Source organism: Megascapheus bottae, chromosome 23, assembly GCF_031878675.1.
Source record: "Megascapheus bottae isolate mThoBot1 chromosome 23, mThoBot2.hap1, whole genome shotgun sequence".
NCBI lineage: Eukaryota > Metazoa > Chordata > Mammalia > Rodentia > Geomyidae > Megascapheus > Megascapheus bottae.
In genome coordinates this window covers 61,265-205,443 of record NC_143531.1, presented here as the reverse complement: position 1 = coordinate 205,443, position 144,179 = coordinate 61,265, and positions in this window count along the sequence as shown.

Genomic DNA, 144,179 nt, shown 5'->3' with positions numbered 1-144,179 from the left:
AATTCAGGTTGAAATTTAGGAATTAGAAAAGCACATCTTATTATTGATTATTCAAATATTTTCTTTATTCAATAAGCTCCACCCTCCTTGAATAACTTAATGAAAATTATACAATAACTACAGAAAAGTCCTCCCATTTTCCCCTTTCTAGAGTTATTTTATTACCTAAATTTCACTTTAGTGTTGGCAGTGGAGATGTGTCCAACTGAGTAAAATTTATCTACCATCTTGAATTGATAAGCTTGTTAAAAGTAGTTTGTAAGGTTAATATATGATACCTCAGGTAGGAAACCCTAATGAAAAACTTTGACTTGTGGTTGGAAAATTATGTCTCTTTCTTGGCAGGTATAATTATTTTGAAATGTTTGTTTTAGTATTAGGATTTCAGTAGTACAATTATTCTGGTTATTGTGGGTCTGATGAAGTACAAGCTGTTAGAAGAGAAATATCTCACCAAATTTTCTTTCTGTTTTTATCAGGAATAGGGACGTTTTCTTTTCCTATAAAGTCCAGTGTCAGTGTCCATTACCAACCTTTTCTAATTTCCTCAGACCAAACCCTCACTGAGCTCAGGCATAATAGTGACCACATAAAATAGAAACAGTAGGAAAAGTAGCCAAGTGGGCAAAATGTTAGAAATGGGTTAATTTCCCCATTTTATTTTTTTAGATGTGCTTATTGTTTTTTTTGGTGTAACTAAAGGTTTTGTTTGTGTAATGCATGATAATAATACAATAAAGTATTTTTTCTAGTCTTCCAAAATGCTTTTCTGATCAGTTTGCAAGTTTTGATGAGTTTTGTAAGGCTTTTGTTTTACAAACCATGAATCAGCAAATTTTTAAGTTTGTACCACAAAGCAAACATACAGCTGTTGAAAAATAATGTATATAAAATGCATATGATAAGTATTAAATTGTGTACCTGTAAAAAAAAAGAAGCTGGAGATCATTGCAAACACTGTTGAAATCAAAGCTTGAGAAGTAAAAGAACATGATGCTTGCATGACAGCCAGTATCACAAACTGTTCTGAGTTATCCTTTCCTGAATAGTAGCCTTACAAATCATTCATCTCTTCAAGTTTAAGTCCTCATATCTCTCTGTGAATTAAATGAGAACAAATAGCACCTATCAACAAAGATTAGTCTTACTGTATAAAATACAAACAAAGGCTTATTTTGAAAAAAAAAAGAATAGTTCTGACTTAGTGTTTTGTTCTCTTTATGTTTTGACTTTTGAGATTGAGGTTGAGAACCCTAATCCAGATGAATTGAAAACTATGTTTTCTCTTAGATTCAAGAGATCAGGAATTATCTTGCTATTTTAATTTAAAGATTATTTTACCTTTCATTTACAGATATCTCCAACAACAACAACGCAATTTTTTCCAAGACACAGTAACTTCCTGTCAGTTACCACCAAAGGAAAATAATAGCATTGCAAATATTCTCATTGGAAAATAGGAATTCTGCCATCATGGATAAAGTTATTCTACAAACACATCAAAACCCACATCCTGTTATCACCAAACTAAAGGTTCTGCTAGCATCAATAGATTTCAGAAATCTACTAAGATGTTAATGTACAAGAGGGCCAAATGGAAGGAGATGATGTTTTTTTTCATGAAAATTTTCATTTTGGTGAGAAAAAGGCAATTTCTCAATTCAATTATAACTTGAACTTGTTTCAGTGACTCCTAAAGCAATGTTTGTGCATATGATAATTACTTTGTATAGTATCATACTGGTCAAAGCAGAAATTATAACAGGTAAAGTCCCACTCTGAAGTCATACAACATGTATTTATTTTAAAAGTAACAGTAAAATAGAATGTGTGTATTTTCCATGAGTAGAATGTCAATAGTTAGCTAAGACACAACCATCTATGTAGGTAGATTTAGGAATTAAACGGCCATACTATGCTATGGGGTGTGTGTGTGTGTGTATGTGTGTGTGTGTGTGTGTGTGTGTGTGTGTGTGTGTGTGTGTATACACACAGATGTGTGCTAGTTACTGGGGCTTGAATTCAGGGTCTAACACTTGTACTTGGCTTTTCTGGATAAAGACTAGAACTTTCCCACTTGAGCTACATCTTCACTTCTAGTTCTTGCTGGATAATAGGAAGCAAGAGTCTCATGGACTTTACTATCCTGGGCTGGTTTTGAATTGTGATCTTTGGATCTCAGCCTTCTGGGTAGCTAAGATTAAAGGTATGAGCCCCCAGGATCAAGCAATATTCTATTATCCTTTAAGTTACCATTACAAAGATTTGTGAACCCCTTCTAAAATAAAGAAAAATAGATTTCTGGTTCTTTGGCATGAATGAAAAATTGATTTGATTATCTGCTGAGTATTTACTATGTGTAATAAATCATGAATGCTTGATTTTCTCTTGGTTTTGATTTTTTTCTCCACGAATTGAATGCTATTTTGTTCAATGTCTATGACAACACATGAGACCGCCCATATTGTTTTCATGTGAGAAAAGGTAGAAACTTGTGCTCAGATTCAGTAAATAATAGTCAGATTTTACTATAGACTATCACATTGTCTGTGCACTTTCCAGACTAATGGATTCATAAAGTTTGTATCTCCAGCCCAAGTTGTTTACCTCTTACAGAATACTGTATATTCCCTAATAATTATTACCTAATTCACTATCATTTCATAAATGTATTTTTTTACATTGGGCACCAATGACATGCTTAAAATCCTATCTACTCAGGCTTTGAGTTCAAACCTCAGGATTATCATTATCATACACACACATACACACACACACACACACACACACACGCACACAAATACTAACACCAATTAGTCCTCCAAAATCTACTGAATACAAAATAAATGACCTAAAAATTGATGAGAAAGCTTGGCTGCAATATTTGAAAAGAGCTATAAATACACTATGTAGGGAGTCTGTGGAGTCTGAAAGGAAGTCAGTGTTAGGAAAGTGGAGGAGAAAAGAACATTAGAGAAACAGGAGCTGAGGTTCAGGGAGAGGTGGCCAGGAGGCAAACAGGCCCCTGAAGCAATGTGGGAGTGGGAGATTGTGGGGGGAGTCTGTTGTCTCTAGACATTAACCTCTGCTTGGTTTTGGCACATAAAGTTAGGAAAATGGAGGAAAAAGGAATAGTCCAGACACAATTCACAACAGCAAGGGGCACAGACTTTGTAGCACATATAGAGGTTATATAAGGAGGTAGGATTTGAGTTGGGCTTTTTTGGTGTCTGAGTCAGGAGATGGAGGTAAGGGAAAAGGCATTAGGTCTAGAGTGGTGGGGGCTTTTGGTTGGGCCCACAATGAATGTTCACTGCCAGGATTAGATGAATTGCCCTGCCTAAGTCAAGCCGTCTGCACATATTTGTGGCTTGTTTGGCATATGTATTCACCTGGGAAAACTGGTGAGGGTCAGTCCTTCAATTAGGGTCTTTTACAAACCAGGGGACTAGTAGTTAAATGTAGCCTTTTCTCTTACCTGAACAAATATTAAGGCCAGAAACAGATAATAAGATACACTGGATGAGAACTGGTAAGATCCCTGGTTTCTGTCCCAAGCAGGGGTTTATACTTCTCTCTCTGCCCCACCCTTTGCCTATGTGGCCAGGGATGTCATCCAGGAAGAAAAACTTCTGCAGCTCTCTCTTCCTCTTTCTCCTGAAGCATTCTTTCCAGGGTCATAAACAAAGACACAAAACAGAAGCAAAAGCAGATTACCAAATGGGACAGCCAGAGGACTAGCTGTTACTGCATAAAATATATCCAGATAAAATCATTATTTCATCATTGCCCTCTGCCTGCAGGAAAATAACAAGTCAACATATCTAACCTGTCTTAACTTACATTGACAAAAACAAAATCTATATACAGCTGAGAAATTAGAGCTCAGAAGAAGGAACATATGGCATTGTAAACTAAATGAACCTTGATTCTGATTTGGTTTGTTAAATATCTCTTCATAATTGTCTATGGCTGAATTTTCCATGAAGTAATAAACAGCCATAGAAATAGTGCTGTACTCATAGTGACCTGATTTGGAATTTCTGTCTGGGATGTAGATCCATAGAGATGTTCACATTTGACATGACTTATGATGGTCCTTGTTACAAATAGCTAAAAATCTTTCCTCCATCCCAGCAACTTGAGAAGAAATGGTCCTTTTGTGTCCCACTTCATCTATGAAGTTGGGCTTAGGGTACTGACTTTTACTAAAAAGAAAACAGAATGGGGCCCCATAGACATAATATAAATAAAATAATACCTTCCTGGTTCTAACTGTCTACACAATGTCATGGAGGTTTTACCTATGTAATGTTCCTCAGCATGTGGTTTTAATTGTAACAACAATGCACTTTTGTTGAGATATACAGGCTGTTCTGCATGTTTAAATACGCCACAGGCTGTAGCTCTTTTTCTAGGGGTTAAGTGTCTGGCATGTGCTTGTTATGTTATGCTCAGTATAATCTTTCTGATTTTCCAGGGTGCAAAACAGGAATCTTTGATGTCAAAAAAGCAGAGCTGCTTTTGTGTGCAATAGGTTGATTGTGTGTGTGTGTGTGTGTGTGTGTGTGTGTGTGTGTGTGTTTACTGAACAAGAACAAAGGTACAAAGTAGAAAAATAGTGATAAACAGTTCCTTAGCATGATTGCTATTTCTATACTGATGAATGAAAGCAACCTTAAGGTTTTGCCTTTTTTTTGTTTTGTTTTTTTAATATTTTTATTGTAATTAATAAAAGGGTTACATGATATTTGCCAGATAGAAGGTGTATTAATTCACATACATTGATACCCTTTCACATGTCTTGGTCCCCATTACCCTCCCCCCCACCCCTTTGCCTGACCACTTTAAACTGTATTTTATTCAGACTTCTTTCTTCACATGAAAGAATTATTTTACACTTTGGAATTTCACAGCAAAATTTGATACTACTTGGTATCAAATTGGTATCAGTATTTCAACATTCATGATTTACTGTTCCCTTAACTTATCACATGTACATACAACCCCTTAAAGAGGACACAAAAATTTAAAAAAATTACTGATTCTACCCTGAAGACTATCCCCTTCTTTTCATTTATTTAAAATATTTTTATAATGTAATGGAACATTGCTATGTGATTTCTCTAAATCACAAGAGCCTAGAAATCAAATGAGAATGTCTATTCTTGCCTAAATAAATAAATAAAGGTCATACTTTTTCAGAGTCTTTGATTCTTGTTAATTTCTTTAAAAATTTTTTTTCTAGTCCTAGGTCTTGAACTCAGGGCCTAGGCACTATGGTTGAGCTTCTTTTGCTCAAAGCTCCTTGAGCCGTAGCTCCACTTCCATATTTTTTATAGTTTATTAGAGATAAGTGACTATCAGACTTTCTTGTCAAGGATGGCTTTGAACTATGACACTCAGATCTTAGCCCTCTAAGTAGTTAGGATTGCAGATGTGATGCACTGGTGCCCAGCTTCTTGTTAGTTTTCTAAAGTACTGAATATTTTCTTTCCACTGATTGATACTCTGTTAAATCAAGTAAAGAATTCTATCTTCAAATCAGATGATCTACATTGAAATCTATCAATCCAACTCACTATGCATTTTAACTAATTCAATCATAAAAATCTTAGTTTCCTGCTAATAATTCTTTTTCACTGGGGAAATATAGAGACTGAATAAGATAAATTACATAAAACTATATACTAATCACACCAAATAGTCAAAAAATAGTTTGAAATTAGATTTTTGTAATAATTAAGGGAAATGAGAAAACAGCAATAGAATAAAAATACTGAAAGATGGAAAAATTGAAGACACTAGCTAAATCAGCCAAAATTTATATTTCAAACTGTTTCTTTTTGTACCAAAATACTAAAACCATGAAGTCTAGTCCACTAGTGATCATGACCCCAGGCTCAGACTATGATGGGTATTAGTTTTACAGTTCCCCTCACCTGGAGACAGAATAGGAAGACATCCATGTCTTGACTAGCCAAGCATATGTTTCAGAATTCATGTTCAAATAAATGGTAAGCAACAACACAACTCATTAAAAGTTGATTCAACACCATTGCTCATCTTTTCCAAATGTTCTTAACCTCCAAATTATATCTTTTAGTACTTCAGTCCTTGCATTTTATGTTTATATGATTAAGCACTACATCTGAACAAAACTAACCCAGAGGTATCTAGTCCTAAGTCCTTTTTATGCTGCTGACTTTATCCCACTAGGCTAAATCATCAAGAAAAAAAGATTTGGCTTTCTTTGAAGTTTTGCCAGTTAAATCATATTTATATATTCTAATTACACTGTTATATTTAAAGGGTGCTCCTCAGGCTTGGATACTGAACAGATCTTCTCCTAGTTCACATATGATAGTAACAGTTGATTTTATTTTCAAAAATTAAGATCCTAATGTATGCCATACTTTACATAAAATTTTGCAGGAAGTTTAGCTATGGATCTTTTTTTTTTTACAAATAATGTGTGTGTGTATGTGTGTGTATGTATGTGTGTGTGTATGCACGTGCAGTACTAGAGCTTAAATTCAGGAACCAGACACTATCCCTCAACTTTATTTGCTCAAGCTCTACCACTTATGCTCCCACAGTGGTACTTTACTTCTGGACTTGGGGAGTCTCACTGTCTTTCTTATCTAGGCTGACTCTGAACAGTGATCTTTAGATCTCGGCCTCTAGAGTAGCTAAGATTATAAATATGAAACATCATCACCTAGATTTTAACTGATCTTGATCGTCAATGTGACTAAAGTTAGATGAGTGAATCCCACCTCTAACGTGTTTATGGGGGTAGTCCCTAGATAGCTAAATTATGAGGTCATTGATATAAATGAAAGGTTGAATTCATTAATGAACTAAAACTGAACAGACAATTAAGAGATGGTGATCACTGGGGCTGTGTCATGGGACTGCATTTTGGTCTAGCTTGTTCTGTTACTGGACCACTCTGCTTCTAGACACGATGTGAATTTCTCCAATTTAAAACTTCAGAAAACATGAGTTAAAATAAATATGTACTCTTTTGTGTTTTTCCTAACAGTATTCTGACACAAAATGAGAAATTTGGCCTCACAACTTATTTCTGATCTTAAGGCTAGACAGTAAATCTCAAACTCAGGATCACAGCAATGATTTTTATTTTTTTCCTGTTCCTCTCTTACCTGATTAATAACTAAACCCTATGAAATCTACCTCAAAATACTAACTCTATTACTTCATTTTTATTATTTTGAATAGAATTTGGACTACAGCTTCCAGCATTAGTTATTGAAGGACTATGCATGAATAGAATTCTAAATCACAAATCACATAACTTGATTCTATTCCATCTAACTAGAAATGTAAACTTGATCAATATTTGAATCTGTCGGATAGAATGAATTCAATTGTTAGGGAAGAACTTACAGTATAATTCAAAAGAGTGTTAAAACAATTAAATATCTAAAACAAAGGATGAAAACAATAAAGCTATCAAAATAGTAGAAAAAGAAAATAATAATAATAAAAGAAAAGCATACTTTTAAAGTAGGGAATTACAACGAATAAATATGTTTTACTTGCTTTTAAGAATCTATAAAAATGGACAAAACACTAGCTGACTCTCATTAACAAAGAAGGGAAAAGTGATAAATGCAATGTTAAAAATAAGTGGCAGGACTTTCTGTCTTTGAATTCTGATCTTCAGATCTAAATCTACTGATTAGCTATGATTACAGGTATGAGTTACCAGTACCTGGATTTCTCAAAGTAATTTTCACAAGTAATTATTTTCTTTAAAAACTTTCTTTAAGAATTTTTAATCACAAAAATAGTTTTGAAATTTGGGGAGTGGGGAAGAATGATGAAATTGATGCTATTGATATATATTTATATTGATACATTGTGGATAAGATTATTCAGTCTGTGGAAGGGAAAGGGAATCCCAGGAAAAGCAAGATGAAGGATGAACTAATACAACATTGATACACACTTGACATTATGTTGGGTATGACATTACAACTGGGAGGTAGAGAGGAGTAGAGATGGAGAAAATGGGAGATAGGGTAACAAATGTACTCATTACCTTACTAATGGAACTGTAAACACCTGGCTCATCACCTTTTCAATAAAGATAAAACAAAATAATAATAAAAAGAGAAAGAAGTGACAAAAAGATATCAAGTGGAGCAGTTTTTAAATTGTAAATTTTGCCTGACATTCTGTAAATAAGTTTGAAAATCAAAATCAAATGGAAACTTTTAGAAAAATAAAATTGAATAAAATTTACCTCTGAAGAGACAAAATTTTAATTATATTTAGTAGCAGGAAAGAAATGCAAAATGTTGTTCAACAGTTTCTCCAATGAAAATATATCAGATTGCACATGGTTCATAATAAAATTTTACCTAATTTTATTTTTTGCCAGTCCTGGGCTTGAGCTCAGGGCCTGAGCACTGTTCTTGGACTTTCTCAAGGCTAAAGCTCTACCACTTGAGCCTCAGAACCACTTCCAGCTTTTTTCTATGTATGTGGTACCCAGGAATCAAACCTGGGTCTTCACGCACGTTAGGCAAGCACTTTAACCACTAGGCAAAACTCCTGGCAATTTTACCTAATTTTTTACGTTTTTTTTTTTTTTGTTTTGTTTTTGCCAGTCCTGGGCTTTAGCTCAGGCCTGAACACAGTCCTTGGGCTTTCTCAAGGCTAGAACTCTACTGTTTGAGCCTCAGCACCATTTCCAGCTTTTTTTCTATAAATGTGGCATCGAGGAATCGAATCTGGGTCTATTGTAGAGGCAAATCCTCTACAACTAGGTCAAACTCACAGTCCTTATTTTTAAAAACAATTTCAAAGATACTTAAAATCTTTGAGAGGATAGGTAGAAATTTTAAAAGCTTGTTTTATGAAGTAAAAGTGATACTATTCCCTACTCTTGTTGATGAAGATTATGACAGAAAGAAAACTATAAATAAATCTCATTAAATAAAATATTAACAAAGGAATCCTCATTTGCTATTAATTAAATTAGGTAAAGTTATATGATTATTGATTTGCAACTTTTTAACAAATAAGATTTACTACAAAGGTACAAAGATCATTTAAAATTCAGAAGGCATTAATAAAATCCACTTTTATTAAGACAAGTAAAAGAATATAATCATGTGATTCTTTAATAAATAAAGGAAAAGACAAATTCTCATTCATATTAAAATTATTATGGTTAGTATAAAACATGGTAGCCATCCCAGTATGGTGGTTCACACCTGAGGAGGCTGAGATCTGAGGACTGCAGTTCAAAGCCAGCAGTTCAAAGCCAACCCAGGCACTAAAGACCTTGAGACTCTTATCTCCAATTAATCACTAGAAAAAAACAGGGCAGGGGGAAGTGGGGCTGTGGCTCCAGGGGCAGGGCAGTAGCCTTGAGCTGAAGAGCTCAGGAACAGCACCCAGGCCCAGACTTCAAGCCACATGAGCAACCAAAATATAAATAAATAAATAAATAAATAAATAAATAAATAAATAAATAAATAAATAAATAAATGAAACAGGATAGCCAGGTGTTAGTGACTGGAATCATGGGTTAAGTGCTAGCAGAAAAGCTAAGTGAGAATGTGATACTCTTAATTCAGGCCCCAACTATATAGTAGCCAGTATATTAGTGAAGATACTATCTCATAAATGACCTTATGGTAGAAATATTACTCAAGATTAAAAACAGTTATTAGGAACTTGGTGGTTCAAGTAGGATACCATCAGCATAGCAAGTTCAACCTCCAAGATAACCCAAAATAAAACATAACATAAAATAAAATAAAAATATAAGAAAAAGTACTTAGGAATTAGAATTATAGATAAAGATGAAACTCATTGAAAAGAATTCCTTTAAAAGAAAGAATATTTTCAGATTGCTAGCGATTTATATCTCTAATCTTAGTTACCCATGAGCTTGACATGTAAAGACTGTGATTCAAAGCCAAACCAGACAGACAAATCTGAGAGTCCCTTGTCTCCAATTAGCCAGGAGGAAAGTGCCAGAAATGAAGTTGTGGCTCAAGTGATCAAATGGTATTAATGAGCAAAAATTGAGGAAGAGCTGGAGGCACAGTTCAAGCCCCAGGATAGCCACACAAAAAAGTTAGTAAATTAGCAATTACAGTATTAATAAATAGTCTTTATGTGCATAAACAAAAATGATTGGAAGACATAATTGTAGCAAGAAAGTAAATAAAAGTCCAGCATACATAAGGAAAACTTTCAAACACCTCAAAGGCTCATATTTAAGGATGATAAATTGGCTTAGATAAGATGATTCAATATCATGAAGATATTGTTCTTCCTAAATTAATGTATAAAACTAATGACATTTAAAAATACTATTACGGGGGCCGGGAGTTTGGCCTAGTGGTAGAGTGCTTGCCTAGCATGCACGAAGACCCAAGTTCGATTCCTCGGTACCCCACATACATAGCAAAAAAAACAGAAGTGGTGCTGAGGCACAAGTTGTAGAGTGCTAGCCTTGAGAAAGTCCAAGGACAGTGCTCAAGCCCTGAGCTCAAGCCCAGTACTGGCAAAAAAAAATACTATTACAAAGTCAGGAGTTTGGCTTAGTGGTAGAGTGCTTGCCTAGCATACACAAAGACCCAGGTTCGGTTCCTCCACACCACATACATAGAAAAAAGCCTAAAGTGGTGCTGAGGTTCAAGTGGTAGAGCTCTAACCTTGAGAAACTTCAAGGACAGTGCTCACACCCTTAGCTCAGGACTGGCAAAAAAAATACTATTACGTATCCCAAATCAGAAAATCATGTTTATTTGATTCTAATTTTTGGCAAACTGATTGAAAAAAAAGCATATCCAGACTATGATCAAAAAGTGTACAGGCATTTTCTTTATAATAAAAGCACAATTTGCCATTAGAGTGCATTAGTCTGAGCTAATCAGCACAGGTATTTAAACAAGTATAAATTATTATATACCAGAGAGTAATTGCATCAAGAGGTATTGCCTAGAAAGTGGTAATGAACTCTACATAGGAATAGTACATACATCCTTTACTACTTTAATAAGAGTCCAACACACACACACACACACTCTCTCTCTCTCTCTCTCTCTCTCACACACACACACACACACACACACACACACACACACACAAACACACACACACACCAGTACAGAGAAAAATATTTTGATGAAGATGTACAAATCTTAGATCACTGATCAAAGCACAAAGCCATAGATCACTAATGGCTAAGAAAGTTCAGTCCTCACTGAATTCCTCCAGTGCTACTAATGGAAAGATATAAGTTTAGGATCCAGAGAAACATCAAATCACTGGGCATGGTTGACCAGTGACCAGAAATACTTTGGAACTCTTCTAAAAGAAGGAATATTTCCAAACTCATTCTATGAATTCAAGATAAAATCTATACTGGAAAAAGAATACTAAATGTTTATTCCCAACAGAACACTCCTGAACAGAACTTTTCAGAATATCAAAATGATTCTAGATGACAACGAAGTGAATTTATTGCCAGGTTGAAAACTAGCTTTAAATGATACAAAGGTACAAATGTGATTAACTACATGAAAGGATAAAAAAACAAAAATCATAAAACATCAGTTACTGGGGTCAGGAGCATGGCCTAGTGGTAGTGTGCTTATTTAGTGTGTATGAAGCCCTGCATTCCATTCTTAGGTACAACATTCACAGAAAAAGCTGGAAGTGGTACTGTGGCTCAAGTGATAGAGTGCTAGACTAGAGAAAGTCCAATGATAGTGCCCAGGGCCTGAGTTCAAGCCCCAGGGCTGGCAAAAAACAAAAATCCTCAGTTACTATAGAAAAAGCATATACATATCAACACCATCGCTAATCTATTTATTGATAAAGAAGTTTTCCATTAAGATCAAAAGTAACATGATAGAAAGGAAATAAATGCCACCTAGGTCACAGAGAATGGATTCAATTATATCTTTTCACAGCAAATGATATGAATTTTATATAAAAAAACATCACTGAAAAAGTATCTTTGAATTATTAAATATATTCATCAAAACCTAAGAATACAATATCGATTCCATGTCTGCATATTAATAGTGAACTATTTTGGATTAGAAAACAATATTTCACATACATTCATACAACCTACAGTGATTTACATATTCATTGCAATCTCTATCAAAATCCTAGCATCATATTTTTAGCAACGGTAAGCAAACAATCCTAAATTTTACATGAAAGTTCAAAAGAAATAGAAAAGCAAGCAATCATGGGAAGGAAGAAGGTAGCAGTGGAATTTCCACTTTCTCTGATTATTTCTTTTGGTAGGTCCTGGGGATTGAGCACGGCCTGGGTGCTATCCCTGAGCTCTTCAGCTCCAGGCTACTCCCTTACCCCTTGACCCACAGCTCTGCATCCCCTTTTCTGGTCATTAATTGGAGATAAGAGGCTCTCAGTCTTTAGTGCCCTGGCTGGCTTTGAAATGCAATCCACAGATCTCAGACTCTGAGTAGCAGGATTATAGGCATGAGTTACAGTTCCCAGATCGTTTTCTTTTTTCTTTTCTTTTCTCCGGTCCTGGGGCATGAACTCAGGGTGTGAGCATTGTCCTTGTGCTCCTCAAGGCTAGCATTCTACCTTTCAAGCCTCAGCACCACTTCAGGCTTTTTCTATATGTGTGGTACTGAGGACTCTAACCAGGGCTTTGTGTATGCTAGGCAAATACACTAGACCAAACTCCTGGCCCTTTTTCTGATTTTGTAAAAACATTTTTTTTAGAATTTTATTTATTTTTATTTTTTCTTGAACTCAAAGCCTCATGTTTGGTCAGCTTTGTTGTTTAGCTAATGCTTTACCAGTTTAGCCATCACTCTAGACTTGCTTTTAGCTGGCTATTTTGGATATAAATTTTGTAGAAGTTTCTTCCAGGGGAACTGGCCTTAAACTGTAAACCTTTGGGTCTCAGCCACTTGAGTAACTAGTTTTACAGACGTGAGCTATCAGCATTAAGCTTTCAAACATGTTAACTCATAGTTGGAGAAAGAAAAAGTAAAAGAGCAGAGGGTCAATAGGATGAAAATATTGTATAGGCATGTGTGAAATATCTCAGTGCAACTCTTTAAATGTACTAATACACATTTAAATAAAGAACAATAGTGTAAAACTGCTTCTGTCCAGAGTAAGAGTACTAGTGTGTGGGGAGCTGCAAGGGCTGCGCCTTAAATATGGTGCCGGTTTCCGCCTTCCGCCATCCCGATGGCGAGTGCTCTCTGTGAAAACAACTCCTTATATGGCTAAGTTTTGCCTTCTGGCTTGCTTCCACATAGTTGGCCCTATCGGCATCTCCCACGTGGAGGTCATATAAGACCAGGGATAGTCCCGGAAAAGAAGAAGAAGAAGAAGAAGAAGAAGAAGAAGAAGAAGAAGAAGAAGAAGAAGAAGAAGAAGAAGAAGAAAGAAGAAAGAAGAAAGAAGAAAGAAGAAAGAAGAAAGAAGGAGAAAGGAAGAAGCTTGTTAAGGGTTCCTGAATAAACCACTTGGAGAAGAATCCTGTGTTGCGTCTTCCTTGCTGGTAGAGGCGGAAGCGACAAGTGGTGGCCCGTACGGGGAAACACTTATACAGAGGATTCAGAACTCCTTGTGGTTCCCAGGTAAGTGGGAATCCGCGGTCAAAGCGGGCATAGTTCGGGGCTCTACTCTGTAGATAAGAGAGAGAGCGGAACCCGGGGAGAAACAAAAATAAAGGAAAAGTGAAAGCGTAACAACGTGACAATTTTCTTAACTGAAGATGGGCGCCACGACGTCACATCCAATTTTTCTGGCCCTCGATGAACTATTGTGTTCTAAGGGGCTAAAACTAAGAAAGGGTACACTGCAAGGATTTCTTAATGAGTGTGAAACTGTAGCTCCTTGGTTTATTGTATCAGGGAACCTTACAGTAGCTTCTTGGGATAAATTAGGGAAGGATTTGGACTTTGCTTATGAGCAAGGCACGTTAAAAGCTGGAGTTAGAACCATTTGGAAAATGATTAGGGGGTGTCTTCAAGACCAGCGCTGTTGTGACGCTGTGGAAAATGGTCGGTCGGCGCTAGAACAGCTGCAGGAGGAAAGATCTGAAAAGGCGTACAGTGAAAGTTCACTTAGCGAGAAAGGGAAAGCGTCCAGAAGACTTTACCCCGACCTGTCTGAGTATAAAGAGGAAGGAGGGTCTGATCTAAGCAGCTCAGAAGACGATGAGGAAGTACAGGCCTTGATACAACAAATGCGGAAGACTCGTTTAAAACGAGAGAAGGGGAAGCAGAGCAGTAAGAAGAATATAGGGGAGGAGGCTCCTGAGAAGGATCCTCCAGCCGCTGCCTCAGCACCCTTTAATCCACCTCCTTATCAGCAGGGGGCAGTTGGTCACACATTTTGCCCCGAGATGTGGGGGAGAGTTCACACAGAATTGGCTTGTCCAGTTTTTCAGGACCAAAACCAACAGAGATATCATGAGCCACTTGAGTTTAAAGTGGTTAAGTCCTTGGCTGAGTCAGTTCGAATGTATGGCATAACTGCTTCCTTTACAGTGGCTCAGGTAGAGGCCTTGAAGAGAAATTGTATGACCCCTTCTGACTGGGCTGGACTTACTCGTGCCTGTTTGAGCCCAGGGCAATACTTGGACTGGCAAGCTTTTGTGTTGGAGTTTTCCAACGAACAGGCAGCAATTAATCAAGCAAATGGTCACGGACCCTGGGACAGGGACATGCTTCTGGGGCAGGGAAGATTTGCTAACGTTCAAACAGGGTATCCACTGGAAGTGTATGAGCAAATTAATGACAATTGTATTAGAGCCTGGAAAGCCTTGCCTAATTGAGGGGAAGTTAGTGGCAATCTTACAAAAATCCTGCAGGGGGCCACTGAACCGTTTTCGGACTTTGTTGCTCGGATGGTTGAGGCAGCGGGGAGAATTTTTGGCGACCCAGATAGAGCCATGCCCCTAGTAAAACAACTGATTTATGAGCAGTGTAACAAAGAGTGCAAGGCTGCTATAACTCCACATAAACATAAAGGCATAGAAGCATGGATGAAAGTTTGTAGAGAGTTGGGGGGCCCGTTGACTAATTCTGGCCTCGCTGCAGCTGTAATCCAGCTCACTAGTAAGAAAAGCAATGCACCCGGAGCATGCTTTAAATGTGGAAAAATGAGACATCTTAAGCAAGATTGTCCAGAACGAAGAGGAGCTGGAGGAACAGGAAGGACCCAGTCAAGTAGACAACCTGGACTCTGTCCAAGATGCAGAAAGGGCAAGCATTGGGGAAATGAATGTAAATCAGTAAAGGATGTAAATGGACAGCCTCTAGGCCACCCTGCCCAGTCAAAAAACAGCCAGAGGGGCCCACGTCCCCAGGGCCTGCAAATATATGGGGCTGTAGAGAGCCAGAGCGAGGGGGTGCCCCAGGAGAGATGGCCCACCCTACGCCATCCCAAGGACCGCGGAGAGCCACTGCAGGTTCAGCGGGATTGGACCTCCGTGCCACCGCCAGGGTCATATTAACACCTCAAATGGGAGTGCAACTGGTGGACTCAGATTTTCAGGGGCCCCTAAAGAGTGGCACAGTGGGGTTGTTAATTGGCCGTTCCTCAGCAACCCTCCGAGGCCTCACAGGGGTTATTGACCCAGATTACACAGGAATAGTTAAAATTATGGTTGAAGCACCAAAAGGCATAGTGGCTATTTCTCCAGGAGATAGAATAGCACAATTACTACTTCTTCCTAGTCTCCATGAGACTTTCCCTGCCAGCCAGGCCGCCAGGGGAGAAAAAGGCTTTGGATCCACCGGCGTGGAACTGGTGTGTATGTCATTAGACTTGAATGAAAGGCCTACTATGGAACTAGAGGTAGATGGAAAAAGAATCATTGGACTTTTAGATACAGGAGCAGACCGCAGCATTATAGCCAAAAAGGACTGGCCTGGGGGATGGCCAGTGCAGGCCTCTGATCAGACTCTGAGAGGTCTAGGCTATGTGAGGGCCCCCGATGTCAGTGCTCGGCAATTGAATTGGAAAGATGAGGAAGGACACTCAGGAACCATTCAGCCTTATGTTCTTGAGCTTCCGGTCTCACTGTGGGGCCGTGACCTAATGAAAGAGATGGGCTTCTGTCTTAGCAATGATTATTCACCTGCCTCCAAAGACATGATACTACAGATGGGATATTATCCTGGCCGTGGACTGAGGAAGAAGTTGCAGGGCTGAAAAAACCCTATAGAGGTCCAGAAAAAATTAGATAAACATGGGTTGGGTTTTTCCTAGGGGCCGCTGAGGAACAAGTCCCCATTACTTGGAAGACGGAGGAACCAGTATGGGTGCCTCAGTGGCTGTTAACCTCCGAGAAATTAGCAGCAGCCCAAACCCTTGTGAAAGAACAATATGACTTATGTCATATTAGGCCCTCTGTGTCACCTTGAAACACACCTATTTTTGTTATAAAGAAGAAGTCTGGAAAATGGCAATTATTGCATGATCTGTGAGCCATTAATGCCCAAATGCAAATTATGGGCCCCATACAAAGGGATTACCTGTGTTGTCCGCCCTTCCCGAGCATTGGCCCATTATAGCAATAGATATTAAGGATTGCTTTTTTTCCATACCCTTGCACCCCCGAGATTGTGAACGCTTTGCTTTTACTGTGCCATCTTGTAATCATGAGGATCCAGATCAAAGATATGAGTGGATTGTTTTGCCTCAAGGTATGGCAAATAGCCCAACCATGTGTCAACTATATGTGGGGCAAGCTATCCATCCTATTAGACAAAAGTATCCAACTTTGAAATGCATCCATTATATGGATGATGTTCTCTTAGCCGCAAAAAATGAGGAAATATTGAATGAAGCATATGGTGAATTAGTTAACACCATGCAACAACGGGGATTGCATGTGGATCTGAAGAAAGTTCAATTAGGAAGGGTAGTAGAATATTTGGGTGCAAAAATTACCCCCATTTCTGTGATGCCACAGAAGTTAACTTTGAGAATAGATAATTTGAAAACCTTGAATGATTTTCAAAAATTGTTAGGAGATATTAATTGGATAAGGAAATATTTAGGTATACCAAATTATGAGTTGAAGCGCCTTTTTGATGTTCTTAAGGGCAGTTCAGATTTAGCTTCCCCTCGGGTCTTGAGTGAGGAAGCCCGCTCAGCCCTTGTGAAAGTAGAGAATGCATTTAATAATATTACCCTATGCAGATTAAAGGAGGGTGAAACCTTTTCCTTGTGCATAATCCCCTCTTTTTATCAGCCCACTGGAGTTTTATGGCAAAAAGGCCCTTTATTATGGATTCATCCTCGAGTGTCCCCTGGTAAGTCCCTTGGATACTATCCTGATGCGGTTGCCCTATTGGCATTACAGGGTATCCAGCAAAGTATTCAATTTTTGGGACAAGCCCCCAACACAATTATTGTTCCATATACCTCTCAACAGGTACAGGTTTTATGTGCTGCTGTTGACAATTGGGCTGTTCTTAAATGCTCCTTTAATGGAGAAATTGATAATCATTATCCAAAGCATCCTTTATTGGGATTTATAAAGGAACACCCAATTATTTTTCCAAAAATTACCGTACAAGAACCTATAGCAGATGCTCCCAATATCTTTATTGATGGGTCCAAAACAGGCTGTGGTGTGTATGTAGTTAACACCCAACCCCCAGTTCAACATCAATTTACTCTGGGCAACCCCCAAGTAATAGAATTAATGATTGTTTTAGAAGTTTTTAAAAATTTTCCTGGTCCCTTTAATTTAATTTCTGATTCTGCTTATGTAGTAAATGCTTTGAAAGTGTTAGAAGCCATGGGCCCTATAAAGGGGACTGCATCTGTTCACTCCCTATTTGTTCAACTTCAAATATTAATATGGCAGAGAAGAAGTCCATTCTTTCCTCTACATATCAGAGCCCACTCAGGTCTTCCAGGTCCACTTACAGCGGGAAACAATATGGCAGATGTTTATACTAGAGCCCCATGGATCCTGTTAGTATCCTCTTTGGATAGAGCCAGAGAATTCCATCAGACCTTCCATGTCAATTCTCGGGCACTACGGGCCCGTTTTTCCTTATCCAGGGCAGATGCCCATCAAGTGAAGATGTGGCTCAATGGGCGGAATGCTACCCTTGACCACAAAATCTCATGGCCAGCGTACAGGTCCTGCGTTCAAATCGTAGAACCAGCTCAATAAAGGGAAGGAAGGAAAGAAGGAAGGAAAGAATGGAGGAAGGAAGGGAGAAAGGAAGGAAAAAAGGAAGAAAAGAAACAAAAGAAAGAACATTTGAGTCCTGACAGTAGTGGAAGTGACTAATTTTTTAAAAAGTCACAAATAATTATTTCTATTACTGTGTTGTAACTGTGATTGTTTTTCATGAAATATTTTTTTAATTTTAGGAGTAATAATAATTTATGAATAATAATACATAGAATAACAGATTTGCCTTGAAATTTTCCTGAGTTGTTGAGATAGGGATGATACTTGAAAGGAGAATAAATGTGATAGGATTCATAAAGTGCTGATAATTTCAGAACATGGGAGATAAAGTATTGTTCATTTTAAATTACTATTCATCTTCTTTATATACATTTTATAGTATCTGTAACAAAGGTTGGTGTGGGGGGTGTCCTTAAGCATTTTTGATCAAGGCTAACACCCTACCATTTGAGTCACAGCACTACTACTAGATTTTTGTTGGTTAATTGCAGATAATATTCTCATGGACTTTCCTGACTGAGGTTAGCTTTGAAATTTGTTCTTAAGATGTCCTCTAAATACATCTAAATGTCCTCTAAATACATCTAAATGTCCTCTAAATTACATGTAGGAGCCACTAGCACCCAGTTCAATATAAGGAAGTTTTTTAATTTAATAAGTGATACTTATCATAATTATATATAATATAATTGATTATATGGGATATATGGGAACATACAACTATTTAAAGATCTAAATTAAAAGCCAGGTCCCAGTGGCTCACATCAGGTGCTTGATGATCACAATTTGAAGTCAGCCCAGGCAGGTAAGTCTGTGATACTCTTATCTCCTATTAACCAAAAATCCAAAAGTGGAGCTATGGCTCAAATGGTAGAGTGTTAGCCTTGAGCAAAAATGTTTGGGAGTATTATGCAAGTCGTGAGTTCAAGCAACAAAATTAGACCCAGCCCATAGCTCCCAGAGAAGTGTTCTCTTGACTGGATCACATATATGGAACAGAAGTCTATATAAATTTCATATCATAAAGGAGTATACTAGTGCTCTTTCACAAAATGTTTAACATAGTGCCTAAAGAAAAACAAAAACCATTCTCAAGATATAAACTATTTGTACAGAAGTACCTAAACCAGAGCACCAAACAAATCTTAAATTAAAACTTCCAACATGTTAGACAACTGGGATATTAGAAACCTTGAAGAAAAACCAACTCTACTCTTAAATAACTCATACAGACACAATCTGGATGAATATGTGATGATAGCCATATATTCAGGATCATTAAAGGATTTTCCAACTCCCATCATTTCATACTCTCAGAATCAAAATATAAAGCCATGTCGGTCTTTAATGATACATATAAATCTAGCAACTGAAGACAATGCTTAGATGTATAAAAATGTTATTAGCCATAAAAGTTTTCTAGACTTACAGAGTAGCACTGAAGAGGAAGCCATTGGTGGGTGAGTTATAGCTGCAGGCTCTGGCTTTGCTCTCCAAGACTGTCCCTTAAAGTTTCCATGCTGAGCTTTCCCTAGAGTAGAACCCATGTTCTATTCCAGATGTTGAAAGATTCACTGAAGCTTAAAAGGAAACAGAGTTCTGAGATGAGGTCACAATGTAGATCTAATAAGAATTTTGTCTCATGATGAATCTATTTGCCTACAGAAGTCACAAAAGAAATGCAGTTGACCAGGTAGCAATTCTTTAAGCCTTTTGATTTTCATTTTCAGTAAATTGCTTCAAACACTAATGAACAAATAAAGTTCATTTTATTATTAATAGTAAGAACACTCAATGTAAAATGAGAGCTTTTGGAAAATACCAATTTGTATTGAATAAATATACACTTAGAAATTTTATGGAAATATCCAACTAATGCAGACATTAGTGTTTGTATTACATTAGATTCAGAGTTCAGAGTATTATGGCAGATTCTACTGAATCATCCATCCTATTTGATTTTTTTCCACTCTTTTGCAAGGACATTGCATTTTTTTCATTTAAATTATATGCATCCTTAGAAACAAAAGCCATATAATGTGTGATTGTTGTCTTTATTGTACTATTTTATCTCTCATCTCTTTTTCTGTCCCTTGGTTATCTCATATTGTTACAATATTTTTACCTTGTTATATTGTATATAGGTTTATTTGGTTATTTGAAATAGGATAGGGAAGGGGGAAAACAAGATAATGCAGGGTGGGGGGAAGGGAAGGAAATGGGGACCAAAACATGAGAAAGGGTATCAATGTTTGTGAAGTAATGCACCTTCTATCTGGCAAATATAATGTAATACTTATATTAATTACAACAAAAAATATTTGAAAAAAATTGAAAGTCAAGCCATCACTAAATCACAACTAAAATTGTCCTTCTGACAGTCTTTGTTATTACTATACTTATGTATATGCTTATCAGATTGGATTGTTATCTTGTGTACATGCATAAAGTGCCAATTAAACGATTAGGATCTAAAACAAACATGTGTGTTCGAATCATGGTGAAAGATGGTGGTGGTTCAGTGTGAGTCTTCTGAGCTCTCACAAAGATACCAGTTCTAACATCGTAGGGGAAAGTTCATACCCAAAGTTTGATCCTAAGTAAGCTTTAGCACCACAGAGATCTCAGTCAGAAAGGAAAAAGGCAGGAAACTGGAGCAAGAAGAAAGCGTGGAGATGCTGGCTCCAGACAGAGCAAGACAGAGCCTGTCCAAGCCGCGAGCTGTCACCCGGCCATGGTGCGGTCCTGCCATCTTCATAGAACTAGAAAATCCAGCAATTTGTGAGCAACTCCTTGGAGAATTTTCCACTTCTGCTCGCAGAATGGCATTGGGAAGGAATCCCCTTGCCCACCAGTTGACAGCCGTGCCATCTTGACTGCTGGCAAAGACAATGCCAAACCAACTGGAGCCTGAGAAGTGGTGCAAGGCATCATCATTGGAAAGGGCAAAGGTTTTCCCAGAGGCAGCTTAGCCAGAAGTCCACCCCACATGCTAGAGGAAGTTCCTCCCTCTGGGCGGACCGCACTCCTGGTAAACAAAACGGCTCCATCAGCTTTTTTTTTTTTTTTTTGTCTGCCCAATCAAGCAAATTGATCGGAAAAACCGCAAAGCCAAATCACAGGAGAAAAAGACTTTTTGAACTGTTTGGATCCCGAATTTAGTGGAGACATAAGTTTCATACTCCATTCACCCCCCCCCAAAAAAAACCCCTGAAGAATACCCCTTTTTTCTGCCTTTTATCATTTGCATTTTTATGTTTTCTTATTTTTTTGCCATTTTACCTCCACTTTTTTTATTGTGATTAATAGAAGGGTTATATTATATTCACCAGATACATGGTGCATAACTTCACAAACATTGATACCATTTCTCATAACATGGTCCCCATTTCCCTCCCACCCCTCCCCCCGCTTATCTTGATTTCCCCCCTTCCCTATCCAATTTCAAATAACCAATTAAGCACATATTAAATATATCAGATAATAAGGTAAAAAATTGTAACAATATGAGATAACCAAGGGATGGCAAAACAGATGAGCAATAACATAGTACATTAAGGACAACAGTCACTCATTATTTGGCTTAATGTTATGGTTCATTCCATTTTTTTCCTGCTTTTCTTCTGTTATTGTGGTCGTTCCTAGAAATATAGTGACAGCATTGGGTACAGACCAGATACAAATGATATTTTTATTGATACAGTCACTTGCTTTTAAAATCTGTTGGTTCTTAACCATAGTATATTTTTGCCTAAGAACTCACAATTGTGTGGGATCTCCCCACACCTTTTTTATTGTTTTTCTTTATTTGTTGTTTATTTTTACTTTCTAAAAATTTTTATCATTGATCTCTCCTATATATACATACCCCCTTTCTTTATATATTCTTCTTGTTACTCTTCTTTTCATAAGTATTGTCTTATTTTTTTCTAAATTTTGTACTCAACTATTTTACCTTTCTATCACCTTAGGACAGTTATACTTATGCTATCCCTTTCCTTCATTAATATATTAATCTTACACTCCTACATTACTCTTTTCTTACCTCCCCTCTTGTCCGTCAAACTATTTTACTATCTCTGGTCTTCTGTTCATCCTTCAACTTTTATAATGCATGGATCTGCAGTTGATGGTTGTTGATCAATACTGTATATCTAAGTGTTCAATTATACGGTAGGTCCAGAGGGACTTAAATACAGTAGAGATTGGATTGTGGGTTTTTTTATCATGAAATGGTGACCAGTGGTGGTATTAGATTTGTCTGTATGTGCACAAAAAGAGAAAGAGAGTGCTAATACCAATCTAAAATTAGGAACATCTATTGTCTGGCCAGCTAAAGAGCTCTAGGTTGTTTATATCTTAAAAATTGTAATCTTGTGCAGTATGAATCTTGCTCATATTTCAAATGGGCAGAACAAAAAACTCAAGAAAAATGTCAAATCAAAGAATAGCATCTTCCACCCAATATAAACAGGCAATGGTGCAGTCAATGGCAAAACTACAGGAGAGTGCTCTAAATGCTATACAAATTCAATTTCTAAACATAATTAATGAAAAGTTTGAAAACATACAGAAAGAGATACGTGAGGAAGCCATAACTAAATGAGATGAAACCATAAAGAAGGTGATACATGAACATGAGGAAGCCATACAGTAGGCCATAATAAAGAATTTATGTGAACATGAGGAAGCAAGACAAAGAATAATTGTCAAATTTATAGAATCCACAAAAAAAAATCTGACCGAACTCCAAGAAATATCCAATGAGAGTAAAGGTGCTGAGCTAATGACTCAGATGGAAATCAAGGAGTTAAAGAAGTCCATACATGATCTAAAATAAGAGATGCAAGGCATCAAGAATGAGCAATTGGAAGGAGGGAGAGGAAGAATAAAGTAGAAAATATTGATAGCAGGTTAGACAATGCAGAAAAGAGAATCTCCAGGGTTGAAGATAATAGAGTTATTAAAGAGAAAGAATAGAAAATGGGTCAAACCAAAGCTAGTAAATATGAACGAATGCTTCAGGAGGTCCAAGATACAATTAGGAAGCCTAATTTAAGGATAATTGGTATTGAGGAGGGCCTGGAGAAAGAATTCAATGGTATTGGAAATACACTTCAGGGAATCATCTCAGAGAACTTCCCAAATAACCAGAATGGCAGGCCTATCCAGATACAAGAAGCTTTTAGAATTTCAAATAGAACTGACCAGAAAATGTCATCCCACCACCACACATAATCTGTACAACAGAGAACAAAGGAAGAATCCTAAAAGCAGCCAGGGAGAAGAGAAAAATCACCTACAAAGGAAATCCAATCCGAATAACCAGATTTCTCAGCAGAGACCAGGCAAACAAGAAGAGATTGGAAGGACATACATTATGCCCTTAAGACAAATAACTACCAGTCAAGAATACTGTGCCCAGATAAGCTCTCATTCATAATTGAGGGAAAAATAAAAAACCCTCCACTCCAAGGAAAAGTTGCAACATTAAATAGCAACAAAACCAATAATACAGAAAATTCTCAAAGATGTTCTACACATTGAAAACCAACACAAAGGTTATAGTGACAAAGAAATGGCACCTAAAAACATACCAGCTAAGTACCTCAAGAACTGTGAAGCCACAGGCCCTAATGAAAGCTTTTAAAAATGGCAGGAACTAGTAAATATTTTTCAAATCTAGCTCTCAATATCAATGGACTTAACTCTCCAATTAAACGACATAGACTGTCTGGATGGATCAAAAAGCAAGATCCAACTTTCTGCTTTCTTCAAGAGACACATCTTGCCCAAAAAACAAATATTTTTTGAAATGAGACGGGAATAAAGTTTATGAAGCTAATGGCCCCCATAAATAGGCTGGAGTTGCCATCCTCATATCAGATAAAATAGACTTCAAACTAAAATTAGTGAGAAGAGACAAAGAAGGTTATTCCATACTAATAAAGGGATCTCTCCTCCAGGAGGACACGTAATCCCAGAGCACCGAACTTCAAGCAAACTTTACTTTTACTAAAACAACAGATAGATGGAAACACAGTGATTGTTGGTGACTTTAACAAACCACTTACACCTATGGACAGATCAACCAGTCAAAAACTCAACAGAGAAAACTTAGAATTGAACAACTGTATAGACCAACTAGATCTAAGAGACATCTGCAGATTATTCCACCCAGCAACAACACAATATACGTTTTTTTCAGCATCACATGGAACATTTTCCAAAATAGACCACTAGGAATCCATGGAACTTTCCGCATTATAATAAAGACTATGAAAAACCCACAGCTAGCATTATAGTTAATGGCGAAAAGCTAAATCCATTCCCTCTAAAATCAGGAATGAAACAAGGATGCCCACTCTTTCCACTCCTCTGTAACATAGTATTAGAATTCCTTGCCAGAGCAATAAGGCAAGAAGCTTGCATAAAGTGAATCCAAATAGGGAAAGAGGAAGTTAAACTTTCCCTCTTTGCAGATGACATGATTCTGTATTTAAAGAACCATATAGACTACACTGCCAAGCTCCTTGAGTTTTGAATCATCAAGACTTTGGAAAGGTAGCAGGTTATAAAATTCACCCTAAAAAATCAACTGCCTTCCTCTACGCCAACAGTGAGAGGAAAGAGGCAACAATCAGGAAAGTAACTCCTTTTGCAATAGCCTCAAAGAAAATAAAGTACCTAGGAATTAATTTAACTAAGAATGTAAAGGACCTTTCTGATGAAAACTTTAAAACCCTGAAAAAGGAAATTAAAGCAGAACTGAGAAAATGGAAAAACCTCCCATGCTCCTTAATTGGAAGAATTAACATCGTGAAAATGGCAATCTTGCCAAGGGCCGTCTACAAGTTAACCAAATATCCATCAATATATCAATGTCATTCTTTAAAGAAATAGGAGAGGCAATCCAAAAATTCATATGGAATAATAAAAGACCATGTATAGAAAAAAACTTTCTTAGCAGAAAGAACAGCACAGGAGGAATTTCAATACCAAACTTTAGACTCTATTACAGACTTTTAGTGACCAAAATAGCTTTGTACTGGGAAAAGAACAGGCCTGAAGAACAATGGAATGGAACTGAAGACCCAGATATTAACCCACAGATCTAAGGCCACCTAATCTTTGATAACAGAGCCAAAAAATATAGAATGGAAGAAAGGCAGCCTCTTCAAAAAGTGGTACTGGCAGAACTGGTCAAGCAGAAAACTAAACTTAGATCCTGTTTGTCCCCCTGCACCAAATGAATCAAAGACCTCGAGGTAAAAGCTGATATAATGGAAACTTTACAAGAAGGAATAGGAGATACACTAGGTCTCCTTGGCACAGGTTGAAACTTTCTTCATAAGGACCTAGAAACACAACAAATCAAAGAAAGTGTGGATAAATGGGATTGTATTAAACTTCAGAGCTTCTGTATGACAAAAGATCTAGCTAGTTAAATAGAAAGCCTACAGAATGTGAGAAGATCTTCACTAACCATACAACAAATACTTGCTCCATATTTAAAATATATCAACAGCTCAAAAAATTGAGTCACTCCAAAACTAATCTGCAAATAACTAACCATCCCATTAAAAGATGGGCCAAAGAGTTAAAGAGACTCTTCTGTGAAGAAGAAATAAGAATGGCCTATAGACACATGAAGAAATGCTCGACATCTCTTGCCATAAAAGAAATGCAAATCAAAACAACTCTAAGATACCACCTCACTCCAGTTAGAAATCTAATAACAACAGATGCTGGCGGGGATGTGTCCAGCAGGAATCACTACTATACAGTTGGTGGAAGTGCAAACTCGTTCAACCACTATGGAATGCAGTATGGCAGTTCCTCAAAAGACTAAACATAGACCTCCCCTATGACCAGGCAATTCTGCTACTTGGCGTGTACCCAATCATCCAGAAACAAGGACATACTAAATCCACTAGCACAACAATGTTAATTGCAGCACTATTTACCATAGCAAAGATATGGAACCAACCCAGATGTCCCTCAGTTGATCTGTGGATCAACAAGCTGTTGTATTTGTACACAATGGAATTCTATACTGCTGTCGAAAGAACAACATCACCCCATTTGTAAGGAAATGGAAAGATTTAGAAAAAAATCATATTGAGTGAAATAAGCCAGACTCAAAGGAACATAGGCTCAATGGTTTCCCTCATTTGTCATAATCAGTAGAAACCTTGGGCTCTCCTAGCAAAGATTCCCAATAGAACAAAACCTAGATACATAAGGAGATATAGTATGACGCTAAATGAAAGGACAGGATATAGAAACAAAAGCCATATAATGAGTGATTTTTCTCCTTAATGTACTATGTTATCTCTCATCTCTTTTGCTGTCCCTTGGGTTTCTCATATTGTTACAGTATTTCATCTTGTTATCTGATATATTGTATATAAGCTTATTTGGTTATTTGAAACCGGATAGGGAAGTGAGGAAAACAAGATGAGGGGTGGGGGTCGGGGAAGGGAAATGGGGACCAAATCATGAGAAACGGTATCAATGTTTGTGAAGTAATGCACCTTCTAGCTGGTGAATATAACATAACCCTTCTATTAATATATATATATATATATATATATATAGTGTATCCTGCTGGTGCTAGTGGCTCATGCCTGTAATCTTGGATATTTAGAGATTAAAATCTGGTTATCACAGGTTGAAGCCCCTCCAGCCACTGATGTTCTTGTTTTCTATTGATCACCAAAATGTTAGAAGTAGAGCTTTGCTTCAAGTGGTAGAATGTTAGCCTTGAACAAAATAGTTCAGGGACAGTATCAGATTCCCTCGATTGAGTCCAACATACACACACACACACACACACACACACACACACACACACACACACAAATTTATTTCTACTGACAAGAATATATGAGATAGGAAAGTGATTCAGGAGGAAATGTGTATTTTTCTTTTTTTTTTCTTTTTTCAGTCATGGGGCTTGAACTCAGGCCCTGTTCACTGTCCCTGGAATTTTCTCAAGGCTAGAGCTCTACCACTTGAACTTCAGCACCACTTCCACTTCTTTTCTGTTTGTGGTACTGAGGAATTGAACCTGAGCCTTCATGCATGCTCTGCCACTAGGCCAAACTCCCAGCTCTGCATTTTGCTTTTTGTAATGTTCTGCATTTCCAATATCTTTAAAGAAAAAGATGATTTATGTTTGCTTAATAGCATAATGCCGAAATATCCCCACTAAAACCTTGTGCTTTACTTCTCTTTTCTGTTAATTTTGCTCTTAATATCAAAACACCTATAAGAAAAATACAAAGTTAGGAAAACTATATCAACTCAATAAAATGTTCAGTAACTTGCACTAACACAAATATTTTTCCTCTCAGCTTCCTATTGTTCTTATCTGAAAAATAAGTATGTCAGAGACTGGAAAGGATAAAATGAAAAGTAAGAAGGAGATAGAAAAGAATTGATGAACCTGGGCCCAGAGTGTTTAGCCTAGTGGTAGAGTGCTTGCCTAGGATGCATGAAGACCAGGGTCCCATTCCTCAGTACCACTTACATAGAAAAATGCTGTAAGTGGTGCTGAGCTTAAGTGGTAGAGATCCAGCCTTGAGAAAGCCCAAGTACAGTGCTCAGGTCTTGAGGTCAAGCCCAGGACTGGCAAAAAAAGAAAAACAATTGATGAACCTATCTTACTAGCATAAAAGGAATGTATGCCACAACTTTTTGATAAAAGAATAGAGAATTAATTCTGGGTAATACATTGTGTTCAAGTGAATACCACCATTCTTTGATTACCTAATTGTATGATATACATTATACTTTTAGCTTCACCTTGTATGGAAAAATTTTTAAGAAATCACCAGGCATTAGTTCTTCACACCTATATGCTTATCTACTCAGGAGTCTGAGATCTGAAGATCACGGTTCAAAGCCAGCTTGAGCAGAAATGTTTCTGTGAGACTCATATCTAATTAACCACTCAAAACCTGGAATTTATGCTGGGACTTTAATCTAATGGTAGAGTGCTTGCCTAGCATGCACAAAGACCTTGGTTCTATTCCCTAATACAACATACATAGAAAAGGCCAGAAGTGGTGCTGTGGTCTTGAAAAAAATCGCAAGAACAGTGCTCAGGCCCTGATATCAAGTCCCTGAACTGCCCCTCTGTCTCCCCACTTCCAAAAAAAGGAAGTAGCACTGAAGTTTCAGTGGTAGAGCCCTTGAGCACAAAGAAGCCCAGAGGCAGCACTTAGAGTTAATGTCCCACAAACTGACAGAAAGAAAGAAAGAAAGAAATACAGACAGACAGATGGAAAGAAAGAAAGAAAGAAAGAAAGAAAGAAAGAAAGAAAGAAAGAAAGAAGAAAGAAAGAAAGAAAGAAAGAAAGAGAGAAAGAGAGAAAGAGAGAAAGAGAGAAAGAAAGGAAGGAGGAAAGAAAGAAAGGGAGAAATAAAGAAAAGAAGGAAGAAAGAAAGGAAGGAAGAAAGAAAGAAAAGAAAGAATGTCATGGGTTTGGTGGCTCTATCCTAATAGAAAGCTCGAGGACACCCACTTAGGGGCCAGAAAACTAAGTATGGTGACACCCAGTGGCTCTTAAAACTATACAGTCTTTTTCATGATGATTAAGATTTTCTTTTGTTCAGTTGTTTGCCTGACTTCTGAGACAGTTTTTCAAGCTCATATGGATTCTGTTTTTGAGAATGTTCATCCAATCATCTCTCTCATTTCATAGAGAATAATAAACAGTGATTGATTCCACAAGATCTTGTCCACAGCAATCTTTCCTTGACTTTCTCCATTTATTTTATTCATCCTCTCATTTAACACTAACCTTACCATACATCCAGGTATGAGTATGTATGTGTGTGTGTGTTTGTGTGTGTACACACACACGTATTTTTTTGTTTTTGCAGGCAAAGAGCAGAGATGAGGTATCATGTGACGAGCATTCATCTGGATACAATTTATTATATCAGTGTTTTATATTAAAGAAAGTACATTAGTGTGAAACTTGAAGGGGAAAACATATTTTGCCTTCAGGATAACCTGGAAATTATTAAAGCCCAAAGCATCTGAGTCAAAGGGCAGCAGTTTCATGTTATTAGAATAATATGTTAATGTTTAAGTCATGCCACTTCAACAGTCTTGAAAACGCCTGGGATGGAAATGGTTTTCAAACTATCATAATGACAACAAGTAAATGGGCTCTATGTTTTAGTTCAAAACTGTTCGTGTGATTGAATCATATGAGCCGATAAAACATAGCCTAACATAAATATGTATAAGATTGGGTAAGATACTACTCTAACTTTTTCAACTCTGCTTTACTCCCAGTTTTTCTTCCACTCCTACCTCAAACTTCATTCCCTCAGCTCTTCCTTTTTCTTATTTACTAAGGTGTCATTGGAGACTAGAGAACATGACTACACTGACAAAATAGAAATGTGTTTGCTGTTAAATATGATTGACAACATTGACTAAATTCTGTATCTTGACAAACAGTATTTTAAAAGATATGAATAGAGTATGGGAATGAAGATGACTGAAGTGCAGCTGGAGTCTAACTGAGCGCTCTCCAAGAAACCAGTTTTCCCATTCCAGTGAAAAGTATAACTTAAAAAAATACACTATGTGAGCCATAGTAGTACAGAGATTCTGCCCAGAGAGGAAAACTTCAGGAAACTTGCTTAAGAAGACAGATCTGAGCACTCTGTGGTGCCAGTGGCCACAGAAGCCACCACAGCAGCCAGACACAGCCAAAACAGAAGCACCAGACAGAGAAAGTGCAACTTTGCACACACCTCCAATGCAAACTGGATGATTTGGAATAGAAACCCACACCCTGCATGTCACAATTGTACACAAAATATGGACAGTCTGAAAAACCATGTGAAAGCTAAATACCCCACAAAAATACACTCTCACTCCTTTTCACAGAACAACATTTGGAAGGTAGCTCTTTCCCCTACCACCTGAGAAGAACACCATCTTTGATACTGGCATATACCAACCAGATGAGTTAGCAGGTAACCCAGGCCAGAGGTCTGTTGCCATTTTTCAACAAGGCAAAGAAATCTGACAGCAGAGAGACAGCTCTGTCCAGAAGAAGGGTGCTCCACCCAGGAAGAAGTCAATACTCACAGGGTGGGAACTTTCTTTACCTGATGAAGCCCAGAGGGACATCACAGCCCTTGTAGCAAGGAACAAAGAAATTCCATTCATGCCCCAGCCAAACCAGCAACTTAGCCAGGTATAGGAGCTGAAAAGCCAAAAGTCCATAAAGTATCACTGGGAAAAAATCACACATGCATACACACACACACACACACACACACACACACACACACACACACACACACACACAGCTGAGAGTGGCTCCACATTGGGCCAAAAGAGAGTAACAAGAGCTAGCACTTCAGGAAAAATCCATGGATTACAGACAGGCCAAAGTTCCTCTTGCAGCAACCGTGTCAGGTACAGAAAACAAGCAGCTCCTCCCTGCATTACACACAAAGCAGATCACTCTCCCCCTATAATCAGTCTGGGAGGAGGAACATAAAGACCCCAAGTCTGAAAAGCAGAATTATTTTCTCCCTGATCAAACGAACAGATTTGAGAAACCAACTAAGTTTCAAGAAAAACTGATCACCCCAAGGAAAATAAGGCACTATCAAAAGACTGGATAGTAGATATAAGGAAGACACAAGATCCCTCAAATAAATGAAAGACAGTTTCCCTAATTATAATTATCATTTTTTCTATTTGTATTACTGTTATTTTCTATTGTTTTTTCTTTTTCATTCTGTTTTTTCTTTTTTCTCTTCCTCATTTTTTTCTCATCCTTATTGCCGTTTTGTTCATTCCAGATACACTGCCTTCAAATTATAATCCACACAGGACCAACAGAAGTCAAAGAAAGGATCTTTGAAGTTATAACTGAGAAAAGATCACCTAGGAAACTCAATCAGAATAACTACATATTTCTCAACGGAGAAAATGAAATAAGAAGAGCTTGGAATGAAATATGCTATGGCCTAAAGTAAAAGACCTATCAAACAAGAATAGTTTATCCAGCGAAACACTCCACAACCAGGTGTGCAGGGCCTTCCACAGCCAAAAAAATAATTGGAATTGTATATCTTCACCAAACCAGGATTACAAAAAGTACTTAAAGACATCTTACACAGAAGACCAAAATGAACATGATAAAGGTAGAGAAACAGGCTGTATAGAGAGAATCAGATAATCATAGCAAGAATTTGTGAAGCACAACCTCTAACAAAATGGATAATCAGTCTGGAGGAAGAATTCAAAGACCCCAAGTCTGCAAAGCAGAAATGTTTTCTCCCTGATGAAACAAACAGATCCAAGACATGACCTAAGTGTCAAGAAAAAATGATCACCCCAAGGAAACCAAAGGTGCTATCGAAAGACTCGATAGTGGAGATAAGGGAGACACAAGATCCCTCAAATAAATGGAAGACAGTAAAACACCAAACACCTATCTATCCTAGCTCTCAAATATTAATGAACTTAATTCTCCCATTAAATGACATAGACTGACTTGTTGGATCCAAATGCAAGATCCATCCATCTGCTGTCTGCAAGAAACATACCTTACCCACAAAGAAAACATATCTTAAATGTAAAAAGGTAGAATAAAATTTACTCAGAGGGCCGGGAGTTTGGCCTAGTGGTAGAGTGCTTGCCTAGCATGCACGAAGACCTGGGTTCGATTCCTCGGTACCACATACATAGCAAAAAGCCGGAAGTGGTGCTGAGGCTCAAGTGGTAAAGTGCTATCCTTGAGAAAGTGCAAGGACAGTGCTCAGGCCCTGAGCCCAAGCCCAGGACTGGCAAAAAAAAATTTACTCAGAAAATTGCCCCAATAGTCTGTAGTTTCATTCCTAAAATCAGGCAAAATAGGCTTCAAATTGACATTAGTGAGAAAAGATAAAGAAGGACATTACATATTAATAAAGGATCTCTCCTACAGGAGTATACCACAATTCTAAATATCTATACATCAAATGCCAGAGCAGCCAAATTTATCAAACAAGCTCTGCTTACCCTGAAATCACACATTGATCTAAACACATTGCTTGTCTGTAACTTTAGCACACAACTCTCACCACTGTATAGATCAGCCTGTCAAGAACTCAAATGAGAAACCTCAGAACTAAACAATTGCATAGATGACTTAGGATATAGAGACATGTACAGATTTAGATCATCAAACAAATATGTTCAAATATGTTCAAAATATGTTCAAATATTGAAATTATTCCCTTTATGCTCCCAGACTACAATAGAATAAAATTAGTGCTACAACACCAAAAGCCACCATAGAAATTCTGTAACTCATGGAGACTGAATAACATGTTTTTTAATCAATAGTGGGTAATTGATGAGATCAGAAAAGAAATTCAACGTTCATGATATTTAACAAATATGAATATACAAAATCTCTGCTCCTCTGGTACATGGCAAAGGAAGTGCTCAGAGGAAAATTTCTAGTTCTGAGTGCCTACACTAACAAATTGGAAAAATCTCAAACCAACAATATAGTGATGTTCCTGAAGCTCCTTGAAAATGAGCAAGAAGCCAAACCATAATCTAGGAGACTAAAACAAATCATTAAAAACAAGTCAGAAACAAATGAATTAGAGTCCAAAAAAACAACAGCAAGGATCAATGAAACAAAGAGTTGATTCTTTGAAAAAAAAACAACAAAATTGACAGACCCTTAGTAAATCTGACCCACATAAAGCATAATTAACCCAAATAAACACAGTAAGACATGAAAATAAGAATATCATGACAGAAACAAGAAAGATTCAGCATATCATAAGGGAATACTCTGCAAACCTTTATGATAACAAATTTGAGCATCCAGAATTTCTATCAAGTATTGATATACCCAAAATTATTAAACTAGGAAGATCTAAACCAACTAAACAGTATTAAAGTAGAAATGGCAATAAAAGCCAGGTGCTGGTGGCTCGCACCTGTAACCCTTGCTGCTCAGGAGGCGGATATCTGGGGATCACAATATAAAGCCAGCCCAGGCACGGAAGTCTGTGAGACTCTTATGTCCTATTAACAACTAGAAAACCAGAAGTAGCGCTGTGTCTCAAGGGGTAAGGCCTTGCAACATCCAGACCCAGAGATAAAGCCTAAAATCGACCAAAAGGAAAAAGAAAAAGAAAAAAATGGCAATAAAAGACATCCCAACCAAGAAAAGCCTGGGACCAGACAGATTCACAGCTCAATTCTATATGGCTTTCAAAGGAGAACTCACTTCACTACTCATAACTTTTCAATGAAATTGAAAGTGAAAGATAACTACAACATTCCTTCTATGAGTCCAGCATAACCCTCATTCTAATCAGATAGGGACTAATCAAAGAAAGAGAACTATAGACCCATTTCTTTAATGAATATTGATGCAAAACTTTTCAATAAAATTCTGGCCAACAGCCTTCAACATCTAATAAAAAATTCATACACTATGACCAAACATGATTCATTCCATGGATTCAAACTTGGTTCAATATATGCAAGTCAATTCATCAATAGGAAATAAGGATAAGAACAACATGATCATCTCCATACATGCAGAAAATGCAATTGACAAATCCAACACCTTTTTAATATGAAAGTTCTCCAGAAACTAGGAATCCATAGATTATTCCTCAATATAAAAATAAGGCTGTAGATAACAAATCTACAGCCAGCATAATACTTAATGGTGATTAGTTTAAAAACCATTCCTTTTAAAATCAGTAATGAGAAAAGTGTGTTGGTTCCTTCTACTCCTCTTCAATACAGTATTGGAATTCCTAGCCAGAGCAATAAGGCAAGAGATAAACATAAAAGTGATCCAAATAGGGAACAAAGATGTAAAACTCTCCCTCTTTGCAGATGACATAATGCTGTATATAAAGAACTCCATAGACTCCTCTCTCAAGTTACCTGAGTTAATTCAAAACTTTGGCAAAGGTGTTTCTTTATACCCTGTTTTGTATAAAATTAACCCACAAAAACCATTAGCTTTTCTATATGTCAACAATAAGCGTGAGGCTGAAATCAGAAAAGCCAACTTCTTTCAGAATAGACTCAAAACAGCAACAACCAAAAATACCTATGAATTAATTAACCAAACAGATAAAAAGCTTCCATAATGAAAGTTTAAAAATGTAAAAAATGAAACTAAAGCAGAATTAAGGAAGTGGTAAAACCTCCCATGCTCCTGGATTGAGTGAATTAACATTTTAAAAATGGCAATACTGCTCAAAGCTATCTACACATTCATCACTATACCCACTAATATCCCAACAACATTCTTTAAGGAAATAGAAACAATTCAAAAATTCATATGAAATAATAACACTGAAAATAGAAAAAACAGTCCTTAGCAGGAAGAAGATTGCTGGAAGACTATCAATAGCAAACTTCAAACTGTATTATAAAGTTGTAGTCTTAAAAATAGGTTGTTACTGGCACATGAACAGACCAAGGACCAATGGAATAGAATTGAAGAACCAGACATGATCCCACAGACCAATGGGCAACTAATCTTTGACATGGGAGACAAAATTATCAGATGGTGTTGGCAGAACTGGCTACAAACATACAGAAAACTAAAGTGAGATCCTTATATATCACCTTGCACCAGAATCAACACTAAATGGATCAAAAACCTCAAGGTAAGAGCAGATACTCGGAAAATATTACAGGAAGGGATAAGGAAGAAGCTTGGCTCCTTAGCACATGTTAAAAATTTCAAAATAAAGATCTAGAAACACAATATTAATCAAAGAAAAGCAAGATAGATGGGATCACATTAAACTGCAGATCTTCTTCAGGGCAAAGAAAACATGGCTAGCAAGATAAATAGAAAGCCCACAGATTGGGAGATCTTCACTAGATATACAACAGACAAGGGGCTTATGTCAAAAAAATATAAATAGAACTAAAAATATTAAGTGCCCCCAATAAAAAGTCCTCAAGGAAACAACTACCCCCAATTAAAAAGTGAATTCTATGGAAAAGAAACAAGAATAGCAAATAGACAGATGAGGAATTGCAATATGTCTGGCCATAAAAATGCAAATCAAAACTACATGGAGATTACACCTCACCCCAATTAGAATGGCCATTATCAAGAAAACAAACAATAGTAGGTGCTTGTAAGGATGTAGGCAAAAGGGAACATTACACTGTTGTTGCTAGCCTGTGCAAGAAAGTATGTAAGAATTTTGTTTTCAATTAATAACCAGGAATCCAGAAGTGAGGCTGTGATTCAAGTAGTATAGTGATAGCCTTTTTTTTTGCCAGTCCTAGGCTTGAGCTCAGGGCCTGCGCACTGTCCATGGGCTTTCTCAAGGCTAGAGCCTCAGCACCACTTCCGGATTTTTTTCGATGTATGTAGTACCAAGGAATCAAACCCAGGTCTTGGTGCATGCTAGGCAAGTACTCTATCACTAGACCAAACTCCTGGCCCAAGAGTGATAGCCTTGAGCAGAAAAATCTTAGGGGCAATTAACAGGCCCCATGACCAACCAAAAGAATAAAAGCAAAGTGGCTCTTGACATTGTGATTGTAAATGTAGGTTTATCTATGTGTATATATGGCTCAGTGAATAAAGGTGGATATGTGTGTTTCAATGTTTGTGCACTTATGTATATGTATATGTGTATGTGAATGTCAGTCTTTGTGTGTCTGTGTGTGCACATGAACATACTTGGAAATTAATGCTAAAAATAAAAGCAAAGTGAAATATATGCATGTGAATATGGAAGCATTATTCACACATTTTAAAAATTTTACTTTCATTTTGTGGTAAAGGTGATACATGCAATGGTTATAGTTACATAAGTTAGATTATGAGTGCATTTCTTATCCAACATTGACACCTCTCCCCCTGTTTTTCTCCTTCTTTCCCTATCTCTGACCCCCTACATCCCAACTCTTCTGGGTATTGCTGTTGCACAAGTTCATCCTTTGTTTTTTGTTTCTTCATTTTGTTAATCACCTTCCCTTATCTAAATCAGGTAAACATATATATATATATATATGTATATATATATATATGTGTGTGTGTGTGTGTGTGTGTGTATGTATACATATATATTCACCCATACATATATATATATATACACATATATATTCAGATACAGTGACTACAGGGAATAAACAAAAGGTAAAAAGGAAAAAGAATTTCATATGGTATATTCAAAACAACAACTTCAACAAAAAAATTGTCTAGTTCCATATCTTAGGGTTCATTTTGATTAGCATCATTTTATATAATCATACGAATATACCTAGTGAGCTATTGTGATCTTCTGCGAGGAATTTCCTAGACATATACTAATTGTTACCAATGAGGGAAAACATGGAGCCTATATTTCTTTGATTCTATCTTACTTCATTTAATATCTTTTCTCTAAGCCATTCCATTTCCTTACAAATGAGGTAATATTCTTTCTGATGGAAGCAGAGAATTCATATATATATGTATATGCATATATATATAATATATTTTCTTGATCAATTCATCTGGTTTGTTTCTGTATCTTGGCTATGATAAATAATGCTGTTAATGAACATAGATGTATTGGTAGCTTTAGAGTGACCTTGTTTGTTATCATTTGAGTAAATGCCTAGGAATGGGATTGCTGGATCGTAAGGAAGGTCTATGTTTAGTATTTTGAGGAACTTCCATACTGCATTCCAGAATGGTTGAATCAGCTTACCCTCAGATCTCAGTTTCCAGAGCAGCTATGATTACAGGTGTGAGCCACTAGCACCTGACTCCAAGGGTCCCTTTAAAGATATTCTAAAGTATTTCTTCCTGATGAAATTGTCAAAACTAATATGGCTAGAGTTAATATATATTAGTTTATTATAATACAATTATTAGTTTAAATGTAGATATCAAATCTCTGGAATTATTCTATGTGTGCCAAAATAGTGCAAGATGAAAATAGACTTCTTTCAGTTACTCTCAACATAAAATTTCTTTAGAAAAATAAATGAAATAATGTATAATACATCTTTGCCAAATGGTGTTTTTCGAAAACTCAACTTTTTAATTAATTTATTTATTTTTTAAAATAATTTTTATTGTGATTAATAGAAGGGTTACATTATATTCACCTGATAGTAGGTGCATAACTTCACAAACATTGGTACCCTTTCTCATGACATGGTCCCCATTTCCCTCCCCCCTTCCCCTTATTTTTATTATAATCTTAAAGTAATTGTGCAAAGGAGTTGCCATTAAACAGAACCATTTCTTAATACAAAACATCGTGTTCAATGACAACTCTTTCAACACCCATCCTTCCTCTGTGCATCCCTTTCCTCATTCTTTTTTTGTGTGTGTTTTGTTTTTGTCAGTATTGGGGCTTGAACTCTGGGCCTAGGAACTGTCCCTGAGCTCTTCAGCTCAAGGCTAGCCCTCTAACCTCTTGAGCCATAGCACCACTTTCATCCTCATTCTTCTTAATTTCCTAGGATATACATTGTATTCTTGTCAGCATTTCCTCCCCTTTTCCTCCTCATGCATCTATCCCTTTGCCCTTGATATACCTGCTCGCTGCTGTGTTATTTTGTTGAACTTTTGATTTTGGTTTTCCACAGAATTAAACTAAAACTTGTATTTTGAAGACTTGGACTCCATTGTGACCATGTGGGGAGACAGAGCCTTTAATAAAGTAATTAAGATTCAATGATGCCTTTTGGATTAGTCATATCTGATAGAATTGGTGTTATAATAAAAACACAAAGAAATAAATAGAGAGCATTTTGTACATACTGAAGGTGCATGTGAAAGAGAGAAAGAACCATATAATAACACAGCAAGAATTAAACAGCCAAATTAACCCTGCTCTCCCTGCTCTTGCCTTGATCTTTGACTTTAACTTCCAGAACCATCAGAAAATAAATAGCTGTTGTCTAAGCAACAGAGCCCGCTATTTTTTCTACACCAAACTAATATAAACCCAAAAGTCTTTTTCTTCTCTTAATATATAAATTAGCATCATAGAAACAAAACAATTTTTACCATGTGAGGTGGCTCATGCCTATAATCCTATTTACTCAGGAGGCTGAGATCTGAAGATCAAGGTTCAAAGCCAGCCCAGGCACAAAAGGACCTAAGACTCTTATCTTCAATTAACCTCTAGAAACCAGAAAGTGGGGCTTGGCTCAAGGGTAGGGTGGGTATCCTTGGGCTGAAGAGCGCAGGGACAGTGCCCAGGCTGAGTACAAGCTCTGTGACCCACATCTCCCCCAAAAGAGAAGAAATAAGACAATTTTCAACCCACTGAGAACCACATATATCTATACAGAACGAAAGAACACACTCTGAAAAATCTCAATCCAGGAAGATCATTCTTACAGAAAATAGTTTATGCATCTCTCTGAAGATGTCGCCTCACTTCTTTGAAATGTGGATTGAATATAATCCTGAATCATCTATTCTTGAGTCACTGTTACTTAGCACTCAACCTTCTTTCTTTGTCTCCCTGACACATGCTATCATATTACCCTCTATCCAGCATCCTTCCCCATCAAATTTCTAAATTGCTGTCTTGAAAGTTTACTTAGCAACAAGTCCATATCCTGATCAGCCTTTCCTGATGTTTTTATCTCGAAAACAGTAGATTAAATATCATCAAGTAGTATAAATTCCATGATTCAACACATACTTGACCAGTGAACAACAAGGATAAATCATTCACAAATATAAAAGTGGTAAATAATATCATCACTTATCAGTAAAATTGAATATGCAAATATAAAAATGACTGCCAATGAATGTAGGTGAACATAGTCCAAAATGTTACATTATCATCCACACCAAGTGGCCTTGTATGCCTTAATCTTTGATATGTTCATGAAAGCTGATAGCTAGAGAATAAAGTTGTAGAAGAGTGTTTTCTGAAGCTGACAGTAGCAATATCTGCTTCCCATACATTTTGTCATTCCACATTTAAATTTGTGGTCTAATTCCCCTTGGCATCTTATGGAGGAGAGCTGATAAGTTATTTGAAAACAATAAAATGTGGTGAAGATAATGTTACTTGATCTCTGAGGTGAGGTTCATAAAAGCCTCACAATCTGTATCCTCCCTGAGAATGCTGGTAATGCTAGTTATGTTTAGGAAGCCCTAAACAGCCTAGGCTGAAAAACTTCATGGAGTAGATATTTAAATCTAAATCAGGAAAATACCCTATTTAACTAATATTGTAGTTTCAATGAGAAATTTATAGACAGAGGAAAGTAATCCAATCTTTAAAAATCAAAACATCAAAACTAAGGAACATAGTATCCTGAAATGAAGGTCAGATATGAGATTGAGATAAAAGATTAAGGCATGAACATAAGTACAAACTAGGGACCTATGGTATTCTGGGCCTTACCCCTGTTGGGTAAAATAGTCAATGGCTATAATCACAGATTCTGCCTATCTGAAATAAAAGACCTCATAAAATACTGTCTGTATTTCATCCCAGGTTGTATCAGCAATTGAGCAGTGCTAGATGTTTAAGTTGAAGGTCTTTAGATACTGTGATTGAGAAGGAATTATGATGGGAACAACAACATTGGGAAGTCATGAAAAAAAATTGAGAGTCCTGCCAGATGGTGGTTCATACGTATAATCCTAGCTATTCAAGAGGATCTTGGCTCAAAGCCAGTCCAGGCAAGAAAGTCTAAGAAACACTGATCTCAAACTAAACACCATAAAGCTGGAAGAGCAGTAGCCTTGAGCAAAAAAATAATCCAGGGATATAATCTAGGCCCTGACTTCAAGTACTCTGGACTCTCTCTCTCTCTCTCTCTCTCTCTCTCTCTCTCTCTCTCTCTCTCTCTCTCTCTCTCTCTCTCTCTCTCTCTCACACACACACACACACACACAAGTTTGAAGCAGAATAAAATAATGTAAGTCAAGGGTTACTGAGCCATAATTCAACCAAAAAATATTCTAGAAAGAAAATACATGCAAAGTATAAAGACACATGTGACATTAATGTGGAGAGAATGTGAGTTCTGACTTGTGACACACACAAGAATACTTTGTGGTAAGATATACTATCTAAGACAGGAATTAATGGCCTCAGTGTTAAAAACATTGAATGTCAATTTAGGAGCTCAGACTCTATCGCATCTTGCAGATACCAAGAAAGGGAAGAACCTGAAAAGGCCATGCTCTGTGCTCCCTTATTCTGTGCCAACCAAAGTACATTATTTAAACTATTTTATAGTTGACCTTGCAATCAATCTTTCACTTGAAAAGATGTGTTTTGAATGGTGAAAAACTATTCTAAAAAGACAAAACTATTTTACTCAAAATCTCAATCATGAAATTAATGTAAAAATCCATGTTTGAATATTATTCCAGCTTTGTCCAGCATCTAACAAAGTAAATGGAAGAAACTGAAACCACAAATGAGAAAAATAACAATAGGAAAGAATTATGAGTAAGGAAGAATTTTGATTCCAACTCTGGTTCTCTGTTGTTCCTTTGGTCTTTGGTCATTTAATCCAATCCTTGAACTTCCTTTGTCCTGTGACTGGTATGCACGTTTTCTAGATTGCATATTACTGTACTCCTGTAGGTCATAATCACAAGGGCCTCTGAGACTGGCACAATAATCCCATGTTCTCATTTGGCATTAGAGCACACATTAGAGTGTTCCCTTATTAGAGTAATAACTTCTAAAATATTTTATTCTTGGTTCTTAGCCTCCTCAGAATTCTTTATAGACATTACCTCAGATTTTTCTATTGATAGAAGGTGCCCTGATGACAGAGTATCTCCTAAAGCTATTTTATGTAAACTTTGGGATATATATTCCTGAAATTTCACGGTATCAAGCCTGTCCATTTAGGATGAAAATGAAAGTTGTTAATTATCACTAAGTGTCAAACCTCTTTCATTCAAAAAGAAGAAAAATGCCTCAACAGTATCATTAAAATGTAATCAAATAAACTCAAAAGAAACATAGAAAATGGCATGTTAAAATATATTTTATGTTCTGTAATTTTGCTTTATATGACACTTAGAAAACTTTTGCACTAAGTTTACCTTTGCATTTTCATCAATTCTTCAAAAATAAATATATTAAATATGCTCATTTTAAAATCTGCATAATTTTACACACACACACTAGTTGACTTTGCTATACTCATTTCTGTATAATGAATATAGCAGACATTCTGGAAAGAAAACAGTCACACAATTAAAATAAGAACACTAGAAACAAAAAAATATCCTGGACACGACCAATTCTTCTGGAATCTTGGTTCTCTACTACTCATGTCTCACTTAAGAGTTGTAAGTACTGTAAATTTAGGAATTTAAAATGCCTCCACTCATGAAAAAAAAATCACTACTTGGTATTTACCCAATCGTCCAAAAACAAGGACATACTAAATCCACTAGCACAACAATGTTCATTGCAGCACTATTTACCATAGCAAAGATATGGAACTAACCCAGATGCCCCTCAGTTGATGAGTGGATCAACAAGATGTGGTATTTATAAACAATGGAATTCTGTGCTGCTGTCAGAAAGAATGACATCGCCTCATTTGTAAGGAAATGGAAAGATTTAGAAAAAAATCATATTAAGTGAAGTAAGCCAGACTCAAAGGAACATAGGCTCAATGGTTTCCCTCATTTGTCATAATCAGTAGAAACCTTGGGCTCTCCTAGCAGAGATTTACAATAGAACAAAACCTAGATACATAAGGAGATATAGTATGACACTAAACGAAAGGACAGGATATAGAAACAAAAGCCATATAATGAGTGATGGTTCTCCTTAATGTATCTCTCATCTCTTTTGCTGTCCCTTGGGCTTCTCATATTGTTACAGTATTTTACCTGGTTATCTGATATATTGTATATATGCGTATTTGGTTATTTGAAGTCAGATAGGAAAGGGAGGAAAACAGGATGGAGAGGCGGGGCTGGAGGGAGGGAAATGGGGACCAAGACATGGGAAAGGGTATCAATGTATGTGAAGTAATGCACTTTCTATCTGGTGAATATAATGTAACGCTTCTATTAATTACAATAAAAATGTATGAAAAAAGGAAGGAAGATGGCGCCTAGACAATAGGGACGCAGCCTAGCTCTCTCTGACAAAAAGAGATAACCAGGGAGTCCCACGAGCCAACTACCTAAAGAAATCCACAACAACAAACTCAAAAAGCAACGGAGAAGGACTCAACCCGGAAAAGAAATCCAGAATAAGCTCACATCCAACTTTCTCAAAGAATTCGAAACGCGAGGACCCCTCCCCCACCTCTCGCCGCTGGATCCAAGCCCCGAAAAGCGGCTTGAGAGGGTGGCAGCTCCACGCTGGGAAAGAGGCTGTAGGCTCGGGCTCTAATTCACGAAAAGCGGCGGCAGTGGAGGGCTCCAGGCTGGGAGCCCAATGGCTGCAGAAACCAGCACAGAACCGGGCCAGCAAACGGCGGAAGCAGCAGAATCCAGACTCGGAACCAGAACAGCAAGCAGCGGAACCCAGATGCAAAACACAGGCGGCGCCAGAGACCCGAGGGGAGTGAAAGACTCCCAACCACCGTGGAGCACCCGCAGACTGACGCAGAGGCGTGAGTAATACAGCACGTCCCCAAACACATCGGGAAAGCAGAGCGGGTGCCAAGCAATAGAACTTAACTCAGACCCCAACACCCCACCCGAGAAAGACTGGCGGGAACAGGGGGGCAAGGAATTTAGAATCCTGTCCCTTCCCTCAACAGCCCCCTCCCTCAGGCCATTGACTGGAGATTGACAGGCGGGCTACCCATAAGACCCAGCACCCCACCAAGGGAGGCGGGGCTGTCCCAACTCCCACCCTCCCAACGGGCTCAACCCCCAGCCCTCTGACTGGAGACTGAGAGCGGGCGGACCCTAAGACTCAGCACCCCACCAGGGGAGGAGGAGCTGTCCCAGCTCCCACCCGCCCACCAGGCTCCTCTCCCAGGCCACTGGATCTGGAGAGTGGAGGGCGTTGGGACCCTGCCTTACAACAGTGGGTAGGGGGTGCGGGTAAATAGGAGCCTGTATCCGCCCCCCCTCAATTCTTGAGCGGGGCATCCTCCAGCTGGGAATCCTGAGCAAGACACCACCGAGGGGCCCCCCACAGTCACAGACTCTGACAAAGCAGTGGAAACACAGCAGGGATCTGAAGGGCCGACCAGCAGCTAAGCTCCACTTCTGAGAACCAAAAAGGCGCGGCTCCGCTGTTGGAGCCCACGTCCCCAGCTGGGCCCCGCCCCTGGGAACAGAGGGGTCTCCTGCTGGTTCTGCTGAGAGCCCCTGAAACTCTCAATCCCCAAACCTTTGGCTTGGGGCCGCCCCTGGAAGCAGCACAGGAAAACGTCTGCCAACCGCACTCAGACGGAAGCTCGCAGATCCATCCCATGGTCCACTGTGAGGCCACTGGTTGGGCTAAGAGCTAGTCGTGCAGCAACACATAAGTTTTATTCTAATACTTTCCAAACTTTGTACTCAAATACGCTACCTACTTACCCCCTGACCTCTCTCATTCTATGTTTCTATCTCTGGACCTCTGCTCGTCTTTCAACCCTTATACTGCATGGATCTACACTTGATGGCTGTTGAGAAACACTGTATATCTAGGTGTTTAATTATTCTCTAGTCTCAGAGGATCTTAAAGACAATAGAGATTGGATTGAGAGGCTTATTGTTCTGGGTATAAATCGCTTATCAGTGGATTATTGGACTGGTCGGTAACTGCACAAAAAGAAAGAGTGATAACACCAATCAAAACTTGTGAACATCTGGAGTCTGCCAGCTACAGAGGTCTAGGTTGGTTATATCTGAAAAACTATAATCGTGTTTAGTATTAATCTTGCTCCCATTTTCAAATGGGCAGAACAAGAAACTCAAGAAAAATGTCAAATCAAGAAACAACATCCCCCACCCCCTCACCCAATGTAAACAGCCAATGGAACAGTCACTGGCAAACCTAGAGGAGAGTCTTCCAAGTGCTATACAAATGCAATTGATAAACATCATTAATGAAAAATGTGAAAATATAAAGAAAGACATAAGGGAGGAAGCCATAGCTGAACAAGAGGAAACCATAAACGAGGTGATAAGTGAAAAAGAAGAAGCCATAAAGGAGGCCATAATAAAAGTTTTTCAAAGAAAGATGGATGAATTCATAGAATCCACAAATAAAAAGGTGACCAAACTCTAGCAAATGTACAAAGAAAATAAAGCTACTGAGCTAACCACTCAAATGGAAATCAAGGAGCTAAAGAAATCCATACATGATCTAAAAGAAGAGATGCAAGGCATCAAAAATGAGCAATTAGAAGCAAGGGAGATGAAAAATAAAGTAGATAGCTTTGATAGCAGATTAGACAATGCAGAGGAGAGAATTTCTGGGGATGAAGATAATTTAGTTATTTTGTTTTTGCCAGTCCTGGGCCTGAGCTCAGGGCCTGAGCACTGTCCTTGGTTTTCTCAAGGCTAGAGCTCTACCACTTGAGCCTTAGTGCCACTTGCACCTTTTTTTTTTCTATGTATGTGGTACTGAGGAATCGAACCCAGGTCTTCATGCATGCTAGGCAAGCACTTTAACCACTTGGCCAAACTCCCGGCCAGTTAATTTAGTTATTATAGAGAAAGAACAGAAAATGAGTCAATCCAAATCTAGGAAAAATGAGAGAGCGCTTCAGGAGGTCCAAGATACAATTAGGAAACCTAATTTAAGGCTAATTGGTATTGAGGAGGGCGTGGAGAAATAGGTCAATGGTATTGGAAATATACTTCAGGCAATCATCTCAGAGAATTTCCCAAATATCCAGAAGGGCAGACCCATCCAGATACAAGAAGCTTTTAGAACCCCAAACAGACATGACCAGAAAAGAACAACCCACCGCCACATCGTATTCTGAACTGTATCAATAGAAACCAAAAAAAAGGATCCTACAGGCAGCCAGGGAAAAGGGTTCAGTAACCTATAAAGGAAAACCAATCAGAATAACCCCAGACTTCTCACCAGAGACCATGCAAGCAAGAAGTGACTAGAAGCATATATGTCATGCCCTTAAGTCAAATAACTACCAACCAAGAATAATGTAGCCAACTAAGCTCTCATTCATAACTGAGGGAACAATAAAAACATTCCATTCCAGGGAAAACTGCAACAATACGTCGCAACAAAACCAACACTACAGAGAATTATGAAAGATATCCTATACATAGAAAACCAAAATAAATACAATATGGGGAAAGAAATGGCACCTAAACAGCATACCACCTAAGGACCACAAGAACTGTCAAGACACAGGCCCTAATAAAAGCTTTTAAAAATGGTAGGACCTAATAAATATCTCTCAATCCTAACTCTCAATATCAATGGACTCAACTCTCCAATTAAACGGCATAGGCTGTCTAGTTGGATCAAAAAGCAAGAACCATCATTCTGCTGTCTTCAAGAGACACATCTTACCCAAAAAACAATCATCTTTTGAAAGTGAGAGGTTGGAATAAACTCTAATGGCCCCCATAAACAGGCTGGAGTTGCCATCCTCATATCAGATAAAATAGACTTCAAACTAAAATTAGGAAGAAAAGACAAAGAAGGTTACTACATACTACTAAAGGGATCTTTCCTCCAGGAAGACATAACAAACCTAAATATTTACACACCCAATCCCGGAGCTCCAAACTCCATCAAGCAAACTTTACTTACACTGAAACCATACATAGATCGAAATACAGTGATTGTCGGTGACTTTAACACACCATTCTCACCTATGGACAGATCAACACGGCAAAAACTCAACAGAGAAACCTTAGAACTGAACAACTATATAGACCAACTAGATCTAACAGACATCTGCAGAATATTCCACCCAGCAATAACACAATATACGTTTTTCTCAGCAGCACATGGAACATTTTCCAAAATAGACCACATCTTAGGCCATAAAACAAACCTGGACAGATTCAGAAACACAGAAATTATTCCATGCACACTCTCAGACCACAAAGGCATCAAACTGGAACTGAACACACATTTCCACCAACGAAAACCCTGTAACTCATGGAGACTGAATAACACATTGCTGAATCACCAATGGGTCATCGAAGAGATCAGAACAGAAATCCAACAGTTTATGAAATTTAACAGTAAGGAGCACACAAAATACCAACTCCTTTGGGACACAGCAAAGGCAGTACTCAGAGGAAAATTTATAGCGCTGAGTGCCTACAACAACAAGTTGGAAAAATTGCAAACCAACAAGTTAATGTCCCACCTTAAGCTCCTGGAAAAAGAGCAACAAACCAACCCTAATCCCAGTAGAAGAAAGCAAATAATTAAAATCAAAGCAGAATTAAATGATTTGGAATGCAGAAAAACTATAGACAGAATCAACAAAACAAGGAGTTGGTTCTTTGTAAGAACTAACAAAATTGAAAAGCCCTTAGCAAATCTTACCAAAAAAAGAAGAGAGCATATTGAAATAAACAAAATCGCAGATGAAAAGGGTAATATCACGACAGAAATTTACCAAGATCCAGAATATCATGAGGGAATACTTCTCAAACCTTTATGCCAACAAATTTGAGAATCTAGATGAAATGGATGAATTCCTAGCCAATATTAACATACCCAAACTGAACCAAGAAGAACTAAGCCAACTCAACAGGCCTATTTCAAGCTCTGAAATAGAAATGGAAATTACAGAACTTCCACCTAAGAAAAGCCCAGGGCCAGATGGATTCACAGCTGAATTCTATAAGGTCTTCAAAGCAGAGCTCACACCAATACTCCTCAAGCTCTTCAACGAAATTGAAAATGAAGTTTCTTTACCAAACTCATTCTATGAAGCCAGTATAACCCTCATCCCCAAACCAGACAGAGATTCATCAAAGAAAGAGAACTATAGACCTATATCTTTGATGAACATCGATGCAAAACTTCTCAACAAAATACTGGCCAACCATCTACAACAACTCATCAAAAAAAATTATACACTATGATCAAACTGGATTCATCACAGGGAGGCAAACCTGGTTCAACATATGCAAATCAATTAATATAATTCAACACATCAACAGGAGCAATGACAAAAATCACATGATTGTCTCAATAGACGCGGAAAAGGCATTTGACAAGATCCAACACCCCTTTATGTTGAAAGCTCTGGAGAAACTAGGAATCCATGGAACAATCCTCAATGTAATAAAGGCTGTGTATGAGAAACCTACCGCTAGTATTACACTTAATGGTGAAAATCTGAAGCCATTCCCTCTAAAATCAGGAATGAGACAAGGATGGCCACACTCTCCACTCCTCTTTAACATAGTACTAGAATTCCTAGCCAGTGCAATAAGGCAAGAAGCAAGCATAAAGGGGATCCAAGTAGGGAAAGAGGAAATAAAACTATCCCTCTTTGCAGATGACATGATTCTGTATTTAAAGAATCCTATAGACTCTACTCCCAAGCTCCTTGAGCTGATTCAAAGCTTTGGAAGAGTAGCAGGCTATAAAATCAACCCTCAGATCCTTCGTTGTCACCTTGCACTAGAATTAATTCCAAATGTATCAAAGACCTGGAGGTAAAAGCTGACACACTGAAAACTTTGCAGGAAGGAATAGGAGATACACTAGGCCTCCTTGGCACAGGTCGAAACTTTCTTAATAAGGACCAAGAATCACAACAAATCAGAAAAAGGCTGGATAAGTGGGACTGCATTAAACTTCAGAGCTTTTGTATGGCAAAGGACATAGCTAGTAAACTAATCAGGAAGTCTATAGAGTGGGAGAAGATCTTCACCAACCAAACAACGGACAAAGGCCTCATATCTAAAATATATCAACAACTCAAAAAATTGAATCACTCCAAAACTAACCTCCAAAGTAACAACCATCCCATTAAAAAATGGGCCAAAGACTTAAAGAGAGTCTTCTCTGAAGAAGAAACAAAAATGGCCTATAGACACATGAAGATATGCTCAACATCTCTGGTCATAAAAGAAATGCAAATCAAAACAACTCTAAGATTCCACCTCACTCCAGTTAGAATGGCCAGGACCAGGAAAACGAATAATAACAGATGCTGGAGGGAATGTGGCCAGGAGGGATCACTACTACACTGTTGGTGGGAGTGCAAACTCGTTCAACCACTATGGAAAGCAGTGGGGCAGTGCCTCAAAAGGCTAAACATAGAACTCCCCTTTGACCCAGCAATTCCACTACTTGGCATTTACCCAACCATCCAGAAACAAGGACATACTAAATCCACTAGCACAACAATGTTCATTGCAGCACTATTCACCATAACAAAGATATGGAACCAACCCAGATGTCCCTCAGTTGATGAGTGGATCAACAAGTTGTGGTATTTGTACACAATGGAATTCTATGCTGTTGTCAGAAAGAATGACATCACCCCATTTGTTAGGAAATGGAAAGACTTAGAAAAAGTCATATTAAGTGAAGTAAGCCAGAATCAAAGGAACTTAGGCTCAATGGTTTCCCTCATCTGTCATAATCAGTAGAAACCTTGGGCTCTACTAGCAGAGATCTGCAATAGAGCAAAATCTTGATACATAAGGCCATATAATGTGAAGCTAATTGAAAGGACCTCCAGGATATTGAAACAAAAGCCATATAATGAATGATTGTTGTCCTTAATGTACTATGTTGTCTCTCATCTCCTTTGCTATCCCTTGGTTATCTCATATTGGTATAGTATCTCACTTTGTTATCTGATATATTGAATTTATTTGTATTTGGATATTTGAAATTTGATAGTGAAGGGGGGAAAACCAAGACGGGAGGGGGGTGGGGGGGAGAGAGATGGGTACCAAGGCATGTGAAAGGGTATCAATGTATGTGAATTAATACACCTTCTATCTGGCAAATATCATGTAACCCTTTTACTAATTACAATAAAAAACAAAAAAGAAAAAAATGTATGAAAAAAAGAAACACAAGTGTTACATGTGGTCTCTCTCGTGTAAATGACAGACTTAATGGGAAAACATACACATAAATATGTATAGGAATGCATGTGCAATAACAATTACAATGTGGGCTTGTTTGAAAATATTGTAGAGGAAACAAATTGTAGAATGTAAACAATTCCAAAATTCAAGTCATTTATGAATGAAGATAGCATAAAGAAACCTAACTGAAAGCTGTTGAATAATTAAAGCTAGTGACGATAATAAATAGTAAGCCAGGAGATCAATCTGACTAAAATGCAGCATGTGCATGTGTGGAATACCATGGTGAAACCCCTTTGAACAATTCACATATGATTAAAAATTCAATGACAGGAAAGCAAAAATATTACTGTCTGTGGGTAGGGATATTAACAGAAGTGGAATGAAAACACAGAGGGGTTTCCATGGTCAAATATACAATTTAAAAAAAAAAGAAAGAATTGTTTGTTCAGATTGGTTTGGAAAGAAAAGGAGTTAGGATGGAAAGTGACAGAGGAGGTGACTCTAATGAGAGTATTTACAGAATGAATTATTGACTTAAAAGCCTGTACAATTACTTAAAAATAATACAAATTTTAATTATAGATCTATAATCACACTACAAAATTGCAAAAGAAGTATATTATATGCATATGATGTGTTAAAGCAAAATCTCCTTGTGCAAGTAACTAAGGATAATGAAAATTGTGGAGAAATAAAAGAGAGAAATCTCAGCAAGAAACAAGATGATAAGTAATGTAATGTGACTGAGAAAGGCTGCAGTTTTCTATTTCTTTATACAGGGATAAGATTGATTATAGATTATCAATCTTAGATGTAAACATCTGGAATTATTCCAAATCTTTTATAAATTTTGCAAATCTAAGCAGAAAATACACGAGCTTTGCACCTCAAGTGATCACTTTGATATAGTAATCCTAGAATAAAATCTGTCCCCCTATGCACGTGTTGTTGTTGTTGTCATTGTTGTTGTTTTCCGTGTCCTGGACTTGAGCTCATGGAGTGCTCAGGGCTTTGGACTTTCTCAAGGCTACAGCTGTACCACTTGAGCACCACTTCTGGCTTTTTTCTATGTATTTGGTACCAAGAAATTGAACCCAGGTCTTCGTGCATGCTAAGCAAGCACTCTACAACCAGGCCAAACTCCCAGCCCCAAGTGCACGTGTTTTAAAAACTACATCAAAGGTCAAGGATGAAGGGATTAGTGAGAAAGTATTTCTTTTCCTTTTAAAAGTATCTATTGCTCCTTGTTTCCTGATTATATCATTTTATTAGGGACTGAGAGCTCTCCTCTCACCCACTATGTACTCATATGTTTATAAATTACGGAAAAAATGTAAACTTCAATGCTTCCAACTTGAGGGAAATCACTGATATTTACGACTATATACTGGTGATGAGAATGAACCACTGTAGGACAGAAAAAGCATCAGTGAGGGGGATAGGGGAGGGGGGAGGGAAATGGGGACAAAAAGATGAAGAGGTATCAATGTATGTGAAATAAAGCACCGTCTGTCTGGCAAATATAACTGTAACCCTTCTAGTAATCACAATAAAAAAGAAAAATAAATAAGAGAAAAAGGGCATCAGACCAAAACTGCATTGTAACTGAAATGAGACTTAGAGATTTCAGCTGCATGTATTTAGAGATCTTAGAAGTATCTAGGGATCCTGACATCTTCTGCCTCCACTGATAGACCTCTCCCTTAAAAATAAAATTTGGATCTTACTTTGGTGAGATGTTCTAGACATGCATTTTCAAGCATTAACCAATCCACATTCACTTTACCCACAAAAAATTAACAGAAAGATAATGATCCATTTCCATTAGTTAAAAACACATATCAAGATAATGTTCATGAGGAATGCTAAACTCCAGGATAGCTCAAGGTTAACTCTCTTCAATCCTCAAATCAAAGAACTTATCTTTCAAGCAGATGATGGGATTTCAGTATAGGAGTAAAAGAATGGATCTCAAAAGGAGGCCTCCCACTGGACTCTTCCATGTCTTCATTGAAGTGTGTTCTGGCTCATTATTGTTTTCCATAAGCAGGTAGTACTCTGAAGCAAACACAGGGAAAATTCCTAATTAAGAGTCAGGTCCTTAGATGGCCAATTAGATACAGAGTTGGCCCTCAGGAAAAGAGGAATTTAACAGTCTGCTTGTTGCTGCCCTAATCCAAGAAACACAAATATTTCTGCTCTCACTTATTAAGTCATATACATACAATATCTGATCTGCTTGTTCCTGAACTACTCTGTTCAATGAATTGTATATCAAAAAGGGTAAATAAATGAGTGGAAAAGGAAAATTGTTTCAAAAATGAAATAAAAAATACTACTAAGTTAAATTGTTGGGGGTAAAAAAGAGTCAAAAATTGACAGGTATTGGTGACTCATGCCTGTAATCCTAGTTACTGAAGAAGCTGAAATTTGGAGATAAATGTTCAAATTAAGCTTACGTAGAAAAGTCCTTGACTCTTCTATCTCCAATCAACCACTAAAAACAGTGTTAAGAGTGCAAGTCTTGAGCAAAAATAAGCCAATCAAGCTGGATGCTGGTGACTCTTGTGCAATCCTCGCTACCCAGAATCTGAGACTTCAGGATCATGATTTGAAACCAGCTTGGGCAGAAAACTTCATGAGACTCTTTATCTACAATAAACTTCCTATAATTTCAAAGTGGAGCTGTAGCTCAAGTGATGGAGCAATAATCCTCAGTGACAGTACGTAGACCTTGAGCAGCCCCCAGTTAGCACACACACACACACACACACACACACACACACACACACACACACACACACACACACAACAAAGCCAAGTAAGAGTCTGTGTCCTTGAGATCAAGAACCAAATCCAGCACACATAAAACTGAGATATTGGTAAAAACTTAGTGAAAACCAAAATCTATGACATTCTCTGAGGTTATGATGTCACAGTTTAACAAAACTATAATTTCAAAGTTGAACTTCGTAGAATTCTTTGTGTATGAAAGATAAAAATAGGGGCCAGGACTGTGGCCTAGTGGTAGAATGCTTGCCTGGCATGCACAAAGTCCAGGGTTAGATTCCCTGTTACCCCATATACAGAAAAAGCCAGAAGTGGTGCTATGGCTCAAGTGGTAGACTACCAACCTTGACAAAACTCAAGCACAGTGCCCAGGCCCTGAGTTCAAATCCCAGGACAGGTGAAAAAAGTAAAAAGATAAGAAGTGACATTCTTGGGGCAGGGAGTTTGGCCAAGTGGTAGAGTGCTTGCCTAGAATACACAAAGACTGGAGTTTGGTTCCTCGGTACCAGAAGTGGTGCTGTGGCTCAAGTGGTAGAGCTCTAGCCTTGAGAATGCCCAAGGACAGTGCTCATGCCCTGAGTTCAAGCCCCAGGACTGGCAAAAAATATGACATTCTATTTAGGAGACTCATTCTCAAAGCTTTGTATGTACATGAAAGATTAGAATTTAGCGTAGCATGAACTTAGCTGGGTTTGATGATAGTGTCTAAAATATCCACATCTGCAAGGCTGAGATGAGAGGACTAAGAAATTGAGGCCCAGCTAGGCTACATAGAAATACTCTGTGTTAAAAACAAAACAAAATAACATTGATTCTAAAATAAAATATTTTAAATTGACATGCATTAAGAACTTATCATTTCTTCTTTCTTTTTTTTTGCTTTTTAATGAACCATCTCTCTGAGTCTACTCCTCAGTGGATGTATCACACATGCTCCTCAAACATATAAGAAGAAGCTAAGCAACATGAAGTCTAGGATATTGAAACAAGATATTTTTCTTCAGGGTTGTTATGTTTTATGTATTATGTGAAGCTACTTCTTTTTTCTATTGCTTTTTGGGGGGCTCCTATGGTTTATCCCCTCTTGTCAATTTATCTGGTGTTAGTACTTGCTGTATTACATATATATATATATGTTTATTTGAATTAAAGAAGAGAAAAGGAGCAACAAAATGGTGAAACAAAGGACAAAGGGTGAACCAATTTAAAGACATATTCACAAGACGATATATTGGAAATGAACTTGAGGGAAGGGAATCTGGAGGGAGGGAAAGTGGGACAAAACATGGGAGGAGGTAACAGTGTTCCACAAGAAATGTACTCACTACCTTATATATGTAATTGTAACCCCTCTATATCACCCTGACAATAAAATTAAATTGAAAAAAAGAGGTTGCTCTCAGATCTAGATTCCGTCTTTGCTCAGAGAAATGTTAATGATGTGACAGCAATCAGTAGTTCATCTGGATTTTCAGAATCTACCTCTACCCAATGCCACCTCTTCTCATTACTAAGATAATTACTAATCAGATTGGTGGTACAAGGTCTATGTATTTCAACCCAGCAAAATATTGTTCCAGTAAATTCTTTGTAAAAGTCCTGTATTGAGCTTACAGAATGTAACATGTCTCTACTTTAGCCTAACACTATTACTAATTTTACTTCTTGATTTCATTAGTAAATAGTAAACACAAATAAATCATCTGAACTGCTACCATCACTTAAATACTTCAAACTCCACCTTGGTTTCCTGAAAATCCAAGCTGGCATGCCATATCACAAAACAACTAAACAATAGTATATTCCACACATCTAATATTCATGTTGATTAATTTTTTCAGTATAAAGGACTCAACTCAGCACTTTGACACTTGAGCTATGTCTTTTTGGCTTATATTTGGTTGGTCGTGGGACATGAACTCTGGGCCTGGGTGCTGTCCCTGAGCTCTTCAGCTCCAGGCTACTACTCTACCCGTTCAGCAACAGCACCACTTCTGGTTTTCTGGTGGTTAACTGGAGATAAGAGTCTCATGGACTTCAGTGCCTGAACCTCAATCCTCATATCTCATCCCCCTGGGAAGCTAGGATTGAAGTCTTGAGCTATTAGCATGCAGTCTGATCTCAGATTGTGATCCGCTAATGCAGGCCTCCCAAGTAGCTGAAATCACAGTGGTATGCTATTATATTGAGTATATATGTATGCATATATATATATATATATATACATAGTCTCATTAGCTTTTCCCTCCTTTCCTATTAAACTGTGATCCCCAAGCAACCACACCCAGCTTCTGCCTTATATTCTCCCCACTGAGTAACCTGGAGAAAGGCAGCAGTGACCTCAGTACTAAGGTAGGAAAGAAATATATAATAGATCTCTAACTAAAACATACTTTGGAATAGAAACATGTACTAAATGTGTTCCTCAGCAGATTCTCACAGGGCTGGAGCTCATGTTCACATTTTATTGAATATTGTGTGCCTGTGCAGGCCGAAAAATTTGAGGAACCTGCCAAAATTTTCTTTCAAGTACAAAGGATCATATATTTAATTAGAATAATCTTTTACACATTCTTCCTAGTTTAGTAAAAGAAAATTGCTGGTGGTTTTAGCCGTACAGATTTCTGTTCTGATAAATACAGCACCAGTTAGGCTAACTGGCACTAGCTAATGTGACACATATTTATGCGACATAAATTTCAATTGGTAGCTGCTCTAAAGAACTTTTCCCTCTTCCTATCAATTGTGAATTTTAAAGATCCAAAATAACTTGAAATATTTGCAGCAGTAAAATTCAACTCTGAGGAAGGCAGTATCTTGAGCTTTCTGAGGTTTAAGTCAGTCAGTTTGTGGGAGGAAAAGACAATGCACACATTGAGATTTACTTTCCTCTCTCTCCTGGGGGTCTTCACACATTTACCATGAAATAAGGCCAAAAAGTAGAACTCCACAATTTATGCAACACTGTGGAATTGATAGAAGGTAAGTATGATATATTAATAAAGCATAGGGCCTTCAATTAAATGAAAATCTGGCTTATCCCATGGTTTCTTACACAGAGAAGAGCTTGAATTTCCAAAGAAATTAAAGCTTAAAGAATGTCCATGTAAAATATCCACCAATGATACTAAACTTAAGGTGGAAACCTACAGCTCTGGAGTTCGTGGATTCCAGGACAGTGCCCATGTATTCTACTTTGGAATGTCTTTGTAACAAGATAGCAGTTATTTCCATACAACTTTTTCTTTACAAACTTCAAACTGAGATTAAGGTTTAAAACAAAATTGAGGCAAGGACTTCCTACCGCTCGAGTAATTACTAAAAAAGACAATATATTTAAGAAACTGGGTAATGGTGCTTTATGATTTATGGTTTTACTTGGCAACTATATGTCATTTTAAGAATCCTGAAACCACTATATCTCCATAATTTGGAGTCAGTTATTGTATAATCCATTTTAAAGAAGATGTAAAAGCTGAGTGTACAAACCTTTAATGCTAGCTACTAAGGAGGCTGAGATTTGAGCATTGCAATTCAGAGCCAGCCTGGGAATGAAAGTCCAAGGGACTCATATCCACTTAATCAGTCAAAAAGCAGAAGTGGAGCTTTGGTAGAGCATCAGCCTTGAGGAAAAAGGTAAGGGACAGCACCAAGGCTCTGAGTTCAAGACTCAGTACCAGTTCATGAGAATGAACACACACACACACACACACACACACACACACACACACACACACACACATGCACACACACATAGTCAATACCCTATCTATAGTCTTGATGTTAGTAAGAGAATGCAGAAATCTTCCAGGATAATTAATAACAAGCCCTTTCCTTTTCTTATTACTTTCTATTTTTAAATTGTTATATTTTAAAGGATTTTTCCTTTTTGTGTAAGTTTATTTCACAATAACCCAAACATCCACTACCAAAGTATATTATTTCTGATTTATTGCTTTATACATAGCTTGCTAAATATTTATTATGTTAAATGGCAAACATGTATTAATGTTACAATCTTGCTGAGTCAGTAATTTACCAGTTGTTGACTGGGATTTCTTGGCTTTTTTCAAGATGCTGGCTTGGAGTGCAATGGTCCCGAGGTTGGATAGCTGGAGGTTTCATTTCCAAGGCTCATTGTTGTATCAATCAGAAGAAGACTCTGTTCCTCCCTGTGAAAGCCCTTGCAAAGGACTGCTTAGGTGTACTTACAGTACAGTTATAGGCTGGATATCACAGGCAGTGTGCTCCCTTATGCCTTTCAGTCATGCAATCACACACAACTCTTTCTGCTATATATTACGTGTATGAATGAAATTACAATCATATGTGTGTGTGTGTGTGTGTATTTGTGTATTCGTGATTGAACTCAGGACCTGGGCACTGTCCCTTAGTTCTTTCACTCAAGGCTGGCACCTTATCACTTGAGGCACACCATTACTTTCAGTTTTGTGGTGATTAACTGCAGATAAGTGTCTCCAGAGCTGAGATCTCATGACTCACATCTGTAATCCTAGATATTCAGGAGACTGAGATGTGAGGATCATGGTTCAAAGCCAGCCCAAGCACAGAAGTCCATGAGACTCTTATATCCAATTAACCACCAAGAAACAAGAAGTGGTGCTCAATGTAGTAGAATGGTAGCTCTGAGGTGAAGAGCTCAGGGACAGCACCCAGGCCCAGAGTTCAAGCCCCAAAACTGCTAAATAATTGAAATTAAATAAATAAGTGTCTCCATATTTTTCAGCTTCAGCTCGCTTCAAACCAAGATCCTCAGATTTCAGTTTCCTGAGTAGCTAGGGTGAGAGTCCTTCTCCAGGAGGACAAGACAAGCTGTGTCTCTTGAAGTAAAGCTTATCAAAAGTGAGATCCGTTTTAACTCTTGTCTCATCTTCACAACACAAACAGCCTCTGACAAACCATGAATATAATAACTCTTATTAGTTTTGTATCAATGAAAATCCTTAGCCTACCAGACATATTTAGCTTACCAGAGAATCTTAGTCTATTAATGTGTGTGTGTGTGTGTGTCTGTGTGTGTGTGTGTGTGTGTGTCTGTGTGTGTGTATGTGCTGGCACTTGGGTTTGAACTCAAGGTCTTTCTCTCACTTGGCTTTTTTGTTCAGGCTAGCACATAACCATGTAAGATCTAGCTCCACTTCTGGTTTTAGACTGGTTAGTTGGAGATGAATATCTTTGACTTTTTTACCCAGGCTCACCTAAAACCACAGTCATCAGATCTCAGCCTCCTGAAGAGTTTGGATCAGAAGTGTGAAATATCAGTGCCCAGCCATACCGTATCATTAACAGTCAGTTTGCTATTAAAAGAAAGCAAAAAAGTGAAGACTTAAAACTGTGCTCAATATTTAAAGTCAATAGAAGAATCATCTCCAAAAAGGCTTCTCTTTTCAGCCATTCCTGACTTCTGAAAATTAACCACAGTTATTGATGATAACTGGTTCAAGTCCAAAGGAAAACCATAAAATTGGCAATTGAGGAATGAATGATACATTTCCCTTGAACAACATTCAAATGTCATCCCACAAGAACTCAAGGCCAAAGCTAACATACTACCTACCTTTAGCACAAACCCGGTGGTTACTCAGACCATTCCAGCATCTTGGAAAGGCACTGGTCATACTTGTCCCTAAGAAATCAGCAAACCACAAAGATGCTCACACATTGGCCTAAAAAGTAATATCTAAAACTCCAAAAAGCCAACAGAAAAGAAAAATTACCTCCACACAAATACTTTATAAATGATTAAACTCAGTGAAGAAAAAAAAGGAGATGCCAGCATTCATTTTAGCCCAAGATGGTGTGGCTGGAAACTTGGATATGAATGGTGGTGTAAACTACAAGAAGATGACAGGTCCCTTTGCCATGGAAGCTTTCCTCTGAGTTCCTGACCAAGATTTGTAACTTAAAGCTTGGTATCAGATGTCCATGCCAATCCTCCTCAAGAAATTTCTCTGTAGACTAGCTATACAATTGCTATTATGATTTCCTGTTGCATAGACGAGATTTGGAGGTCCTGACCACACTTGTCACTGCTAGAATTTCACTGGGATTTGGCACAGTTATTTCAAAGATGTGTTCCCAATTATTGACACTGTCTGTATCATTTACTTTCTGTTTTTTTATAGTACAAGTTTTGTTCTATCTATATAAAATAATTTTAATTAATTGGAAATCACAGGTACTGAGGCTTGAATTGCCTAAATGCTGTCCCTTAACTCATGGCTGATTCTATACCACTTGAGCTATGGCTCCACTTCTGGCATTTTGGTAGGTGGGTATAAGAATCTCACTGACTTTCCTGCCTGGACTGGCTTTAAACTGCAATTTTCAGATCAAAGCCTCCTGAGTAACTAGGATTGCAGACATGAACCATCAGCACCTCATTTTTGTTGTTGTGTAATGCCAGTAAGTAGGGCTTGCTTTTTTGTCTATCACACATGGTCTACCACTTGAGTCATATCTCTGCTTCTGACATTTTGGTGGTAAATTGGAAATTAGCATGTCACAGATACTTTTACCTGAGCTGCTTTTAAACTTTGATCTTCTGATAACAACCTCCTTAGTAGCTATGGTTACAGGTGTGATCCAATGATGCCCAGCCATACACCTCTATTTTAGGACAATTAAGTAAGATAATAAGATTTTAATCTTTAGTGCTCTGATGTCTCTTTGAAATTTATTCTTTTCAGTATTTAATTAATTCTAAGAAATAAAAATATGCATTAATTATCAATTTGAAGAAGATATTTTGTTTTGTACAAATGTAGATGACAGTAATGAATAGTTCCTAAAAATCCTGAAATATTGATATAAAGCTTTTCCATAACCTCAAAATATTCTTTTATGCCTCTTTGGAATCAGGCCACTTCTCAGCAGGTAATTCTCCTTTTTGTCTTTGTACCAGTTCTGGGACTTAAACTCAGGAAGAGGCATTATTCCTGAGTTTTTTTGGCTCAAGAAAAGCATCCTACTATTTGAGCCCAGCTCTACTTTCAGAGGTTTTGGAGCTTAATTGGAGATTATAATCTCAAACATTCCTACCTGTGATGGCTTCAAACCTTGATCCCCAGATCTCAGTCTCCCGAGTAGCTAGGTTTTTAGATATGAGCTACCAGTGCCTTTATATATATTGCTGAAACTTTATCTTTCTAAATGTCATGCACACATGTTCAAACATTGTCTACCTTCTGTCATTAAAATATGAATTATGTATATTTTGCATTTCACTACATTGTTTCTTAGTTGCTGAGTAGTCATTGTATAAATATACTACAATTTGTATATCGATTCACTTGTCCATTTTGTAGCTATTCTTTATTTCTGCTATAAATATTTGCAATTTTTGCATTGGAATATACATTTATTTATCCTAGATAAATGTCTAGGAGGAGCAGCACAGATCATATGTTGAATATAATCATATGAGTTTCACATTTTGGTGGATAATGGCATTTAATTGTAATATGACCAACTCATGTTCCACTAATAACTATGCTATTGTATCTTCATTGCTTCATATCAACAAATTTCTTGTATTTAAAAAATAAGAAAGTGTCTGGGTGTGGTGGCTCACTCCTGTAACCTAGCTACTCAGGAGTCTGAGATCTGAGGATCAAGGTTCAAAGCCAGCCCAGGCACAAAAGGATCTGAGACTCTTATCTCCAATTAACCTCTAGAAAATGGGAAGTGGGGCTTGGCTCAAGGGCAGGGTAGTAGCCTTGAGCTGAAGAGCTGAGGGACAGCTCCCAGGCTGAATTCAAGCTACAAAAAAGCACGTGTTCTTTTGTTGTTATTTTATATTTGTGTGTAGGTGTCGTGGGCCTTGAACTCTGGGCCTGGGTGTTGTCCCTGAGCTCTTCAGCTCAAGTCTACCACCATACCTCTTGAGCCACAGCCTCACTTACTGTTTTCTAGTGATTAATTAGAGATAATAGTCTCATGGTCTTTAGTGCCAGGGCTTGTTTTGAACCACAATCCTCAGATCTCAGCCTCCTGAGTAGCTAGGATTACAGGCATGAACCACCTCACATGGGTGAAAGCATGTGTTTTATAGAAGTTATAATTTATCCATCCTTGCTAGTCATTTGTGGTTAGGTAAATTTATACTTGAGATAATTTGCTTTATAGCTGAAATAAAACATCTCTTCAAAGTTCTGAACAGCAGATCTATTAGAGAAAAAAATCAAAGTTTGGTTGCACATAGACATCTTTGTTTCTACTTATGCTTTTCTGCATTATATTTTATTTCTATATCTAAAATCACTTTTCACTGATGCATGTTTATTTTTCATTCCCTTGTAGAAAAGGTCATTACCACATTTAAGTTTCAGCAACCACAACAAATCAAAAATATCTAGCCAAGACATTGATAAAATGAAGCCCACCCCCAAAAAATTTTCAAGCCAATAAATAAAGAGCAGAGGAAATGGGAATAAATAATATGAGACCCTCAAACCAAAATCATAGCAAAAGGTTAGATTTCTGTCTAATCATAGTTTTAATAACTTTATTTTTTGAGACTTAGGGAACATTTAATATCTAATTCATAATGTGTTAGAGTCATGTGTAAGAATATATCAACCCAGATTTCCAAATAATATAACAGGTTTGTAGAAATCTACTGTCATATAAGATATCAGGAAACCAGCATAGACTTTAAAGAGAAGTTTTTTTTGTGGGCCATGGGGCTTGAACTCTGGGCTTGGGCATTGTCGCTGAGCTCTTTAGCTCAAGGCTACCACCTTACCCTTGAAGCTGAGCATTGTTCCTAAGCTCTTTAGATCAAGGCTATAGCCCAACTCCAGGATATTCAGCCCCACTTTCAATTTTCTAGTGATTAATTAGACATAAGAGTCTCAAGATCTTTTGTGCCCAGGCTGGCTTTGAACCTTGATCTTCAAATCTCAGACTCCTGAACAGCTAGGATTACAGGAGTGAGCCACCGGGCCTTGCTAGACACCAGGTTTTTTTATTATTAAAGAATTTATTGACATTGATTTTTACATCATATTTCAAATGACGTATTAAACAAATATTCAAGAAGGGAACCTCTATAAACAATCACTGGCACTTGGATTTTAGAACATAATCAAAATTAAGCTGAGGGTTTGTATATCATAGATACATATTGATCTATGTAGTAAAATATTATGTCTATAGAGTCATAAGTTTTTATGTTTATGTAGTTGTGTTTTTATTTTTAGTACCATGCCCATAGCATTGGATATGCAACTTTTGAGTCCTCAGTCTTGTACTGTTTGGATCTAATAGCCACATATTAAGGATACCATGAGTCTTTTGTTCCTTTTGTCTTCACTTGTCTCACTCAACATGATTTAGTCTAGATTCATCTACTTCCCTGTGAATACCATTATTTTATCTTGTCTGTTGGCTATGTAGAATTCCATATATATATATATATATATATATATATATATCACATTTTCTGTATCCATTCATCTGCAGTAGGGCATCTGGATTGTTTCCATTGTTTGGCTATTGTGAATAGTGCAGAGATAAACATAGCTGAGCAGGTGTCCTTATTATATCTTGGGTTATGATGTTCAGGGTAGATGCCCAAAAGTGGTATGGCACGATCATAGGGAAGGTCAATTTTCAGTTCTTTAAGAAACCTCCACAGAGCTTTCCAGAGTGGCTGAACTAGTTTACAATCCCACCAGCAGTGTAGTAGGGTTCCTTTTTCTCCACAACCCCACCAGCAACTGTCATTGTCTGAGTTCAAAATCTTGGCCATTCTTGTTGGGGTAAGGTGGTATCTTAGGGTTGTTTTTATTTGCATTTCCTTTATGACGATGGATGATGAACATTTTCTCATATGCTTTTCTGCCATTTTAATATCTTCTTCTGATAAGTCTCTCTTTAGTTCCCTTGCCCATTTAGTGAATGGTTTGTTGGGGTTGGGGGGATTAGATTCTTGAGTTCCCTGTATTATTGGATATTACGCATTTGTCAGATGTATTATTGGTAAATCTATTTTCCCAGTTGGTTGGCTGTCTCTCTACTTTTGCAACTATGCTTTTATCTGTGCAGAAAAATTTTGTTTTTAGGCAGTCCCATTTATTGAGTCTCTCTCAAATATATTGTGACCCTGGGATTCTGTTCAGGAATCTTTTGCCTGGGCCTATGAGTTCCAGTGTCTCTCCTACTCTATCATGCAGCAGTTTCACGGTTTCCGGTCTGACATTGAGATCTTTGATCCACTTTGAGTTAATGCTTGTGCATGGCGAAAGGCTAGAGTCAATTTTTAGTTTTCTGCATGGGGCTGCCCAGTTTTTTCAGTACCAATAATTGAATAGACTGTGATTGTTCCACTGTATAACTTTGACTGCTTTGTGAAATACAAGTTGACTATAGATATGTGGTTCTTTTTCTGGATCTTCTATTCTGTTCCACTGATGATCTGATCTGTTTTTGCCAAAACCATGCAGTTTTTGTTATTATGGCTCTATAGTGCAGCTTGAAGTCTGGTATTGTAATACCACCTGCATTGCTCTTTTTGTCAAGAACTGTTTTGGCTATTTTAGGTCTTTTCTTGTTTCATATTAGCCCTTTGATTCCATCTTCTTTTTCAGTAAAGAATGTCTGTGGGATTTTGATGGGGTTTGCATTGAATTTATACATCAATTTTGGCAGTATAACCATTTTCACTATGTTGGTTCTCCCTAGCCATGAACATGGAATGTCTTTCCATTTCATAGTGTCCTCTTTAATTTCTTTTTAGGCTTTTATAGATTTCATCAGATAATTCCTTTACATCTTTGTTTAAGTTAGTTCTTGAGTATTTTATTCTTTTGGGGGCTATTGTGAATTGGATCATTTTCTGGATTTGGCTTTCTGTTTGTGTATAATTCCAGCCTTTCACCATTTTGTATAATACTGGCTGTAGGTTTGTCACAAATGGCTTTAATTATTTTATGGAATGTACCTCTTATTCCTATTTTTTCTAGTGCATTCAACATGAATGGATGTTGTGTTTTTCAAATGCATTTTCTGTGTCCAGAGAAATTATCATATGATTCTTATTCTTAGTTTTATTGATATGATGTATTACATTGATTGATTTGTGAATGTTAAACCAGCCTTGCATCTGTGGGATGAAGCCTACTTGATTGTAATGTATAATTTTTTCTTTTAGTCTTCAAAACAAAGAACTTTAATTTTGATTGCACAAAATGATTGATAAGAAAGTCAATATTTAGAGGAGATCAGCAGAAGATGGCAGCGGTTCAGTGTGAGTCGTCCTGAGCTCCTGCCAAGATCAAGTTCTGGCAGTGTATGGGGAAAGTTCTTTAAGAAAAAATTGATCCTAAGGTAAGCTTTAGCGCCACAGAGATCTCAGTCAGAAAGGAAAAAGGCAGAATACTGGCAGGAAAGACAGCATGGAGCCCCACCAGCCAAGGAGCAGACAGCGCTTCAAGCCCAGCGCAGACCCACCGTCTACAGACAGAGCCACACAGAGCCTGTGCGAGCCCAGAGTCAATACCCAGGCATGCATGGACCTGCCAGCTTCATGGAACTGGAGAATCCAGCAATTTGTGAGTACCTCCTAGGAGAAGTTTCCACTTCTGCTCACAGAATGGCATTGGGAGGGAGCCCCCGCCCCACAACCTGAGAGCAGCGCCATCTTGACTGCTGGCAAAGACCCTGCCAAAGCAATTCGAGCCTGAGAGGTGATGCTGGATACGCCATCTTTCTAACTGACAAAGGATTTCCCAGAGATCCCTTAGCCAGAAATCCAGCCACAGCATTGCTGAAGTCCATCACCTGCGCCAGCCACAGACTTGGTAAACAAAGTCACCCGGGCATCTTGCAGCATTGTTTTACCAATCAAACAATCTGATCTGAAAAACTTCAAGCCAAATCACAAGAGAAAAAGACTTTGTGAAGTGTTTGGATCCAGAATTTAGTGGAGACACAAGTTTCCTATCCTGCTCCCCCCCACACAAATAAAACCCTGAAGAATAGACTTTTTTTGTTATTCTACCCCTTTTGTTTTGCATTTTTATGTGTTCAAAAGAACACGTTGGCCATTTCACCTACACCTTTTTCTCTAATGTTATGATTCATTCCTTTATTTTTTAATTTATTCTCCTCTCTTTTCCTCATTCCTTCTGTCACTGTGGTCATTCCTAGAAACACAGTGACAGCTCTGGATAAAGTCTGTATAAAAATGATATCTATATTGATACAGTCACTTGCTTTTTAAACTCCTGGTTCTCAATCCTAGTATCTCTTGGGTAAGAACTCACAATAGTGAGGAATCTCCCACTTTTTCTTTTTTTTTCTTGTGTGTGTGTGTGTGTGTGTGTGTGTGTGTGTTCTGTTTTCTTTTATTTTGTTGCTGTTTTGTTCTTTTTCCTTTTTAAAATTTGTATCACTGAAATTTCCTATATCTCCCTCCCTCTTTTCTCTATGTATTCCTCTTATTTCTCTTCTTGTTTTCATAAGTTTTTTCTAAGTTTTTCTAAACTTTCTACTCAAATATTCTACCGGTCTATCACCTTAGATCAGTTATCCTTACACGATACCTTTTCTTCATTACTATAATAATCTTACACTCCGGCATTATTCTTTTCCTACCTCCCTTGTTGTCTTCCATATTATTTTTCTATCTCTGGTCCTCTGTTAATCCTTCAACACTTATAATGCATGGATCTACATTTGATGGTTGTTGAGCAATGCTGTGTATCTAGGTGTTCAACTATACTCTAGGTCCAGAGGGACTTAAATACAATAGAGATTGGATTGAGGGACTTATTTTTTGGTCATAAATTGGCAATCTGTGGTTGTATTAGATTTGTGTGTAAGTGCACAAAAAGAAAGACAGAGGGATATTAACGTCTAAAAGAGTGAACATTTATTGTCAGCCAACTAAAAAGGTCTGGACTGGTTATATCTGAAAAATTTTAATCTTGTTTAGTATTAATCTTGCTCCCATTTTCAAATGAGTAGAACAAGAAACTCAAGAAAAATGTCAAACCAAGGAATAGCATTTTTCACCCAACATAAACAGGCAATGGAGCAGTCAGTGGCAAATCTAGAGGAGAGTCTTCCAAGTGCTATGCAAATGCAGTTGATAAATATCATTAATGAAAAGTGTGAAAACATAAAGAAAGAGATAAGGGAGGAAGCCACAACTAAACAAGAGGAAACCATAAACAAGGTAGTATGTAAAAAAGCAGAAGACATAAAGAAGGTCATAATAAAGGTTTTTCAAAGAAAAATGGACAAATTCATAGAATCCACAAACAAACAACAAACTCCAACAAATGTCCAAAGAGAATAAAGCAGCTGAGCTAACCACTCAAATGGAAATCAAGGAGTTAAAGAAATCAATACATGATCTAAAACAAGAGATGCAAAGCAACAAAAATGAGCAATTAAAAGCAAGGGAGATGAAGAATAAAGTAGAAAGCTTTCATAGCAGGTTAGACAATGCAGAAGAGAGAATTTCCAGGGTTGAAGATAATTTAGTTGTTATAGAGAAAGAACAGAAAATGAGTCAATTCAAATCTAGTAAATATGAGAAAACACTACAGGAGGTATAAGATAAAATTAGGAAGCCTAATTTAAGGCTAATTGGTATTGAGGAGGGTCTGGAGAAAGAGGTCAATGGTATTGGCAATATACTTCAAGGAATCATCTCAGAGAACTTCCCAAATATCCAGAAGGGGAGGTTTTTTAGAACCCCAAACAGACCTGACCAGAAAAGGACCTCCCACTGCCACATTATAAACCTAATTGGATCAGCAGAGACCAAAGAAAGGATCCTAAAGACAGCCAGGGAGAAGGGATCAATCACATACAAAGGCAAACCAATCAGAATAACCCCAGATTTCTCAGCAGAGACCATGCAAGCAAGAAGAGATTGGAAGGATATATGTCATGCCCTAAAGTAAAATATCTACCAACCAAGAATACTGTACCCAGCTAAGCTGTCATTAATAAATGAGGGAACAATAAAAACATTCCATTCCAGGGAAAAACTTCAACATTATGTACAAACCAACCCAATATAACAGAAAATTCTCAAAGATGTTCTACACATAGAAAACCAACACCAATGTAATACAGAGAAAGGGCACCTAAAACTCATAACATAAAGTACAAAAAGAACTGTCAAGACACAGGCCCTAAGGAAAGCTTTTAAAAACGGCAGGAACTAATAAATATTTCTCAATCCTGACTCTCAATATCAATGGACATAACTCTCCAATAAAATGACATAGACTATCTAGTTGGATCAAAAAGCAAGATCCATTGTTCTGCTGTCTTCAAGAGACATATCTTGCCCCCCAAAACAAATATTTTTTGAAAGTGAGAGGTTGGAATAAACTCTATCAAGCTAATGGCCCCCATAAACAGGCTGGAGTTGCCATCCTCATATCAGATAAAATAGACTTCAAACTAAAATTAGTGAGAAAAGACAAAGAAGGTTACTACATACTACTAAAGGGATCGTTCCTCCAGGAGGACATAACCATCCAAAATATCTACACACCTAATCCCAGAGCTTCGAACTTCATCAAGCAAACATTCCTTTCATTGGAACCATACATAGATCGAAACACAGTGATTGTTGGTGACTTTAACACACCACTCTCACCTATGGACAGATCAACCAGGCAAAAACTCAACAGAGAAACCTTAGAATTACAACTGTATAGACCAACTAGATCTAACAGAAATCTGCAGATTATTGCACCCAGAACAACACAATATAGGTTTTTTCAGAAGCAAATGGAACATTTACCAAAATAGACCAAATTTTAGGGCATAAAAAAACCCTGGGCAGATTCAGAAACACTGAAATTATTCCCTGCACTCTCTCAGACCACAAGGGCATCAAATTGGAACTGAACACACAACTCCACCAATGAAAACCATGTAATTCATGGAGATTGAACAACACATTGTTGAAACACCAATGGGTCATCGAAGAGATCAGAATACAAATCCAACAGTTTATGAAATTTAACAAAAAGGAGCACACAAAATACCAACTGCTTTGGGACACAGCAAAGGCAGTACTCACAGGAAAATTTATGGCTGTGAGTGCCTACAATAACAAATTGGAAAAATTGCAAACCAACAATTTCACGTGTCACCTTAAGCTCCTGAAAAAGAGCAACAAACCACCCCTAAACCCAGTAGAAGGAAGCAAATTATTAAAATCAAAGCAGAACTAAATTAATTGGACTCCGAAAAATTATAGAAACAATCAAGAGAAGAAGGAGTTGGTTCTTTGAAAAACTGAACAAAATTGACAGACCCATAGCAAATCTTACCAAAAAAAGAAGGAAGCATACTGAAATAAACAAAATCACAGATGAAAATGGTAATATCACAACAGAAATTACCAAGATCCAGAGCATTATGAAGGAATACTTCTCAAACCTTTATGCCAACAAATTTGAGAATCTAGATGAAATGGATGAATTCCTAGCCAATATTAACATACCCACACTGAACCAAGAAGAATTATCCCAACTAAACAGGCCTATTTCAAACACTGAAATAGAAATGACAATAAGAGACCTTCCACCTAAGAAAAGCCCAGGGACAAAAACTCAATTCTATAAGGTCTTAAAAGCAGAGCTCACACCAATACTCCTCAAGCTCTTCAACGAAATTGAAAATAAAGGCTCTTTTCTTTCTGACAGCAGCATAGAATTCCATTGTGTACAAATACCACAACTTGTTGATCCACTCATCAAGTGAAGGACATCTAGGTTGGTTCCACATCTTTGCTATGGTGAATAGTGCTGCAATGAACATTGTTGTGCTAGTGGATTTAGTATGTCCTTGTTTCTGGATGGTTGGGTAAATGCCAAGTAGTGGAATTGCTGGGTCAAAGGGGAGTTCTATGTTTAGCCTTTTGAGGCACTGCCACACTGCTTTCCATAGTGGTTGAACGAGTTTGCACTCCCACCAACAGTGTAGTAGTGATCCCTCCTGGCCACATCCCCTCCAACATCTGTTATTATTCGTTTTCCTGATCCTGGCCATTCTAACTGGAGTGAGGTGGAATCTTAGAGTTGTTTTGATTTGCAATTCTCTTATGACCAGAGATGATGAGCATTTCTTCATGTGTCTATAGGCCATTTTTGTTTCTTCTTCAGAGAAGACTCTCTTTAAGTCTTTGGCCCATTTTTAATGGGATGGTTGTTACTTTGTAGGTTAGTTTTGGAGTGATTCAATTTTTTGAGCTGTTGATATATTTTAGATATGAGGCCTTTGTCCGTTGTTTGGTTGGTGAAGATCTTCTCCCATTCTGTAGGATTTCTAATTAATTTACCACCTATGCCCTTCGCCATACAAAAGCTCTGCAGTTTAATGCAGTCCCACTTATCCAGCCTTTCTCTGATTTGTTGTGATTCTTGGTCCTTATTAAGAAAGTTTCGACCTGTGCCAAGGAGGCCTAGTGTATCTCCTATTCCTTCCTGTAAAGTTTTCCATGTGTCAGTTTTTACCTCCAGGTCTTTGATCCATTTGGATTTAATTCTAGTGCAGGGTGACAAAGAGGATCCAACTTTGGTTTTCTGCAGGAGCTTAACCAGTTCTGCCAGCACTTGTTGAAGAGGCTGTCTTTTTCCATTCTACTTTTTTGGCTCCCTTGTCAAAGATTAGGTGGCCATAGGTCTGTGATTTAATATCTGGGTCCTCAGTTCTATTCCATTGGTCTTCAGGCCTGTTCTTGTTTTGAGAATTATAGCTCTGTAATAGAGTCTAAAGTTTGGAATTGAAATTCCTCCAGCGCTCTTCTTTCGGCTAAGAAATGTTTTGGCTATACGGGGTCTTTTATTATTCCATATGAAATTTTGAATTGCCTCTTCTATTTCTTTAAAGAATGCCATTGGGATATTGTTGGGTATTGCGTTGAATTTGTAGATAGCCCTTGACAAGATTGTCATTTTCACAATGTTCATTCTTTCAATCCAGGAGCATGGGACGTTTTTCCATTTCCTTAGTTCTGCTTTAATTTCCGTTTTTTTAGGGTTTTAAAGTTTTCATCAAAAAGCTCCTTTACATTCTTAGTTAAGCTAATTCCTAGGTACTTTATTTTCTTTGAGGCTATTGTGAAAGGAGTTGCTTTCTTGATTATTGTCTCGTTCCTCTCACTGTTGGCATAGAGGAAGGCAGTTGATTTTTGAGGGTTAATTTTATAACCTGCTACTCTTCCAAAGTTTTGAATCAGCTCAAGGAGCTTGGGAGTAGAGTCTATAGGATTCTTTAAATACAGAATCATGTCATCTGCAAACAGGGATAGTTTTACTTCCTCTTTCCCTACTTGGATCCCCTTTATGCTTGCTTCTTGCCTTATTGCACTAGCTAGGAATTCTAGTATTATGTTAAAGAGTAGTGGAGAGAGAGGGCATCCTTTTCTCATTCCTGATTTTAGAGGGAATGGCTTTAGGTTTTCACCATTAAGTGTAATACTAGCAGTGAGTTTGTCATACACAGCCTTTATTATATTGAGGATTGTTCCATGGATTCCTAGTTTCTCCAGAGCTTTTAACATAAAGGGGTGTTGGATCTTGTCAAATGCCTTTTCCGCATCTATTGAGATAATCATGTGATCTTTGTTGTTGCTCCTGTTGATGTGTTGAATTATATTAATTGATTTGCGTATGTTGAACCAGCTTTGCCTCCCTGTGATGAATCCAGTTTGATCATAGTGTATAATTTTTTTGATGAGTTGTAGACGGTTGGCCAGTATTTTGTTGAGAAGTGTTGCATCAATGTTCATCAAAGAAATAGGTCTATAGTTCTCTTTCTTTGATGAATCTCTGTCTGGTTTGGGGATGAGGGTTACACTGGCTTCATAGAATGAGTTTGGTAAAGAAACTTCATTTTCAATTTCGTTGAAGAGCTTGAGGAGTATTGGTGTGAGCTCTGCTTTGAAGACCTTATAGAATTCAGCTGTGAATCCATCTGGCCCTGGGCTTTTCTTAGGTGGAAGGTCTCTAATTGCCATTTCTATTTCAGAGCTTGAAATAGGCCTGTTGAGTTGGGTTAGTTCTTCTTGGGTCAGTGTGGGTATGTTAATATTGGCTAGGAATTCATCAATTTCTTCTAGATTCTCAAATTTGTTGCTGTAAAGGTTTGAGAAGTATTCCTTCATGATATTCTGGATTTTGGTAATTTCTGTCGTGATATTACCATTTTCGTGTGCGATTTTGTTTATTTCGGTATGCTCTCTTCTTTTTTTGGTAAGATTTCCTAAGGGTTTGTCAATTTTGTTAATTCTTTCAAAGAACCAACTCCTTGTTTTGTTGATTCTTTCTATAGTTTTTTTGCATTCCAAATCATTTAATTCTGCTTTGATTTTAATAATTTGCTTTCTTCTACTGGGATTAGGGTTGGTTTGTTGCTCTTTTTCCAGGAGCTTAAGTTGAGACATTAACTTGTTGGTTTGCAATTTTTCCAACTTGTTGTTGTAGGCACTCAGTGCTATAAATTTTCCTCTGAGTACTGCCTTTGCTGTGTCCCAAAGGAGTTGGTATTTTGTGTGCTCCTTATTGTGAAATTTCATAAACTATTGAATTTCTGTTCTGATCTCTTCAATGACCCATTGGTGATTCAGCAATGTGTTCTTCAGTCTCCATGAGTTACAGGGTTTTCGTTGGTGGAGATGTGTGTTCAGTTCCAGTTTGATGCCTTTGTGGTCTGAGAGTGTGCATGGAATAATTTCAGTGTTTCTGAATCTGTCCAGGTTTGTTTTATGGCCTAAGATGTGATCTATTTTGGAAAATGTTCCATGTGCTGCTGAGAAGAACGTATATTGTGTTGTTGCGGGGGGAATATTCTGCATATGTCTGTTAGATCTAGTTAGTCTATACAGTTGTTCAGTTCTAAGGTTTCTCTGTTGAGTTTTTGCCTTGTTGATCTGTCCATACTGAGTGTGGTGTGTTAAGGTCACTGACAATCACTGTATTTTGATCTATGTGTGGTTGTAGTGTAAGTAAAGTTTGCTTGATGAAGTTCGGAGCTCTGGGATTGGGTGTGTAAATATTTAGGATTGTTATGTCTTCCTGGAGGAAAAATTCCTTTAGTGGTATGTAGTAACCTTCTTTATCTTTTATTACTAATTTTAGTTTGAAGTCTATTTTATCTGATATGAGGATGGCAACTCCAGCCTGTTTATGGGGGCCGTTAGCTTGATAGAGTTTATTCCAACCTCTCACTTTCAAAAGATGATTGTTTTTTGGTGGTAAGATGTGTCTCTTGAAGACAGAAAAATGATGGCTCTTGCTTTTTGATCAAATTAGACAGCCTATGCCTTTTATTGGAGAGTTAATTCCACTGATATTGAGAGTTAGTGCCTACCGGCAGCAAATTGGCTTTCGTGTCCCAGTAGTGTCTCTCCACACAGGGATAAACATCCCATTGGCATTTCACTTTGTTGGTTTCTGGACTGGAACTCAGGGTCTGGGTGCTGTCTCTCAGCTCTCCAGCTCAAGCCTAGCACCCTGCCACTTTTAAATCGCAAACTCAGGGCCTGAGTGCCATTCCTCAGCTTTGCAGCTCAAGGCTTGCACTCTGCCAATGTGAGTCCCGAGCTTGGTGCTTGAGTGCTGTCCCCCAGCTTTTCATCTCAGAGCTAGCACTCTGCCACTTCAAGCTCCAAAGCAACTCTGCCTCTATAGCACTCTGCTGCCAGATTCTACACCACAATCTCACAGGGACTTTGCTTTGCCCAGGCAGGCTCAAAACTTTGGCTTTCAGATCAAAGAGTCCTACAAAAAGCCACTTTACTCCAATTAGAAGCATCAAGGTGGTCAACTCAGAAATAGTCTCTAAGCATGATTTTACCTGGAACCTGGTAAGAGGCAAAGTTACATCTGAATAAGGATCTGCTGTCCTTCTCTATGGCCCAGCTGGAAATTGCTATAAAGTAACTTATAAGAGCTAGCTAAATAGCAATTAAGCAATCATTTTGGTAGTCCTAATTTTCCTTTTTTCTCTTTCTAAAAAACAAACATTTAAGACCAACTTTACTTTCAAATATTGTTTAGAAACCCATTTCCAGTGTTCTTAAAAACTTTTACTGATACTGGCTTAAACAATTAACACCTAATCTTTATTTGCAATTGTAAAACCTTTAAGGGCACAAAGAACTCCTTTTGTCTCTAGGCCCCCTAGGGCTCAAGGCACTCCCCTTGCCTTTTAGAAGAGGCTTTTTTTTTGCAGTTTAGATTACTGCATAGAACTCCAACAACAGTTTAAACTCAAATAATAGTTTTTCCCTACTGCAAGAATTACAAACATCAGTGTACCAGTCTAAGTCTGGACTTAGCTTCCTTCCCTTTTTAAAAATATACCCAATTGCATGGAGATAAACCTTTAAGCATTCCTTTAAAATACTAATCACATTATCCACATTGTACCATCAGATTCCTAGTGTCAGTCTGCAAGAAAAGACAGACAGGCAAAGTTTCTGACATTAATAAACAAATTCACATTTAAATCTCTAATACATGACTCTAAACTTTAACTTAAATTAATGAATTCCAAATTCCCTAATACCTCTGTGCTAAACAGGATACAATGTTTACAATGTAAGCAGCTGTATGCATTGCAATATCAGATTTTTAAAATGCAGATTTCAGGATCTTTAGAAAAATACTTTTTATCAATTTCTCTTTAAAACAATACAATATTGCTTTGAGACATAGGAAACATTCAAACCTAACACTTTTCTTGCAGTATAAACTTAGATTTACCCAATTGCATTTTTCTTTCAATTATAAATTAATCCATTGTTTTATACAGCATGCTGACAATTTAAACTTGACTATGTTCACTCACTCATTCACACACATTCATACTCAAAGATCTTAAAGCGCGCAAAATTAATATTGGCTGTTCATTTTCCGGAAGTTTGTGTCAAGAGAGCTTTGCCAATTTTACTTCTGCAGGTGAGAACCAGGTTCAAAAGAAAACTTTTGGCAAGGCAACTTAGCTGGAATATATTTTTCCAGGGCTAGGTACAACTGCAGACACGCGGGAGTGTCCATACTAGGCCCAGAAATGTTCAAATAAATAACGAGGATGTGTGCTTGAGTACGCACAGAAAAACCATAAGGATCCATATTTAGAACTGGTACCAATTTTAAAGACAAAACTGGACAATATGTAACATGAACAAGAGAGTGAAACAGAGACTTTTAAGTAACTCCTAAACTTCTGATGGCATGCCTGGCCTTAAACTACCAGAGTGACGGAAAGATAGATTTCCATTCCCTGGTAGCTGGCAGATGGAGGCCATCCTAACTACACCTACAAAAGGCTCTAAAACAAAATCAGACATTGACATATAACAAGAAAATTGGAGGAGAAGGAAGATGGCGCCGAGACAATAGGGATACTGGCTAGCTTTCTCTGACAAAAAGAGAGAACCAGGGAGTCCCACGAGCCAACTACCTAAAGAAATCCACAACAACAAACTCAAAAAGCAACGGAGAAGGACTCAAACCGGAAAAGAAATCCAAATTAAGCTCACATCCAACTTTCTCAAAGAATTCGGAACATGAGGACCCCTCCCCCACCTCTCGCCCAAAGCCACGGAAAGCCTTGAAAAGCGGCAGCTGGTGCCAGAGCAAGCCGCGAAAAGCGGCTTGAGCGGGTGCCGACTCCACGCTGGGAAAGCGGCGGCGGGCACTGGCTCTAATCCACGAAGAGCTGCGGCAGTGGAGGGCGCCAGGCTGGGAGCCCAATGGCTGCAGAAACCAGCACAGAACCGGGCCATCGAACGGCGGAAGCAGCAGAACCCAGACACGGAACCAGAACAGCAAGCAGCGGAACCCAGACGCAGAACACAGGCGGCGACGGAGACCCGAGGGGAGTGAAAGAGTCCTCACCACCGTGGAGCACCCGCAGACTGACGCAGAGGCGTGAGTAATACTGCGCATCCCCAAACACATCGGGAAAGCAGAGCGGGTACCAAGCAATAGAACTTAACTCAGACCCCAACACCCCGCCCCAGGAAGACTGGCGGGAGCAGGAGGGCAAGAAATTTAGAATCCTGTCATTTCCCTCAACAGCCACCTCCCTAAGGCCATTGACTGGAGATTGACAGGCGGGCTACCCATAAGACCCAGCACCCCACCAAGGGAGGCGGGGCTGTCCCAACTCCCACCCGCCCAACGGGCTCAACCCCCAGCCCTCTGACTGGAGACTGAAGAGCGGGTGGACACGAAGATTCAGCACCCCACCAGGGGAGGCGGAGCTGTCCCAGCTCCCCCCCACCCACCAGGCTCCTCTCCCAGGCCACTGGATCTGGAGAGTGGAGGGCGTTGGGACCCTGCCTTACAACAGTGGGTAGGGGGTGCAGGTAAATAGGAGCCTGCATCTGTCCCCCCTCAATTCTTGAGCAGGGCATCCTCCAGCTGGGAATCCTGAGCAAGACACCACCGAGGGCCCCCCCCCACAGTCACAGACTCAGACAAAGCAGTGGAAACACAGCAGGGATCTGAAAGGCTCACCAGCAGCCAAGCTCTGCCCTTGGAGCCCGTGTCCCCAGCTGGGCCCCACCCCTGGGAACAGAGGGGTCTCCTGCTGGTCCTGCTGAGAGCCCCTAGAAACTCTCAATCCCCAGACCCTTGGCTTGGGGCCGCCCCTGGAAGCAGCACAGGAAAACGTCCCCAACCGCACTCAGACAGAAGCTCGCAGATCCATCCCATGGTCCACTGTGAGGCCACTGGTTGGGCTAAGAGCTAGTCGTGCAGCAACACATAAGTTTTATTCTAATACTTTCCAAACTTTGTACTCAAATACGCTACCTACTTACCCCCTGACCTCTCTCATTCTATGTTTCTATCTCTGGACTTCTGCTCGTCTTTCAACCCTTATACGGCATGGATCTACACTTGATGGCTGTTGAGCAACACTGTATATCTAGGTGTTTAATTATTCTCTAGGCTCAGAGGGACTTAAAGACAATAGAGATTGGATTGAGAGGCTTATTGTTTTGGATATCAGTGAATTATTAGACTAGTCGGTAACTGCACAAAAAGAAAGAGTGATAACACCAATCAAAACTTGTGAACATCTAGACTCTGCCAGCTACAGAGGTCTAGGTTGGTTATATCTGAAAAACTATAATCGTGTTTAGTATTAATCTTGCTCCCATTTTCAAATGGGCAGAACAAGAAACTCAAGAAAAATATCAAATCAAGAAACAACACCCCCCACCCAATATAAACACACAATGGAACAGTCACTGGCAAACCTAGAGGAGAGTCTTCCAAGTGCTATATAAATGCAATTGATAAACATCATTAATGAAAAAATGTGAAAATATAAAGAAAGAGATAAGGGAGGAAGCCATAGCTGAACATAAGGAAACCATAAACAAGGTGATAAGTGAAAAAGAAGAAGCCATAAAGTAGGCCATGATAAAGGTTTTTCAAAGAAAGATGGATGAATTCATAGAATCCACAAATAAAAAGGTGACCGAACTCCAGCAAATGTTCAAAGAAAATAAAGCTACTGAGCTAACCACTCAAATGGAAATCAAGGAGCTAAAGAAATCCATACATGATCTAAAAGAAGAGAATTTAGTTATTATAGAGAAACAACAGAAAATGAGTCAATCCAAATCTAGGAAAATTGAGGGAGCGCTCCAGGAGGTCCAAGATACAATCAGGAAGCCTAATTCAAGGCTAATTGGTATTGAGGAGGGCGTGGAGAAAGAGGTCAATGGTATTGGAAATATACTTCAGGGAATCATCTCAGAGAATTTCCCAAATATCCAGAAGGGCAGACCCATCCAGATAGAAGAAGCTTTTAGAACCCCAAACAGACCTGACCAGAAAAGAACATCACACTGCCACATCGTAATCCGAACTGGATCAATAGAAACGGAAAAAAAAGGATCCTAAAGGCAGCCAGGGAAAAGGGATCAGTAACCTATAAAGGCAAACCAATCAGAATAACCCCAGATTTCTCAGCAGAGACCATGCAAGCAAGAAGTGACTGGAAGCATGTATGTCATGCCCTTAAGTCAAATAACTACCAACCAAGAATACTGTACCCAGCTAAGTTTCATTCATACCTGTGGGAACAATAAAAACATTCCATTCTAGGGAAAAGCAGCAACAATATGTCGCAACAAAACCAACACTACAGAGAATTCTCAAAGATGTTCTATACATAGAAAACCAAAATAAATGCAATATAAGGAAAGAAATGGCACCTAAACAGCATACCATCTAAGGACCACAAGAACTGTCAAGACACAGGCCCAAATAAAAGCTTTTAAAAATGGTAGGAACTAATAAATATCTCTCAATCCTAACTCTCAATATCAATGGAATTAACTCTCCAACTAAATGGCATAAGCTGTCTAGTTGGATCAAAAAGCAAGAGCCATCGTTCTGCTGTCTTCAAGAGACACATCTTACCACCAAAAAACAATCATCTTTTGAAAGTGAGAGGTTGGAATAAACTCTATCAAGCTAACGGCCCCCATAAACAGGCTGGAGTTGCCATCCTCTTATCAGATAAAATAGACTTCAAACAAAAATTAGTAAGAAAACACAAAGAAGGTTACTACATACTGCTAAAGGGATCTTTCCTCCAGGAAGACATAATGATCCTAAATATTTACACACCCAATCCCGGAGCTCGAAACACCATAAAGCAAACTTTACTTACACTGAAACCATACATAGATCGAAATACACTGATTGTCGGTGACTTTAACACACCGCTCTCACTTATGGACAGATCAACAAGGCAAAAACTCAACAGAGAAACCTTAGAACTGAACAACTATGTAGACCAACTAGATCTAACCGACATCGGCAGAATATTCCACCTAGCAGCAACACAATATACGTTTTTCTCAGCAGCACATGGAACATTTTCCAAAATAGATCACATCTTAGGCCATAAAACAAACCTGGACAGATTCAGAAACACTGAAATTATTCCATGCACACTCTCAGACCACAAAGGCATCAAACTGGAACTGAACACACATCTCCACCAACGAAAACCTTGTAACTCATGGAGACTGAACAACACATTGCTGAATCACCAATGGGTCATTGAAGAGATCAGAACACACATCCAACAGTTTATGAAATTTAACAGTAAGGAGCACACAAAATACCAACTCCTTTGAGACAAAGCAGAGGAAAATTTATAGCGCTGAGTGCCTACAACAACAAGTTGGAAAAATTGCAAACCAACAAGTTAATGTCTCAACTTATGCTCCTGGAAAAAGAGCAACAAACCAACCCTAATCCCAGTAGAAGAAAGCAAATTATTAAAATCAAAGCAGAATTAAATGATTTGGAATGCAAAAAAACTATAGAAAGAATCAACAAAACAAGGAGTTGGTTCTTTGAAAGAATTAACAAAATTGACAAGCCCTTATCAAATCTTACCAAAAAAAGAAGAGAGCATATTGAAATAAACAAAATCGCAGATGAAAATGGTAATATCATGACAGAAATTACCAATATCCAGAATATCATGAGGGAATACTTCTCAAACCTTTATGCCAACAAATTTGAGAATCTAGATGAAATGGATGAATTTCTAGCCAATATTAACATACCCACACTGAACCAAGAAGAACTAAGCCAACTCAATAGGCCTATTTCAAGATCTGAAATAGAAATGGCAATTAGAGACCTTCCACTTAAGAAAAGCCCAGGGCCAGATGGATTCACAGCTGAATTCTATAAGGTCTTCAAAGCAGAGCTCACACCAATACTCCTCAAGCTCTTCAACGAAATTGAAAATGAAGTTTCTTTACCAAACTCATTCTATGAAGCCAGTATAACCCTCATCCCCAAACCAGACAGAGATTCATCAAAGAAAGAGAACTATAGACCTATATCTTTGATGAACATCGATGCAAAACTTCTCAACAAAATACTGGCCAACCATCTACAACAACTCATCAAAAAATTATACACTATGATCAAACTGGATTCATCACAGGGAGGCAAAGCTGGTTCAACATACGCAAATCAATTAATATAATTCAACACATCAACAGGAGCAATGACAAAAATCACATGATTGCCTCAATAGACGCGGAAAAGGCATTTGACAAGATCCAACACCCCTTTATGTTAAAAGCTCTGGAGAAACTAGGAACCCATGGAACATCCCTCAATGTAATAAAGGCTGTGTATGAGAAACCTACCGCTAGTATTACACTTAATGGTGAAAACCTAAAGCCATTCCCTCTAAAATCAGGAATGAGACAAGGATGCCCACTCTCTCCACTCCTCTTTAACATAGTACTAGAATTCCTAGCCAGTGCAATAAGGCAAGAAGCAAGCATAAAGGGGATCCAAGTAGGGAAAGAGGAAATAAAACTATCCCTCTTTGCAGATGACATGATTCTGTATTTAAAGAATCCTATAGACTCTACTCTCAAGCTCCTTGAGCTGATTCAAAGCTTTGGAAGAGTAGCAGGCTATAAAATCAACCCTCAGATCCTTCGTTGTCACCGGGCACTAGAATTAATTCCAAATGTATCAAAGACCTGGAGGTAAAAGCTGACACACTGAAAACATTACAGGAAGGACTAGGAGATACACTAGGCCTCCTTGGCACAGGTCGAAACTTTCTCAATAAGGACCAAGAGTCACAACAAATCAGAGAAAGGCTGGATAAGTGGGACTGCATTAAACTGCAGAGCTTTTGTATGGCAAAGGACATAGCTAGTAAACTAATCAGGAAGCCTACAGAGTGGGAGAAGATCTTCACCAACCAAACAACGGACAAAGGCCTCATATCTAAAATATATCAACAACTCAAAAAATTGAATCACTCCAAAACTAACCTCCAAAGTAACAACCATCCCATTAAAAAATGGGCCAAAGACTTAAAGAGAGTCTTCTCTGAAGAAGAAACAAAAATGGCCTATAGACACATGAAGAAATGCTCAACATCTCTGGTCATAAAAGAAATGCAAATCAAAACAACTCTAAGATTCCACCTCACTCCAGTTAGAATGGCCAGGATCAGGAAAACGAATAATAACAGATGCTGGAGGGGATGTGGCCAGGAGGGATCACTACTACACTGTTGGTGGGAGTGCAAACTCGTTCAACCACTATGGAAAGCAGTGTGGCAGTGCCTCAAAAGGCTAAACATAGAACTCCCCTATGACCCAGCAATTCCACTACTTGGCATTTACCCAACAATCCAGAAACAAGGACATACTAAATCCACTAGCACAACAATGGTCACTGCAGCACTATTCACCATAGCAAAGATATGGAACCAGCCCAGATGTCCCTTAGTTGATGAGTGGATCAACAAGTTGTGGTATTTGTACACAATGGAATTCTATGCTGCTGTCAGAAAGAATGACATCACCCCATTTGTTAGGAAATGGAAAGACTTAGAAAAAGTCATATTAAGTGAAGTAAGCCAGACTCAAAGGACTTAGGCTCAATGGTTTCCCTCATTCGTCATAATCAATAGAAACCTTGGGCTCTACTAGCAGAGATCTGCAATAGAGCAAAATCTCGATACATAAGGCCATATAATGTGAGGTTAATTGAAAGGACCTCCAGGATATTGAAACAAAAGCCATATAATGAATAATTGTTGTCCTTAATGTACTATGTTGTCTCTCATCTGCTTTGCTATCCCTTGGTTATCTCATATTGGTATAGTATCTCACTTTGTTATCTGATATATTGAATTTATTTGTATTTGGATATTTGAAATTCGATAGGGAAGGGGGGAAAACCAAGATGGGTAGGGAGTGTGGGGGGGAGGGAAATGGGTACCAAGATATGTGAAAGGGTATCAATGTATGTGAATTAATGCACTTTCTATCTGGCAAATATCATGTAACCCTTTTCCTAATTACAATAAAAAACAAAAAATGGGAAAAAAATCAACCCTCAAAAATCAACTGCCTTCCTTTACGCCAACAGTGAGAGGAACGAGGCAATAATCCGGAAAGAACCTCCTTTCACAGTAGCCTCAAAGAAAATAAAGTACCTAGGAATTAGCTTAACTAAGAATGTAAAGGACCTTTTTGACCAAAACTTTAAAACCCTAAAAAAGGAAATTAAAGCAGAACTAAGGAAATGGAAAAACCTCCCATGCTCCTGGATTGGAAGAATCAACATTGTGAAAATGACAATCTTGCCAAGAGCTATCTACAAATTCAATGCAATACCCATCAACATCCCAATGTCATTCTTTAAAGACATAGAAGAGGCAATCCAAAATTTCATATGGAATAATAAAAGACCCCGTATAGCAAAAACACTTCTTAGCCGAAAGAACAGCGCTGGAGGAATTTCATTCCCAAACTTTAGACTCTATTACAGAGCTATAATTCTCAAAACAGCTTGGTACTAGACAGGAACAGGCCTGAAGACCAATGGAATAGAACTGAGGACCCAGATATTAAACCACAGACCTATGGCCACCTAATGTTTGACAAGGGAGCCAAAAAAATAGAATGGAAGAAAGACAGCCTCTTCAACAAGTTGTGCTGGCAGAACTGGTTAAGCACCTGCAGAAAACTAAACCTGGATCCTTCTTTGTCACCTTCCACTAGAATTAACTCCAAGTGGATCAAAGACCTGGAGGTAAAAGCTGACACACTGAAAACTTTACAGGAAGGAATAGGAGATACACTAGGCCTCCTTGGCACAGGTCGAAACTTTCTTAATAAGGACCAAGAATCACAACAAATCAGAGAAAGGCTGGATAAGTGGGACTGCATTAAACTGCAGAGCTTTTGTATGGCAAAGGACATAGCTAGTAAACTAATCAGGAAGTCTACAGTGTGGGAGAAGATCTTCACCAACCAAACAACAGACAAAGGCCTCATATCTAAAATATGTCAACAACTCAAAAAATTGAATCACTCCAAAACTAACCTCCAAAGTAACAACCATCCCATTAAAAAATGGGCCAAAGACTTAAAGAGAGTCTTCTCTGAAGAAGAAACAAAAATGGCCTATAGACACATGAAGAAATGCTCAACATCTCTGGTCATAAAAGAAATGCAAATCAAAACAACTCTAAGATTCCACCTCACTCCAGTTAGAATGGCCAGGATCAGGAAAACGAATGACAACAGATGCTGGAGGGGATGTGGCCAGGAGGGATCACTACTACACTGTTGGTGGGAGTGCAAACTCATTCAACCACAATGGAAAGCAGTGTGGCAGTGCCTCAAAAGGCTAAACATAGAACTCCCCTATGACCCAGCAATTCCACTACTTGGCATTTACCCAACCATCCAGAAACAAGGACATACTAAACCCATTAGCACAACAATGTTCATTGCAGCCCTATTCACCATAGCAAAGATATGGAACCAACCTAAATGTCCCTCAGTTGATGAGTGGATCAACAAGTTGTGGTATTTGTACACAATGGAATTCTATGCTGCTGTCAGAAAGAATGACATCACCCCATTTGTTAGGAAATGGAAAGACTTAGAAAAAATCATATTAAGTGAAGTAAACTAGACTCAAAGGAACTTAGGCTCAATGGTTTCCCTCATTCGTCATAATCAGTAGAAACCTTGGGCTCTACTAGCAGAGATTTGCAATAGAGCAAAATGTTGATACATAAGGCCATATAATGTGAAGCTAATTGAAAGGACCTCCAGGATATTGAAACAAAAGCCATATAATGAATGATTTTTGTCCTTAATGTACTATGTTGTCTCTCATCTCCTTTGCTGTCCCTTGGTTATCTCATATTGGTATAGTATCTCATTTTGTTATCTGATATATTGAATTTATTTGTATTTGGATATTTGAAATTTGATAGGAAGGGGGGAAAACCAAGACGGGTGGGGGGTGTGGGGGGGAGGGAAATGGGTACCAAGACATGTGAAAGGGTATCAATGTATGTGAATTAATACACCTTCTATCTGGCAAATATCATGTAACCCTTTTACTAATTACAATAAAAATCATTAAAAAAAAGAAAATTGGACTCAATCAGATACACTTAACATAAAAACATGAACTCAGATGAATGTTGTCACCAAACAACTATTTTTTGATTAAGACATGTCTTGCTTGTGGGACTCTCAGGCATGCCCTGTTATCCACAAAAACTCAGAAGGGGGGGGTCAAGGCTTCCCTTGACCACTCAGGTCTCTGTTTTAGGCCCACAGTGCACCTTTTTAAAAAAAATAAAACAAAACACAGACGTACAGGGGGTCGGCCAATTTCTCCTTACCTCCGGAGGCCTTTGCTTTTGACCTGGGCATCTTTTACAAAAAAGGTTGTTAAGAAGAGGGATGGTAAAGACAAACTAACAAGAACAATCCTTTATCTCAATAGCATACAATTTGTAAAAGAACAATTGTCACATGTTACATTAAATTGTGTAGAATTAATGAATATGTTAAGAGGTCCCTACATAATAGCAAAAAGAGGAACACAGCTCATAAAGTTCTTTTGATAGGAGGAGCTGGGTAGAATTGGCTTCTGACCAGTCTAGTAGCTGTGAGGAATATTGGTGATTGACACACTGGGGAATCATATGAATATGTGGAACAAACGGATCAGGAGCAGTCCCATTGACATGCACAAATAACTCAGTTCCTTCCCACATTGCAGGATGCACCACTGGAGGGTCAGGGATGTAGGCCCAGTGAGTCGCTGCTTGGATGGCCACTGTCACTCTCCACAATCCGAATGCAGGGTTTAGGCAGCCAGCAGGCATCATTTCTTTTCCTGTGAAAAAACACATACATGCCCTCGACCCCAGGTTAGAATAGAATCGGGTCCTTGCCAAGCACCAGTTAGGGGATGCTTCCACTTTACTAAAGCAAAAGCACACCGCTCTCTTTTTCCCAGAATCGCTGAGCAGCAGATAAATTATTTAAGTCCAAATTTAAAAAAATTAAAACAAATAAAGCATGACTAAGTATATTCACCTTTTAAAGTAGTAAGGGCCTAATATATGGCCCAAATATGTAAATGGGGGGGTGTTCCTGAACCTTTTCAGCTGCTATTATGAGGCCAAAGAGGCTCAGATTTTGCTTTAGTTGTCCAAAGGCTTGTCATATGACAGTAGGGTCAGAACAAGCCAACAAAATATCATCCATTTAATGAACAATATAAACAGAAGAAAATTTTTCACGGGTGGAAGAAATGGCCCTAGCTACAAAACTTTGACATAAAGTTGGGCTATTTGCCATGCCCTGTGGAAGCACAAGCCAATGATACCGTTTCATGGATTCTTTAAAATTAACAGAGGGGACACGGAAGGCAAAACGCTTACAGTCTTGAGGCGCCAGGGGTATAGTATAGAAGCAATCTTTCAAATCTATAATAATTTTATAGGTATCTTTTGGGATTGCCATGGATGAAGGCAAGCTGGGCTGTAATGTCCCCATCAGTTCTGAAGTTGCATTTACCTTTTTAGATCTTGTAACAGCCTCTATTTACCTGATTTTTTCTTTATAACAAAAATTGGAGAATTCCATGGAGAGTTAGAAGGTGTTACATGTCCCAAATCCATCCGTTTCTGCGCCAGCTGCTGAGCTGCAATGATTTTTTACCCTAATCCTTGTCTCAGTGGGCGAGACTGGGGTTGGAGTGGCTCTGTCCCTCCCTGTGCTACTCGGCCTAGTCCCACAAAAGGGAGGAGGCCTTGATCAAGCAGCTGCTTAGTAACTGCAGCACTAGGACTAAACATATACACTCCCATTTTTTCCATTATATCACCACCCCATAAATTAATTGGCAGATGATCCAGGACAAATGGCTGAAAATGACCAGAGTGCCCTTCCTCATCTCTCCAAGCAAGGATCGCACTGCTCTGCTGTGGGTCAGCTGCACTCCCAATCCCTCGTAGGGAAGTCATAGAGATTGTTAGGGGCCATTGGGTTGGCCAATGCTTTTTAGATATCACAGACACATCTGCTCCTATGTGTACTATTCCTTTAAAGGGCTTTTCTTGTAAAAATAAAGTCATCTCAGACCTCTCTTGTTTTATGCTTTGTACCCAATAGATATCAGAGGATCCAAATCCTCTCTGTCCACGTGGGGCATAGGAATTAGCAGTCCCCACAGGAAGTTAAGACCTAAGCACTAGCTGTGCTATTCTCTGTCCTGCTGGGATCGATATTACATGCCTTTTAGCAGCCTGAGCCAGGTTTAGTTGCGATGCACTGTGCCTGGTTGTAGTGCCTGTTAGGAGGCACTTGTTGCTAGGATCTTTAGACATGCATAAGAGTTGAGAAGGGGGTTGGGGGCTGCAAGGCTGCAGCCGAAGGCAGTGGGAATAGGGGGTAAGGATTAGATTCGGCCAAGATAGTGGCCGGGGGTTTATATCTATTTCCTACTTCTAGGGGGGAACTCTGCTCTATCCCCGTCTTAGATACTAGATGAAGGACTTCTCTTAACTTCTCCTCCACTGTAGCCTGCCGGTCCTCATCATATCTTTCCTTCCTGTTATCCAAACCTGAATTCTTATACTCAATATCTACTGGCTGTTCCCTTCTCAAAATCTCATTTAAACTCTCTCGGGCTGGGGCATATGGCTCAGCCTCAGGTTTCTCAGAAGGGTTCTTTAATTCAAGATTAAGTTCAAGATTAAGTTCAACATTCTCATGTCGAAGATCTAAACATTCATTTACTAAATTCCATAAAGTAATAGCCTCTGCTGGGGTCTTTTCAGGGCCATATACACTATAATAATCTTGAATTCCTTTCCCTATCCTCAGCCAAGTTTCTAAATTTAGGGTTCCCTTCTCTGGAAACCGCGGGCATGCCTCCTCGACAAACTGTAGGAAGCTCTCAAGCTGCCCTTGTCCCACCTGCGTTCCGCGGGTTTCAAATAAGTTTCTTAGGACTGGCACATATAAATTGTGACCCATAATTTTTTACTCCCAACTATACACTCTCCCACTCTCTCACTCTCTTAAGATCCTCTCTTAATAGTCCTATGACGCATCACTCACCACAGCTGGGTCCTCCACCTTCGTCCCAGATTTTCAGGGTCCCTGTTCGGGCGCCACTTGCTGGAGCCTACCGGCAGCAACCTGGGTTTCTTGAAATAGGGCGCAGGGACTGGAAAAAATTAGAAGAGAGATAAACATATGGGGTCTGGGAGGTCTGCAGCCCAGGTAAAGACTGCAGCCCCGTTTATTTACAACTCAAGGCTTATATTCCTTCTTCAGACCAAGGAACTGCCAGGTGTTACATCCAGACAGTTAATCAAGGAACTGCTAGGGGTAACATTCATATGGTAAATCTCAGATCAATTGAACAGGAGAAGGCCAAAAAAGAAGACAATAAAGCAATTATCTGATGCAAATCAAAGTACAGTTTGATTCCACTCTGGCTCCCAACAAGTTAGGATTGAGAGATATTTATTAGTTCCTACCATTTTAAAAGCTTTTATTTGGGCCTGTGTCTTGACAGTTCTTGTGGTCCTTAGATGGTATGCTGTTTAGGTGCCTTTTCTTTCCCTATATTGCATTTATTTTGGTTTTCTATGTATAGAACATCTTTGAGAATTCTCTGTAGTGTTGGTTTTGTTGCGACATATTGTTGTAGCTTTTCCCTGGAATGGAATGTTTTTATTGTTCCCTCAGTTATGGATGAGAGCTTAGCTGGGTACAGTATTCTTGGTTGGTAGTTACTTGACTTCAGGGCGTGACATATATGCTTCCAGTCACTTCTTGCTTGCATGGTCTCTGCTGAGAAATCTGGGGTTATTCTGATTGGTTTGCCTTTATAGGTTACTGATCCCTTTTCCCTGGCTGCCTTTAGGATCCTTTCTTTCGTTTCTATTGATCCCGTTTGGATTACAAGATTAATACTAAACACGATTATAGTTTTTCAGATATAACCAACCTAGACCTCTGTAGCTGGCAGACTCTCGATGTTCACAAGTTTTGATTGGTGCTATCACTCTTTATTTTTGTACACTTACAGACCAGTCTAATACAACCACTGATAAGCGATTTATATCCAAAACAATAAGCCTCTCAATCCAATCTCTATTGTCTTTAAGTCCCTCTGAGCATAGATAATAATTAAACACCTAGATATAGAATATTGCTCAACAGCCTTCAAGTGTAGATCCGTACAGTATAAGGGTTGAGAGATGAACAGAGGTCCAGAATTCGAAAAATAGAATGAGAGAGGTCAGGGGAGATACAAAAGGATTAACGTAGGAGTGTAAGAATATTGTAGTAATGAAGAAAAGGTATAGCATAAGGATAACTGACCTAAGTTGGTAAGTAGGTAGCGTATTTGAGTACAAAATTTGGACAGTATTAGAATAAAACTTATGTGTTGCTGCACGACTAGCTCTTAGCCCAAACAGTGGCTTCACAGTGGACCATGGGATGGATCTGCGAGCTTCAGTCTGAGCGCACTGGGCAGATGTTTTCCTGTGCTGCTTCTAGGGGCACCCCAAGCCAATGGTCTGGGGATTGAGAGGTTCTAGGGGCTCTCAGCAGGACCAGCAGGAGACCTCTCTGTTCCCAGGGGCAGTGCCCAGCGGAGGATGTGGGCTCCAAGGGCAGAGCCACGCCTTTTTGATTCTCAGAAGAGGAGCTTGGCTGCTGGTTGGCCCTTCAAATACCTGCTGTGTTTCCACTGCTTTGTCAGAGTCTATGACTGTGGGGGCCCCTAGGTGCTGTCTTGCTCAGGATTCCCAGCTGGAGGATGTCCCGCTCAAGAATTGAGGGGGGGTAGATGCTGGCTCCTATTTTTCCACACACCCTACCTGCTGTTGTAAGGCAGGTTCCCAGAGCCCTCCACTCTCCAGATCCAGTGGCCTGGGAGAGGAGCCTGGTGGGCAGGTGGGAGCTGGGACAGCCCCAGCTCCCTTGGTGGTGTGCTGGGTCTTAGGTAGCCCGCCTGTCAATCTCCAGTCAATGGCCTGAGGGAGGGGGCTGTTGAGGGAAGGGACAGGATTCTAAATTCTTTGCCCCCCTGCTCCTGCCAGTCTTTCTCGGGCGGGGTGGAGGGGGCTGAGTTAAGTTCTATTGCTTGGCACGAGCTCTGCTTTCCCGATATGTTTGGGGACGCACTGTATTACTCACGCCTCTGCGTTCCCCTCGGGTCTCCGCCGCCACCTGTGTTCTGCGTCTGGGTTCTGCTGCTTGCTGTTCTGGTTCCACGTCTGGGTTTCGCTGCTTCCGCCCTTTGCTGGCCCAGTTTTATGCTGCAGCAGTAGGGCTCCTGGCCTGGCACCCTCTGCCCGCCACTGCTTTTCGCGGCTTGGAGCCGGTGGAGAGAGGTGGGGGAGGGGTTCTCGCATTCCGAATTCTTTGAGAAAGTTGGATGTGAGCTTTATCTGGATTTGTTTTCTGGTTTGAGTCCTTCTCCGTTGCTTTTTGAGTTTGTTGTTGTGGATTTCTTAAGATAATTGGCTCGTGGGACTCCCTGGTTCTCTCTTTTTGTGAGAGAGAGCTAGGCAGCGTCCCTATAGTCTCGGCGCCATCTTCCTTCCCACAGGTTTTTTTTCTTTTAATTTTAAAACTCACAGCCCAAATAATCTTCAAGGACACAGAACATGACAAAGACATTGAACAGATTTTTACATAGTTTTTAGAATCCCTAAAAGGCACTTTGCAAATTGTTCTATCTTGAAGAAAGCAGTTAGAAACAATGAATGTTTTTTCTTCCTCTGGACTGTGTACATTGGTTTATTATTATCATCTTTAAGTAGTTGAACAAAAGAATGTAAGTCCAACCTATTAGTTTATGAATACCATGCATCTTGATCCATGTTACCTTTTAATCATTCTCTCGTTGTCCCAACTGCACCCATCTGTTCAAATTTATATGTACATATAATCATATTGAGTAATATGAGTACAATGAGTCACCCTTCCTCTCTTCATTTATTTACGCTTCTTCTCTTGATATCCTCCTCCATAGATCTCTCAACATCCAGATTCATTTGATATTCATTGTGTTCAACAGTAACTTGTTTATTTTAAATAACTATAGCATTGTGATTCTCCCTAAATATGCCAGGCTTTAGCTTAGCCTTTTGCATACATGTTCATATGCTCCTATATATCTCTACATCTGTTTATTTATAATTTTGATCTTAGCATGAATTTTTCAAGGTCTACCATTTTTTCTACAAAATAGCATAATATCTTTTTGATGGATGACTATAATTCCATTGTGGGTATATACATACCAGATTTTCTGGATCCATTTTTATGTATACATACAAGTGCCTACATATGTATATGAATCAAGAAATTATATTTAGATAATATATACATGCCATATTTACATATGTAAAATAAGGTATATATGTGTGTATATATACTATATATGCATGTATAAGTACATGCCATATATTAATATAAAATATGGTTTATGTGTATATATCTATACCATATTTCTGTGTATGTATGTATGTATGTATGTACATACCATTTTTTTTAACTTTCTTCCAGTTACTCTTTTGTTCAAACTTCAGTTGAATTGATATTTGAAACAAGACCAATTAAAATAATGTGCTGAAGTTAGAAAACATGAGTTATAATTATGTCATGGTTATTAATTACAGTTGATTTACAAGCAAAAAGAGTGACAATAATGTCATCTCCCTTGTTTTATCAGGTAAAAACAAAGTAAATGAGAAAATATAAAGTATCTTTCCCCAGGTCTACACAGTGGTATGTAATGCTTATTTTTAGGATTTTTAAAGATTGTAAGTAGAAGAAAAGTTCTATTTTAAGCCCCTGAAACTTAATTAACTAGTGGTAATAGGCTTTAGGTAAAGTACCAATTGCTTAGAAACCAGTTTGTTTTTCTAGAAATGCAGATGGAACATGACGGATTCTAAAGAATCTCAGACATATTTGAAGCTTTGAGATTCTGAGGGTCAGTGTCATTATTCAAATATTTTAGTAGTCTGATTATTTTGAAGTAGTACTGAATTCTGTCTTCTAGATTGCTTTTTTAAGGAATTTATGAACATTGATTTTTACATCATATTTCAAATGTCATGTTTAACAAACAAGTATTCAAGAAAGGAATCTATATGTAATCACTGGCACACAGATTTTAGAACATAATTAAAATTAAGCCGAGGGTTTGTCTGTCATAGATACATATCAATCTGTATAACATTATGCCTATAGAGTATGTATCCCATTATAGATTTCTATGTCAATTTACTTATGTTTATATCTCTAAGACTATGTCCAGAAGCTTGGGTACAGGGATATTGAATCACTGGTCTTGTACTTTTTGGACCTATTATCCAATTTCAAGGAGCCCATGAACCTTTTATTCCTTTGGTCTTGACTTGTCTCACTCAACAATTTGCTCTAGTTTCATCCACTTCCCAGTGAATGCCATTATTTTATCTTGTCTTTTGGCTATGTAGAATTCCATTGTATATATTTACCACATTTTTTGTATCCATTCATCTGTACTGGGGCATCTGGGTCGTTTCCATCGATTGGCTATTGTGAATAGGGATGAACATTGCTGAGCAGGTGTCCTTATCATATCCTGGGTAATGATGCTCAGGGTAGATGCCCAGGAGTTGTATGGAAGGATTGTAGGGAAGGTCTATTTTCAGGTCTTTAAGAAACCTCCAGACCGCCTTCCAGAGAGGCTATACTAGTTTACATTCCCACCAGCAGTGCAGTAGGGTTCCTCTTCCTCCACAATCCATCCAGCATTGGTCATTGTCTGTATTTAGAATATTGACCATACTAATTGGGGTAAAGAACTATCTTAGCACTGTTTATATTTACATTTCCCTTATTACCATGGATGATGAGTATTTTCTCATATTTTTTACCATTTCAAACTCTTCTTTTGTTAAGTATCTCTTCAGTTCCCTTGCCTATTTAGTGATTGATTTGCTAGGTTTGGGAAGAATTCATTTCCTAAGTTCCCTGTAGATATTGGATATTAAGTGTTTGTGTGATATATTATGTGTACTGTATTGCCAGGAAGCCCAGTTGAGATTTGGAGGATTATGCACATGCCTAAATATCTTTTCCCAGTTGGTTGTCTGTCTTTCTACTTTAATAGCTACGATTTTGTCTGTATAGAAAATCTATACTTGTAACTAGTCACATTTGATGAGTCTCTTTCCAATATTTTGTGACCCTGGGACTCTGTCCAGGAGGCTTTTACCTGTGCCTATGAGTTCCAGTGCCTCTCCTATTCTACCATGTAGCAGTTTCAGAGTTTCAGCTCTGATTTTGAGGCTTTGATACATTTTGAATTAGTGCTTGTGCATGGCGACTGGCTGGGATCAAATTTTTGTTTTCTGCATGTGGTTGCCCAGCTTTCCCAGCATTAATTATTGATTAATTATTAATTATTGATAATTAATGAGGCTGTGTTTACTCCACTGTCTATCTCTGGCTGCTTAGTTGAATATAAATTGACTTTACATATATGGTTTTATTTCTGGAACTTCTATTCTGTTCTGTTTATCTTCTGGTCTATTTTTGTGCCAATACCATGGTGCTTTTGTTATTATGGCTTTATAGTATAGTTTGAAGTCTGATGTTGTAATAGCACTTAGTTGGGAGCTGGCGTGTGGAGTCAGACTGTTCCATGAATCTGCATCACTGAGTAAGATAACCACACAAAGAAATGAGCTGTCTGTATGACGCCATGACTATAAACTTTGAGCTATACTGTCAGTATTGTAAACTTCCTGACTTTATTGATTTATTGCTTTATCTTTCTGTTGAGATTGATTAACATTTGGTACATATGTGTTATTGCTTTATCACCTTCTGCTTAATTGAACTGAGACCTGATTATCATTTGGTGCTAATGTAACCCCTGACAGTTTCTTGGTGTTAAGAGAGTATATTAGATTGGATCAGAAATAAATGAGGCTACATTCTTAAGCTCACAGCCTTAGGCTATAGTCTTAAGCTCACCTTCGACTGCAGTCTTGGGCTGATGACTTGAGCTGTAGACCTCCTGACCCCATCTTTTTCTTGTCTTCTTCTTTCCAAGTCCTCACCCCTAAATCCGGAATCCCCATTCACTGCTGGCTGGTCCTGGCAGCACCTGTATTGTTCTTTTTGCCCAGAATTGCTTTGGCTATTCTAGATCTTCTCTTGTTCCATATGGACCTTTGGATTACACCTTCTATTTCAGTAAAGAATGTCTTTGGGATTTTGATTGGGGTTGAATTGAAATTGTATATTAATTTTGGCGGTATGGCCATTTTCATTATGTTGGTTCTCCCTAGCCATGAGCATGGAATGTCTTTTCATGTCCTGGTATCCTCTTTGACTTCTTTCTTTAGGCTTTTATAGTTTCCATTAAATAATTTCTTTACATATTTGGTTAATTCCTGAATATTCTTTCGGGATCAAATAGGATCATTTTCTTGATTTATTCTTCTGTTTGTGTATTGTTGGTGTACAGAAAAGCTCCTGACTTTTGAAGGTTGATTTTGTATCCTGCCATATGATAGAACTTTGTTAGTTCTAAGAGCTTGGTAGTAGAGTTTATTGGGTCATTCAGGTATAGGATCATGTTATCAGTGAATAGGGCAAGTTTCATTTCTTCTTTTCCTATGTGGATCCCTTTGATGTCCTTCTCTTGCCTTTGTTGCCCTGGCTAAGGGTTCCAGCACTATCCTGAAGAGAAGTGGAGAGAGTGGACCTCCCCCTTTTGATCCCAATTTTAAGGTAAATAGTCCTAGGCTTTCTCCATTTAGTATGATAACAGCTGTAGGATTGTCATATATGGCTTTAATTATTTGAAGGAAAATATCTCCTATTCCTATTTTCTCTAGTGCTTTCAACATGAATGGATGTTGTATTTTGTCAAATGCCTTCTCAACATACAGAGAAATTATCATGTGATTCTTAATCTTAGCCCTATTGATATGATATATTACAATAATTGATTTGTGAATGAATGTTAAACCAGCTTTGCATCTGTGGGATGAAGCCTACTCGACCATAGTGTATAATTTTTAACATTTGTTTCTGGATTCCGTTGGCTAATTTTATTGAGGAGCTTTGTATCTGTGTTCATTAGAGAGATAGGTCTGTAGTTCTCTATTTTCGTTGGATCTATCCCTGGCTTGGAGATGAGTGTGATATTAGCTTCATAAAATGAGTTTGATATGGCTTATTCTACTTCTATTTATAGGAAGAGTTTCAAGAGTATAGGTATTAATGTATCTTAAAAAGTCTTGTAGAATTTCATAGTGAAGCTGTCTTAACCTGGGCTCTTTTTGGTTTGCATGTCATTGATTACTTCCACTATCTCATTGTATGAAATCGGTTTGGTCAATTGACTTATTTCTTCTTGGTTCAATGTGGGTAGACAATGTGCATTTTAAAAATCATCAATTTCTTCTAAATTTTCCTGTTTCTTTGAATATAGGCCCTGGTAGAACTTATTCATAATGGACTGTTTTTTCTTGAATGTCAGTAGTAATTGTTTTTGTAGCATGTCTAGTCTTGTTTATTTGAGTCTCCCCTCTCCTTTTTTGATTAATCTTAGCAGGGGAGTGTTTTGTTGACTCTTTTAAAGAACAAACTTTTTAATTTGTTAATTTTATGTGTAGTGGATCTTATTTCAATCTCTGATATTTCCAATTTTTTGTTATTTTTGTCTTTCTTTTGCCAGTCATGGGCTTGAGCTCAGGGCCTGATTACTGTCCTTTGACTTTCTCAAGGCTAGAGTTCTACCACTTGAACCTCAGCACCACTTCTGGCTTTTTTCTCTGTATGTGTTACTTAGGAATCAAACCTGAGTCTTTTTGCATGCTAGGCAAGCACTCTACCACAAGGCTAAATTCTCAGCCTATTTCTGAATTCTAGTTGTTTTAGGTTAACTTTTTCTTGCTCCACTAGGTGCTTCAATTGCTTCCTTGGTTTGTTTACATGAGCTTCTTCTATCTTTTTAATATGGTCTCCTAGTGAAATAAATATGCCCCATAAGACTGCTTTTGCTCTGTCCCATAAGTTACTTTGTGATGTATCTTGATGGTCATTACATGCAAAAAAAGTTTTGCATTGCTTCTTTGATTTGTTCTATAACCCAGGAGTGATTCAGAAGTATGTTTTTCAGCTTCCAAATGTTTAAATATTTTTACCCATTACTATGTTGTTTAGAACTAGTCTGATAACTACTGTGATCAGACAGAATAAAGAGATTATATCAGTCCTCTTGTATCTGCATAGGTTCTTTATGTGAACTATTATATGATCCATTTTGGAGTATGTTCTGTATGCTGCAGAGAAAAATGTATAGTGTTTTGCAATTGGATGGAAGACTGTGTATGTCTGTTAAGCCCAGCTGGGTTATGGTGTCGATCAGCTTAGAGGTATCTTTGCTTATCTTTTGCTGAGCTCATCTGTCTTTTGGTGTGTTTGAGTCTAGCTTGCCCTATAACTCTAAGAGAGTTTGCATGACATACTTAGGTACTCCCATGTCAAGGGAGTAAATGTTTATAACTATAATATTCTGGTTATGAATTGACCCCTTTACTAATATGCAGTGGCATCTTCATCTTTATGTACTGATTTAACAGAGAAGTTAATTTTGTTAGAGATTAAGATTTCTACTACTGCTTTTTGCATAGTGTGTTGGGCTGGAATATTCTTTTCCAAACCTTCACTTGGACTTTGGTTCTGTCTTTGGTATTGAGGTGGGTCTCTTGGAGGCAGAAAATTGATAGGTCTTGTTTCCTAAGCCAATCTGCTGTTCTGTGTCTTTTGATCGTATTGTTCAGCCCTTTCACACTTAGGGAAATTAAGGTAAAGTGGTTAGTGTTCCTTGTCATTATTTTTCCTGATATGTTGATCTCTCCTTTTTTCCCCCTTTGTGCTGACTGATTTATAGGTGATAACTTCTTCATAGGACTTTTTGCTGTTCTGTTCTTTGTCTTGATTATTGTATTTTTTAGTAATGCTGGCGTAGTGTGCATAAATTTATATGGCTTCTCTTTGGACTAAAATATTCTTGATTCTCCCTTAAATTTAAATGCTAGTTTTGCTGGTTATATTAGTCTGGGTTGGCAATTGTTGATCTTCAGGGGATGAATGATATTTTTCCAAGCTTTTCTGGCATTTAGGGTTTGCATGGAGAGGTCTAATTTTTTCCCATTGTAGTAGAGTTCTTTGTTTTTTGCAGCACTAAGGATCATCTAACTGTTCAGGTCTAATATTTTACTATGATGTACCTGGGAGAGCTCCTTGTGGGGTCTTGTCTATTCGGTGTTATGAAGGCATGAAGTAATGTGAGTGAGATTTTCCCTTTTGCCTTTGAGGTTAGGCAAATTCTCTGCTATAATCTTTGTGATTAAGTGTTGCATTCCCTTCTTTTGAAGCTCCTCCCCTTCATCAATTCCTATTATATGAATATTAGATTTCTTGGCTGTGTCTGCCAATTCTTGGACTTCTCTCTGGTGAATTCTGACTGATTTTTTACCAGTTTGATGACTCTGTTTTAGCTGTTGTGTTTTAACTTCTCTTCCTGATGTTTTGGTCTCCATCTCAATCTGTTGCCTAGAACTTCCATTTTAGTTTGCATTGTGGACATTGAGCACTTCAGGTCTGTTTTGAGGGTATTCATACATACCAAAAAACCAATAAACGTTGTCTATTTTTCTCTCCACTTCTCTTAAGACTGAGGAACTCCTTGGCAATTTCCTGCTTATATTCCAGGAATTGTTTTTGGAGTTCTGATTTAATTTGTTTCTCCAGAGACATCCCCTTGAGACGAGTCATGTCTCTAATGTCTTCAGGTCTCTTTTTTTTGATGGTGTCTTCTCTCTCATCCCTTCATTCTTGTTTCCTTTTGGGATTTGTGTGGGATTCGATTATTTATAAATTTTGTGATTTGCCTCTGTGATTTCGGCATTGAAAGTTCAGAGCTCGCTGACTACTCTTGTTTGGTTGCTCTGTGGTCAATAGGTGTCAGTCTTTATTTGGTTTGGGGGCTGCAGGTTCTCTCTGGGTATCTGTGTATATGTGTTGTTCTCAGCCCAATTAATTCCATTGCAGACTTCAGGTAGGCAGGTCTGGGTGTGTATTTGAGCTTTCAGTGTTCTGAGATCAGGACGAGTGTAAAGCTGATTTCCCATAGTTGATTACAGTTATCTGTGTGAATATTTGGGATCTGGCTAGATAGAGCCTCTGGTGGGGCTTGTCCACCAGGTTCTCAGCAGCAGGGACTAGCTGATTCTATTGCAGCAAGCACACAGCTGATTCCCAGTATGGTTGGGTAGATGTTGTTATCATGCCTGCCTGTTCCAAATGGTGAATGGCACTTGGTTTTTGAGTGCTTGCTTCAACCTCAGCTGTAGTTGTCTTGTACAATTGGTGACCATCAGAAGGGCCCAGCTGTAGGTGCTCTGTTTTGTTTTTTCTGCCCTTAGGTGGGCATGTTCTCAATTCCCAGTAGGGAGCTTGTTCTCAGTCCCCAATAGGAATGGCTATTGCTGACATGCCCACTGGTGTCCAATGGAGACACATAGTTGTTGGCTGTACACATGCTCATGAGTTAGCACCACTGTAGTGGGGTGGAGTGTACTCCCGATCAGGGTGTGAGCTTACAGTCTTTGCTGATATGCCACAAGTTCACAAAAGTTATGTACAGTTTCACACCTAGGTCTAAGCTAATCCAACTGGGACTAGTTTGTCCTCCCTGTTCCCAGGAGCTGGACCCATCTGAGGATATGTGCTCTGTGGGTTTCAGCAGTAGGGTGGAGAAGCACCTTTCTTGTTCTCAGAGTACAAGCTTGGACCTTGCTGATATGCCCTCCAGTTCCCAATGAGTTTCAGAGTTGTTATCCCTGCTCTGTGTTTTTCTGTACTAGGGCAGAGTGCACCCCTGATTTCTACTGGCAGTACAGGGCCATTTTTGCTGTGTGTCTTTTTCTGTCTCAGTTGGATAGCCCCCCTGTTGCTGGCTTGCCAGAGGCTCCAGCAGTATAGCACTCCACTAGGTTTTGGCTCACTCAAATGCAGGCATGTACACATTCCCTACCCACTGTTGGGATGCTGGATTTTAGTGCCCTCTCTAGACTCATTTGCTTAGGGAAAGGAGCTGGCTGGCAGGTGGGAGCAGGGACACCCCAAAACCCACTGTTGGGGTACTGGGTTTTAGCACCCACCTGTCAATATCCAGTTTTAATGGCCTGGGTGAGGGGGCTCTTGGGGAGAATGGCAGGATTCTGAGGTCCTTGTCCCCTCCAACGCTTGCTGATCTTTCTTGTGCAGGGGTGAGAGGGGTCTGAGTTAAGTTCTGTAGCTCACCACCAGCTCTGCTTTCCTGAGAGGCTTGGGGGGATCCGGGTGGGCTACTTACTACTCATTGGGGGTTTGGCTGTGAGCGGTCCCATGGAGTTAGAATGTTGTTCGCCTCTCTTCTGGTCTCAGCCATTGTCTGTGCTGTCTTGCGCCAGTGTGAGATTCTTGAATCTGGATTTTTCAGTTTGCGGGAATTTAGGGGTTTCTAGCCCAGGCACCCCGTTGTGCCTGCCCATGCTGCTTTTGTGGCTTGGAGGCTCTGTGGCTTGGTGAGGGGTGCAAGAGGGAGTCCTTGTGTTTCTAATTCTTTTAGAGTATTGGTTATAAGCTTTATCTGTGTTTCCCATTCATGTATTTGTCCATTGCTTCTTAAATTTGTAGTTGTTGATTTCTAAGATAGTTGGCCCCTGGGTTTCCCCCAATTCTCTCTTTTTGTTTGAAAGAACTAGGCTGGGTCCCTATTTTTTGGCACCATCCTCTTCTCTCTTCATACCATATTTTCTTGATCCATTATTCATTGAATGGCTTTTGGCTGGCTCATATCTTGCTTTTGTTGAATGGTGCAGCAGTGAACATAGTTGTGCCTGTGGCTTTAGTGTATCCTGTTTGGTAATATTTTGGGCAAGTGTATGTTTAGTCTTTCATTTTTTTTGCCAGTCTGGGTCTTGAGCTCAGGGCCTGAGCACTGTCCTTGGATTTTTCTCAAGGCTAGAGCTCTCTCACTTGAGCCTCAGCACCACTTCTGGCTTTTTCCAAGTATGTGGTACCAAGGAATCGGACCCAGGTCTTTGTGCATGCAAGGCAAGCACTCTACCACTAGGCCAAACTCTCAGCCCTAGTCTTTTCATTTTTGCTACTGAGGATAGAGCCCAAGACGTTGCACTTGCTAGGCAAGAACTTTGCCACTAAGCTACATCCCAGCCCAGTGTATGTTTAATTTTATGAAGAATTTTTATATTTCTTTCCATGGTGATTTTACTAGCTTATATTTCCACCAATTGTGTACAAAGGTTCCTTTTACCTCACATCCACATCAGTGTCTGATGTCATTTGTATTTATAATGGTTGTTTTGATTTGTATTTCCTTTATGCATAGAGATGTTGAGCATGTGTTTATTGGTTATCTCTACTTGTATGTCATTCAGTATTTAAGAACTCAAAAACCAGAATTATATCCTCAGGTAAATGACAAAATGACATACATTATCACAAGTGGTACAGCTGAAGGAAGTAACTATTGAGCTTGGAATAAGGAGAAGCAGTACTTCAAGGGACAGTTATGGTAGCTTTTGGAAAGTTTTGAAATTTGAACCATGTTAAAATGGTATAGAAGAACACATTTAGTACAGATAAAAAAGGTTATTTCAAATTCAAATTTCTGAAACTAAAATTATCTGAGACTGTTAAGGCATCTATTGCTGTTATGGATTAGAAAATAATATGCAAAAATCTGACAGAGAAGAGAAAAGCAAATGGTTTATGCAACATGGACAATTTCATAGGTGAGTATAAGCTATCTAAATCAGATTGATCACATAGCTTATTCTCCACTTTGAAAATGTGGTATACATAGAGAATGGAATAGCAGATTCCACTCTGTATGAATATTCAGTACATATATTGTTATACACTTACAGCAGGCAATCAGATTGGACACTGTGATCATGCTTATCCCATCCTCCCTACCCCATTTTTAACAGCTTTAAATGTCTTCCATTAAACTATTTCCATTCACAGTGCAATTATTTTCAATATTGTTCATCTTGAAGTGCTCTTTTTCTCCCTTCCTTTCTCTAATACCCTCAAACAGCCCCATAATCACAAATACCATACACATCCATGCACATACACATAAATATATATGTTATATGTATTATATTCTGTATCTATTTGTATCTCCTATGACTAGCACACACGTAAGAAAGAAACCATTTGATGTTTTTCTCTTCTGAGCCTGGCTTTTGCTTAACACGATGAACTACACTTCCAACAATTTCCCTGCAAATAACAATTTTAGGACCATAGTGGACTCATCCAGAGTTAAGTTTCATGGCTGAACAATATTGCATTCTGTATACATACCACATTTCTCTTTTTAAATTATGCATTATTTGTACAAGGGTGTTGCATTTTCATATGGATTCATGGCAACTCCATTCTTCTGCATCCTTTCCATTCCCCCTTTCCCAGCCAATCTTATCAAGGTTCCTTGTTCCATTTTTATACATGTACATAGATTATTGTGAATCTATCCATATCCCTTTCCCTTCTGTTTGTCACCTCATTTCTTACTGATCTATTTTCTTCTGTGTGTGGCTGATATTGCTTAATATGATGTTTCCCAGGGTCATACATGTCTTTGTAAATCAGCTCAATTCTTCTTTATGGCTGAGTATGTTCCATTTTGTATGTATGCCACATTTTCTTAATTTACTGATTGGTATAAGTAATCTGCATGACCATTATAAATAGTGATGCAACACTGTACAACACTTCACTGCTGTGCCAGCATTATATCCTGATTTCTTGAGTAATAATCCTAGAATGGTATCATAGGATCATAGTAGATTTCTATATTTAGTTTTTACCAGTCCTGGGCTTGAGCTCAGGGCCTGAGTACTGTCCTTGGACTTTCTCAAGGCTAGAGCTCTACCACTTGAGCCTCAGCACCATTTCTGTCTTTTTTCTATATATGTGGTGCCGAGGAATTGAACCCGGGTGTTCGTGCATGCTAGGCAAGCACTCTACCACTAGGCCAAACTCCCGGCCTATGGGCCTATATGGATTACACAAGTTTGCAGTTTCTCCAAGAGTATTGTGGTTCTTTTCCTTTTTCTTTCCACATGAAAATTATATATATATATATATATATATATACATATATATATATCTTATCTATCTATCGATCGATCTATCTATCGATCTATCTATCTATCCATCCATTTTTCTATCTGTCTTTTGCCAGCCCTAGAGCTTGAACTCAGGGCCTCGTTGCTGTCCCTGAGATTCTTTTTTTTTGCCAGTCCTGGGCTTGAGCTCAGGGCCTGAGCACTGTCCTTGGACTTTCTCAAGGCTAGAGCTCTACCACTTGAGCCTCAGCACCACTTCCGGCTTTTTTTTCTATGTATGTGGTACCGAGGAATCGAACCCGGGTCTTCATGCATGCTAGGCAAGCACTTTAACCACTAGGCCAAACTCCCGGCCCCCCCTGAGATTCTTTTACTCAGTGTTAGCACTCTACCACTTGAACGACAGTACCACTTCCAGCCTTTGCTGATTAGTTTATTGGATAAGAGTCACATGGACTTTCCTGCTTGGGCTGGCTTTGAACTGTGATCCTCAGATTTCATCATGCTGAGTAGCTAGGATTACAGGCATGAGTCACCATCACACAGGGAAAAATTACATTTTTATTAATGAAGTAGGCTAGATAATGATGAAAAACTAGGATTCAAGAAAAAAGGGCAATCTAAATAACAAAACAGAGTTGTTTTCTAGGTGAATGCCTGAGACAGGACCTGCCATTTCACTTTGTGAAGCATTTTTTAAATGTTTGATAAAAAAAATACTAAAGCACACAGGATAATATACTTATTGTACTTATTCTCTTCTATAATTCTCCAAAACTAATCAAAGCATTAACTGAGTTCATTAACTACCACAAAGTTCCAATAGAATTAAGATAAATATAGCAACATAGTCAAGTAGATTTATCTATCCTCACAGCCATGAGGAAACTGAGATTAGCGGATCACAATTTTAAGCCAGCTCTTGAAAACAGTTCCTAAGATCTCATTTCCTTCATGGTCAGGGATGTTAACGATGTCCTCATATATTTATTAGCCATTTATACTTCATTCTTCAAGAAGTGTCAGTTTTGATTCTTTGACCATCTATTAACTGGAACTAGATTCCTTAGTGATGTAACCTTTTAATCCTTCTATATTCTGGTCATTAGTTCTTGATTTAGATGTATAGCTCATATCACATATTCTTGATGCATTCATCTGATGTAGGCCATCTTAGTGGTTTTTATGGCTTGAAAATTGCAAACATTCAGTGAACCCAAGTTCATGATTGCCTGTATAGTATTCTGATGTTGATTTTCAAAGATTTGTTGGGGATTTTTTGGAACCATATTTCAAATAGATATTTCAATACTCAGATTGAATGAAGGTTAGAAGGTAGACTGAATTGTAATTGACAGAAAATGGCTTAAATAAAATAAGATTTAAAAATAAAATAAGATAAAAGATTGTCATGTTTTGGCTGCAGTCTGGGGCTTGAGATGACACTAAGATTTATTGAAACCTGGAAGAACAAGAAATCAAGTTCAATTTTAGTTAAAAGACAACATAATCTATAAGTTTGATCCCTCCTTCAAAAAATATTCTGGGAGGTACCTAATGTTTCTCTTAAAAATAAGTTAATGGTGATGGAGTTATAATAAAAGATAATCATTTGAAATGAAACAGAAAATCTTGCTCCTCCCTATAGAAATAGCCCATGTGTCAACTCATGAACATTCTCAACATCATTCACAGTACTTTATGAAACTGCAATGCGGAAAAATATTCCAACCAAAATTATCTTAAGTTCTTGGAGAGGTACAAAGGGTAATAAGCCACTTGAAAATGGACTTGTATTCAGGAAAGATAAAATCTGGAGGAAAGATCTGTGTTAAATCTGTTCCCAAAATGAACCAAAATGTTATATGGGCAAGAGAGAAGGAATAGCTCCGCTGCATCTCAACAGAAGAGTCTGACTATACGTTTCTATAGCCTTTGTTTTTGATACTGTCAGGACTACACCAAAGGCAATTAAGTTTCCATGATCCCTTCTCTTATGATCTCCAAAATGTTTCTCTCTCCCTGAAGTTATTAAACTCCAATTTTTGTGCCCTCCATGAAGCTTGAACTCAGGTCTTTAGCTTCTTTTCATCAAGGCTACCATTCTTCCATTTAAGCCACAGCTCCACTTTAGCTTTATTTGGTGCGTAATAACGGTCATGAATGTTTCTGCCTGTGATTGATTTGAACCATGATCTCAACCTCCTGAATTACAGGCATGAGTCACCAATGTCTGGCTACACTTGATGTTTTTAACTACTTAATTGCTTCCTACAGGTAATATTTTCTTAAGCTTTCATCTCTACGTGATGACTTCCCAGGTGTAATGGTTGTAAACCCTCTTAGACTGGGTAAGCTCATGTTTCTTTTTGTCTGCATTTCAGGATGCATAATGTTTTATGAGCTTACTAATATTACAGGTGGATATAGAAAAATTAAATGTATATCCATTACATAGAACATTAAAACTAAGAAATTCTCTGTTGGTACAAAAGTAGGTACTTTAGAAGTAAGATAATTTTTGCTTAGTTAAGAAACCAGTATCACAAGAGATAGTGGATACCCAAAATATAGTTATTTCTTGCTTTCTTTTTTTTAGTGGCACTAAAATTACAACTCAGAGTCATGCATTACCAGGAAATATTCTTTTTCTTGAGTCACAGCTTCAATTTTTCTTTTTCTTTCTTTTTTTGCCATATAATATATACATATATATATTTGTCATATACACTTTTGTGCTTAGCCAATCTTAAACTTGATATTACTACCTCCTTAGTAGCTGGAAAGACAAGTATGTGTCACCACACCTGGCTTGTTTGGGAGATAGGGTATAGCTAACTTCCCCCCCAATACTGGATTTGAGCCATAAAACAGGAACTGCCGTCAATAGGGTCAATTTCACAGAATTTCCAAATCAATTAACAAATAGCAATTTTAAAATTAGTAATTTTAAACTTTTTGCAAAATATCACTATATTTTAGAGAGTAACAGGAAAAAATCCCAGTGACAATATATCTGACATTATCTAATAGACTAAGATACATAGGAAAAATAAAAAGTACAAAAATTTTTAAATAATTGATTTCAGAAAGAAGTGACTATCTTATCACTGTTCCTTATGGCCCTCATCTTTAGGCACTCAGCAGTCTGTCAGTATCCCAACTAGTCCCCATCTATGGGAAGCTGTATAAGCACGAGGCAGACCCTCTATGTTATGGTTTGCTTTTTTATCAAATACTTGTCCTTCAACTCTTTCCACCAATGATTTCCAAAAAAAATACTTTGCTCTACCTAGTTGCAAATATTTGTTTTTTTGAGGACAACTGGACATGCTACAACACCCATCTCCCCATCAACTCACCAAGGAGAAACTGGAGAGAATTCTCTTATGTTGACTGGCTTACTGAGAAGCTTTTTTTGCCAGTCCTGGGATTGAATTCATGGCTTGAGCATTGTCCTTGGGCATTCTCAAGGCTAGAGCTCTATCACTTTGAGCCTCAGCATCATTTCTGGCTTTTTCTATGTATGTGGAAGCAAGGAATTGAACCCAGGTCAACAATATTCTTTAAGATGAAAATAGTTTCTCTTAACCTTTTCCCTAACTGTAGCATTTATAAAATTAGTTATATTCATGTTAGTGATCATAATGCTGAAAACACTATTTTACTTTGTAAAAAAATTAAAATAGTGCTGATAGATGTTCATATTTTCAGTAAGCTCCAATATTGGAGATAAGAATAATCCTTATACAAAATAATTTAATGCTCTCCTCCTCCTTTTCCCCAGTTTTCATTTTCTTTATGCTGAATCCTTATGACCCTTTGAAATTTACACACTTCTTTACAACACAATTAACAGACACTGGTAGCCATGCTTATTATCTGAGATACTGAAGAGGCTGAGTACCCAGGTTCAAAATCACCCCAGACACACAAATCCATAAAACTCATATTAAATTCATCAAGAAAAGGCCAGAAAGTGGAACTATGGCTCAAATGGAAGGGCACAAAATGGCAAGTGACCAGGGCTGCAAGCATGGCCTAGTGATAGAGTGCTTGCAGAGCATTCCTGAAGGCCTGGGTTCTATTCCGTGGTATCACAGACACAGAAAAAGGCAGAAGTTGTGCTGTGGCTCAACTGGTAGAACACTAGTCTTGAGAAAAGCCCAGAGACAGTGCTCAGGCCCTGAGTTCAATTCCCAGGACCAGAAAAAAATGATAGTATGAAAAGCCTGACTTCAATCTCCAGTACTGACACACAAAACAAACAACATAACAACAATAACAAAAATTACTTCAATCTGCCTCTAATGATTTATACATTTTTACCCCAAAACCACATTCATAACATGATGAAGAATATTATATTTAAATTAAGCTCCATTCAATTAAAACAAAGGAGGAATAATCTGATATCAACACTACACACATACATGATGAAAAAATCCACTGAACAAAACCAGTCATGCTCTCTCCATCAATACTAACTCAAGTAAATAAAATGGTAAGAAAATCAACTGTCACAATGAATCCCCATTTTAACCTTCCATTTGGCTCAAAATACCTTTAATAAAACCAAAAAATTGAGAAAATGATCAAAATAACTAAGAGGAGACATTTTCAAATACACACTTCTATATAAGGGCAGTCAGTGAGGAACAAAAAATTAATAAGACATTTGGACACTTGCATAGTTTGAAAGTTAGGCTGGGCAAGGGAGTGAGAATTATTATGAAAAGCACTTTTGCTAAGAGTTCAACCTTTTGAAGCAAGCTTGGTGGCCAAGTTTGGCAATGTACGTTAGTATCATAAAACTGTAGAATACTTGGAAAGAAATAGACTACACTAGAGACCACTACATTGGTTTCACGGCCTGGGCTATTTTTATTAAGAAGCATTTCCATTGAAACAGCAAATACATTATTAACAATATCAGATCCAATTTTCAGGATGTTTATGATTAATATATTCCATGGCATCTTTTGACAGAGAATCGTGAACTATGCCTCTGCTTACAATGTGTACAGATAGGTGAAGCCAATCTAGAATTTGTACTTTGGCCTACCAATCTATATATTCACAGCATAAACTGTAGTGGTTTACAAGGCAATGTGAGGGAATGTGAATTTGAAAGTCCATTAAGTTTACTGATGATAATATACCTCATTTACTTGAACATAGTCACTAAGTTCCTTCCAGAAAGGTAGAAAAAAAGGGGAAAATGAGACACTAAGGTACTGAGAATATGATGTAATTATTCAATGCTGTTAAATTATACTTATATGATCATACGTACACAGAAAAATAGGATTTAAATGAGAAAGTACACCAAAGAACTAACCCCACTAATTACATATGAAGCACTTATCTTAATAGGCATACACCTAGTTTTATAGATAACCACTGATAATGATAGACATCTAGTATAATTGCATGGGTCATCCATAACTATACTAGTAATGCGGAACAAATATGACTTTCAAAATATAAGTAAGCAACAAGTAAAATCCAGAAACAGTGTTCACTCAATTTACTTGGTTTTTTTGTGATTATAAGAGAAAACTTGCTTACAGTAAAGCTGTTGATTTTTTTCATATATTTTCATTGTAATTAATAGAAGGGTTACATTATATTCACCAGACAGAAGGTGCATTACTTCACAAACATTGATACCCTTTCTTATGTCTTGGTCCCCATTTCCCTTCCCCCCCCACTCCTCATTTTGTTTTCTCCCTTCCCTATCCTATTTTAAATAACCAAATAAAAATATATGCAATATATCAGATAACAAGGTAAAATACTGTAACAATGTGAGATAACCAAGAGATAGCAAACGAGATGAGAGATAACAGTACATTAAGGACAACAATCACTCATTATATGGCTTTTGTTTCTATATCCTGGAGGTCCTTTCATTTAGTGTCATACTTTATGGGCTTATGTATCTAGGTTTTGATCTCTTGTAAATATCTGCTAGGAGAGCACAAGATTTCTACTGATTATGACAAATGAGGGAAACCATTGAGCTTATGGTCCTTTGAGTCTGAAAGCCATGGATATTTGAGGGTTAAATTTATACCCTGCTACCTTGTCAAAGTGAAAAATCAGTACAATCACCTTGGGATTGGAGTCTATAGGGTTCTTTCAGTACAGAATCATGCCATCTGCAAAGAGGGAAAGATTCACTTCCTCCTTCCCTATTTGGATCCCCTTTATGCTTACTCTTGCCTTATTGCACTGGCTAGGAATACTAATATTGCATTAAAGAGGAGTGAAGAGAGTGGACACCCTTGTCTCATTTCTGATTTTAGAGGAAATGGCTTTAGCTTTTTGCATTTAAGCATAATGCTAGCTGTAGGTTTGTCTTACACAGCCTTTATTATACTGAGGAATGTTCCATGAAATCCTAGTTTCTCCAGAGATTTTAGCATAAAGGGGTGTTGGATCTTGCCAGATGCCTTTTCTGCATCTATTGAGAAAATCATGTGATTCTTGTCCTTGCTCCTGTTGATGTGATGAATTATATTAATTGACTTATATATATTGAACCAGCTTTGCATCCCTGTGATGAATCCATGTGTAATAATTAGTATACACCTAGGACTCTCCCAGCAGAGGATTACAATAGTGCAAAACCTGGATACATAAGCTCATATAGGATGAGACTAGATGAAAGGATCTCTAGGATATGGAAACAAGAGCTTTATCTTGAGTGGTTGTTGTTCTTAATGTACTATGTTATTTCTATTCTCCTTATTTGCTCTTTGGTTAATCTCATATTGTTACCGTATCTGCCTTTGTTACCTCTATATTGTATATATGTTTATTTGAAATAAGAAAGGGAAGGGGGAAAACAAGGTGAGTGGGAGGAGGTGGGGGAGGGAAAGGGACAAAACATGAGAAGGGGTATCAATGTGTAGGAAGTAATGCACCTGGAGAATGTAACTGTAAGCCCTCTACACATTACCTCAACAATAAAAATAAAATAAAATAAATCAAAAAGAGTGGAGGCTGGGAGGGTGGGGAGAGAAACCTTGCTAACTACAAATGTTTTTCATGGAGAAAACCAGATATGTAAGAAATCTAAAGAAACTAAATATGCCTTCTTACTTTCAGACTTTTCCATGTGAATACAGATATCTATCTATCTATCTAGAAAGATAGATATAGATAGATAGAAAGATAGATTGATAGATAGATAGAGAGATAGAGAGATAGATAGATAGATAGATAGATAGATAGATAGATAGATAGATAGATATTCCCTGGTTAATAAAGAAATAAGCTATTGTGACAAATATGACACCATGAATTTAATCTCATGGTAATGGGATACAGTGACATAATAGAGTATTATAAAGTGACATTGCAAAAGATAAAAAAAATTGTATGGTAAAGTAGAAAGTTCAAAATGAATGAAAATGTCACTATAACCAACCTGAAGCAAGATTAAGCCTTAAACTAGAAAATTCATTTTCATATGAGAAACAGTATTATGTTTTCTTGTAAAAATTCTTACGATTATGTGACAGAGTAGACAGGTTGTAATCTCTGCTAACAAAGAGTAGCTTCTGAAGATGCCATTAAATTAAACTACATTATGAGATGCAAAGAAAGAAACAAATTTGTATGAGGAATGCAAGGTTGGATTTTCAAGGCTACTCATTTTATCTTTAAGAAGACGTGAGTACTTTAACAATGTTACTTTTCAGTTTAAACAAACGTTATAGACTGACCCACAACTGGTAGTTGTAATCTTTTCTATTAAAGAAGCTGGTATCTGAGAATTCTGATTTGAATCCAATCTGGGAAGAAAAGTCCATGATATTCTTATCTGTAATTAACCATCATAAAAGCCAGACAAGGAGGAAGGAAGGAAGGAAGGAGGAGAGCGAAGGGGGGAAGGGAAAAAGTAAGCAAGAAAATTATAGATCAAACCCTTCACTCTACTGAAAAGTGCAGTTGAGTCCACAATAACAGGGCAGCACAGGTGATAATCTGAGTCCGTGCAGTCTGATAGGGCAGAGAACCCAGTAGAGGTTTGTCAAGATGTAATGTGTTTTCCCTTATCTTAAGCCTCAGCTAAATACATATATTGAATGCATATACTGAGTGAATTTTCAACTATCTGTCACTGTTATAATTCTTTTGTTTACTAAAAAGATTACATGATTTGTCTAACATGATTAACTTCTCTTTGTTTAGGTAAGAGATCATGTCTTCCAAGTTATAATGATCAGGAATTGTTATCAAGTGAGTGTTTTAATTAATTAATTTAGTTTAGGGTTATATCTCTCTTCAACTCAGCATTCTAAGAAAAAGTCTGAAATATAAAAGCAAACTGCTTTTAGCACATATTTCTATTAATTTAATGGTTGGGCTATCTAAAACCTGTCACATAATGTTATCTCGTAACAACACAATATCTAATCATGTCAATTCCAATTTGAGATCATTTCTAAGACACATGTGTCCATCAAACTTCTCAGTGTACAGAGTCTGGCCAACAAATTCCAAAGAATAAAACTGAAGCCTTATCCTACATTGTATACATAAACTAACTCAACAAGAATTTAATGCTTTTAAAGAAACAAAGATCTCAGAGGAAAATAAATGAGACTTCCATGACATTTGTTTTAGCACTCATTTGGGGAATATGATAACTGAATCAGAAATAACAAAATCAAACAGAGTAAAACAACAAATGAACTTAGATCTCACATTAATAAATCTCCCAAAAACAAACCTTCAAAGAAACAATCACTTCATTTAAAAGTGAGGTAAAGGCTTAAGAGACTTATCTGAAGAGGAAATGAGAATGGCTAATAGAAACATGAAGAAATGCTCAACATCTCTGGCAATAAAAAGAGATGCAAATGAAAGCAACATTGAAATTCCCATTCACCCCAGTTAGAATGGCTATTATCAAGAAATCTAACAGGTACTGGTGGTGATGTGGCCAAGTTACTATACTGTTGGTGGGAGTGTAAACTTGTTCAGCCACTCTGGAAAGCAATATGGCGGTTCCTCAAAAGTGTGAACATAGAGCTCCCCTATGGCTCAGCAATCCCACTTCTGGGCATTTACCCAAATAGCAAAACAAGGCCATATTAAAACTACCAACAGAGCTACAGTACATTACAGCATTATTTATCATAGCCAAAATATGGAACTAACCCAGATTTCCCTCGGTAGATGAGTAGATCAAGAAAAGTGTGTGTGTGTGTGTGTGTGTGTGTGTGTGTGTGTGTGTGTAAGTCCATGCTGCTATCAGAAAGAAAGACATCGCCTCATCTGTAAGAAAGTTGAAGAACTTAGAAAAAAACCATATTAAGTGAAGTACGCTAGATCCAAAGAAACATAGACTCCATGGATTCCCTAATTTGTAATAAATAGTATATGTCTACAATTTTCCTAACAGAGGATCACAATAGCTCATTAACTATATACATATGACCATTTGATGATGCTAAGCAAAACGAACTCTTGGATATGGAAACAAGAGATTTTCCTATGTGGTAGTTGTTTTTAATGTATGATTTGAAGTTTTTTTTGTTTTTCATTCATTTTTTTATGTTATGGTTTATCCTATTGTCACTGTATCTGATTTTGGTACCTGGTGTATTGTGTATATATTTATTTGAATTGGGGAAGGGGGAAAACAAAATGATGAGATGAAGGACAAAGGGTGAACAAGCATAACAGGGCAATATGTTTGAATTGAATATGTTTGATACTTACAAGGCAATATGTTTGAAATGAAATTTACAACTTCAGTAGGGGTGGAGGGAGGGAAAGTGGGAGAAAACCAGGGTGGGGTTAACAATGTTAGAGAAGAAATGTAATCACTACCTATGTATGTGACTGTAATCCTGGCATAAATCATCATCATCCTGACAAGAAAATTAAATTAAAAAGTGAAATTATGGCCTAGAAGTACAAAATGTTATTTTCAGTCTAAAAAGCTGGTTAAAAAAAAAGTTAATATGTAACCTGGCACTGGTGACCCACACTGATAATACTAGCAATTCAAGAGGCTGAGACCTGAGGATTGATACTCAAAGTCAGCTGAGGCAAATACATTTGAGATAACTTTATCTCCAATGAAACAGCAAAAACACAGAAGTAACCAGGTACCAGTGGCTCTCATTTGTTATCCAGCAACTCAGGCGGTTGGTATCTGAGGACTGTGGTTCAAAGGCATCCTGGGAAGGAAAGAAGTGATAAGTACTGGGAGGGCTATGGAGAAAAGGAAATGGAAATGTTTCTTTATTCTTGTAAGTCTAAAACCAGTGGGCAAAAATCAAAGAATGTAGGCTTATTGACATAAATTTAGTTTTTAAGAGAATAAGTTCTAATGTATATATGAAAAGAAATCTCAGAAAAATCATGCGTACCCAGTTAATACAAAATGCTTACAAACTCTTATTAGGAGGAATTTTTATATTTAGAGTAAAGATTTCACCCAATAAAATACTATAGTTCAAATATTAACTAAGTTTGCAAAACTACACTCACCTGTGTAACCAGCAACTCAATCAAAATATATAATACATTTATTAACCCCAGAAACATTAAGAACAACAAAACATTAAGGCATCATTAAGAGTCACTGGCATAAGGCATACCCCTAATTACTCAGAAGGCAAATATCTAAGTTTCAAAACCAGAGTTAAAAGACAAATTTCTAGAATTTTCTTATCTCCAATTAAACAGAAATAAATCTAGAAATAGAGGTGAGGCTCAGGTGGAAGATCATTAGCATGCTTGAGCAAAAAAAAAAACAATCAAGAGGTCATGAGTTCAAGTACGAGCACACACACACACACGCGAGCGCGCGCACACACACACACACACACACACACACACACACACACACACACTGTCAGTCTTCATGCCCACGGGGAAACCAGTGTTCCTATTTTTTTATTTTTCTTTTTTTATTATCAAGGTAATGTATACAGGGGTTTCAGTTGCATTCACCAGATAGTAGATGCATTACTTTTCAGATCTTGATACCCCTTGATATGTCTTTGTCCATATTTCTCACTCCCACCCCATCCCCATCATCTTGTTATCCCCTTCCCTTTCCTATTTCAAATAAACAAATAAATGCATATACAATATAGCAGGTAACAAAGTCAGATACAGTAACACTATGAGATGAACCAAAGGGCAACAAAGGAGAAGAGAAATAACATAATACATTAAGAACAAAAATCTGTTCCTCTTTCTAACATCCATTGTTAGTGCTAAGTATGAATACCCTAGAAATATAATCCTATAATTTAATCTTTTGCATTTTCATTCATTGATTCAAAATAATGTCTGAAAGGTCCATCCATGTAATTGCATATAATACTATGTAGTATTATGTATAGTAATATGTAAAATTATATAGTCTTATGTACTATACATTATCAGGTAGAATTATTTGTTATGTATTATATGTACTATGTACATATACTACATAGCTACATAGAATATTGTAGTTATATAGAATGTACTATGTAGTACAATAATATATAGTTATACAGAATACTACTTTGGTGGACATTAGATATGTACATAGCATTTTAAAGTTACTAGTGAGAAGTGAAAAAGGAGAATTAAAAGCAGGAACAGAGGGACAGAGAGAGAGAGAGAGAGAGAGAGAGAGAGAGAGAGAGAGAGAGAGAGAGAGAGAGAGAGAGAGAGAGAGAGAGAGAGAGAGAGAGAGAGAGAGGACAAGAAGGTGCATAGAAGAGACCAAAAACTTATGGAACCTATGAAAAATGCATTAAGTTCTAATAAGCTCAGTACTGGAATTGTGGTAACTCTCAGTATGTCATTGTAGTTATCAAGGATACGATAAGAAAAGGTAACAATTTCTTAGTTGTGAAGACAGATTCATCAAAGAAAGAGAATTATAGACCCATTTCTTTGATGAATATCCATGCAAAACTTCTCAACAAAACATTGGCCAACAGTCTACAACAACTCATCAAAAAATTATACACTATGATCAAATAGGATTCATCACAGGAAGGCAAAGCTGGTTCAACATACACAAATCAATTAATATAATTCAACACATCAACAGGAGCAAGGAAAAAATCACATGATTGTCTCAATAGATGCAGAAAAGGCATTTGACAAGATCCAACACCCCTTTATGTTAAAAAGCTCTGGAGAAACTAGGAATCAATGGAACAGTCCTCAGTATAATAAAGGCTGTGTATGACAAACCCACAGCTAGTATTATACTTAATCGCTAAAAGCTAGAGTCATTCCCTCTAAAATCAGGAATGAGAAAAGGATACCCATTCTCTCCACTCCTCTTTAACATAGTAATAGAATTCCTAGCCAGTGCAATAAGGCAGGAAGCAAGCATAAAGGGGATCCAAATTGGGAATGAGGAAGTAAAACATTCCCTCTTTGCAGATGATATGATTCTGTATTTAAAGCTCCTTGAGGTGATTCAAAACTTTGGAAGGGTAGCAGGGTATAAAATTAACCCTCAAAAATCAACTGCCTTCCTCTATACCAACAGTGAGAGGAATGAGGCAACAGTCATGAAAGCAACACCTTTTCCAATAGCCTCAAAGAAAATAAAGAACCTAGGAATTATCTTAACCAAGAATGTAAAGGACCTTTCTGATGCAAACTTTAAAACCCTGAAACAGGAAATTAAGGCTGAACTGAGGAAATGGAAAAACCTCCCATTATCTGGGATTGGAAGAATCAATATCGTAAAAATGGCAATCTTGCCAAGGGCTATCTACAAATTCAACGCAATACCCACCAATATCCCAATGGCATTCTTTAAAGAAATAGAAGAGGCAATCCAGAATTTCACATGGAATAATAAAAGACTCATATAGCAAAAACAATTCTTAGCAGAGAAGACAGTGCAGGTGGAATTTCAATACCAAACTTTAGACTCTATTACAGAGATGTAATTATCAAAACAGCTTCGTACTGGCACAAGAATAGGCCTGAAGACCAATGGAATAGAACTGAGGACCCAGATATTAAACCACAGACCTAGGGCCACCTAATCTTTGAAATGGAGCCAAAAAAATAGAATGGAAGAAAGTCAGCCTCTTCAAGAAGTGGTGCTGGCAGAGCTGGTTAAGCACCTGCAGAAAACTAAAGTTGGATCCTTCTTTGTCACCCTGCACTAGAATTAACTCCAAATGGATCAAAGTTCTTGAGGTAAAAGCTGACACGCGGAAAACTTTACAAGAAGGAATAGGAGATACACTAGGCCTGCCTGGCACAGGTCGAAACTTTCTTAATAAGGACCAAGAATCACAACAAATCAGAGAAAGGCTGGATAAGTGGGACTGCATTAAACTGCAGAGCTTTTGTATGGTAAAGGACATAGCTAGTAAATTAAGTAGGAAGCCTACAGAATGGGAGAAGATCTTCACCAACTATACAACGGAGAAAGGCCTCATATCTAAAATATATCAACAACTCAAAAAATTGAATCACTCCAAAAGACTCCAAAGACTTAAAGAGAGTCTTCTCTGAAGAAGAAACAAAAATGGCCTATAGACACATGAAGAAATGCTCCACATCTCTGGTCATAAAAGAAATGCAAATCAAAACAACTCTAAGATTCCACCTCACTCCAGTTAGAATGGCCAGGATCAAGAAAACTAATAACAATTGATGCTGGAGGGGATGTGGTCAGTAGGGATAACTACTACACTGTTGGTGGGAGTGAAAACTCTTTCAACCACTATGGAAAGCAGTATGGCAGTTCCTAAAAAAACTAAACATAGAGCTCCCCTATAACCCAGCAATTCCAGTACTAGGCATTTACCCAATTGTCCAGAAACAAGGACATACTAAATCCACTAGCACAACGATGTTCATTGCAGCACTATTTACATAGCAAAGATATGGAACCAATCTAGATGTCCCTCAGTTGATGAGTGCATCAACAAGATGTGGTATTTGTGCACAATGGAATTCTACACTGCTGTCCAAAAGAATGAAATAGCCCCATTTGTTAGGAAAAGGAAACACTTAGAAAGAATGGGCAAGATTTTAAACTGAGACAATGACAGTTGCTGGCGGGATTGTGAAGAAAAAGGAACCCTACTACACTGCTGGTGGGATTGTAAACTAGTTCAGCCACTCTGGAAAGCAGTGTGGAGGTTTCTTAAAGAACTGAAAATTGACCTTCCCTATGATCTCGCCATATCACTTCTGGGCATCTACCCTGAACATCATAATGCAAGATACGGTAAGGACACCTGCTCAGCTATGTTTATCTCTGCACTATTCACAATAGCCAGGGGATGGAAACAATCCAGATGCCCTACTGCAGGTCAATGGATACAGAAAATGTGATCTATATGTATATATGTGTATATATATTTATATATATATGTACACACACAATGGAATTCTACGTAGCCAACAGAGAAGATAAAATAATGGCATTTGCATGGATGTGGACGAAGGTAGAGCGAATCATGTTGATTGAGACAAGTCAAGACCAGAGGAACAAAAGGAGTATGGTATCCTTAATATGTGGCTTTTAAATCCAAACAGTACAAGAGCAAGGACTCAATATTTGCATACCCAATGCTATGGACATGGTATTGGAAATATAAACACAACTACATAGACAAAAACCTATGAATCTGTAGACATAATATTTACTACATAGATTAATATGTATCTATGATATATACAAACCCTTAACCTAATTTTGATTATGTTCTAAAATCTAAGTGACTGTGAATGCATATAGAGATTCCCTTCTTGAATACTTGTTTGTTAAACATATCATTTGAAATATGATGTAAAAATCAATGTTAATAAATTCTTTAAAAAAATTCATATTAAGAAACAGCAGCCCCAGTTGGGCATAGTGGCTCATGCCTGTAATCCTAGCTATTCAGAAAGCTGAGATCTGCAGATTGTGGTTCAAAGCCAGCCCAGGCGCTAAAGTCTGTGAGACTCATATCTCCAATTAATCACTGGAAAACCAGACGTGGCTCCAGGAGTATGGTGGTAGCCTTGAACTGAAGATTTCAGGGATATCCCCATACCCAGAATTCAAGCCACATGACTGACCGACAAGAAAAAATATAGAAGCCTCAAACATTTGGAGAATCAAACACAGTTTATAGCCTTCTATGTATGAAAATTTAATGATTATATTTTTTAGTGTTAACCTGTTTTGTTTTAAAGAAACATTTTTTTCACAGAAGAAGCATATGTCTCTGTGTTACAAATGTCTGCTTGATATTGGAGAATACACTATTGTGAAAAATGAAAAAAAAATGAAGAACTTATTTTTTTCTCTAACTACAATTTTTAAAAATTTTACTACTCTTTTCATTGTTTCCATTTTTACTTGTTCCTTTTTTGCTCTTTTTTACCCTTTCTTTTTTCTCAATGTGGATTTGTTCACTCCCAGAAACAATGTGACAGCAATTAGTAGACATCCTTCTTCTTTGTGTACACACTTGATTCAGCTTTTATTTTCATTGACGCAGTCCCCAATTCTTCAGTCTTACTGCTTTTTATTTTTAGTGTTTCTTCTTTAAGTACTCATAATTGTGGGATTTTCTTATTATTGATCTCTTTTACATATTTTCTCTTTTTTCTTTATTTTTTCTATTTTTATTTTTTAAGTTTAATTTTAAAATGTTTTATTCATTTAATTTCCCTTTCCCTCACTTTAGGTTACAGTTATTTTCACTCTATTCCTTACTTTCCCTATATTACTTTTATTTCCCTCTATTCACTTTCATAATAATTTTCTATCTCTGTTCCTTTGCTCCTTCTTAGATAACCATATTTCTTGAATCTGCAGCTGATTGTTGTTGACACACATGTCATATGTATTTTTGAATTATAATGTATGTTCAGAGTAATTTAGATCTCATAAAGATTGAGGGTTTTTTGCCATAAATATGTGTAGGGTGGTGGTATTTGGCTTATTTGTAAGTGTACAAAATGAGAGAGAAAGAGTGAAAATACCAAGCTAAGATTGTGAACTTCTATAGTCTGGGCAGCTATAGAGTAGTAGTTTGGTTCTTATCGTAAAGTTGTAATCCTGTGTGATATTAGTCTTGCTCCAATTTTCAAATGGGCAGAACAAAAAGCTCAAGGAAAATGACACGTCAAGGAATCACAACTCCCAATCAAAATAAACAGAAAATGGAACAGTCAATGTAAAACCTAGAGGAGAGTCCTCAAAATGCTCTAGCAAGGAAAAATTGTAACAGTATACTTCAACCGAGCAATCATTACAGAATATTCTCAAAGCCGTTCTGCACATTGAAAATAAACACATACATGTTATTGACAGAGAAATGACACCTAAAAAGCATACCAGGCAATCACAGCAAGAAATGACAAGTCCATGGGTCCTAACAAAATAGCAATTTTAACCCTTAATATTAGTGGACTTAACTCTATAATTAAATGACATAGACTGATGAGCTGGATCAAAAAGCAAGATACATCTTTGTGTTGTCTTCAAGAGATACATTTTACTCCAAAAAATAAACATTCTGATAGTGAGAGACAGGAGCAAAATCCATCAAACAAATGACTCCCATGAACAGCCTGGAGTTGTCATCCTCATATCAGATAATATAGACTTCAAACTAAAATTAGTGAGAAGAGACAAAAGAAGGTTAATACATATGAGTAAAGATTCCTCCATGAGGAGGATATAACCATCCTAAATACCTACACACCAAATTCTGGCACACCCAACTTCATAAAAAAACAAACTTTACTTACACTAAAAACACATAGATCCAAACACAGTGATTGTTGGTGACTTTAACACACCATTGTTACTACTGAATATGTCAACCAGGCAAAAACTCAACACAGAAAACCCTGAACTGAACTATTGCACAGACATCTTCAGATTATTCCGCCCGGAAGCACCAGGATATATATTTTTCACCAGCACATAGAATATTTTTAAAAAATAGACCACATTTTCACATTTTAGAGCATAAAGCAAATTTGTACAAATTCAGAAACAATAAACTTATTCCCTGCATTCTCTCAGAACACTAGGGCATCAAATTGGTACTGAACACCAATCTCCACCAATGAAAACCCTGTAACTCATGGAGATTGAACAACACAGAGTTGAATCACCAATGGGTCATCAGATCAGAACAGAAATTCAACAGGTTATGAAATTTAACCAAAAATACCAGCACTTTGGGACATAGCCAAGGCAAGTACTCAGAGGAAAGTTTATAGCTCTGAGTGCCTACATTAACAAATTAGAAAGATCTCAAGCCAACAAATAAATAGTGCAACTTCACATCCTGGGGAAAAAAACAAAAACACAAACCCAAATCCCATTTGAACAAATGGAACTGCATTAAACTGTAGAGCTTCTGTATGGCAAAGGACATAGCTAGCAAATTAAATAGAAAACCTACAGAGTGGGAAAAGACGTTCACTACCCATACAACTGAGAAAGGCCTCATATCTAAACTATACCTACAATATAAAAAATTTAATTTCTCCAAAACAAGTCCTCAAAGAAAGAACCATACCAGTAAATGGTAGGCTAAAGACTTAAAGACAGACTTCCCTAAAGAGGAAATAATAATGAACTATATATACAGCAAAAAATGCTCAACATTTCTGGCCATAGATGAAATACAAATCAAAACCACTGTGAGATTCTACCTTACTCCAATTAGAATGGCCATTATCAAAAAACCTAATAACACAGATACTGGTGGTGATGTGGCCAGGAGGATGGTGGGAGTATAGAGTATAAACTTCTTTCATCACTCTGGGAAGAATTATGGCAGTTCCTCAAAAGACTAAACATAGTCACTAAGTGTCCAGGGACACTCAAGGCTAGCACTCTACCACTTGAGACACAGCTCCACCCCCAATTTTTTGCTGGTTATTTGAAGACAAAAATCTTACAGACTTCCCTGCCTCGGTTGGTTTGGAACCACAATTCCCAAATCTTATCCTTTTGAACACTGAGGATTGCAAGCCTGAGCCATCAGCAACTGGACATTAGTAGTTTTTGTGATTTTATCCATGCTACTAAAACCATCTTCATTTCTCTGCTATCCAGTTAATCTTGAGAATGCATAGGTATATTTGCATCAATCAGACCTCTTGCAACCCTGAGTATCAGAAATACAATACATGTCTATTTAATTCCCAACTCCATAATAATTATATTGTACAACATTCTGGTTCTATAGGATAGTGTCAAAATTTCTCCTAAGTCTCCTATAAAGAAGCAAGGCAGATACTCTGCTTAAACTCACCAAACTTTATCTTTGTTCCAAGCATAATATAGCTAAAGTTTAGGTCTAAATCACTTACCTGTAAATTCTGGCTTTTTTTCCAAGAACAATTATCTAGGATTTGTTATGTAAGCACTAGAGGAATTCTGAGATTCAGTCATAGGTCAAAGTTCATTTTATCCAGTATTATTAAATGAGCAATCATATACAATCTGATCTCACTCATCCAACATAGACAAATAAAAATGTTCTCTCTTTTTACAATAAAAGGCATTAAAATCAACCTAAACATGCCCTAGAGAAAATACTGTCAGGCTCTACACAAAATTGATCAAGAACCTATAGCAGTAGATCTAAATGAACCTCTGACAGGTTTCCTAGATGTCACTGCACTGACATTCAGAGATAAGATTGTTCAGGGCACTTAGTTTAAAACATTTCTGATTAGGGCCAGGAGTTTGACCTAGCGATAGAGTGCTTGCCTAGCATGCACAAAGACTTGAGTTCAATTCCTTGGTACCACATACATAGAAAAGGCCAGAATGGATGATATGGCTCAAGTGGCAGTGCATTATTAGCCTTGAGAAAGCCCAAGGACAGTGCTCAACTGGCAAAAAAATTCCTAATTAAAATAGCTGTCTTGGTATGTAGTGTAGCTTTGTAGTTTAATTTTACATTTCTATTTTTTTTAAATATCTGGGAATATGTTTTAGACGAATGAATTTTTTTCTTGTTTCAGATATTTTTTGGTGCCCATACTGGGACTTGAACTCAGGACCTTGTGTTATTGGTAGCATGTTCATACAAGGGTAACACTCTACTACTTGACCAATATTTTCACTTTCAGATTCCTGCTGATTAATTGGAGAAAAGACTTTCTCAAATATGCGTTCACAGGATGGTTTGATCTTTTACTCTAAAATTTGTTTATACTACTCCTTAGATATAACCATACCCCACCCCCAAAAATACCTTCCAGTGTGAATTATACCTTGATTTTGAACATGCAAAGTTCTCAGTAACCTGCATGGATAATTCTCCCAGATACTGTATGACAGCTTTCAAAAACAGTTCTCTAACAAAAAAGTCCTAGAATGGCAGCAGGTGGTAATGGCCTGGATCATCTGGTAAAACACACTACAGTTCTGAAGATCTTGTACTTAGTGGGGAACTAAGAGGTTTTTGAGCCATTCTTGTAATTTAAATTTGCAAATTAACTTTCTTCAAAAGAAATGTAATTTGTGCACTTGATAAAAATGTCAAGACAGGGGCAGGAGTTTGGCCTAGTGGTAGAGTGCTTGCCTAACATGCACTAAGACCCAGGTTCAATTCCTCAGTACCACATACATAGAAAAAAGCTGGAAATGTTGCTGTGGCTCAAGTGGTACAGCTCTAGCATTGAGAAAAATACAAGGACAGCGCTCAGGCCCTGAGTTCAAGCCCCACGAATGGCAAAAAAAATTTTCAAGACAAAATGACAACCCTAGATAAGATAGATGTAGGAAATTAATGCTCTCAATTTCTAGGGACTGATATGTATGGATTTTTGTCATCCAAGAAGTTCCCAGTAGACAATAGATGAGTTTTATACACACATCTGGGAAATAATTCTTGTTCACAGTAAATAGAATAAACATTTTTCTTAGTTTCCAAGACTTGGTGAAAATTCCAATGGAAATGCCAGAAAAATAATGCTAGCATTACTTTCATCCACAGTATGTCACATTGAATTAGCAGTAGCTAATGTGTTTAGTTCCCAAAGGTCCTCAAATGTACATAAAAGTAATAGCTTCAAATCAGAAGGGCAAAATTGATATGAAAAAGAGAATAAACTATATGGTGATATCTTGACAGATTATTGCAATCCGTTCTTACAAAGCTAACAAAATCACTCAGCAATTAAAAAAAGTATAGCTTTCAATGAAAAGAAAATGATTCAAGTCATTGAATCTTTTAAGAAGACAAGGATTACAGTGTTCATGAAACTAACTTTTACCAACAATAAAGTTAAAAGAATTAAGAACACATTTTGTAAGGATATATTTTTCATCTAAAATAAATGTTCAATATTCTAAAATATTTATAAACAAGTACCTTTTGCTTGCATATAACATTAATTCAAAATTTAAAACAGTTAAGTATTTTACTTTTGCATAAGCTTATACGTTACCTGAGCAGATCACTTCTGACTTAGCTTGTTTTGGGCTATAACACTAGTATTGTTTCCCCTGCATATTCAGACTTTAAGAAACATTTTCTTTTCCTAATGTTAGTTTTTCTCTGCTTCTGAACTGAGGCTGTCTGTGATATCTTCTCTTGTTACTGAGTCATGTCTTTTCTTTCTAAATATTTCACAAAACATTAAAACTAAAGAAAAAGCTACCCAATAACAGGAAACACAAAGATTAATGTGAAAAGACAGACTCTTATGTATTCTTTACTATTTTTCCAGAAAGTTGTTATTTGTGCATATCATATGGGTATACCGGAGTGAAGGTTTTCAGGCAATAAAACGAATACTCACAGTTGAAATTAACAAAATAGGATAACCTTAATTTTAGAATATATTTTCTATTATCTTTAAGCAGTTGTGTAAAGAAGTTTCAATTCAACATATTGAAAAAATGAGGATTCCTCACTGTTGCAAAAAAATACGGTCATCTATTACTATTTTATAGTAATATTTAGAGGCAGTAACTCAATATCTAGTTTCACTATAATCATGTTTGCTTTGTTAACACAATTAAGGCAACTGAAAACCTAGAATATTTTGTGCTAGTACTGTGGCTTGAACTCAGGGCCTCATGTTCTCACTTGGCCCTTTTGCTAAAAACTGGTTCTCTATCATCTAAACCACACTTTGAGTTTGGAGTTTTACTGGTTAGAGAAGAGAATCTCAAAGTATCTGCCTTGGCTGGTTTTGAACCACAAACTCCTGAGTAGCTAGGATTATAGGAATATTTTTCAATAAAATAGAAACAAAACAAAACAAACAAATAAAAATCCTCTAGCTGGTCTCCTCACTTCATCATTAGTAAATGAACAGAAATGAAATTCACTATCATCATAATGGAAAAAATAACCACTAACATGACTCACAGGGAATATATTTTATAAAATTTTTGCCAGTCCAACGGCTTGAACTCAAGGCCTAAGCACTGTCCTTGGACTTTCCTCAGGGCCATGAATCCACCACTTGAGCCACAGCACCACTTTTAGCTTTTTTCAATGTATGTGGTACCGAGGAATCAAACTGGTTGTCATGCATGCAACACAAGCACTCTACCACTCGGCCAAACTCCCAGCCCCTTTAGAATCAATTTTGATTACTCTAAATATCTAGATAAATGCTGTTGTAGCATTAATACAGTTAGAGTGCAGAACAGTCTCATAAAAACAAAACACAACATGTGATTTAATGATAATCACCAACAATCCTTTCAATGAAAACATGAGAGCTATAGGTCTTCGATCAAACTACCCACTAGTTTAAGAAGGTGTCTTTTTTTCTTGTCAGTAAAACTATTTTCACTACATCACAGGATGGCTGCTAAAAGTTAATCACATAGGTAACCAGTAGTGGGATTTGAAGTAGGATTATTCACATGGAATAGCAATAATCCAATTTGGGCTTTTTCCACTGATATCTTAAGATATCACATTTCATAGGTTTGCCTTTAAAAGCCCACTCCCAATCTTTCATTTGGCCAATACATAACAGAATTTTCATGAAATGTTTTGGCCTTAGAAACTCAAAATGCAAAATAATAACAAGCAATTAGGTGATATTTTATTTAACACAATAATTACTTTTATATTTTCGGCTTTCTTTGACCAGTGCCAAATGGTTTTGATTAATAGCTGATAAAAATGAGAGGAAATTTTTCCCCTTCTATACTATTCAGTTTTTATAAAATAACTATTATTCTGTCCACTATCATGTCTCACAAGCATGGCTTAATCATTTCAAAGCACTCTCATGCTTCAGATTGCTGATTTAACTACAGTGTAAACCTACATGAGAGTATCTTTATTTCTGGAAATTCATCCATTGACAACTATTGTGTCCTTCAAAATTAAAAAAAACACTGTAACTATAAAAATATCAAAGCTTTCTCATTTTCTGAAAAGTATAACCTTGTCAGGCACAGATGACTCACATATGTAATCCTGGCTACTCAGAAGGCTGAGACTTCAGGATTCCAGAAAAAGCCAACTTGGGCAGGAAAGACCTCAAGATTCTTATTTCCAATTAATCACCAAAATACCTGGAAGTACAAGTATTACTCAAGCGATAGAGTTCTAATCTTGAGCAAAATAGCTTAGGGGGCCAGGAGTTGGGCCTAGTGGTAGAGTGCTTCCTAGCATGCATGAAGACCCAGGTTCAGTTCCTCGGTACCATATACAAGAAAAAATCTGGAAGTGGTTCTGTAGCTCAAGTGGTAGAGCTCTAGCATTGAGAAAGCTCAAAGACAGTGCTCAGGCCCTGAGTTCAAGATGGTATTCGGCATAAAAAAAAGCTTAGGGACAGCATCCATGACTGAGTTTGAGCCTCGGGCTGACAGGAAAAAAAAAGTAGAGTAGAAAAATCTGCAAAGAAGTAGCTGGCATATGGCATATTTTCATGTCTTTTATGAAACTATCATAGAGTAGTAGTTTCAAGCAAAAATAGGTATTGTTGTCAGATTTACTAAATTTATTTACTAATTATTTTCCATTGCATTTTTCTCCAAATATCATAAGCCCATACTTCACTCTTAGAAAGTCTCAAAGTTGATTGCATAAATGCAGTGCTGACCAGCTTTGGACTGGATTTCATCTCTAGAAGACTATTGCATTTTGGCTGCTTCCAAAATGACCTTTGTGTTTGCCAAACCAGTATCCTACTTTTTGCCTCAAAACAGGCCTGGAGTTCTGGAGTCAGAGATATTAGAGTTAGAATTTTGGGGCATCCATGACCTGATACTGTTCCAGGGCCAGAGAAGTCTGCCAAAGCCCACAGCAGTCAAAACGTCTGTCTTGAAGTCTAATAGCTGTGGAGAATCACAATTAAATTGAATTCTGTGGCAATTTAACTCAAGGAAACATTCCATCAAGAGAAACAAAGGGGTGAGTTCAGTAGAAGAATATTAAACAGTTTTACATTCATTTTACCATGAAAACTATTTGTGTGTGTTCTAGGTGTAAAGATACATCCCATCAGAATTTCGTGTTATAGTTTTTGAACTACGAGTGGGGAAAAAAAAATCCAGTTTTCTTTTTGTTGTTTTTGTTTCTTGGAAGTCTTCTGTTGTTCAGGATGACCTTAAACTCATGATCCTTGAGGTCTGTCTTAATCTCATTAGTGCTATGATTACATGTATGGACCACTATGCCTGATTTTATTATCTTCTTACCATGGATGAACTTGGTAAAATGAAATCATAAAATAACTTCTGATAAAAGAAAATAAATAAATAAATAAATCTTTATAAAGAAAATGGTAACAAAGTAAATATGCATTCAATGGAGAATAGTGAGGACACATTTCTTTTAGATCTATTATATTTGTCTGAAAAAAAGAGTGAAAAATGTGCAGCAGTGGGGCCCATTGGACACTGATGAAAATGTACTATAAAATTCATGGTTGAAGATTGATAGAAGGGACAGAGAGGTGTGTGTATCTTTGTGTGTCTGCACATGTTTATAAGCACATTTTAAAGCACACATGTTAGATGTGGCTGTTCTCCAGATAGGCTTCCTGATGCTTTTCAAGAAAGAGACTCTAAAGTTATATTGCTTGATAACACCTTCAGCAACTTTGATTTTTGTTCTCAATCTTCTACTTTGCTACTCAAAGAATCACATTTCTTGCCTCTTGCAATTTTGAACCACATAGCAATACTGCCATCTAGTGGTGACTCTCCGTCCATGTGAGCATGTTGTATTCTAATCCTAATAAGAAAGTCCCTACTTGAAGTTATACTGAGTAATTTTTTCTCCAAAAATCTTTGTCACCCAAAGTACTTGTTCTTATGAAAATTTCCACCCCTTAAAATGTCATAAACTTCGATAGTGCATTTAAATTGCTTTTGGAAAACTGGCAATGAAAGACGGTAGCAGTGTTTTGCATATTTTGTTGTTGTCTGTATACTCAATATTCAGGAAGAAACAACAATTTTCTTATATATTTTTTTCTGGAAAAATGGAGAAGATGGTGTAGTTTCAGGTTGAGTCTATCTGAACTATTGCCAAGGTACCATTTTTATCATTCTAGTGAAAAGTTTGAGGCTACAGAGTCACACCAAGTAAGCCATAAGAGTGCAGCGATTTTGGCGCGAGAGAAAAAAAAGTGAGGCAGACTGTTTAAGAAGACAGTTTTGAGCCCACATCAGCAGTGGTGGTGGCAGTGGCAGGTGCAGTAGCAGCTGCCACTCCCCAGAATAGCAGTGCCAAGACAAAGGTACACTAATTTGAGCACTGAGAGCTTCAATTTCCAGCACAGCAGACTGGGTGACTACAAGAGGAAATCTTTATTCTGCTGGCTCCAGATGGATGCAGATCGCAGATGACTCCAAAACCCAAGGGAAAGTGTGAATACCCCACAAGTGACATTCTCACTCCTTTCATAGAACAGCATTGGGCAGGTAGCCCCTCCCCCACCAGCCAAGAACTGGCACCATCTTAGCTACTGGCAAAGAACATGCCAGACCAATGAGCAGATAACTGGAGCTTGAGAAGCAGTGTCTGCAGAGCCATTTTTCAAAAGGGCAAAATAATCTGACCAATGTCAACTCAGCATGGGGAGCAGTTCTCTGCTCTGGAGGGAGAAATACCTCCAGCGGTAGGCAGCTTTCATCTCTGCATAAATAAAGCCAGAGGCTGTCTTGCCTCTAGCCAACTCTCAGCTGAGCTGGCAAAAACAATAGTGGCTTAATACTGGGTCAGAGAAAGGCTCTGTAGCTCACCATTGACTAGATAGGATACAACTCTATGGACATTCACGCTACAGAAAACAGCCAATTTTCTTATGCAGGACACACAAATTACTTTTTCCTGCCAGTAAATTAGCCTGGGAGGACAGTCATAAAGATCCCAAATATGTAAGACATAACTTTTTCTGCTTGCTCAAACTGATTGGAAAAATCAACTAAGCCAAAGGAAAACTTACCATCACAAAGAAATATGAGGCTCCACAAAGGCTACATTAAATAAATTGAAGAAATTTTTAAATTATAATGTTTCAAATTTTACTACTTTGTTTTCCTTTTTTTGTGGGTAATGGGGCTTGGGCGCTGTCCCTCAGCTCAAGGCTACCACCCTACCTTTGAGCCAAGCTGAACTTCCCATTTTCTAGAGGTTAATTGAAGATAAGAGTCTCAAGTCCTTTTGTGCCTAAGCTGGCTTTGAACCTCCATCCTGAAAATTTCAGCCTCCTGAGTGCTAGGATTACAGGCTTGAGCCACCACACCCAGCTATTTTTGACCAATTTTTCCCATTCTTTTTCCTTTTTTCTAGTTTGTTGTGATTTTATTCACTCCTAAAAATATAGTGACAGTGTTTAATAAAGGCTTTCTCCTTCAATGTGTACATAATTAATTCAGATTATATTTTGATTTACTCAATACCCTACTTTTCAATCTTAAGTGTTTTTAATTTTATTATTACATCTTTAAATTCACATAAAGTTTTTCAAATTATTGATCTATTTTAATATTTTTTCTCTCTTTTAACTTTTATTTCAATTTTTAATTTTAAACTTTTTTATTTGTACCTTTTTGCTTTCTCTGAAATTGTACCTCAGTTACCTTCAATCTATTTCTTTCCTTCCCTACATTACTCTTATATTATTTTCTCCTCTTGCCTTTCATTATACCTCTCTATGTCTGATCCTTTGCTCTTTCTTTGATTTCCATAGTTCATGTTGATTGTTGTTGACTCAGGCTGTATCTATAATTGTCTAGTTATACTGTAGGTCTAGTTTGATTTAAGCCTCACAGGGATTAGGTTGGTTTTTGCCTTAAAACTGTGTATGGTGGTCGCATTGGATATATTTTATATGCACAAAAGGGGATAGAGAGTGGAAATACCTTTCAAAGATTGTGAACAACTACAAATTTAAGAAGGAATGGAGAAATATACAAATGGTAAAAGAAACACAGATAAAGCTCATAACACAACTGTCTCCAAGAATTAGATATGGGAGGACCCCTCTCCCATCCTGGACAAGGAGCCTTCTAGCTAGAAAAGTGGCACCAGCAAGTGCCATTGGGTGCCGTGGCAAGGAACCCCTGAATTCCAGCAAGTTGAAGATTTTAGACTCAAGAATCTCACTCAGCCCTGTGGGACAGCATAGACATTGGCTGAGACCAGAGGGGGAGGTGAATGATCCTCTAACATCAAGGAGCAACTCACAGCCAGACCCCTGATGAGTAAGCAGTGAACCAGGATCCCCCCAAGCCTTTGTGGAAAGCAGAGCTGGTAGTAATCTACAGAACTTGACCCACACCCCCCTCACTCCTGCACAAGAAGGATCAGCAAGCTTGGAGGGGACAAGGACCTTAGAATTCTGCCCCTCTCCCCAATAGCCCCATCCCACAGGCCATTGAGACTGAAGACTGACAGGCAGGAGCTAAGACCCAGCACCTTAATAGTGGGTGTGAGGTTGTCCCTGCTCACACCTGTGAGACTGTCCCTTCCCCCAAGCCACTGAGGTTGGAGACTGAGGGGCGCTATGACCCAGTGTCCTAACAGCGAGTGTGTGTGTGTGTGTGTGTGTGTGTGTGTGTGTGTGTGTGTGTGTGTGTATGAGCCAAAACATAATGGGGTGCCCTACTTCTGGAGCCTCTGGCAAGCCAGCACTAGGGGAGCCACAAAAAGACACACAGCCAAAAATGACCATGTATTTTCTGTGGAAATCAGGGGTGCACTCTGCCCTAGTACAGAAAAACAAAGAGCAGGGATAGCAACTCCGAAACACAATAGGAACTGGAGGACAGACCAGCAAGTGCCAAGCTCGCACTCTGAGAACAACAAAGGCGCTGCTCTGCCCTACTGCAGAAACCCACAGAGTACATATCCTCACCTGAAAGAAATGCTCAACCAATCTGGTGATATAAGAAATGCAAATGAAAATGACATTGAGATTCCACCTCACTCCAGTTAGAATGGCCATTATCAAGAAATCTAATAATAGCAGATGGTGGGGATGTGCCCAATTATGTGTGTTACTACACTGTTGTTGGGAGTGTAACTTGTTCAACCATTTGCAAAATAGTATGGTAGTTCCTCAAATGAATAAACATAGAACTCTCCTATTACCCAGCAATCCCACTCCTTGGCATTTACCCAAGTGTTCATGAACAAGGACATACAAAAGCTACTAGCACAATCATGCTCACTGCAGCATTATTTACCATAGCTAAGATTTGGAACCAACCCAGATGCACCTCAGTGGATGAATAGATCAAGAAGTTGTGGTATTAATGCGTAACAGAATTCTGTGTGGCAATCATAAAAATTGACATTGTCCTTTTGTAAGGAAATGGAAAGACTTGGAGAAAACTGTTGGGAGCCAGAGTGGAATCAAACTGTACCTTGATTTGCATCAGACAATGGCTTTATTGTCTTATTATTTTCTGGCCTTATTCTGTTTAAATGACCTGAGATTTACCATATGAATGTAACACCTGGAAGTTCCCTGGGTTTCAAGAAGGGAGAGAAGCCTGGAGTGAAAGATAAATGAGGCGGCAGTTTTTACCTGGGCTGCAGACCTCCCGGACCCAATGTGTTTGTCTCTCTTCTATTTTTTCCAGTCCCTGCCCCCTATTTCAGGAACCCCAATTTGCTACTGGTAGGCCCTGGCAAGTGGTGCCCGAACAGGGACCCTGAAAATCTGGGACGAAGGTGGAGGTCCCCGCTGTGGTGAGTGACGCATCGTAGGACTATTAGGAGAGGATTTTAAGAGAGTGAGAGAGCGGGAGGCTGTATTGTCCACAGTAAAAATTATGGGTCAAGTTAATAGCCATAGGTCATATGTACCGATCTTAACAGGCCTACTTGAAGCCCACGGAACGTGGATGGAAAAAGGGGTGCTTCAGAGCTTCCTACAGTTTGTCGAGGAGCCATGCCCGAGGTCTATAGAGGAGGAATTCCTAAAAACCTGGTAGCGGATAGGAAAAGGAATTCAAGATTATTATAATGTATATGGCCCCGAAAAGACCCCAGTAGAGGCTATTAATGTATGGAATTTAGTAAGTGAATACATAAATCCTCAATGTGAGAATGCTGAACTTAATCTTGAATTAAGGGAAATTTATGAATTAAATGACCCTTCTGAAAAACCTGAGGCTGAGCCATATGCCGCAGCCCAAGAGAGTCTAAGTGAGATCTTGAAAAGGGAACAACAACCAGTAGATATTGAGTATCAGAATTCAGATTTGAATATCAAGGAGGAAAGTTATGATGAGCCAATAGAGGACCGGATAGCTACGATAGAGAAGAAGTTAGAAGGAATCCTACATCTTCTATCGAAAATGGGGATAGAGCAGAGAGCCCCCCCCCAGAAGTAGGAAAGAAATATGACCCTCAGGCCACTATGGTGTCTGATTCTAAACCTTATCCCTCACACCCACCGCCTCCAGCTGCAGCCTTACGGCCCCAATCCCTTTTTCAACCTTTAGGCAAGCCTAAAGGCCCTAGCAACAAGTCCCTTTTAACAGGCACTACAACCAGGCACAGTGCATCGCAATTAAACCTGGCTCAGGCTGCTAGAGAGAGGGAAGATATTTCAGGGCCTCGATGCTTCCCTAGTTTAGTTGATCATGATGAACAAGTATACCATCAACGTGTTCCTGTTAAACTATTACAGGATTTAAAAAGTGCCTGCTCCCAATATGGGCCAAATGCCCCTTTTACTCAAGTAATATTGGAGGCCGCGTGTGCTGGTATTGTATGCCCAAATGACTGGAAGCGGCTTGCCAGAGCATGCCTTAGTGCAGGAGAGTACTTATTATGGGAGACAGAGTTCACTGCACAGTGTCGGGCTAAAATTGAAACAAATAGGTCTAAGAACCTGCCTTACACTTTTGATCAGTTGTTAGGAGAGGGAACCTATAAAAACACCGAAGATCAATTGGGTTATGCAAAGGAAGCCTATTTAAAAATAAATGCTGTGGCGAAAGAGGCTTGGAAAAGGTTACGTAATTCCAATCGTACAAAAAATTTAGTAGAAGTTAAACAGGGACCGAATGAACCTTATCTAGAATTTTTGTCTCGATTAATGGGCTGCAGACCTCCCGGACCCGATGTGTTTGTCTGTCTTCTATTTTTTCCAGTCCCTGCCCCCTATTTCAGGAACCCCAATTTGCTGCCGGTAGGCCCCGGCAGAAAACCACATTAAATGAAATAAGGCAGATATAGGCTCCATGATTTCCCTCATTTGTAATAATTAGTATATATCTAGGCTTCTCTTAGCAGAGGATCATAATAGCTCAAAAGCTATAAACATATGGCCATATGGTTTATCTTTGTGATTGTTGTTCTTAATGTACTATGTGAAGTACATTTATTTTCTCTCTTTTTCCTCCTTATGGTTTAATTCATGTTGTTACTGACTTTGCTACTTGATATATTGTATATACATTTGTTTGTTTATTTAAAGTAGAGAATGGAAGGGGAAAACAAGATGATTGGGAGGTGGGGGAGGGAAAATAGCAGAATAATTTGAGAAGCTGTATCAATGTTCAAGAAGTAATGTACCCACTGCCTGATGAATGTAACTATATCCTCTCTAAACGTTACCCTGACAATAAAATACAATAAAAAAGTTTTACCTTTTATTACAGAAGAGGAAAACATGACTCTGATAATCTAAGTATCCTTCCTAAAGTAAATATAGTTCTTGATTTTCTTTACCAACTAGCCTAAGCTGTGGGAAGCTCAGTGAGCTTTTCAATCATTCAAGCATGTTTCTGAGAGTACTTCTGGAAGAGATAAACATTTGAATTTCCATATGGACTACAAAGATTTGGTTTTATCAATGATTGCAGAAACCATCCAATCCAAGAAAGCCTAAATAGATGAAATGGCAGTATTATCTGATCTTTCTTTGCCTGATATTTGATCTAGGAAATCCTGTTCTCCTGTTTTTCTTGCTTCTGGTATTTCTGTTTGCAGATCCAGATTCAAATATCATTATTTTCTCCTAAGCTGTTAGACATTTTAATTAAGTGGACTGATTTCTTAGATATCTATAGTACCTGTAACATATTATCATGTGTAGCTCCCATAATCACCCAAGCAAATAGTTCATAGTAAATGTGTAGATAAACAGAGTTACTATATTGACCTATCTCTCTGGAGTTCTCTGGCTTACACTCTAACATTAGTGACCCCTGGTAGATCCCAAGTTGATAATTTCAATTCCATCACTTCCATCAAATTGCTGAATGGTTTTCTTATTTATCATCTTTCTCCAGGATTTCCATGTGATTATAGTTTTCCTATAAAAAATTTTAACTTATGGTTTTGGAGGTTCTTCAAAATAGTAAACATAGAACTACTCTATAATTCAGCAGTTCCACTCCTGGGTGTTTATCTAGTGGAACACAAACAAGTTTCTAGTAAAGCCAAAAGTATAATCATGTTCATTGAAGTACTATTGATCCTAGCCAAGGTATGCAAACGGTCCAGGTGCCCCTCAAGAATAAAAGGATTGAGAAAATGAGTTATGTATTCCCAATGGAATTTTACTCATCCATTAAAAACAATGATATTGTACCAGTCATAAGGCAATAAAGACTTAGGAAAATTAATTCAGATCCTGAGAAAGAAAGGTTGCATAGTTTCCCTCATTTGTGGTAGATAGAAAGTACCTATAAATCAGTAAGTAAATTCATTTGATGGTATGTAAGCAGTTACAAATTAATTAACTGAAGTATAATAGACTATGGCCAACTCAAATGGTATCAATTTTTAAGAAAGCCTAGGTTAAATCTCAACAAAATCAACACTAGGAAATGGATATATGCAAGAAGTTGAGTGAGTCTAAAAAGAGAATAGAAGAATTATGCAGGAAAAGTGAGAGAATATAGTCAAGAATTCATTGTATGTGTCACAAATTAAGAACCGTAAGGAAAGGGACAGGTCAAAGGGGGTGAGTGAGAATGTTCAAGGGAGACATTGATCAAAATGCATTGTAAACATAAGCTGCTTTGTTAAATGGTACCTTTTCTGAAAAACTTCTTCAAGAGAATAACATTTTTTAAAGTGTGTGTGTGTGTGTGTGTGCATGTGTACACACGCCAATCCTGTGGTCCGAATATAGGGTTAGACACTGTCCCTGAGCTTTTATGCCTCCAAACAAATTGTACCACTTGAGCCACTACTCTATATCTGGCCTATTAATAGCTAATGGTAGACTTTCTTAACTCTTCTGGCTTGAAATTGTGATCCTTAGATCTCAGCCCCTAGAGTAGGTATGAATAAAAGTGTAGACCATTAGTGTCCAACAAGCTAAGGCATTTTTTTTCTTTTTTATTGCAATTAATCAAGGGGTGACATTATATTTGCCAGATAGAAGGTGCATTACTTCAAATATTGATACCTCTTCTCATTTTTCCCCATTCCCTCCCCTGCCCTTCCCCTCATCTTGTTTTCCTCCCCTTACCTATTCTATTTCAAATTAACATATAAACATATATACAATACATCAGAAAATAAGGTAAGAATAACAAAGGGACAACAAAAGAGATGAGAAATAACACAGCACATTAAGAATATCAGTCACAACTTATATGGCTCTGGTTTCTATATCTTGGAGTTCTTTCATTTAGCTTCATCCTATATGGCCTTATGCATCTAGGTTTTGCCCTATTGTAAATCTCCTGCTAGGAGAGTCCAAGGATGATACTAATTATGACAAATGAGGAAAACCATTGAGCCCATGTTCCTTTGAGTCTAGCTTACTTCACTTAATATGATTGTTTTCTAAGTGTTTCCATTTCATTACAAATGGGGCTATGTCATTCTTTCTGACAGCAGCATAGAATTCTATTGTGTGTCTTGTTGTTCCAGTCATCACAGAGGGGCATTTGGGTTGCTTCCATGTCTTCGCTATGGTAAATAGTGTTGCAAGGAACATCATTGTGCTAGTGTATTTAATATGTCCCTATTTCTGGAAGATTGGGTAAATGCCAAGTAATGAAATGGCTGTGTCATAGGGGAGCTCTATGCTTAGTCTTTTGAGGAACCGCTATACTGCTCTTCATAGTGGTTTAATGAGTTTACATTCCCACCAACAGTGTATCAGTGTTTCCTCCAAGCCACATCCCCTCCAGCATTTGTTGTTATTAGATTTCTTAATTATGGCCAATCTAACTGGAGTGAGTTGGAATCTCAGAGTTGTTTTATTTTGCATTTCTTTTATGGCTAGACATGTCAAGCAATTCTTCATGTTTCTATAGGACATTCTTTTTCTTCTTCAGAGAAGACTCTCTTCTCTTTGGCCCATCTTTTAATGGGATAGTTGATTCTTCGGAGATTACTTTTGGAGTGATTCAATTTTTTGTACTGTTGATTTGTGAAGATATTCTCCCACTGTTTGCTTTCTGTTCAGCTTGCTAGTTAAGTCCTTTGCCATACAGAAGCTCTCCATTTTAATGTAGTCTCACTTATCCAAACGGTCTTACATTTGTTGTGGTTCTGGGTCTTCATTAAGAAAGGATGGATCTGTGCCAAGAAGACCTACTGTATCTCTTATTCCTTCTTGTAAAGTTTTCAGGGTATCTGCTTTTACCTCCAGGTCTTTGATGCTTTTGGAGTTAAACCTGGTGCAGGGTGATATAGAAGGATCCAACTTTAATTTTCTGCAGGGGATAAACCAGTTTTGACAGCACCACTTGTTGAAGAGGCTATCTTGCTTCCATTCTATTTTTGGTTTCCTTATCAAAGATTAGGTGGACATAGGTCTGTGGGTTGATTAAGGCTGGGTCTTCAGTTCTGTTCCATTGGTCCTTAAGCCTGTTCTTATGCCAGTACCAAGCTGTTTTCGTCACTATAGCTCTGTAATAGAGTCTAAAGTTTGGTATTGAAATTCCTCCTGCACTATTCTTTCTGCTAAGAACTATTTTTTCTATACATGGTCTTTAATTATTCCCTATGAAATTTTGGATTACCTCTTCTATTTCTTTAAAGAATGACATTGGGATATTGATGGGTATTACTTTAATTTGTAGATCTTCCTTGGCAAGATTGCCATTTTCATGATGTTAATTCTTCCAATTCAGGATCATGGGAGGTTTTTCCATTTCCTCAGTTCTGCTTTAATTTTCTTTTTCAGGGTATTAAAGTTTTCATAAGAAAAGTCCTTTACATTCTTAGTTATTTCCTAGTTACTTTATTTCCTTTGAGTCTATTGCAAAAGGAGTTACTTTCCTGATTGCTGCCTTGTTCCTCTCATTGTTGGCATGGAGGAAGGCAGATGATTTTTGAGGATTAATTTTATACCCTGCTACCTTGCCAAAGTTTTGAATCAGCTCACGCAGCTTGGGAGTGGAGTCCATAGGGTTATTTAAATACAGAAACTTGTCATCTGCAAAAAGGGAAAGTTTCACTTCCATTTACCCTATTTAGATCCCCTTTATGCTTGCTTCTTGCCTTATTGCTCTGGCTAGGAATTTTAATACTATGTTAAAGAGGAGTGGAGAGAATGTGCATCCTAGTCTCATTCCTGATTTTAGAGGAAATGGCTTTAGATTTTCGCCCTTAAGTATGATGCTTGCTGCATGTTTGTCATACACAGCCTTTATTATACTGAGGGATGTTTCATGAATTCCTAGTTTCTCCAGAGCTTTTAGCATAAAGGGGTGTTTGTTCTTGTCAAATGCCTTTTTTGCATCTATTCAGACAATCATGTGATTCTTGCCCTTGCTCCTCTTTATGTGTTGAATTATATTAATTGACTTGTGAATGCTGAACTAGCTTTGCTCCCTGTGCTGAATCCTGTTTGATCATAGTGAATAATTTTTTGATGAGTTGCTAAAGATGGTTGGCCAGTATTTTGTTGAGAAGTTTTGCATCAATGTTCATCAAAGAAATGGGTCTATACTTCTTTTTCTTTGAAACTATGCCTTACTGAGTCTATCAGCACATTTATGCATAGCAGCATTATTTACCATAGCATAGATATAGAACCAATCCTCAGTAGATGAATGGATATAAAAATGTGGCATGTATACAGAATGGAAGTCTATAATTCCATCAGAAAGAATTTGGAAATGAAAGATTTAGAAAAAGTTTTAGAAAAAAGATTTAGAAAAAAATCATTTTAAGTGAAGTAACCCAGACTAAAAAAAACAGACTCATCGTTTCTCTAATTTGTAAACATTAGTATATGCTTAGGATAGTCTGAGCAGAGGGTCACAATAGCCCAATAACTATGTACCTGTGACCACATAAAATGATGCTAATAGAAATGATCTTCATAGTATGGAAACGAATTGGTTTTTTTGTGGTTGTTTAGTGTACTTTAGTGTACTTTTGTGTTTCTTTTTTTTTCTCCTCTGGTTTATTGTATTTTCACTGTTTCTGATTTTGGAACCCTTTGTCCTGTATATAAATTTATCAGACATGGGGACAGAAAAAAGTATCACAGAAATGGTGGGACGAAGATTGACCCATGTAGCTAGCCTCGGTGGCTCACGCTTGTGAGCCAGATCTCAGGAGGCTGAGATCTGGAGGCTGACAGTTCAAAGCCAGCATGGGCACTCAAGTCTGTGAGACTCCTATCTCCAGTTAACCACTATGAAATGGGATGTGGGGCTGTGGCTCAAGAAGTAGGGCAGTTTCCTTGAGCAGAAGTTCTCAGAGACACACCCTGGCCCAAAGTTTAAGTTCCACAATGGACCCCACCCCCAAAAAATTATGAACTGCCAGAGACAGCCAGCAAAGGCAAGATTCCTGATTTAGGGGGTGAGGATGAGAAGGAAAAGACAAGAAACAGATGGGGTCAGGAGGTCTATAGCTTAAGACTGTAGCTTAAGACTGCAGCCTCATTTATTTTATATACTATCTTAAAAACAGGAAACATCCAGGAGTTACTTTTATACAAAACAACAAACAAGTTTCATACATAACAGTCAAGCCAGAAGCAGTAAAGCCAGTAAATTCACAATACTGTTGATGCAGCTCAAAGTTCATAAGCATGGCGTCAATCATTATGGTACAAGCTGTTTTTCATAACAGCTCATTTCCTGTGTGCTTATCTTACATCAGCGATCCAGATCCATGGATTGGCCTGACCCTACAGTCGGCTCCCAACAGTGAACCATGCAACAGTAACATGTACTAGACACTGTGTTGCAAATGAACTTTACAACTTGGGATGGGGAAAGGAGAGTCATGAGGAAGAGAAAGTCGGAGAAAACGAGAGAGTTGTAACATTGCTTGGAAAGAATTATACTCATTATCTTGCTTATATAACTACATCACCTTTACAATAAAAAATAGATGAAATAAAATAAACATTTATCAGATAAAATAATCATATACCATTGGCTACTGTGGCTCATCCCTGTAAACTTTTATACTCATGAAGCTGAAATAGGAGGACCATGAATAAGAGGATTTTAAGCCAGCCTGGGCAGAAAAGTCTGTGTGACTATTATTTCCCAATTAACTGCCCCCAAACCTGAAGTGAATCTGTACTTCCTCACTGTCCAAGCCTTAAGTTCAATTCCCATGACTGACAAAGGGAAAAAAATCATTTCCTATGGTCCCTTATGTAAACTGTTTTTTTAAATGGACTTTCTTTTCTTCTAATTCTTGGTCTGTATTAGCATGAACTAGCATGCAACAAGTGCTTACTTTATTTCAAGCATTATATAATGCACATAGAGCATTTTAAATACATAACTATTACTTTCCGTTTGAAGAAAATTCAAATGCAACAGAGACTAGGGGACAATTGGAGCAGTCTGATTTGTTTAGTTAAATTGTAAGGTAATATTTTACTCTGATTACCATTTAAATATTACATTCTAATGTCAAATATATGACAGGCTTTCAAACACTTTCCAAAGCTCTAGTTTAGTAAAGAAGGGGAGACATTTGTAGTATGTTGAAGCGCAGTTCCATCACCTTAAAATGAATTCATTTTTCTTCTCTATATGAACAATAGACGATATTCTATTATGTGTGTTCAACATATTACTTATGTTACATATCTATATTGTTTCATTGTGCATTCTGAGAAACAAAATGACTATACAAAGAAAATGAGAGTGTTTTCCTCAAAGGATTGCAAATACCTCTATACTGAAAATATCTTTCAAAAGTGTGTATTAGTCCAATATCAAATTGCTTTTGTGTTATGATAAAATTTCTCACCATTATTCCTAACAAAACATATCTCACAATGTATCAAAATGATTACTAAGAAACTGGCATCTGAAAGGTATCAGCAGAGATTGAAGAGGATGTATAAATGAAGAAAAGAAGGTGGGGCGAATATGGTCATAATATGTGGTGTATATCTTATGAAATTAATAAAATTGGGGAGAAGGGCTAGGTTGAGAAAGATGGGAAAGAATGAAGAATGGAATGACACAAATTAAGAATCTTTGTAAATATTAAATAATTAGTTGAATGGTAAGTTTTTGTACAAATTAAAAATGCATTTTATTTCTGTCCTTCTAGTTGTTTCAAAATTAACTTTTTCTTGCTCCTCTAGGTGTTTCAGGTTTTTTTTTAAGGTTATTTACATGCTCTTCTTTTGTCTTTTTAATATGCACTCCTAGGGCGATAAATTTGCCTCTTAGAACTGCCTTTGCTCTGTCCCATAAGTTCCTTTGTGATGTTTCTTGATTGTCATTACATTCAAGGAAGTTTTTAATTTCATTTCTGATCTGATCTATTTCCCAGGAGTTATTCAGAAATGTGTTGTTCAGTTTCCAAGTGATTGAATGTTTTTGACTTTGACTGCATTGTTTAGAATTAGTCTAACTCCATTGTGTTCTGATAGAATGCATGGGATTATATCAGTCCTCTTGTATCTGCTTAAGTTTTCTGTATGAACTATTATATAATCTATTTTGGAGTGTGTTCCATGTGCTGCTGAGAAAAACGTAAAAAGTTTTGCCGTTGAGTGGAAGACTCTGTTTATATCTGTTAAGCCTAGCTGGGCTATGGTGTCGTTTAAGTCGATGGTGTCTTTGCTTAACTTTTGTTGAGTTGACCTGTCATTTGTTGAGAATGGTGTATTGCGGTCTCTCACTATGATTGTGTTTGAGTCTATCTTGTTCTGTAATTCTAAGAGAGTTTGTTTGATGAATTTGGGTGCTCCCGTGTTGGGGGAGTAAATGTTTATAACTGTAATATTATGGGCATGGATTATACCTTTACTAATATGTAATGGCCGTCTCTACCCTTATGTACTGATTTTACTGAGAAGTTAATTTTGTTGGAGATTAAGATTGCTACTCCTGCTTTTTTGCATGGTTCATTGGAGTGGAAAATTTGTTTCCATTCTTTCACTTGGAATTTGTGTCTGTCTTTGGCAGTGAGGTGGGTCTCTTGGAGTCAATATATGGATGGGTGGTGTTTCTTAATCCAGTCTGCTGCTCTGTGTATTTTGATTAGATTGTTCAGCCCGTTCACAGTTAGGGAAATTATGGAAAAGTGGTCAGTGTCCATTGTCATTATTTATTTTTACTTCTAAGTTTCTTTCTCTCTCTTTTTCCCCCTTTTGTGTTTAGTGAATTATAGATATTTGCTTCTTGATGGGTGTTCTTGATGTTCTACAATTTGTTCTCGATTAATTAATATTTTTTGTAACTCTGATTTAGTGTGCACATATTCATAAAGCTTCTCTTTGGAGTAAAATATTCTTGTTTCTCTCTCAAATGTAAATGCTAGTTTTGCTGGATATGTCAGTCTGGGTTGGCAGTTGTTGGTCTTCAGGACAACAATGATGTTTTTCCAAGCTTTTCTTGAATTTAGGGTTTGCATGGAGAGATCTGCTGTGATTTGAATTTTTTTCCCATTATAGTATAGCTCTTTCTTCACCATGCACAAGCATTAACTCAAAGTGGATCAAAGACCTCAATGTCAGACCAGAAACTGTGAAACTGCTACATGATAAAGTAGGAGAGACACTGGAACTCATAGGCACAGAGAAAAGATTCCTGAACAGAATCCCAGGGTCACAACAGATTGGAGAGAGACTTGATAAATGGAACTACCTAAAAATAAAAAGTTTCTGTACAGATAAAAAATAGTCGCAAAAGTAGAGAGACAGCCAACCAACTGGGAAAAGATATGCACCAACAATACATATGACAAATGCTTAATATCCAGTATCTACAGGGAACTCAAGAAACTAATCTCCCCCAAACCCAATAAACCATTCACTAAATGGGCAAGGAAACTAAAGAGAGACTTATCAGAAGAAGAGATTAAAATGCCAGAAAAGCATATGAGAAAATGTTCATCATTCATGGTCATAAAGGAAATGCAAATAAAAACAACCCTAAGATACCACCTTACCCCAACAACAATGGCCAAGATTTTGAACTCAATGACAGTTGCTGGTGGGGTTGTGGAGAAAAAGAAACCCTACTACACTGCTGGTGGGATTGTAAACTTGTTCAGTCACTCTGGAAAGCTGTGTGGAGGTTTCTTAAAGAACTTAAAATAGACCTTCCCTATGATCCTGGCATACCACTTCTGGGCAGCTATCCTAAACATCATGACCCAAGATATTATAAGGACACCTACTCAGCTATGTTCATCTCTGCAGTATTCACAATAGCCAGGCGATGGAAACAATCCAGATGCCCTACTGCAGATGAATGGATACAGAAAATGTGGTACATATACACAATGGAATTCTACATAGACAACAGACAAGATAAAATAATGGCATTCACAGGGAAGTGGATGAATCTAGAGCGAATCATGTTGAGTGAGACAAGTCAAGACCTAAGGAACAAAAGGGGCATGGTATCCTTAATATGTGACTATTAAATCCAAAGAGTACAAGAACGAGGACTCAATAACTGCATACCCAAATCTATGGACATGGTAATGGAAATATAAATATAACTATATACACATAGAAACCTATGACTCTATAGACATAATGTTTTACTCCATAAATTAATATGTTTCTATGACATATAAACCCTTAGCCTAATTTTGATTAAGTTCTAAATACTATGTCTCAGTGATTGTAAATAGAGATTCCTTCCTTGAACATTTGTTTGTTAAACTTGTCATTTAAAATATGATGTAAAAATCAACGTTAATAAATTATTTAATTAAAAAATGCATTTTAAAGTAGAAATTCTATTTTATATGTAAGTGCATAGGCTGAAGACTACACTAAAACATTTTCCAAGAAGTGGCTGTATGGCTCAAGTGGTGGAATGCTAGCCTTTAGCTGAAGAGCTCAGGGACAGCACCCAGGTCCACAGTTCAATCCCCACAACTGACAAAAAATTTTCTCATTGTCTGTGTTAATTCATCTTCTTATTTAATTCCCAGAGAAAGGGTCATCACTCCTTGTTTGATAATCTTTTGTCATTTTGTTATATCCCTAGATCCACTGTCAATCCTATAATGGTGCTAAATTAATTAATAGTTATCATATTACACACATAAATATTACGCAAACTATGATTTTTTAGGAAGGCGGTACTCATCCTCAGTTTGGCAACTCCCTTATATTTAAAGTATCCTACATAAAGAAATTCTTAAATTTATACTTTGAAATGTTCTCTAATGGTTAATACCCACAAAGGCACTGTGATCATCTAAGTGTTCTGAGATCCTAGTCACTTGCAGGACACATTCTAAGTGTACTTAGTACTATGACCTACACTGAATAAAGGAGCATGAAATTTTCATACAACAGCTTTTCTTAAAGCGTACTAAATTATTCCAGATTTTTTTTGCCAGTCCAGGGCTTGAGATCATGGCCTGACCACTGTCCTTGGACTTTGACTTTCTCAAGTCTAGAGCTCTACCACTTGAGTCTCAGCACCACTTCTGGCTTTTTTGTATGTATGTGGTACCCAGGAATCGAACCTGGGTCTTCGTGCATGCTAGGCAAGCACTCAACCACTAAGCCAAACTCCCAGCCCCTATCCCCCAGATTTTAAAAGAACTTAAAACTATCAGATGTTTCAAACAATATTTTGTAATAGTCAGGAAAGCAACATCACTGAGAATCACCACACATGTGTTAGAAAATGCTTATGAGAAACTCCCAAAACTGGCCCTCAGATGAAGAGCTAAGTTGCTCTACACTCATGCATGGGAATATTTAATTTCCAAGTATGTGGCATCATAGGAAAAAGTGAGAAAGAAAAACAGTGTGCTTCCTTCCATCACATTCACATTCTAAAGTATTTATTTCTTTTGAACCTGGGCTGTTTAGGTCACCTAGATCAAAGTTGAGAAGTCACTGAACTTCAAGTCACTTCATTCTCACTAACTCTTTAATAATTCCCTATCCTATTTCTGAAAGCCATAATTGAAATGAAAATAAGGTGGCCAATGCCTGGACACACAGAGAAATCACTTAACCTGATGGCACTATGACATCACCAGGAAATATAGCCAAATTCAGCACCTGCCTCAACAGCTGTTATAACTACGCGATGAAATTTCCAGTGCCAGATAGTCCCCAGGAGCTACCTGGAATCACTGAGCTCTTGGAATGGAGCACAAGTTGGATATCTCGTTCAACCTTATCCTGCCATTAATAAATACAGTTCAAAAAAGAAACAACTTAGCCAACAGTTTCTCTAGATATCTTTCAATAGTAAAGATTTCCATCACTTTAGCCCTTACAATTTATTAATGACAGTCATGGAACAAATCAGCAATGAAAACTGGTTAATGTCCCAGTCGAATCCTGCTTCGTAATGCACAGGGAAATCAGAATGCACAAAGGAGAATGCATGAAGGAATGCACAAAGAGGCTGGAATGTGATCAACTTCATTCTTCCTTCACCCATCCTTCCTTTATCACCAATTTATCTTTCAGAGGGCAGAGACAACAGTCTTGTGGACAGTGCTATGCCCAAGAATGGAGTGAAGGATCTTTTTGTACAGAAATACAAGATTAATATACAGGCCGGATTACAAGTTTCTCATTCTCTCTTCTGCTTTCCTGAGCCAAAGGGCCTTCACTGGTTTGTACTGTTGCCAGTACTTAGGTTCACTTAACACCCACCTAACAGTCAAACTCATTCAAGAAAAATATCTAATATGAGTAGATTTGGCCAACACAGGAAGAAAGTGGGTCTCTAAACAAATGCTTTTCAGAAATGTAATTAGCATAATATCCTGTTCAAACAACACATTCACATCAAACACCAAAGCATTCAAGAACCTATGGGCACATATGGGTTGAAATTTTTATAAAGAATTATTATGCAATTAAATGAAGAACCCAGAAACAGAGCTATATAAAATTTATATACAGCATTTCTGTATTGTATATTTTAAATTTAAATTTATGAACAGATATTTAATATGCTTATGTAAAGCTATGAATTGTCCAATATATTAATCTATAGCTATGTATTATTCACATTTTGACCCATATACCAATTTATGTTTTACTAAATTTATATATGATTACATAATAAATACATATATTTTATATATAACACATGTAGATACTACATAGGTAACAGATATAAATAAATATATTTATTACATATCTATGTATAGATATATACATCTAATTATACAAAATTATATTTATCAAAAGGAACTCAAGGAAGTGGAAAAAAGTTAAATCTTATATTTATATATTCATATTCAATGTACATAAATATTTTTATAAGTATATGTATTAATATTCATATAACAAATACCGATGTTTTATATAAAATATAATAACATTTTATACATTTATAAACATAAATGACACGCTTATATTTATATTTTACATATACTTGTATTATATTTATATTTTACATATACTTATATTCTTTACATACTCATCATTATTTAATATATGTATATATCTTAAAAGTAATATTTCAAATAATATACTTACATAACGGATGAGACAGGAGTGTTACTCAAATCCTTTCCTGAACTAACTTATTTTCTGTTCTGGGATTATAAACAAGGAAAAAGTTAATTTCTGAGGTACCACAAAGATTATTTGTAAAATTTTACCTATACATTTATATTTGCATATATAATTGTGAATAGTGATAGAAAAATTCATGCTACAACTTATATTTCTGGAATTTACAAGTCTGTATAACCCCTCTGATGTAAAATGAAACCTAAAGAATAATGTTTAAGACTAGAACAAACCTGAAACTGACAACTGACAACTACAATTCTACCAATCAAGATGCTGAGAACTGATGATCATGGTTTTAAGCCAGCCCAGGCAGAAAAGAAATACTTAAGTGTGTTATCTCCACTTAATCAGTTAAAAGCCCAAAGTGGAGGTGTGCTTAAATAGTAGAGTGATATATTTTTTTAAATTGTACAGGTAATGTATAGAGGGGTTACAGTTATATTCACCAGGTAGCAGGTGCATTATTTCTCACACATAGAAAGGCCTTCTAATGTTTTTGTCCCAATTTCCCTTCCTCTACCTCCTCCCAGTCATTTTGTTTTCCCCCCTTCCCTTTCCTATTTCAAATAAAACAATGAACATACATACAATATACCAGGTAACCAAGTCAGATACAGAGATTAACCAAAGGGCAAATAAGGAGAAGAGAAATAAAATAGTACATTAAGAACAGCAATCAAACAAGATAAAGCTCTTGTTTCCAGATCCTAGAGATCATTTCATTAGCCTCATCCTATATGAGTTTATGTACCTAGGTTTTGAGCTATTATAATCCTCTGCTGGAGAGTCCTAGATGGGTACTAATTATTACAAGTGAGGGAAACCACTGAACCTATCAATGGTACTTTGGGTATGGCTTACATCACTTAAGATGATTTTTTTCCATTTCCTTAAGAATGGAGTGATGTTATTCTTTCTGATGGCAGCATAAGATTCCATTGGGTATAAGTACCATATCTTCTTGATCCACTCATTTACTAAGGGGCATCTGGGTTGATTCCATATCTTCGCTATGGTAAATAGTACACAGTGAACATCGTTGAACTAGTGGCTTTAATATGTCCTTGTTTTTGGACCTTTGGATAAATGCCAATGAGCGAGATTTCTGGGTCATAGGGGAGCTCTATGTTTAGTCTTTTGAGGAAAAGCCACACTGTTTTCCAGAGGGGTTGAATGAGTTTACACTCCCACCAACAGTATAGTAGTGAACCCTCCTGGCCACATCCCCACTTGCATCTGTTGTTATTAGATACCTTTTAGATATCTTGTTAATGGCCATTCTTACTGGAGTGAGGTAGAATCTCAGAGTTATTTTGATTTGAATATTTTTGCCAGTCCTGAGCTTGATCTCAGGGCCTGAGCATTGCCTTAGAATATCTCTAGTCTAGAGCTCTACCACTTGAGCCTCAGCACCATTCCAGGCTTCTTTCTATATAATTGGTACAGAGGAATCGGATCCAGGACTTCATGCCTACTAGGAGAGCTCCTCCATTAGGCCAAATGTGTGGCCCCTGATTTGCATTTGTTTTATGGCTAGAGATGTTGAACATTTCTTCATGTGCTATGGGCCATTCTTTTTTCCTCTTCAGAGAAATCTATAGGTCTTCAGCCCATCTTTTAATGGGATGGTTTTTTTCTTTGAAGATTTGTTTTAGATTGATTCAATTTTTTTAGCTGTAGATATATTTTAGATATGAGGCCTTTGTCTGTTGTATGGCTAGTGAAGATTTTCTACCACTCTGTGGGCGTTTTATTTAACTTATTAGCTATGTCCTTTGCCATACAAAAACTCTGCAGTTTAAAGAAGTCACATTTGTCCAAACTTTTTTTAATTTGTTATATTTCTAGGTCTTCATTAAGAAAGTTTCAACCTGCGTCAAGGAGACCTGGGGTTTCCTATTACTTCTTGTAAAGTTTTCAGGGTATCTGCTTTCACCTTAAGGTCTTTGATCCATTTGGAGTTAATCTTGGTGCAGGGTGATGTAGAAGGATCCAACATTAGCTTTCTGCAGGTGCTTAACCAGTTCTGCCAGCACAACTTAAGATGCTCTATTTTTGGCTCCCTTAACAAAGATTAGATGGCTATATGTCTATGAGATGATTTCTGGATCTTCAGTTCTAGTCCACTGGTCCTCAAGCCTGTTCTTGTGCCACTACTAAGCTGTTTTGATTACTATAGCTCTTTAATAGGGTCTAACATTTGGCATTGGCATTCCAAAACCAAGGTTGTTCTTTCTATTAAGAACTGTTTTTGAAATCTTAGATTACTTCTAATCCAGGAGCATGGGACGTTTTTGCACTTTCTCAGTTCTGCTTTAATTTCCTTTTTCAGGTTTTCAAAGCTAAGTTAATTTCTGACTACTTTATTTTCTTTGAGGCTATTGCAAAATTGGTTGCTTTTCTGATTTCTACCTCCCTCCTCTCATTGTTGGCATATAGGAAGGTGGTTGATTTTTTTTGCCAGTCTCGGATTTAACTCAGGGCCAGATCACTGTCCTTGGGCTTTCTCAAGGTTAGAGCTCTACCACTTGAGCCAAAGAACGACTTCCAGCTTTTTTCTATGTATGTGGTACCGAAGAATTGTACCTGGGTCTTTGCGCATGCTAGGCAAGCACTCTACCACTATGCCAAACTCCTGGTCCGTGGCGGTTGATTTTTGAGGGTTAATTTTATACCCTCCCACCTTGCCAAAGTTT